This window comes from Falco biarmicus, chromosome 3 (assembly GCF_023638135.1).
Source record: "Falco biarmicus isolate bFalBia1 chromosome 3, bFalBia1.pri, whole genome shotgun sequence".
Lineage (NCBI taxonomy): Eukaryota > Metazoa > Chordata > Aves > Falconiformes > Falconidae > Falco > Falco biarmicus.
The window spans coordinates 18,636,146-18,780,324 of NC_079290.1; the positions used below are offsets into that span (position 1 = coordinate 18,636,146).

General features: G+C 46.2%; 1 protein-coding gene across 9 annotated transcripts; it reads right to left on the reverse strand.

Annotated features, from left to right (window-relative positions):
- Window positions 1-11,949: 11,949 nt before the first annotated feature.
- Window positions 11,950-88,586, reverse strand: ZHX2 (zinc fingers and homeoboxes 2). 9 transcript variants are annotated; one of them, XM_056330184.1, is made up of 6 exons: window positions 88,427-88,585; window positions 82,969-83,097; window positions 77,230-77,401; window positions 56,202-56,273; window positions 18,603-21,312; window positions 11,950-13,251 (listed from the first exon to the last, which is right to left on the reverse strand). In XM_056330184.1, the coding sequence occupies exon 5, from the start codon at window positions 21,103-21,105 to the stop codon at window positions 18,607-18,609; it is 2,499 nt and encodes an 832-aa protein (XP_056186159.1). In that variant the 5' UTR covers window positions 21,106-21,312; window positions 56,202-56,273; window positions 77,230-77,401; window positions 82,969-83,097; window positions 88,427-88,585; the 3' UTR covers window positions 11,950-13,251; window positions 18,603-18,606. The 9 variants fall into 9 exon arrangements, 8 of the variants coding, with proteins under 8 accessions (XP_056186159.1, XP_056186160.1, XP_056186161.1 ...); XM_056330185.1 differs by lacking the exons at window positions 77,230-77,401; window positions 82,969-83,097 and adding an exon at window positions 65,165-65,290; XM_056330186.1 differs by lacking the exons at window positions 77,230-77,401; window positions 82,969-83,097 and adding an exon at window positions 71,135-71,237.
- Between the last annotated feature and the right edge of the window lie 55,593 nt (window positions 88,587-144,179).

The following is a 144,179-nucleotide window of genomic DNA, read 5'->3' on the forward strand; positions in this document are numbered from 1 at the left end:
CAGTATTTGTATCTGCAACTGGGCTCAGCAGATAAGCCTTTTGCTAGGAGGAAGCCTTGAGCACGTGCCGGTAACGCTGCTTTACCTGCCTTTTTAAGCAGTTGTTAGTCGACTTGAACTGTCTGTGCTTATTGATGTTACAAATTCAAGCAACTGCAAAAAAGGAAATGGCGATGTGTGTGCTTTGGGCATTGACCTTGTTTGGTTTAGGGGCTTCAGCTAAGGGGTTAACTGTAACTGATGTTAATGTTTCAGTATTTTCACTTAAGAGCTTTTACATACAGATAAATTTTCCTAAAAGCTGATTCAAAGCCCATATGCTAGAGGGTTTGGGTTTTTTAACGTATAAATGAGTAGGAAAGTTAGTCTTGCCCTGTTCTCTGTTCTGTCTCGCCCTTCTTCCCCAAGGTATGTAATTTAAGATAAAAACAAAATTAATGTTGAAGTACAGCAAAGATTCTGGGGCAGCGTGAAGAAGCTTGAACACCCCAAAGCTTTATGCAACTGGTGGCATAAAGGGCTTTTATTGTTCTTTTGGCCCTTGTGTTGTGTGAATTCAGAAAATGGATCAAGTCTTGCAGGAATTGATACTCTAAGAAGATCCTGCTCAGGATCTGTGAGCAGGAGAGCAAAAATTTTGCTAGAGTTCAGACATCTGCTGAAATTGGAAGTGCTTTGGATCTTGCAGTACGGCAATATTTACTACTTTTTTTTTTTTTTTTTAACTCTACAGGTCTGTCTTAGCAAAATTCAAACTTAAGCGCAGTCTTCACTTGTTCACAGGGATGGATGTACTCTTCTCTAGCAGTGTCAATGTCTGGTTTGGCTTTAGTAGTCCAAGGGGCTCACAGCCAGGGGCAGAGGCTCCCCAGGGAGACCAGCACACCTAAACAAAACCCCCCCCACCACCACCACCAAAAACCCCCAACCAACCAAACCAAACTAAATCTGTGGGAATTGAGTTAAGAGGAAGGAGAGGAGTGTCAGGCGTGACCTGATGGTCAGCTTACTTTACGTTCCTTAGTTGGCTGTGTTGAGCTGGCGGGGTTGCACAACCCAGGAGGGAGTAGGACAGATAAGGATGAAGATGTGGCCAAATCATTTTGAGGGGGCCCTGCTTTGGCACCTCTTGGGTGCAGGCTTTCCAGGGAGTTTCAGGGAAGCCTCTTGGGATGTAAACTGCTGTTTCTGAAGGCGGTGGAGGGGAAGAGAGCTCCTGATCTGAAAATAAAGGGGCAAACCCTTGGTGTGTGCGGAGGGAAGGTTCCTAGCTGGGGAGTGGACTTGCAGGTGCTTGCAGCATGTGCAGGTTTCACTGGAAGAGTATTGGAAAGAAATGGTGTATGTGTAGGGGGAGTTTCTGCAACATGAGAGTATTTCATTTGGATGATACTGATGAGGATGAAATGCTTGAGGTTTTTATTGCTAAAATGACTTTTCAGTTAGATTAGAAGATAGGATGGGTTTTCTGTTTACTTTTAGAGCACAAATCAACCCTTAAAAGCTGAAATCAGAGCCTACTGTTTTGATTGGAACAAAACACTTCTGCAGCCTTTGTTTCTAGAAGTGTTGCAGTGGTGGCTTTTCACTGCAATCAATAAAAAAAATTTGTATTTGTGACCCTTGCCTGAGAAAGGACTTGCATGTTGGAAAAATGCCTAACTTGGATCATTGTCAACAGGTTTCTGTCTCCTTTGCTCTGTGAGTGAGTGCCCATAGAGGTTTTAAGAACCTAGAGCTTCCGGGGTGAGAGTTTCTGCATTCCTAGTGAAAGCTTCTTAACGTGTCTGCTGCTCTCACTGGGGTAGTTACAATCTGATCTTTAGTTTTCCTGTATATTTTAGTTAGAGCAGTATTACTTCATTTAAATCTCCTTTCCTTCTTTTTGATCTGAAACTGCAGTTGAACAGTTAAGGCCAAATGTTTCACAATAGCACAGGAGGAAGAAGGAGGGGTATTCTCAGCTGTACTGCATCATGCCTGCACACCCTGCCTCTGTTCTGCAGACTTACAGGAATCATCAGATACACCTAAATACACATAAATCCTGATCAATTTGGAAAGCCTGAGCAGGCTGTTAACAGGGACTCTTCATCCATTGCCGTGACAGCCATTGCATATAAAGAAGAGCTCCAGACCATTTTCTGAAAGTGAGTCTTTATACTTAAAATCATGCTCCCAGTAGCAATACTGGTTTTACAGCAATTTATAATCTTTTCTTGCCTCCCTTGTTGGCTGTCATGCAGGCAGTAAATTACCAATCTCCTTTTTTTTTTTTCCCCTCCTCCCCTTAGGTGACAACCAGTTTAATAACTCTTCTCTACTGGTTCAGCTACTTGTTCTCTCAGATGGTCTGATGAATGTAACTCGTTAAACTGAGAGTAATTGTCCTCAAATGCCATATGTGCTTTTAAAGCCTGCTGCTGGTATTTCAGAAGAGCTTTTGTGCTTTCAGTCTTACCCATTTTTTTTCTAGCTGTGTTATCAGAGTGTCTAATCAATCCTCCAAACCTTCTCCTTGTTTCTGTTCCTCAAAGCCACCCCATGAAGTTGTGCGTGGGCTGTTTTGGGAGCAGAGGGGAGTGTGATGGGCCATGGCAAAAGCATGTCATAGCAGACCTACCACTCTTCCCAAGCAGAGGGAAGCTATCATTATTAGCCAGGCGGTCATCTCTGCTTGTTTCCTGCCTAGACTGTCTGGCACTAGGAAGTCTCATCAGGCTGCGGAGTCCTTGGACGGACCATTGCCTTCACAAGAGATGGATTTTTTGGGTTCACAGAGCCGCCTGTTAAGAGACAGCTTTTCTCATTTCTAACAATGCCTTTTCCCCCTCTCTTGCACCCATCACTGTCCTTTTCAGATAATGAATTCTTCTGCATGATGTTTTTTTTTTTTTTAAGAAAAGAAGAAAAAGTAAGAGCAATTGATACGAGTTGATGCCATTTAGCCTTCCTGGGCAAGGTGATAGTAGCCTTGAAGGAGAAAAATCCTCTGAGGTGTACATGGTGCGGTGATACTGCACTTGAAGGTCTAGTAAATCTCTAAGAACTGTATCAGTCTAATTTCTTGAAAGCAGACAGATAACAATAGGCCCTACAGCTGTATTATCTGGATGAGTAGCTCAGTGGATAAGGGGGATGTTTTAGCTGGATGCAATCCCTGTGCTGAAGGATCTCAGATAATTCTGTATCTGCTATTAGAGCACAGCTCACTGGGACCAAATAATTGCTGTATAATTTAATGCCAACACAAACAACATAAGCTAACGTGTCCACTCCCCCATAGAAATGTTTTGTCCTCTAAATCTGCTCCTGCCAGTTCCTCAAAGTCATCCTACAGCTTTCTGTGTCCCCTCGTGCATCTTAAATGAGATCAGTGACTTCCTAGGCTGGCGGTAGCGGAGCGGCTCGCTCCACAGAGCTGCTCTCTGAAGCCGAAAGCAATGCCATCCTAAGGAAATCCTGCTGAGTAAGGAGAGTTTCTGTTAATGTGTAACCGAGTCGTGATAAGACCAGCTAATAAAGATAAGGTTCTCAACAAGCGGCACAGGACAATGAGCAGGGAAATGGAGTATGGAAAACTCTGTGATTAATTGTGACCCCTGGCTGCATTGTTGAAAGAAAAAAAAACGCTCCAAGAGAGGATGCGTGTGCGTGTTACTGAAGGGGAGGAAAAGCAGGAGGAATCCAGGGAAAAGAGTAGCAAGCAGGAAAGCGACTGCACCTCTGACCATGGAGGCAGCACCCTGGCCTCGGGGAAGGCGCTCCAAGAATAGTTTTGTCTTGATGCCTCCATAGCTTGAAAGGCTAGAGGGAATTCAGTCCCCCTCGTACAGGTTGATTTGTTTTTTAATGCGTAGAGATGGGCTTGTTCCTGCTCACTCTCTGTGGGGGCTCCAGCAGAAGGTGAGGGGCCAGGCAGCGGAGAAGCTGGGGAGGAGCACCTGGCCCTGGAAAAGCCTGGCAGCAGGGCTGTGGGTCTGCCTCCAGCCAGCACGAGGGGCAGGACAGCATGTGGCACCTCCTTTATATCTGGTGATCTTTAATACAGCGCTGTTGGCACTGCCAGGATCACTCATACTGTATGCATATGTCACTGCATCACTGCTATTTTTTTGACCCAAGGTGGAAATGAATCAGTGGGCCAAATCATTTGCTATCTGGCCTATAAAGCTTTGGTCTTTCCCCTTTTCAGAGGAATATCTTAAAATTGCAAGCTGTGTTGAAGTAAGTGCTTGAAGGTAAGCTCGCTTACTCTTAGATGTTCCTTGCTGGGCAGGGAGCAATTGTAAACTGCATGTTGCCCAAATGAGGGCAATTCTGTGGACTTGCATTTATTTCAGAGAATGCCACTGTGTGTCAGGCTTCAGCTTTGCTACATGTTTGCCAGGAAACAGCCACTGACTGGTACTGCAAACCCAGTAAAGAGCTGGTGAATGCAGGTGGGAAGGGAGAAGGCTGGAATAAAGTATGTTGGTGCCCTGGATCTGCAAGCCCTCTTTCTGAATAGCAGCTGCAACAGATAGGTTGTGGGCAAAATTTTTTCCCCCCACTCCTGTACATCATCTGTCTGTATCTCTTACAACCTGAATGGTGACAGTTTTAAGAACTGGTAGTCTGGGTCTTATTTGAAGCATCGATGTAGTGTTGAACAACCGTAAGTGTCAATTAAGAAATGATCTGCACATGGTAATTCAGGAAGAACATAATTTCAAATAAGTGCTGATCGATCTTGTCTGTGAGCTTGTTTCTTGGCTTGCTTAGGTGCTGGTGGCTGTGACTCAGGAGCAGCAAATTAACGTCAGTTATGCAAGGCATGGGAAGTAGGGCAGTTCTAGCTTGCATCAAGAAATGGATGGCAAAAGCCTGATAAGCTCCGAGTAGCTATTATATTTAGTCTGCTTGTTACATTTTAAAAAAAATATTGATGCTGTGAAGATGAATTAAGAACTTCAGTGTGCAGGATGTTGAGGAGACATTGGTTTTGGCTCTACCATCAGAGAACTGGGATGAGGCTTGTGGGGTATTGCTGGAATAGTGTGTTAACAGCAGGCCAGCAGGAGCTGTTCATGTAAAAACTGGCCTGTGCCTGTGTCCTTTGGTTTTTTTGCAACGGTTTAGGTAAATCATCAGCTTTTGCCAAAAATTCATGATTAGGAGGAGAGGTAGGAGTTACAACTGTCAGGCTGAGGCTGCAGATAGCCACAAACGGTGATCCTGGGAGAGGTGGGAATTGCTCTTTTTCAGAAGGGATGTCAACACCATGGTGAAAATGTAAACATCATGTGATTTTGCTTGTTGAAGGTCAGTGCGGCAGCATCTGCAGCTATCCTGAATTGGTAGGTGGTGCTTTTACGGAATGAAACCATTTCTCTGCTGCCAAGGGCCACCTGGAAGTTATTTGTGAGCCCAGGAGGAAAGCTTCAGCAACCTGTATTACTTCAGCTTCCAAGTCACTTGTATAAAAAAAATACTTCCTTCTAAATGAATAAAGGGGGGTAAGAGACTCAAGGAAACAATTCAACCCCCTGAAAGGCCAAATGCATCATCAATAAGCCTGTTCTGCAGCATGACTTGCTGCCCAGCTGAGGACAAAACGCTGAAGACATCCTTCAGTGCCACCACCCCACCACCTGCTTGCTCGGAGAGAGGTGTACTTCATCTCTGTTTAGATGCTGAAATGCCCTTGAAAGCAAAATACCCTGAGAGGAGGTGGTTTGGAGATAAATTTGTATTTGGCAAAACTCTGCCTGTGCTGCGGGGCTGTAATGTGCTGTGGTGACGGTCACCAGCACTCTGGGATGGTGCCGACTGCCATTACACCATGGTGCTTTGTGGTCAACGCCGATGCTTGGTCTGGTGTCCTCTCGGGTGGCACAAAATTGGTGTCTGTGAGGCTGAAAAGGTGGTGATGCTGCCCAGGTCAAGCATAGGCCAAGTATGAAGAAAACAAAAGCAGCCTCCTGTGATTTAGACAGGCAGAACTCCTGCACCAGAGGACAAAATTGCACTCTTTGGATAAGTGCTTATCATTCTTGGAGCTGGCACAGCAGAGCAGAGCAGCCCATGCTTCAAAAAGCAAAGTAATTAATTCTCCTTGCTCCCAGCCGCAGCAGTCTCCGTTGTGCAATGCTGCACTGCAACCGGGCATGGAGAAACTTTCTTTCCAATCAAAAGAAGTATTCATTTTTTTCGCTCTGACACAGCAGGGTTGGTCTTCCTTTTAATATTACTGAAGACAATGTCTGCCTTGCCTTTCCATGACCTACAGCGTGTGGCTTCATGTTAAAATTTCCATCCCCCCACATTCAAATGCTGACATTAAAAAGAAAAAAAAAAAAAAAAAGATTAAAATTCCTTTTGTTTAAATCCCTAATAAGGGAGCCTTCGAGCATGCTGCCCTTCAGATGGAGGGGATAGGTCTTGGCTCGTGCTCCTGGCTCTGGGCTCTTCACCTGGGCTGTGTCAGCATCGTGGAGAGCGGGTTGAACCCGCAGACCTCCCACCCCAACCCAGATGCTCTTTTCCCACTGCCCGGTTGTGGTTGAAGCCTGGTGGTAGCTGCATCTGGGCTGGAGAACAGGTTTGGAGCTGTGCTTTGCCATCTGGGGTACTTCTGCCTGCCCGCTGTATAATGGGGCTGATGATACCAAAACTTCTGGCATCCTATTTGTCACAGCTGTTCCAGATGTGTCTCCTTGCTCTTAGTATGTGCACTGCCTAGCTCTATCTCCAAATGTGTCACAAGTAAAAACTAGTAACTACATCAATTGATCAAATTTAGTGCAGATTTAAATTCCTGGTTGCAGGCAGCCTCCCTGGCTTGTCAGGGCCAGCCTCCCTGCTCAGCATCCTCCCCTCAGCTGGAGGCAGTTTTGGGAGAGAGCATGGGGTGGACATGGCCCTTTGGATAAGGCAGCAGCCATCCCATGGGGCTCAACAATTGAAGCTATGGCCAACCCAAGTAAATGTTCCCAAGCACCTTGGGGAGAACCTGGAGCAGAGTTGTAGACAATGGACCATCGGTGCTGCCAAATTAAGCCTGAATTTGTGTGAAACCCTGGTTACGCTGAATAGATGCTGGGGAGGATCCATGTATGAAGAGGTTTAACAGGTGGTAAGACATGATGTTGCTGTTTAATCTGTGTTTTGGGAGCGCAGCGAGGCAGGAGGCAAAGTCAGGTATTTCCACCTCGCTGAAGAGCTGCATCATCATTCACCAGCATTAACTGATGTCCCCTGTGCCGAGAGGAGGGGGACTGCAGGGGTTATGGGAGGACAAAAAAGCAAAATATGTCAAATTTGACCATTTAGGTACAGGTGTATGTTAAATGCCGCTGCGTGGCAAAATGCCTTCTAGCATCAGTGACTTGGTGTGAGCAGTTCAGGGAGGCCGAAGAGGCTGCATGGCTCCATTCCTCTCAAGCTGAGGAGATAGTGATGCTCTTAATGCCAAGAGGGATTTAATCACACGTACATGTTAATGTGTTATAAAGCACCCTGGGGCACGCTGTGAGCTCCTGCTTTAAAGGGAAATTTGCCCTCCGTGGGAATAAAAGAGCAGCTGCAGCAATGGCTGGAAATGCCAGCCGGGCTGGGGGGGGCACCTGGTGCCTCATGTGGGGATCCCTGTGCTCACTTTGGCCAGGGCAGAGTTAATTTTCTCCATGGTGGCTGGTATGGGGCTGTGTTTTGGATTTGTGCTGGAAACAGTGTTCCTAATTCAGGGATGTTTTGTTTATCGCTGAGCAGCGCTTACACAGCCCCGAGGGCTTTTCTGCTTCTCACCCCACCCCACCAGCGAGCAGCTGGGGGGGCACAAGGAGTGGGGAGGGGACACAGCCGTGACAACTGGCCCCAACCGACCACAGGGACGTTCCATACCATAGGATGGCATGCTCAGCACATCAAGCTGGGGGAAGAAGAAGGAAGGGAGGGACATTCAGACTGATGGTGTTCATCTTCCTGAGTAACCATTACGCATGACGGAGCCCTGCTGTCCTGGGGATGGCTGACACCTGCCTGCCCATGGGATGTGGTGAGTGAATTCCTTGTTTTGCTTTGCTTGTGCACATGGCTTCTGCTTTAACTGTTAAACTGTCTTTATCCCGACCCATGAGTTTTCTCCTTTTTACCCTTCCTATTCTCTTCTGCCCTGCCCGCTGCGGGGGGAGCGAGCCAGCAGCTGCGTGGGGCTCTAGTTGCCGGCTGGGGTTAAACTGTGACCAAAAGGAGGGTCGCTGGAAATAGGAGACAGGAGAGACTTGAAAGGTGGAGGGAATGAAGGCAGGAAGGTGAAAGCTTTGCCCAGAGAGCTGCACTGGGGAAGAGAGGGGTGTCCTGGTGGGATCGTACAGGATGCGGGTCCCCAAGGAGCCCCACTTTGCAAGTGGCTCTGGCAAAGGACAAAGCTTTGGGTGAAAGAGTAAGAAATGCCAGTGGAATGGCAATGATTTGATACAAATATAAAATGAATCTTCCTTGCTGAGAAGTCAAGATAAGGCCAAGCTGAACTCCAGCTCTTACCTTTAGCATGTTTATTCTGCAGTCTGACCAACTGCACACATCTCCCAGTTTCTCTGTCCATAGACTCAGGTTAATGGTAATGGTATTATTACTTCTTTAACTAACTCATAATAACGCCTAGATGTGTTGCAAAAACAATGATTTTTTTTTTTATTTTTTTAGATTAAGATTGCTGCATGCTAGATTTTACTGGATATATTGCACTGGGATGATCCAGACTTTTAAGAAAGATCAAAACAGAGCAAGGAGAGGGTAAGTTTGCGTACTGAAGCAGCTTCTTAAATGTCTCATTTACTGTACCTGAGTCAATTTGCTGGCCGTGTGGTTTTCACAGTACACTTAATAACAATTGTAATATAATTAGAACTACCATTTTGGAGAAACAGTGGAAAAACCCTGCTTTTGCTTACTGCACTCAAGATGTGTGCTGTGTGATTAGGTCTGACAATTCCCCGGTCACTCAGCTCTTACCTCTGTCCTCGCTTGAGTTTGCAGTAATCTGATTGGGATATGGTTCAGCTGTGTAACACCCAAGAAACTCTGCCTTGGTTTTTTTAATGCTGCTTTTGCATTCCTTCGCTGTGCATCTCACATTCTCTTGCTCCCAATACATCCACTTTTCCTGCTTTACTGTGTTTTCAGAATTATGCCTAAGAGCCACAGGCCCCATTCATAACTGCTTTCCAGTAGTTACTGATCCAGTGAGTACAGAAGTCTTCCCTTTCAATCGTCTCAGTGGTCTCAGGTCTCTGTTCTTCCTCAGCAGATGATTAAAAAAAAAAGTTCATTTCCACCACTGGTGTGGGCTTTCCTTACTATCAGGGTGCCAAACGGACTGCCTACAGTGTTGCTTTATGTGCCTTTGAAATGAATTCTTTTTCCCGTTCTGTAAGCTAGTAAGATTTCAGGGTGCATCTTTTTGCTTGCTACCTAACAATATCTGAGGGCTACAAGAAGATGACACTGAAAGTTTCAGTGGTTAAATTTCTGCTAATGGTGAATATAACGCACAAGTATTACTTATCCTGGTTTCCGTTTTACCTATGTTATTTCTCCAGCTTTTTAAGTTATCACCACATAATTATCATTATGCTCATAATCACTCAGATTTCTTGCATAACTCAGCTTGGCCCCCCTTCAGCCTGTGTTGGGTCACCCTTTCTTCTGAGAGGGAATCCTGCAACTGCAAAGGATTTGTGAAGAACAAATCATTTAGCCTGTAGGGAGGTCCTATACGCTGAAGTTTCTGCCCCAGAATTTCCCAAGGCCAGGCTGGATGGGGCTTTGAGCAACCTGATCCTAGTGAAAGATGTCCCAGCCCATGGCAGTGGCGTTGGATGAGATGATCTTTGAAGGTTACTTCCCACCCAAACCATTCTGTGCTGCGGTTATTCTCTGCTGTCTGAGTGGTCTCTCACTGTGATCACACTTAATTATTAAAGTTTCTGTCTGACCTGTCCTAAATTGTACCTGTGTTATTACGCGCTTGGGAGTCCCCAGATCTGACAGCAATAACGAGTTAACAGCAGCTCATTTACTGAGCAGCACCTTTCCCTGCGCCTTATGGACCAGGCAGGATAAGTAAAGTGTATATGTAACAAAAACCCATCCTCTGGTCAGCATAGAAGCAGAACAATTTAAGGAAGCAGAGTCAACTTGTTCCTGACTTCCGAGAGATGGAGTTTTCTACAAGCCACATTTTAAAAAACAAGTGTGAAGTTTGGGTTTTTTGTGTGTTTAGATCTCTTCCGATTAGAACACTTTCAAGAGACTTAGGTTAAAACACATTGTGAAGGATGTCAATCAAAACCTGAGCACCAGGGGCTGCTGGAGCCAGGGGTCCCAGCCAGCTCCGCACTGTGGGGCTTTGCCAGGTGCAGGGCTCCGTGATGCAAATGCCAGGCTCCTGCACCCGGCAGGCAAGGCTGTGTGGGAGGAAACTTGGTGTCAGCAGCCTATTTTCATCCGTGTGCAATGAAACCCCATGGCCAAAGCTGTCCCGAATGGCTGCCGTGCACAAACAATGTCCCGATTGTGCCTCGCTGCTTGGACTCTACTAGAAACGCAGTCCCTGCATCCGTATTAATTAAAACCAAAGCCTGCTTGCCATGCCCAGTTTGTGAACCCGTTCCTGCAGCCACGCTGAAGCAGTCTTTGTGGGGACCTGGGTTGCTTTAAGCTGGGGAAAAAAAAAAAAAAAAAAAAGAAAAAAAAAAAGAGAGGCCACTGGATCGTCTTTCCCCAGTGGAACCTGGCATCAGAAGGTTTGGTATCACACCACAACCTGCCTGCACAAACCTCCTCTGTGTCACCAGCCTGCCAATGCCACCAAATGCTGCGCCAGCCTTTTGCAAGCCTATTTGTTTGCTGTGGGAGAGCTTCAGTTTTATTATCCGTGTGATGACAGACTCCAGGGCCGCTGCTATTGTTTTATTTGAATTGCAGAGATCCTAAGAAGCTCCATCCTGGGCCCTAATCCCACCATGTCTGGAGCTACACAAATCTGAAAAACCCAGGTGGGTCTTGTTCTTCCTAAACCTCCTGCTGAGCTCCCTGGGAGCGCTGCTGGTAAAGCAAAGTAGGTCAGCGCTCCAGACACACAAGACGTACACACACATCAGACAGGAGAGATGCAAACTGGAATATTAAGCCGCCAAGTGGCTGTTAAAAACTGCACAAGGGCAATTAAAATATTAGCATCCTTTCATGTAAGCAAAGCAGACAGAAGCAGCAATTAGTTTCAGTTACAACTTTGAAGTCCTGGAGGATCATCCTCAAAGGCATTTTCTTTTTGGCAGCCACCTGATGCTTGCGACAACCTGCATGGGGGGTATGGGCATGACTGCATGGGCATCAGTGCCACGTGTGATGGGACACACGCATCCTGTCATGCTGCCTTTGCCCATGGAGGAGCAGAGGTTGCTTCCCCACCTCTTGCTACTGGCCCGGGACATGCAAACGCAGCAAGTACAAATGCTGCCCCATCCAGTCACTCCTCTTCAGCAATAAACTAGATGACTTTACTGCAAGGAAAGTCGCAAAGTGCTTGCTGCCGCCCACTGCAAACCTCGCTCGACACTTAAACGTTGTGCTGATGATTAATAAAAATAACCGTACGGGTGAGTCATGGGGACCGTTTCTTTCATTCATTCACTCATTCAAGTTGTGTTTGCAAACAAAATCCCCGTAATCCTCACTCTCAGGGGCTATCTGACCCCCCTGCATGGGAAAGAGCCATCTGACACTGGGGAAATAAATAATCTGGTTAGTGTTTGCCAAGCCAATTACCGCAAAACAAGTTAAACCCCTAATCGTGGCTCTAAAGACACCGAGCTCTTGTGCACCAGGGAGAGCTGGTGGGGTTGAGTTTGAAATGAACTAAAATAAAAATCATCATTAAAAAAAAAAGAGCCTATGAAAAGGTTACCAAAATGTTTAGTCTTTGTTTTATTGAGTTACAACAAATGAGCAACAAGTTAGAAAAGTTGGATTTATTCAAACTCCCTAGCATCCTCTTTGTGCAGTGTACTTGAAAGGTGGGTAAGTTTTCCAAACCCAGCTCGTCAGAGGAATGCACCGGACAGCTCTTGCACCCGCTCGTCTACACACGCACGCTCCTGCTCTCCCTCCTCCTCCTCCTCACACATGCACAGACAGACACCCCCACACAAATCCAATTAGCAGTATTTGGGGAAAAAAAAAAAAGTGCACTCGGGAACCTAGGATTGATCTAAAAAAATTTAGTGGCAGAGGTTAATCAGAAATTTCTGTTGTGCGCTACAACATCTAAAGCTGGAGGGCAGACTGGTGGTTATGGTGTCCATCATTGTACCAGCTGAAGAAACACAAACGAGTTCAGACTATGAAGCATCTTAATTTCCTCACTCCAACCCCCCTGGGGGTTGTATGGCATGTTTAAACAAAAAGTGCTAAAAAAAAAAAAAAAACCCAACAAAAAAAAAGGCATTCTTGCCAAATCTTAAGAGACCCACAGCTGGGGCTGGCTTGTGAAAAGTGAAATACAGGAGCTGGAGAAGACTTGCCTTGTAGGAGCATGGAAAAGCAGAGAATTAAATACTTCAACCAGTAGGAAGTGGCCATAAAACAAAACAAAAAAGTCAAAACAAGAAGAAGAAAAAACAACAAACCCCAACCACTCCAGAATGACCCTCCCCAACCCCGTAATGCGTTTAAGTGGGCTGAAATGTAAACCGGGGTGGGGATCTGGGCTCAGACGTTGATCCGCACCAACAAGACTCCAAAAGACTGCAAATCTGTCTCAAAACGCTTCAGAAAAATAATAATAATAATAAAAAAATCTCCTCTCCCTCCCCCACAAGACACTTTCCTCCCCCAAACCAACCCCCAAATTTTGCAATGGCATCATATGCAAGAATAACTTGCACCTATTAAAAAGTTAACAAAATTTCCACATTGTATAAATCTGTTCCAGTAGAGGAAGAGGTTGGGCAGGAAAGTGGGTGGGAGAAAAGCGGAGGAGAAACTTATGTACAAGAACCCTTTCCTCTTTCTTTTTTTTTTTAATGCAGTAGTAGGACTTTGGCACTATAAATGATCCCATGATGATGCTCCACGAGAGCAAGCGCGGTCTGAGACTTGGAGTCGCAACACGCTATCTCACCCCAGGCAGGAAAATAGAGTTTTCTTCTATTTTCAGACAGGATTTCCCCTTCAACGTCAGGACAGTGCAGCTGAGGAGTACCCCTGCAAAAATTATAAAAGCAGCATATTATTTTTGAAGGCACTACGAACAACTATTTGAGCTGTCAACTAACCCAGCATCCAGTTTACACCCCTGCACACACAACAGCACTGTATTTTGTATTAACTGTACCTTGAAGCCTATCCCTATTGCAGCTTGATGCTGCAGTAGGGCAATGGATTTTTGCTGTATGTAATACCCAGCTAACAACCCCCTGTATATTTCTAAGAGTGATGTACAGCCCAGCCTTGACCCTGCTGATCCCTCACCACTATACCCCTCAGGCAGATCCTCATGCTGGCTCGAAGACAACATGCACATGGGTTGGGGGCAGCTACTTTGCAACCACAGGACAGACGGTGCTAAAGACAAGAAGACTCCAGGTCTTTCTTCCCCAGTAAATCCTCTCATTAAATACTTTTTGTTTTAAAAAAAATAATTTCAATTTCAAAAATAATCATACAAACTGCAAGGCAATGGAAAAAAATTGCATGTGCCTGTGCTCTGCAAAGCAGCTCCCTGGCTCTGCTACAACTCCTGTGCCACGAAGGCTGCAGCACCATGGACCAGAGATTAAAAAATAACCCCCCAAAAACCAACCTCCAAATACTCACCCGCCTACACATATCCCCGGTTCCCAGCACAGAGCAAGAGCTCTATGACAGGGATTACGTTCAACATGTTTTTTCCCCACTGAGGTGTAAACGTGCAAAAGGTGCAAGCACCCACTCAGGCTGGAGCTGCATGCAGCAGCACGAGGCGGCTTCCCTGCAGCATCCTCCTCACCCATCCTGCAGCAGCACTTACTGAAACCTGATCTAACCCCTTATTTTATACCTTTTACGAATGTTGCTACCAGGTCTGTTATTTCCCACAGAAGCAGCGAGCTCTGTCTGGCATCAGCAACACAGAACGCAATACCGGGTCGAGCCCAGTGAAAAGGCACAGGCTCGCAGCAACACAAAGGCAAAAGTCTTCCCCATCCTTGTGATCTTTCCTCAAGTAGCCCCCTGCTCCTCCTAACCCACTGGAAAATTTTAATTTCTGTGTTGGGTTTTGCTTCCCCCCCTGAAGTCCCTCATTGCATTACAGCTTGGGTCTCTGACACGCCTCCCTGGTTTCGGGGGAAACAGCAAGTCCTCCGTACTTCTGCTTCACTCCCTGAAATGCTTTAGGGTGACCCGAATTCTGCAAAAACAGCCAACCCCATACCGACTTCAGGATGGCGTCTTGGAGCCCCATAACAGCAACGGGCACTATAGCTAACTTTATGGATGAAACCCTAAACTACAAGAAAAATGCGAACTTGGACAGAAAAGGAAAGAAACCCCAGTGCTGTTCACTTTTACCAGTTTCAGACACAGGGGAATGCACTGGGCCACCAGTAACCGACTGATCTCTGCTCCGACAGCAGTGCAAGAGGGGTGGGAGACACCAAGAGGACCCAGACCACCTCCGATGCCCAGTACAATGCAGACAGCATAAGCTGGGGTGCCTTCCTTTGGACCTTTTTTTTTTTTTTTCCTGCTGTGCAACTCACAAACACAGATTTCTTTTGGCACATCTCCACAGCACAGTGGTGACAGCCATCAAGAGCCAGAGCTGCATCTTCTGGGGCGCCCACCAACCTTGCTCCCACTGTGAGCCATGGACTTTGATGCCTACCTCTTACAAGGTTTGGGCTTAAAATGAAGGTTGAGATAAGTCTAAAAAAGAAAGTTTACAGTGGAGAAGGTGGAGGTGGGGAAAAATGCACACTTCTGAGACAAAAAAAAGCCAAACCCAAAACCTCTGGGCTGAGGAAACACTGATCTTGGGAAAACCCCACAGGGAGACAATGCTGTGAAGAAAGCCAGCACTAGCAGCCAGCCACTCTCCATGCTCTGGTCCTGCTCTCATGTCTGAGCTGTGATTTGCTGTATTTAATTTAAGACCAGTTTCTATTTGTCAGGCTTGAGCAAATGGGAACAACAGACCTGATTTTGACCTGTGCTGTTGGAAGGCAGGAATATCTCTACTGATGGAAAGGGAGCTAAAATACTCTTGATAGAGCAGTTGGGTGTTGTTACAAGAGGGATTCAAGGCTCATTACACAGCATCTGGAGCATTTTCGGTGATGGCTTTAGTGCACCCCACAGCAGCCACCCAACATCTCAAAGGCCCTGGTACCCTACAGGTCTCTCAGCCCCCCTGTTCAGGAAACCTGACTGCTCTGCGGGATAAATCAGGTTTTACCAAAAGCTTCAGATATGGACTTAGTAACAGGGACTTTTCTTAGTCCAGGGTTGGTATTTCAGAGCCTGGCATAAATCCTGCTCTCGCTCAGATGAGGCACTTGTCAAACTCCCACTAACTGCAGCAGCAGCATCTGCTGAACACAAATCAGTTTTGAAAAACTCAGTTTTCCAAGGCTGTAACACAAATACGCCTTAATAGTTTCAGAAACTCATAAAACTACACACCAGAGCAAAGAGTGACCAACATCGCCTGCAACAGCTCGGATTTTACAGAAGCTGCAAAAAAATTCAGTCAACAGCAGGCGTATGGAGATCAATCATCAGGAAACATTCACTTCAAACTATGTACATCAAGCTGAGAAAATAGCAACCCCATGAATATCAAAGCAGCGTGCTTCTGCCCCATCAGTTCAGCAGTGAGAGTTTCAAGTAACTGTGGCTGTGAGAGGGTCAAGAGGAAGAGAAGACCCTTGTCAGCTCTTTTGTCCACCTCTTACGTGTGGCCAAGACAGTGACACAACCCCTCTAAGGTACTAAGGAGTATGACGTTAAGAAAAATAAATAAATCAGACTTTTATATGACAACAGGCATCTTCTGGTTGTGCACGGTCTTTGCTTTTGAGTCATACCCCAGAGGTCACTAATGCCTTGTTAATTTACCACCGAAGTTATAGTTAAAAATTATGTCAGATAGGCTTCACAAGGATGAGAGTGAAAGCTTATTCTGAAGGAAAGAGGAGCCAGTAGCTGGGACTTCTCCACAGGTCCCGGCAGTGTGGGGTATAAAGCTTCCAGCTTTTGTGTCACACCTGTGACACGGCTTTCACACCGGCACCAGAGAGCAGGCACTTGCATTTCTGGGCTGAGACTTACAGGGAGAACAGATGAAAATGAAAAAGACTTTGGGCTTTTGTCAAGTCCCCAGGCCAGCATGCTGAGAAATGGGCAAAGAGCAGGGGACAAAACGGTCCTCTGATCTTCCTGCATGGTCTTCGCAGCAAAAGCCCTGCTCCAGCTCATCTCTTCTCAGTAGGTGTATTTTACGACTAGCCACTGGAAAGCTCCTCATCAGGAGGATAACACAGCAGAAGTTTAACTGACATCAAAGTTCTTACTAAAATTCCTCTCTGATAACACTTGAGCACCTCCACAGCCCTGGGGCTTTACGGTCAGCATCTCAGCGCACAGAGGAAGGAGGGGCACACCAATGTGCCCAACACTGCTCACAAGCACAAAAATGCAGGCGCCAAACCTAGGCTGCTGGAAGATGGTTGTTGCAGAGCTTGGTTTCATGGTACAAAAGGTTTGTAAGAAACAGTGATTTCAGGCAATCCTCCCTCTCCCACCCTCCTCCCCATTCCCTCTCCTAGCACCTGGTCTGTTCCCTCTCCTCAATATGAACATTTATAGCCAGACAGGGGAAATGATCTGGAATAACAACCCTGGGGAAAAAAAAAATTAAAATTCCACAATGCATTTATTCATTGTGCATTTGATTTTAAAAGGCAGATCAGATCCTGGCTCTCCTTTCTGATGTGGCTGTACAACAGTGGCACTGCAGCGTGCCTGCCTCCAGCTGATGTTCCCATGTCCTTCCCCCTTTAATCTCTGCCTTTTAACACAACCTGCTCATCAACATCCCTAATCACCAACTTGTGTAAGCACAATGCAGGACAGTGCCTTGCACTGCAGTCTGGAGCGTTAAGATACTCCGCGATACAGATGGTGTGTAAACAGTTCTCAAAGTTAGCTGACACAATTCATAGTTCAAAATAAAACCACTGCAGGATTTCCCTTTTCAACTCATGAGAAACTGTCCAGAATACTTCTGGACAAGTACTGCACAGGAAGAAAATGGAAGGCTCCTGGCTAGCCAGCAGGGCTTGCTAAGGAAAACTGCACCTCTGCAACAGATAGGAGCTGCAACAGTAAAAGTCTTCAGTACAAGCGTGGAGGGACTTCCATCAGCCCTGGCTTTTGTATTTTCTTATTATCTAATGTTTATACTTTTTTTTTTTTAAAAAAAAAAAAAAAGCTAAAGTACATTATACTTATTACACACCAGAAGACTACTCTTTCTAAACCAGGTGCTTTCTCACTGTGGTTGTTAATGCATGATGTTCTAGCTTAAGGAGACTCCGTTTTGGGAGAGACAGGCTCAGTTATACTGAGCACAAAATGTTACAGGCTCCAATGAACTCAATTTACCATGTGAGTCAAGAAATGCTGACGGTGCTTGCTCCAGATTTATACCTGTGCAACTGTGATCAGAAACAGGCTTCAGGTCTCCAAATAACACATCCTTTCACGTGGTGAAAGATTGCATAAAACCCCCTTAAAGAAAAGCCCTGCAGCTTGCTTTTAAATTCAAGATCCTGTGAAGAATAGCTGCTAAAACACCCACACAACTTAGTCTGGGGCACTTCCTAAGCCTCTAGAGTGAGCAGGCAGAACAAAGCCAGGTTGGAGACCTTCTCACCTGCAAGAGGAAGAGAGCACATTTGCATGAGCCACTTTAATCCCCACAACTTTTTTTTTTTTTTTTTTTTTTCCCCCTCGCTGTTGCATAAAGAACAGTATCTGTCCTGGGCCCTTCCCCCAGTGACCTTTTATTCTGAGCAGGGCAGGATGCTGCAAAGGAAGGACCCAAGGTGCAAAAACGGTCACAGGATCTATTCATGGGAGATCAATGATGTGTTAGCAAGGGGCGTATTAGTAACTAGTGTCACTATTTCTTTGTGTAGCTCTGCTGGTACTTTTCACACCAAGTGCTGCAGAGGTGACATATGTCACCCAAAGGCAGAAAGTTAAAGGTTTAGTCACTTATTGCCACAAAACCAAGAAAGAATAAAAATAATAAAAAAAAATATCTCCCTTATCCAGGACTTGACCCACAAGGAGACAAGAAACAAGGCAAACAGCACTAACCCCTCCCCTACCAAGCAGTTGCTTTAATTTACAAGCAGGAAGGATCTCCCTTTTGTTCAGGCATCCAGCAGGCACAAGGATCCGGCAGGGATGGGCTCCAGGGATTTATACCGAAGAGGGGCTACAGGATGCTGGAAGCACACCCAGACAGAGGCAGGCTCAGAGAAACAGGGCACCATCAGCATTACCTGTCTATACGTGGGAATTGTCTCCAGATATACTTTCAGAGTCAAAGTCCGCCAGCTCTGCCTGGCCTTCGGGTGCCGTTTGGCTCCAGCTGTCTGTACAGTCCGATGCAGCGTCATCCTCACCCACTGTCACCTCCACCCAACTGACCTCCGCTGGCTCCTCGTTCTCCTCGCTGCCGTGGCCGTCGTGGCTGTTGCACTCCAACCTGTCCATACCCTCCGCTTGATTCCCCAACAAAGAGTCTTTCAGCGGTTCACAGTCTCTTTTTGCTCTCACCACTAGTTTCCCCCCATTCTCTTCATTCAGCTTTTTATGCTCCTGGTAATGCTGCCGAGACACCTCACTACCGTTCTTTGAACTCTCAAAGTGTTTTGAGCCCTTTTTCTGGCTTTGGTCGTTATGTCCATCAGCAGCATACTGCTGCTGGTACTGGTCAATCCATTTAAGCGACCCCATTCTTAGTGAAGACCGGTTTTCCTTGAACCAGCGAACTATTTCAGTTCTTGTGAGCCCAGTCTGAGATGCTAACTGGTCGTACTCCTGGGGTGATGGCCACTGGGTCCTTGCAAACGTGCTTTTCAGGAGATGAATCTGCTCCTGGGTTTTCTTCAGTGTGGTGGAGGATCCAGACAAAGCACCAGGGAGCTGAGAGCTACTCAGCAGTTCTGCCTGGCTTATTGCACCATTGGGAGTTCCTTGTTCTTTAATTTTTCTGTATGATCCCATTGAGTCCAAGACAGCTTGCTCCATGCTGTCCCTTATCTTTCTCCGCTCAGAAAACCAGGAATCTATCTCCCTCCTACTCAGCTTAGTCTCTACTCGAAGCCTGTCCAATTCTCCTTGGGTAGGAAAAGAGCATCTTAGGAAACTCTCCTCAAGGGCCCTAAGCTGCTCCTGTGTTTTCTCTTTGAACCTCTGGGGAGTAAAATCTGTGTATGGGTGGAACGAACGGCCGTGCCGACCAGCTGAAGGTGCTATTTGATCTTTCCCTAAAGGATCGCCAGGAATATGCACAATGCCCCTTTGACTTCTGTACCTGTGGTCACTGAACCACTTCTTGATCTCGCTCCTGGAGAGACCCGTCGCCTGTATCAGCCGGTAGACCTCTGCATCGTCGGGAAACTGGCTTGCCATGAAACTAGCCTTCAGCTCCGCTATCTGCTCCTTGGTCTTTTTTCGCTCGCTGGCTGGCGTCAGGGGTACGGCCGTCAGCTTGGCAGGAATTTCAGGCACCTGAACTACATGAGGACGCTTGGCCTCTGGGGCACTTGATAAGGTCTGTATCGTCCTCTTTTGCCCCTGGTTGGGGGCAACAGCAAGTGTAATTGGTGAACAGGAAACAGTTGAACCATTTGACACGGGAGTCAAAACCAGACCGGTCTGGCCCAGTATCTGACAAGGCAAAGCCGTCTGGATGATGGGCTGGGGCATTTTTGCAGTTGTCAAAGGAGCTGGCAGGACAGTGATGGTTTGGGGAACCGCCTGGATAGTACCGTTGAACATCTTCTTTCTTGCCTCTTCCACTTCTTCAGGAGACCAACTTATACCATGCTTCAAGCGCTGCGTAGCAAACCAGATTCGGATTTGTTCTTCCGGGTGTTTTGATGCTGCTGTCAACCAAGACAACTCTGCTTGCGTTGGGTAAGGGAATTTATTAAAGGAGTTGATCATGGTTGCGTTAGTGTCCAGTGCAGAGTTGTATTTGGTACTGTTCAGAGGTACCGGCACCTTGGGGACAAGGTTAATATTTGGTGGCAGCTGTACAGAGGGCATAACGTGGGCTAACACGTCATGGAGAAGGTCTCCATTTATACAGGCAATAGCTTCAGTGGCTTCAGTTATGATGCGGGGGAGAGTGCCATCCACGTGGTTTTCCGCGACTCCCTCTTCTGGCTTTTTAGGTCCCTTCTTGGTTTCCCCTTTAGGCTTCCCCAGTTTCATCATTGGTGTTTTACTGGCACTAATTCCCCCGTGAAGTGAATCCTCACACTCTGCATTTTCTATGCCACTGCTTGTGACAGCGACATCGTTAGTGGTGGTCTCAATGGATTGCTCTAGAACAGTCTGATTATTGCGTTTAATTAATTTCAGTTTAAAGTTGGTCTCTCCTGGGTGGTATTTCGCGTTGTGGTCAGATAAAGAATCATATTTTTTGGTTGTGAAGTTGCATTCAGCACAGACGTACAGAGGGTTGAGAATGACGTTTGGATGCTGAGTGTCAACATGCTCTGTGAATTCATTTAAGTTTTGCGTTGAGTAAGGGCAGTATTTACACTCATAACCACCCTGCGGTTTCTTAGACTGGTTTTCAGCTGGGGGCTTTGCCTCAACCACTTCGCAGTCCTTGACTGAGCTTTCTGAAGGCCAGGTTTTTTTAGAGTCCTGCTGCGGTGTGCCAGCCCCCTTCTCTTTGGGAGCCTCTACGCCCTCAGTGCCTTCCTGCTCCACGACTTCAGAGGTTCGCACCATACAGGGAGTCGTCGACTTTCTTTTGCTAGCCATGGCACCTGCTGGCAGCGTGCTGTCGTCCCAAACGATGACCTTTTTTTTTTTTTTTTTTTTTGACAGGGTGAGCAATCAATTCAATAAATCTTACAAGTGGCTCCAACCTTCCTCAATTACTTTACTCTGTTTTTTTGTTTTAATGAAGAATTTCCGCCCCGGCTGTGACCATCAGCTCTGCCAGTAGACCTGTCAGCTGCATGACACCTATGAAACAAAGCACCGTTGTTAGGCACTGATCTACAAAACACAGGTTCAGCAGAAAGCCACAGCTCAAGTTACGTGCATTTGCAAGGACTTTTGGACAATGCCGAACTGTTCCTACCCTCCATCGTTAACTTAAAAGTCAAAAATCTCCCCACCATGAATAAAAGCAGCAGGTAAATTTGCAGTGAAGTGCACCACAGGAAGAAAACCGCTTTGAAACAAGTAAGACTGAACAGACAGGGGATCTTAATTTCCACTATACTCAATGTGTTTAGCTGGAAAAGAAAGAAGATACAGCTATAAATATTGCATCTTTTTATAGAAGCTGCAATTTCTATTAATTATTATTTTGGAGCCTGCAGATTTGAAATTGAGTGCAATTTATATTAAACTTAATTACTTCCCACTGTCACTTACCTTGTAAATATGTCTACAAAATGATTGCAGTTACTAATGATGGGTGATTTCTAAATAAAGCTATAGGGACTGCCTTGTTGTAGAAGTAAAGGCAGAAGGAAGAGTTAATGCAAATCAACACTTTCAAAGGTTTGCGTCTTGATGAAAGGTGGGTTCAAAGAAACTGAAGCAGATCTATGGAGGCATAACAAGTCTTTTCTGGAACAAAAATTTCCTTGAAACACCTTTTTTTTCACTCAATATCGACAGAAGTAGCTGGCAAAAGGTCACAGAAGCCCTTAGATTACTTTCAAACAGGGTGCCTTCCTGTGACCCCACTGATACTCTCATCAAGCCCTAATTTGTGCACTTCACTCCCTACAGAATTAAAAAAACAATTGCATTTTTAAGCATGATTCATATGTCAAAGCGGTTTTGGAAGTTCCCAAATGCAAGAATTCCATAAAACATATTTTTCAAAGGATCTGAGGTCAACATCAGTCAGAACAACCACAAAGAAAAACTACACCAGTTGTTTTAGAATCTACCCACAGTCATCAGGAGTGGGTGGAGGGAAGGAGGGGAATTTAGTTGTCAGAAGAGTTTCATTAAGTAGAAAGGAAAAAAAAAAAAGAAAAAAAAAGCGCCATTCTCCTATTTGACAAGATGCTTCTTCTAATCAATCCTTGACTCCAACTTGCTACTCTTCCTGATCAGATAAGGCTCTGAATTCATAATACTTCCAGTCCCAATGGAAAACTCATCTTTTACAATCAAGGAGTCTTTGGGATGGGGTGGGGGAGGCACTAGGGTTTACAAGCTGGAAGAGAATGGAAAGTGCAGATTTGCATAGTGGGTAAGACCTGCACTGACTTTTGTATAAGTATATTAAATGGAAAGTCTGAACTAGAAATCTAATGAAAGATGTGCTGGCTCGTGGCAGGGGTGGGTGGACTAGACGATCTTTAAAGGTCTTTTCCAACCTAAACCGTTCTGTGATTCTATGATCTCACGTCTAACCAAATGCAGATTTTCTCATTTTGAAGCCTGTAAATGCCAAGATGCATCCAACACGCAGCAGACACGAAGACCAAACAAGGTAAAATCCCACTACAGTTACATTGGCACATACCCAACATCGACGGACGGTTTATAACCACCTCGGTGCTGCCCTTGAACCTGCTCCTCCTGCTTATGCATTGGCACAAGAGCCAGAAATAGTGGCTGTAAAAGCAGCTGCTAACTTCTTGGTTCTGTTTGCAGCTGATGAATACTTTGCAGGTCTCTAGAGCATATTTCTGCTACTCTGCCTCTCACAGACCATACCACTCCTATACGTATGGAAACTCAAAATTATATACTGCCAGAGGAAGCAGCTCCAGCTGGGGATAAGAGCAGGGATGGCAGCTTCCAGCTCCATGTACTCAAAACCCAGTGTAAAGCAATTCTCCATACACGAAGCAGTCCATACACAAATTCTCCATGAAGCACCCTTGCAGACCAGGCTCTCACTAAACACGAGCTGTGAAACACTAAACGTACTCCACTGAGAAGATGCTGTGCAGAGACGCTATTTGTTACACTGTGGATGCCCCAGCCCAACCACATGGTGCTCTGCGTTCACAGCCACTGCCACACCTCCCAGCCCCGACAGAGACCAGGGATGCTTCCGCACGCTCGCTTCCATTCGGTGAAGCACTGGAGCATCTGCTTGACTTTCAAGGGTGCATTTAAGCTCTGGGTGCTTCCCTGGGAAATGGAGCATCTTTGCCCAGCTCTGTGAAACAGGGATGGGGTTGTCTGCAGGCTTAAGACTCTGCCTTGCTCAGGATGACACAGTGCCATTTCCCTCCAACCCAGGATTACCAGTGTTGACATTGCCATTCCCCAAGCCATTAGCACTTCTGAGCCAACATCTCCTTTCCTGTTTCATTTTTTTCCTTCTGCCTTTTAATAATGAACAATCAGATGAACAGTGGAAGAAATTATGCCTGGTTTTCTACAGATTTGTGCTGACTGACATTTAAACTGTTTTACACTGAACATTTTCCATTATTTCCACATATTGCTTCAAAATTCCCTCTACTGCTCCTCACAATTGTCCTCCTGCTAAGTATTTTGGCTGGGATCTGTGGCTTGCTGCATCCCATGGCAGACAGGATCAGAAGGTAGAGACAAACATGCAACTGTCCAAGCACTCATCTTCCTGGCCACCCGTTTTTAATGATGCTTGCACAAAATTAATTATCTCTGAAGCTTCTTCCCTTGTACCCAGTCTGACTGAAACATGGCCAAAAGGTGAGAGAAGGGAGCAGAACGGGCTCTGCATGCCTAGCTGCTGCTGGAAACAGAATGAAGATACCTAGGTCACCTTGCTCTGCCCTGCAGATCCCACCACATTCACGACACTGATTTTCAGAGATGAGGGAAGGGAGGTGCAAGGCAGTGCCCTGGGACAGTGTGGTGGAGATGAGGATGGAGTCATGGCTCCCAGGATGCTCTTCTGTGGCTCACTTCTCCCCCCAGACCACACAGCTGCACTTAACAGACCGCTCTTTTTCTGATATATGACTTTCTGCAAAATTCATGTGGCAAAAGGAAGAAAATTCAAAAGACATCAAAGACAGAGCAGGGCTTATTTATGTTTCACTGAATACCTGCGCCCCCCCCCCCCCCCCCCCCCAGGAAAAAAAAAAAAAAAAAAAAAAAGGGAGGGAAGAAGGAGTTAAGAACAAAAAGATAAAGGAATGGGGTGGAAGTGAAAGATGGAGGATGAGAAACAGCTAGGTTACAACTCTGAATCAATCAAAGGTTTCTTAAAAGCCAGGCTAAATGTTTTGAATTCCCCAGTCTCTGGAAGCTCAGCAAGCTCTCTGCTGTGCTGAGCTCTCACCTCTCACAAGGACATGAAAATCAGCCCCAAGCAAAGATGCTCTGATACAGAGGAAGGGCCAAGGTCCCTCCAAAGCATATATAACTGGGTGGACAGACGAAAAATTCTGTCTGCTACAGTTTTACTAGAAAATTGTACAGATTGTTACTTCTTTCCCACCTACTATCCCAGAGAGTGGTTTTCTGCATGTCTAATTGCTGGTTTGCCAAGTCTACACTTCTAATACTTTTTCTGCCACACAAGAGTCGCTATTCACTGCAGAAATCAAGCCCAAGTGAAATGCTTCTTTTTGGAGGTCTGAAACTCATTTGGTTTTGTTACTGTCCAAGATGTTCAGCTTGGGCCGGTCACAACCATCCAGAGACCATCTCTGTCCCCTCAACCTGCACCCTGAAAGAAGGGAAGGAAACAAGACCCAATGCTTGCATGAGCAAGGAGAGTTTATTCAGACCTCCAAGCCATGGCCCCTCCAGGACCTCGGTAAGGATGTCACGTCTCTGTAAGTTTGCAGGGCTGCCATGTCTAATCACAGGACGTCAGAGAGCACCAGAAGCATCTCACAGCTTTGAAACATGAGCTGCTCACCAGAACATCAAAGCCCCAGCGGAGAGCTTTAAATACATGGTGTTGCTCCTCACAAAGCTGCTAAATGATGCTGCTTCAGCTCCTCTGATGTGGGAGGTGGGCAGGAGAAAATGCAAACCTGACCTCACAAACCTCTGGATTTCACCTGCAGATGGCTGTTCCTCCAGCTAGTGACAGCTACCAATTTTTTATTCTTTTTTTTTTTTGGGGGGGGGTGGGTAGGGGAGAGGAGGAAGGGAAGAGAGAAGATTCCCTTTTACCGACAACCCAGGCTTAGCAACCAGGACATCCTGATCAGAACCCAAGTGACACTTCATCACCCGAGCCGTGCCCACTGCACATCGCTTTGAGGGGCAAAATTCACATCTGGTGCTTAATGAATAGGGCTGCACCACAGACAGGTCAACCTCTATTCCTAAAGTTGGCTTGGTTCACCCTACTGGTTTGTTACAGACAGGACACCAGACAACTGACCTCCCGGTTTTTGGGCTGCTGCCACTGTGGGTTGCCGGCAGTGGTTGCCTTGTGAGCAGCCAGTCCCCCCAGACACGGGGAGGGAAGGCAGCCCTCACTCCTCCAGCTCACCTGCCATATCTCCTGCTCATCTTGCAATGCTGTGGGTGGTTGGAAAAATAAAACCTTTTTTTTTTTTTTTTTAATGAGCAAATGCACAAAGCAGCAAAAGGCAACCAGGTGAAAAACAAAAGGACCTGGCTTCGAGCAGACAGCTGCCGTGGTGAATGAGATCCAAACCAAGCCACAGAGAGCCTGTGTGCAGGAACAAGAGCTTTCAGTCTGCTTTGCTTTGGCAAAGCCATCCAGGACAGAGGCACACCGGTCAGAAGCAACGCATTCTTTTAAATCTACCTCCCCAAAAGCATGCCACAGCAGTTACGAGTAAGGCCCTTAGTCTGGTTTTCTTTAGTTTCTGAAATTTGTTTCATTTGTTTAATTAACAAAATAACCCAGCCACAGTCCTCTGATCTTCTAAACACTTGTTAAAACAGCTCCAGAGCATCCAAGGTGAGAATGAATTCGGACCTCATTTGGTGACTCTGTGCACAACTGTGGAAACATCACATTTCCTACCTGGTTGCCTGGCCCCAGACTTGGAAAACCGTGGAGAACTGCACAGGGAAAATAAACCATGCTTTTAGGTCTGGCTGGCACTAGAAAATGTTTGTCTCTGCAGCAATGCTACCTTCCAGCAGCAAAAGATTAACAGTACAGTTCAAGCAAAGGGATGGAGAAAGAAAAAAAATATATTAAAAAGCTTTCTTTTGTTGAACACTGAAATCTGTTCACTCTCCCATCTTTTCCTTGAGCACATAGCCAGTTTAATACCCGCTCCCCTTAAAAAAAAATAAAATCAGCAAATATTTGGGTAGAGACTGAACTTCTTTTCTGCACTACCATTGCCACATGGGCTCCTCTGAGGTGGTGGCAGAGTGGGAATTTTCCATGGCAGCTGGAACACAGCCCGGTCACACAAAGCATCAGCCAAAACCCTGCAAGCCACAGCTGGGGAAGTGGCAGGGCAGTGGAGAGACAGGCTGAGATGCTGTCTGTCTGCTCTTGTATCCCAAAACATGAGTAAGCCTGAAAAAGGCTGTTCAAAGACAACCAAATTTGATGGGATATTGAATTAAAAAACAGGGAAAAGCTTAACTTTGGCAGAAAGGGAAAGTTCACCACAAATGTCACCATTTTGTGCTGCATCCTGCTTCCAAACAAGGACTAGAAGCAAATAATACAACAGAGGGTAAAACAGGTTGAACCCCCCACCCAATGCAAGTGGATCTTTACTTTTCACAGATATACCTTGCCTTTTTTTTTTTTTAAGAAAAAAAACCCCAACCAACCAAAAACAACCAGAAAGAAAAAACACTCTAGCAACACTTGTGTGATTTTGTCAATAATATTTTTCATCTCACTGCATTGTTTGCTTTGCCCTGTGCTAGCAGAGTGTTCCCAGCACCTGGCCTCATCCAAAAACTAACAGTGGGAAAACCACCACTACGAGGTTACCTGCAAACAAACGCAGGAATATAGGGGGTTTCGTTTGCAAGGGCCAGCTGATGTTTAAAAAGGGCGGAAGCATTTTATTGCTTTACTGCCTAGGAATAGAGTCTCTACAAACAGCATCCTCTCTGCTATGCAGGACAAGCAACAGCAAATTACACTCTTGTAATTTAACTATTTAACTCCCCCCCCCCAAAAAAAAAAAAAAAAAACAACAAAAAACCCCAAACAACCATCCACCAAAACCCAACCAACCAACAAACAACCGACCCAAACCAACCCCCCCAAAACCCCTATGCAAACCAAAACACAACACAACCCTCCCCTGTGTCTGAACATGATGTTTAACATCACAAAGGTACCAGCTCCTCCTTACAGCCTTCTCATGCCCCTTTCCCAGCTTGGGGACAAAGCAGGAGTAGCAGAAGAACTGCACAGCACAGCACCAACCACAGCTCGCTAGCCAGGACTCGTCAGACAGAAGTCTTTCAGTCCCTAGGTTTTTTGGGATACTACCCCACTTTGTCACGCAGTAACATCACTCAGCAAACCTCAAGGCGGATGCCACACGCTGCCCTTGGATGCCAGTCAGGCGCTGCCGCCCACCGCCTTTCAAACACCCCAGATTGCTTTTAAAGCAGAGACACCACCTGCACCACTTTTTTCCTGAGCTAAAGAATTTGCCATCCCTCGCAGAACGTGTGACCAACCACACCGTGATGGACCTCAGTGGGTCTGTCCGTTTCTTGGCTAGCGTCAGCTATGTCCTTTCCTCCTCATAACCCTCCGAGCCTGTGCACCCCTGACTCCGCCAGGACTCAAAAACGCATTTCCCTGTGAGCATCTCTGCTTCTGACTCCAACCTGCGTGGCTGCCTAGAAGTCATGCCCACAGAGTTTAGTGCAAAGCAGAAATGAATTGATATTACTTGACAACATCATCCCCCCCCCCCGGCGACCACCTACTCTTCACCCACAAAGGCTGCGTCCACGCTAACACACGTGGCATAGAGCAGAGCTATCATCCTGCGCCGTGTCAGAGATGCTGAACTCACGTTCATTAACGTTGCCGTAATATTATTCTCCTACGAATCCAAAGATGAGAGGCGAGATACACATTTCACGGTGCAAAAAAGGCACATGCCTAGGGTGATGTTTTTCCTTCCTTACAACTGTTTTTAGCATGCAGCTGCTACAGTAATATCAAAAAGCACATCAGCTAGCACAGCAAAAAAAAATGCTGTTGCTCTCCACTGTGATAAAACACTTAAAAACATTGCTTAATTATATGCAGGAGAATAAGCAGAAGCAAACCAGGGCAAATAATTCCTGCATGATGGATTTGGACCGTAATGATTTACAGAAGAAAATCACAGAAAGAAAGGCAGGTTTTGTGAACTAGAGCAGAGCTTTTAAAAGAGCATTTAAGCCAGAGCTGCCCAGAGGTCCGGTACTTCTGTGGTTCTTTGTAAGCTGAATAAAACACAATTAATGGGGAGGTGTACAGATAGTTACAGCAGTAATTTTCGCAGACGTGAAAAAATAAATTTGAAAGTGCTATACATTTTCAATGCGCGTATGTCAGTGTAGACATTTCTAATTAGAATAAAAACCCCACGTGGATGTTTGTAGCAGGGTGCAATGGCTGTGAATTTTTGCCTACGCAGAAGCATCACTTGATAATTTTCTTTCTTTTAAGGACCAGAGGCTCACACCTTTCAAAGGTGATCAGCAAACCAAGCTGCCTCCAGGACTCCTGACTCCCCCAACATGTCCTATGAAAGTGGATGTCAGCACGCCTGTGAACGGAGGCAGAAGCAAACCCAGCACACATCCTGCTTCTGTCTCGCAACCCTACAGGGTGGTCACACAGAGACTCTGTAAAAATACATAGATAAAACAAAAATGAGGGGTTTTGGTGGAGATGAGCTGAGGGTAGTATGAAATGGGGCTTCAAAAGACACCAACAGTAGTAGAAAACCCTGGAGAACTGTGTGCCTAAAGCAATCCATGTGAAAGCTGCCTCTTTACATTAACAGCTCAGCTGCAAGGTGACCACTGCATAGAGATCAAGAACCTTATTCTGGGAAATGCAGATATCCTGGACCACCCCCTACCTCAACCCCATAGGCTTTACCAGAATAGGTTGTACCAGGCAGTACTGCGCAATAGGGGTATTTCAGAGTACACTGCTCACAGGCTGCTCTTTTGAACCAAAATGTTCTCATTCGTGCTGCTGCAAAACCAAAGACATGGGGAAAAAAGGTGTTTTTTCTGTGCTGCATGCTATATGAACACAAGAGGCCAAGCCCTTCCCAGAAAAGGGAAAGTTGAGCATCGTGGGCTGTGAATTTTCTATTATAAGTATTCAACTGCAATCACTGGCTTGTATTTTTTCCCCCTTTTTTAAAACGCAGGCTTAAGTTCAGTTGCTAAAAACCAGATTAGGCTGATTTTAGCTTCTTCACTCTCTAGGAAAATGATAGAATAATTACTTGGGATGAAAACCAGCACTTTACAGACTGGCCTGTGCCCTGAAACAATATTGATATTGTAGTAACGGTCACTTGTCCCACCCAAGACAGCTTGGGCTAGGCAGAAGATGGCCTCTCTCCAGGAGGGCACACACCAGAGCGGATGGGGCAAGCACCAGAGTGCCAAGGTGGGGACAAAATCCATGTTTCCTTGCTTCCCAGTCACTGCTTTCTCCTCCACAGGAGAACCAATCCAGAGCATGCACACGAGACGGGGCACATGTGCAACCATGACTGGCACACAAGGGCTGCAGCTCCCACTGGGTTTCTGAAGTTGGTGCAGTCTGGGAAAACCTTTTTCCCTTGTAGTGTGGGCTTATGCCAGAGGAATCTGCTTTCGTGTCCTGCTGAACACATGGCGTAGCCAGTGACCTCCACCAATCACAGATGCTCAGGGGCAGAGAGGGACCCAAAATCCCAGTGGCACCTACGACTCTGCATGCTCAAAACCCAAAAGGTGCTGGTGGGTGCACTGCTGGGGCCTCGCTTTCTCCTTTGGGAAGGAAAAATATGAACTGACCTCTTGCAAACAAGAGGATGCACGAACCACCCATGCAAGATACAGAACATGAGCAGATGTTCTTCATAGCTGCAGGGGGGCTGCACCTCTGTTCAATGCCTTCTGTCGGTGGCTTCCAGGGGCAGCGAGCTCCAAAGATTAGTCACACACCCTGCCAAAATTACCTGCTTTAATCGGTGGTGTGTTTACTCCTAGGGTGGGTACTTGCACGGTCGGAAGAGAGAAATACAGACCAACAGATTTCTTAAGAGAGAAACAGAAACATTATAGAAGCATTCATTCTAATTAGTTTAATTACTTGTCTGCGCAGCTCATTGAATCTTCATCATTGGACTGGATTAAAGTCTCTGGATTTAAGTAATGCTTCATATTGAGTTTTCATCCAGCACCATGTGGTGGGCGGACGAGACTCTCAGACACAAAACAAGAATTATTTGTAGACGCTATCCTCAGCTACGTGGGTAAAACCTGGATGTATCCATCTTTGATTTTATTCAGGAAAAAAAAAAATACTCTGTTTGAATATTCAGCTTCATTTCTTTTCAGGCACGATTTTAAAGAGCAGGTTTTTTTTGAGGAAGGGGGCGCGTGTGTGTGTTGTTAAAAGAAGTATCCTTGGCTTAACTTTTAGTAATCACTTCCCATTTTTTAAGATCAAACACCTTAACAACAATGTCTGGTCCCCTTTCTCCTTCATGCCATCCATCATTCCACAACACTGCCACCTAGACATGGTACAGCTGCATACATTTCCTACATCACTATATTTTATATATTATTACGTATTCTCTCTCTTCAGATTTATTGTTGTTACAGGGACGCTATCAGTTAAATGCCTCCAAAGCAGAAAGAAAATGGGCTATGACAGAATCAAAACACTGTATTTCTTTACTCCACGTGCTTACAAAACTTAAGCAACAGTACGCAAGTTTTTCTGGTTTTCTCACACCAGTTGTGTCCCTTGGCAAATTTTTCTGCTCTGGGAACCACAGCACCCTGCCTCTAGTCAGCTGAGTGTCTTTTTTTGAAAAGTAAAATTACCAAGGCACTTACACTTTTGTAGGTGAACTGCAAAGGGGAAAACAAAATGAAAATCACACACACATTCTGGGCATCCCTCTTGCATGACTGCAGGGTAGAAATAAGTTCCAAATTTCTCAAAAAAGAAAAAAAAAAAAGAAAAAAAGAAAAAGAAGCTTTCAATTCTCAAGAAGCAGCCCCTAAAGCCTCACAACAAGTGCCCAGAGGACCTGACTGGGGGGAAGGAGCGAGGGCTGAGGTCAGGAGATGATTTGGTGACCACTTCCTAGAAGGGTTTAGATTTGAGGGAAAGAAAGGAAGAGAAATCTAGGTCATGTCTGAACAAGACAGGCGATACGTGCAGACTTCTGGGATGCCCGGCCAACCCTGTCCAATACGGGAAGCAGACTTTGCATCAGCCTCATCCAACACAACAACAGCACTGAAGGAGTTTACGGAGCTCCCAGAAGAGAGGAAAGAGCTCAGTAATTAACAGAAAACATTAGTAACCTGTGTGTGTCTGTAGCTGCACACCTCCCCCTTTGACTCATTCATGATGTGTTAGAAAAATGCAGATGGTTTGTGATTTATAAAGCTGATGAGTCACTGTACCTCTTCCCCCCCCTCCTCCAAGGGCTTCTCTGTGTATCTTCACGTTCCCTGATGAAGAGTACAGACAAGAGGATAAAACACTAGAAGCAGCCTAGCGTAACATCTCCCTCCCACGGGATGGTTTTTAACTCTGCCCCCCAAACACTGCTATTCTTCCCTCCTGCCCCCATTTCCCTCTCCGCTCGTCTACGCCCCGGTGAACTCGAGGGCTATCACTTCAAGTCATCCAGATAGACACTGCTTACACAGCCTGAACCTCTACACCACGGGGAAAAGCTTCAGTACACAATAATTTCCCCTTTTAAAACATTAGGTCTGACTTACAATTGCGACAACTAAAAATAATCACTTCCTGAATGGGAAGCCTTGAGCTACAGTGCCAGGCGCTACTGGGAGGAAGCCCAAAAGCTGCGTTCGGGGTACATAGCAGCACCTCTGAGCCCACCAGATGCAACAGAAACATTCACCTCTACATTTCCAGAAGCAGGAATTCCAACACACCTCCTTTGGAACCATACCACCCCTGGAAACTGCCAAATGGATGTTCACAGGAGCTGGACACCCAGCGTCCTCCAAACTCAGCCAGAGGACACCAAACCAATCTGATATCCAAGGCACTTCAGGACAGCTCCAGTTTTAAGGACATGAACAGTCAGCTGTTGGCCTACCTCACATGGTTCAATACCCTGAACCAAGGAGGCAAACCTCAGGCATTCCATGCCAAAAATACCACATTTCTGTCTGGGGGTGCGAACAGACCCCCAGTGCACGTAGCCCTGCTGGCTCGGGGGAACATGCTTGCGAACACCCGTGCTGCCTGTGCCCATAGCCAGGTCAGGTCTCCTGCTTGCTAGCCAAGTTCAGATGAATGACCCCAAACTGCTGGCAGATGATGCACATGTGTTTCCTAACCTGGATCTCTAGGAGACTCCTGTGACACAGATGAACCCCTGTATTGCTGGGAAAATACATCTTCCTCAAACCTGACACAATTTTTTTCCCAACCGTAGCTGGTGCCCACCCTCCCAGCCAAGACAGACAAAAAACCAGATGTCCACAGGCCGCATCTCTGCTGTCCCAGCACACAGGAAAGGTGGCTGCTGCTGGTTAACAGGAACGAGGTGCTTGGAAGAAAGAGTATGTGCCTATGCAGTGCTCTGCTGCAGTCTGACCTCCTCAGCTCCCTTGGGCCCCAGTGATAAGCAGATCTGGTTCTGCTGAGGGGCTTTGCAAGTATCTTGGTGTAAACAGCATGCACTCTCATCTTGTTGCATTTTGTATTAAACTTCACTGTGTTCGACTTGCTTAAAGGGAAGGCTGTTTCAAAAGTGGCCTTCTATCAGCCCATGAAAAACGTAGTTCCACATTTGGAGGCTTTTCTTCTCTAAAAGCAATGACAACTTCCACCAACGACATAAAATAGGTATCTTTTCTGGGTCCTTTCCCCTCATGTAGAAGTCCGCCTTAGTTAACGACCTCTGGTGATCAGAGGATCCCACTAGCCCAGTATTCAAGAGGCTTTACAGCTGTTAAGACATCTATCCTCACAGCAGTCCTGTGAATTAAGGCGCTGATATTATCCCTGTTGCTCAGACGGGCAATTAAGGCATGAAGAGAGCGTGGCTGAGGCTTCGTTACACGGCCAAGTCAATTTACAGCTTGCTGCCACCAAAAGGCATGGGGTAGCGACAGTGCAAAAATTACGCCTTACCCAAGATCTTCACCAGTGCTGGAAACTGCATCCAGGTTTTCTGTGCTACAGGCTACTGCTCCATCCTCCGCTAAACTCAGGTTATCCTCCTGCCTCACGAGCCGAAAAATATTTAACAGCCCCTGCAAAAGGAACTGGTACTCTTAGATGAGGTCTCAACAAACAAGCACCCAAGTCACACCGCCACCACAACTCTCACCAGCAGGCTCATGGGAGGAAGCAAAAGTCTGAAGATCAAAGGTCTGAACTATCTGCCTTCCCCCAGAAATCACTCATCGGGCCAGGTGCACGTATGCAGCAAAAAAGCCCGTCTGCTTCCCACAGTGCCAAAGCTTCTCTACCCTTACACAAGCTAAAAGCTACCCTCCTCTGCAGCTGCAGCAGAACACATCACAAGCAGAGCTGCACCAATTCCCTCCATCTTCCCTTGCTTGAACCCTACAGTTCAAGAACTCTTCCCCCTTCCATTTTTTGGCCTAAATTCTGCAAAAATCCAGTAGTTTAGAGATGGTTCCTGTGCAATGAAGACCTTCTCATGACAACCCCATCTCATCCAAAGTCTGTGGGCACCATCAATACAGTTGTTTTCTTCTCTCTCTGGCTCTGGAGGCCCCAGAAGAGTTGATCCACACCTCTTTCAGTCCAAGATGTATTTTTTTCCTATAGCTGGTAATGCAAGCTGAGTGTTCCTAGCATACTTCACATTATCCTTTCATCAGTTCCTCTGTCAGCTCTGAGGTCAAACACTGAAAATGACCCTCTAAAAGATGCTTAGCTACTCTGTTTTCCATCATCCTAATCACATGCTGTGCCTGTTGAAGTTGTTTTATTACATCTGCTGTACTTCATCTCCTGCAATTCCCACTTAGATCACCTGCACACATCATTTTCCCCTTACTGCCTTCAAATTTTATCTCGGTACTTTGTTTGCAAAGCATATTTAATTAGAACCCAGACCTCAAGCCCATACAAAACACTTTGCTTTAGTATAATCCTATAAACTGTTTGACAGAAGACCTACCACATGTTCAGCAGAAGAGGCAGAGAGACAATGAATAGCAAGGTCCTCTAAAACATTTGCATGCTTTCCCTTCACTGCAGGTCACTTCCCCCAGCTGACTGTGCATTTAAGACATCTAATACAAGACCAAAAGCCACCAGCTATTGCCCATCATTGGAAACCAGAAGCCAGCTGAAACATCACTGATGTTCCAGATGTCTACACCATCTGAAGCTCAAAATTAACAGTTGCTTGGAGCTGAAGTTATTCACAAAGTAACACTGTTCTAATTTCTTCTGTCATCCAACAAATATGCTCCTAATCAAGTACTTATGTTCCATAGGAAGATCATAGACTATACATAGAATTTTTAAATTAAAAAAAAAAAAAAAAAGGAAGAGTTAGAAAGGCTTTCAAAACTACACTGGCTTATAGGGAAAAGGCCCGCCTTGCCACGCGGTATGCTGAGATTTCGGGTGGGTGTGCATAGTTTATTAAGCATCCCTACAGGCATTAATTAGGCAGGCAAACAAATGCATTTTGCCCCTGGGGATCACGGGATCCAAGGAGCTTCCTCTTCCTCCCAGCAGCACCCGCTGCTGCTGCTGCGATTAGTCACAGGGCAGAGCGGCTGCCCTCTGTGCACACTAACAGTTTTGCTGTTGGGAGAATTTGGCATGGCCACAAAGGACCTTTGTTCGTGCCAGAAGTTGGACACACAATGCAATCCTTCCCCCTTGTCACACAGAGTTGGGTTTCCATAGCTGAGTTAGAAACGCTCCCCGACAACTGCCACCCACCAGCCCAAACACCGTCCCCCTCCCCGACACAAACTCTTTCCCATGTCAGGCCCCGCAGGACAGAGGGGAGCAGTCACTGCTTTTTGGGGCTTTCATTCCTGCGAACTCTAACTGGACTTGCAGCAGAGATGGGTCTGAGTGACTGCCGGAGCTCTGCCCTCAGCCTCCTCGCAGGACTTTTGCTACCTGGATACTAAAAGACCACCTGAATATAAGGCTCTCCAATTTCCAGGTATATTCTCGTCCTCAGGAGGCCAGAAACTTTGCAGATAGATCTGATCTAACAACATGTGATTCCTTTGTGCCACATTTCCCCACTGTGTTTAATCTGCCAGCCTCTGTGTATATATATATATATAATTTATTTCAGCACAACAGCTCTGGGGCACTGCTTTGAACCCAGCCTGTCCCACCTTTCCCTCATCTGGCCATTGCAATGAGGGTCCCCGGGCCAGGATAGGAGCTGCCAGCACCCAGGAGCTCTGGGAAAGGATGCTGATACGGGTGGCAGGGGACTGAGGGCGAGTACACCCTGACACAATGACACTGGAAAAGGAGTGGGATGTAGCAGGATGCGAATGTCTGCGTTTTCATTTTACCTGGGAAATACAAAGAGGAGAAGATTACTGGATCGCACAAATGATTAAATATCCCAAATCAAAAGAAACAATGCTTCTTTTGGAAACACGCAGTGGAAAAGAGTGAAAGGAATCTTTGGAAATAACTGGTTTCAGAAGACCCGATTAGGTATTAAAAAAAAAATAATTAACTGACACACTCATAAATACAATCAGTCCAGCACAAGCCGTGCCTTTGCAGGCTTCTGCCACAGAGCGTGCCACAAAGAAGCACACGTTTTGTTTCTTCCGCTTCTATTCTTAAACATCAAGGGATGCAGAACAAACCAGTTCCTACTTCCAAAACTGAGTTTGATCTGGACCATCCAAAGCCTTGACGCTTTGGTGCCTGCCTGGAACACCCCTTACATTCCCAAACCACAAAGGGACCACGTTTCACCCAGATTATTACTATGCTGAAGAATAAACAGCCAAGGAAAACAAACAAACAAACAAACAAACAAACGAATTGGCGAAACCTCCCATTCATTTATTTCTTACCAGCAGAAGCATTTGCCATTAGAACACCTTAAAGCATGACAAAGTATGCTTTGGTGGTTGCCTCCTCCCATCTCCTCCCATGCATTTTCATCCAGGCGTAGTCCCTATTCCCCATGCGGGGCCGAGTCATCGCAGGCATCGGCTTCTTTGTCTCTCTGGTGCCTGGATTCCCCCAGGGCTACTTCATAGCATGTCCAGATGAACAAACTGTAACAATGATGCTTGAGCAATACTTGAGAAATGCAGAAAAAGAGGAGAATTGCTCCCTAAAACATTTTCTCACTGAAGGGTATTTATCTAAATCCTTTTTATTTTTTTTAGATGTTTTTTATTATGATTATTTTAAACGGGGTTTCTTCTCCTTCAGTTTCTGGGAGGCCAGGACCAGGTCTGCAGCAGCGTGCCCAGGGCTTACGCTCGCTCCCACCCGCTCCAGCAAAATCTCCTCCTTCCTACTCTCTCCCCTGCACTGCAAAACAGGCTCCAACCAACCAGTCATCAAAATCCGGCATTACACTAATATTCAATATTTGTTTGCCAAAACACATGTGTTCTCCTTCCAAGGGAAGAGGAGGAAAAAAAAAAAAAAAAGATCCTTAATGATATAATTTCAAGAACCACTGATTTTGTGACCGGCTTGCATTAATTTAGTTCATCTCCCAGTTTACAGCGTTTACATCTCCCAGTTTTACAGTGAAAATTTCTCTCTCAAAATGAAAAAGCCACCAAACACCCCACTATGAACTCCGTGCGATGTGGCAGCTCTTTCCATGGCAACCCACCAGCACCCAGCCTGCTGTTCTACACGGACTTCGCTGCACAGCAAAGGAAGGCAGGGAAAGAGCCTGCTGAAAAGCTCTGGCTGTCGGCTTCAGCCTGGCAACCCTGTCACCCCAGGGAAGCAGAGGCACTGGGGAACGGCAGCACTCCCACCGCCTCACTGCCGAGGAACGCTTCTTAGCTCCAACTGTCAACCAGCTGCTCGGTCATTTGCAGGTTGGTTGGTTTGCTTGCTTTGTAAAGCACAGTCAACGTATTTTGTTTCCTAAACAGCACGGAAAATTACCTTTGTAGTCCCCAAATTGTTTTCTGTACTAGACAGGAGTGGAATTAAGGCAACAGGGCCATGTTCTCAGATGGTCTCTACATCTAACAGCGGGATGCTCGCTGGGGGACATCTCCTTTTGGAGGACAGGCAGAAGCTCGTGTTGCTCCCAGCACTGGCAGGACAACCATGCTGGGGTCACCACTGCCATGGGCAGCCCCAGCCAGTATGGAGGGCAGGCAGGCAGGGTGCTCACCAGCTCCCCCCCCCACCTCCGCTAGCCATCGCTGGACGCTGTGCCTGATGTCCTGCTAGGACCAAGCCGCTATTGCTGCGGCACCAACTAAACATGGGCTAGGCTCTCAAGCTTGCCTAGCCACGTAGTCAAACCCTTTGTGTAACTAACTGGGATCCAAAACTGACACACAAGCCAGCTTCCAAGGATTTCGCACCCCTTCCCCTCTTCCCAGCAGCATTCCCTCCTGTCTTATCACCTGCAAGACTCTGCCTTAAGCACCACGATAAGCCTGGACCGCTCCAGTCTGGGTAATTTCTCCTGTGGCTTTATGTGAAAGTTTAGTTGCACAACAGTTTCAGAGGTTTAGGAAAACCCACGTTCCACAGAAAGAGCTGATGCTATTATCTGTAGTCTCCTGACCACAAAATCCAAATAAGAAGGGAGGAAGGGGAGAGAGAATAGTCGCATCAGTAAGGCTGGAGAGGGCAGAGACCTGAAATCACATCTCAGAGGAACATTCATCAGCCATCACCTCTCTCAAATTCAGCCTGGGCTTCAGGCCTCTTTCCCAACAAAAGCATTGGCAAAACACACATTTCTGCGTAGAACTTCAGTTCTAGCAGGCCAGCTGCCTGCTGACATGGAAACATGTGATGATGAATGTTTCCTGAAGCAACTCCTGTGATATTCAGGAAACTAGATCAAGACTTAGTGCATGCTCCTCACCTGAAAGAGGAACCAAGGAAAAACAAAAGCCAGAAAAAAACAACGGAATTCTAGAATTACTTTTGTCTTTCCTCCCCCAAATTCCTCATCTTCATGATTTCTTTGCACCGTGGAGGTAATCTGCTTCTCCTCCAATGCCTTCTGGCTCTTCCAACCCCACCAAGTGTTTAGGGCGTGAAGGAAGCTTGGGCAGAAGAAACCAGACAAGCTGCTCACATAGCTCCTGATTTGTGTGGCCTCTAGAAATGCTCCTGAGAAGCAGTTCCTGCAGAGGAGGGCTGCTCCTGCCTTGGGGAGGAATCAGACCCAGTATTACCCAATACACTCAGTTCCCCTGCTGTCTCCTGTGGCCTCACAGCAGTAAATTAAAGGGTTAAAAAAAATAAGTCAGAGGCGAGAAAGAGAGGGAGCAAGAAAGCCTTAACATCCCATCCTGCTCATGCAGTCCATGGGCCTCTGCTTTCATTTTGGGGAAAAAAAAATTACAAAAAAATAATTTCTAAAGCAAAGTTATCCAGCGCGTGGTACCGCAAGAGGGGGGAAGAGCCAGGGAGCGTGGAAAAAGCTGCAGAGCCTGTAATGGAAAATCCTTACTCAGTCACTGAGCAGTCCTCTCGTAACACTTATTAAAATAAAGCGAATATGATGAAACACAGGCCAATTGCATACAACGCTGCTGAGAAATTGGATCCGGCTGCTGCAATCGGCTCCCAAACCCCTCCTCTCCAAATACTGGTGGCTCACATCGGCGAGCTGCATTCAAACCAGCCCTGGGCAAGAAGGGACGGGAGAGACAAGACAGGACGGGTCACCCCGTGTTTGATTCATCTTCAGAGCAGGGGCGGTGTCTAAATCTTTGCTGGTCTCTGTCACTTGCCAAGGTTCAAACGCGGCATCTCTAGCCATTTCCTAACGATGAAAGGTGGCACTAAATAAAAAGAGTTCAAGGGTGATGTCCATGGAACTTGGTTTAGCTGATGCACGACTGAGTGAGAAAGGAGCCTCAATATTATGTATAGGAAAGCAAGTTAAAAAAAGGGTCTCTCTTGTTTTCTTATCTTCATTTGCTTTTAATTCTCAGTCTTATTCCTTCAAAACTCAAGTCAAACAAGGACAGACAGATTTTACTCCTTTTGTGGAATAAATCAGCCTAACTGCTGAGGTCAGTGTTTTCAGACCAATGCATAAAAGCAGAAGACTCTGCTGAGGAAATTCGGTGCTGGCTGATTCATCCTTTAGAAAGGACGAAGAACAGCCAACCCAGCACGTCGAGTTTGTTCCTTTGAAGGGCGAAACAATTTAGCGTTGGTATCAGATGGCAGGCACCGAAAACAAAACAACAACAACAAAAAACCCACCAAAAAAAATCCACCATGAACCTCTTCCAGCCTGCCCTGAGGTTATCTTCTCAGGGCTTCAAATGCTGAACAATGGGAAAGCCCCTGTGGTCCATCGAGCTTGCAGTGAAGCGATGTGGAAGGCGCCCTTCCCTGTTCACTTAGCATGGTGGCTCAGCACTGCTGCTTGCCCCGTGTCTCCTGCCCCTGACATGCAGGGGAAGACCAGGGCAACAAAGTGGGAGAGGAACCACAAATTATTTAACCCACTGGAAGGGGCTTCAGATAGGATCCACGCCTCATGGTTCAGAGGACCCAAAGCACTACCTGAGGTTTGAGAAAACAAAACCACCATCACCAGCCCCAAAACCACACAGCAGAAACCCACCAAAAACATATTATGGGAGGGGGGCCAAGTGCAATGAGATTTCACTCAGATCTGAAGTAAAAAATCAAGAGGATATTAGTGGGGAAAAAAAAAAAGCCTTTCCTCCTTGGATAACCCCATTTCAAGATGGGGGCATATACACACATGATGTATATGAAGCTATACAAAAACAGTGCATACATCGCTGTTTCCTTAGGGTGCAAACAGCACTAGGAAAGAAACACCTTTCAGCCTTGGCCCTCTGCTCGCTTCCAGTCCCGAGTGACTCAAAAGAAGGGCTGTCTGAAGATGCTCAATAGAGGGTCAATCTTTCCCAGCAGGTAGGAGAGCTATGAATCAATTGCTTTAAAATAAAAAACAACAAAAAACCCTGAGGCTTGCTGGGAAGAAGTAAAATTGCGGATTAAAAAAAAAAAAAAAAGGTAAAGATGAAAAGCACCTGTAACCTCTTTAATGCAGCACTGAAGTTCTTCTGAAGAGAAAGCACAGAAATGATAAGAAAGAGAAAGAAAGGAAAAGAAGAAAGCAGCCCATTGACACCAGCTACAGATAATTTTTTTTAATGGGCATTAGGTCAGCAGGGCATTTTCCATCTGCCCTGCTTAAACCAGAGCTTTGATGATGTTACATGTGTGATTTTAACAGAATATTTATCCTGGTGGGACCATAAGTTTATTTTGTGTGTGTGTGTGTGCACTCGCACATGGATAATAGCAGAGGGTTTTCCTGAGGGGAAGAAGGGTGATCTGTAGGCAGATGATGAAAACAGCAGGTGTTGGGATGCTGACAAGGGGGAGAGAAAGGAACAGGCAACAGCAAAGGGCTACAAGGGCTTGGACAGAAGGGAAGAGGAGAATAAATACAAAAAAACTTCCCACCTTCCCTCCACCAGCAGAGCCCTGGTCAGCGCTCCAGGATTTCCTCTCCCATGCCAAACGCACAGGAGCTGCAACGTCCCTTCGTTCCCACCCAATTTTAGCCCAACCTACAGGAATGCCCATCTCAATTCAGCATGTTGGCCGAGGCAGCAATGATAAACCACATTTTTTGCTCTGTTTTGCTAGCGATTTCTATCTACACATAAACAAAGGCACCCCAAGCCTCCTCCTTCAAAAAGGCTACAAAACAAAGAAAGATCACGAATCGACATTCTGCTTTTCTTTCAAATTCCACAGTGCTTGTTCCAATCTAATTTAATAAGGACTGTGTAAACACACCAGAGCCTGTAAGAGTTCCCAGTGAATTAAGCTGCTTGACTAACACAGTGGAAGTTAAGGAAGAATAGCTAGAAGTTAAAGTCTATGTTTAAAGCTCAGACTAAGGACAGATGGAGCAGGTTTGGAAGCTAGCTTTCCGAAATCCCTACCCTACAGCCTTAGTAACATCTTAAGTTTAATTACCGCAGTTTCAGGTCACCATAATTGGACCAGGTTATACTTTCTCTTAAGGTGTAAAAGATCCCTGGAGAACACCACTGTTTGTGCCAGCACTGATCCACTATATACTTAACTGCACAAAATATGCTTAACTACACACAATGCCTTTTAGTTGAGTACGTCCTATAAACCCCAAACAAGCCCAGAAAATCTTTTTCTGCCCATCACATTACACACGGCAGTGGTATTACCCAAAGTGGTCACTCTTTCAGGAAACCTGAAGGCCTGAAGAACAGTGGCAGACACAAAGAACAAAGCAGAAGACATCCCTGTCTCTATGGGGAACCTCCATCACAGGCAGCACGAGTGTAGCGATGCTACAGATGAATGATGCATGGATTCACTTTGTCCTTGGGCAGGTGAAGTTGGGGTAGGCAAAAAAGCACTCAAGACCCAACAAAAAGCTTAATATTCACAAGTTGCTGTAAGAACAACCAAGGAGTTAACAATTTCCAGTGGTTTTACTTTACAAGGGGCAAGATAGAGATGGGGATACATTTTCAAATTTAATTTTACATTCCCTGGGGATTATATTCCAGGAAATTACTCTGTTATGTGAACATTGTTACTGCACGACATTTTGGTCCCATTATCTCAAGAGTCTTTTTGGCATGTATGTCAGCTGTGATTCACCATATGTTTAATGACATGCAACACACTGGTTCAAATATATCCCACTAATGCAACACGCCAAGAGAACCTTTATTTTCTTATGCTTCAAGTTACAATTTAACTCAGAAGGGCCTCAGTCACACAGTTCTCATCCAATTTTAAGATCTCCCATGTAGATTTATGGAACTTTAAACAACAAAAGAAAACCTCTGGAGACAGATAAAACTGCTTCTCATAAATTTGAGAAAGACAGGATATGGTTTAACTGTTAGCACTAGAAACATCCCAATCCCAATACCTTCTCCAGCATTTTTGAGCTATTCATGTAAAGTGGTTTCTCTGTATTATTACTAGGCAGGATTCTCCCAGATCATCAGTTTTTCCCCAATCACAACTTCAGCACTGCAAAACCAAACAAGCCCCAATATCTGTCCCAAAGAGTTCAAACACTATTTCCCTATACAAAGGGGAGTTAGGAGGATTATTAGCTGTAAATTGCTTTGAACGTAAAAAAAGAGGAAAAAAAAAAAGTGTTAAATATTGCTGTCTCCGTAAGTCAACACATACGCTTCAAAACTCTCTACTAACCATTTTATGCTATGATAAAAATAGCAATTTTGCAATAAGCTAGATGCTCTACAATCAGTGGCTCAGGAACAACAAGCAACACCAAGCATTACTGTCTCTTGACAATAGCCCCTTGCAGGCAAATTTGTTTTAAGGTTAAACCGAACAAATTTCAACTCGTGCAGTCAGACAAATTTTGTCCAACCCCTTCAGGCAAAGGGCTGGGCATGCTCCTGCCCTGCAGAGGGCAAAGAGCGAGTGGTGCCCACCAGAATGACGTCAACCTTTGCAAAGGGGGAACCACCACCCCGGACTTCTTATGGAACGTGGCTCACCTTGGGTTATCCACTGCTGTGGTGAAGGCGCACAGAGCAACCTGGCACCCAGCTTCTGCTGAAGGGGGTCTTGGATAAAGGGATAAGGAGCAGCAGAGGAACACCAGTCACCCCCAGTAACCCACAGAGGAAAGGATGCACAGGCTGGCAGCGTGCATGAATCTAGCAATGCTATCAGTCATCTTTTTGACTAAATAAGAAAAAAAATCCACCAAATTCACTTACAGGAATATAAAGCCCCCTTCCCTGACCTTCCAATTGCCTGGAATAAAATCCAGGCTTTGTAAAGCAGCCACAGACTAATTTTCAGATGTGTCCAGTACCTGAATTTCCAAACAATTTAATGGGACCCCAGGAGTTCAGTATCCTGGAAAAAAATGGTACACATTTCATACAGGTGTCTGACACAGTCACTAGCGTGACACAGTTCTTACAGCAACTTGTGAATATTAAGCTTCTTGTTAGGTCTTGAGTGCTTTTTTCCCCAGCAAATATGCCAGTTATGATGTTATCTGGGTCTGCACTGCCATCCCAGCCGAGGCTCCCACCGGCAGGAAGAGCCAGGGAAAGCAGCAAAACACACACCGAGGTCTGTACATAATGCCCCAGCCGGTCTTGCTGAAGCAAACGGAATGGATAGATGGCTCATTCACTCAAGTAGATTAGGTGGTATCCACGAAGAAAAGTACAGCTAATTACATGAACTCTTTGAACATCAAGTATTTCCTGAGAGGTGACACTGGGGACTGTCCCTCCTTTTAGAGGTCTCAAGGAAGAGCACAGGCACCAAGCAGTGTTGGACAGTGCCAGCCAGATTAATCCTGCTGGAGCCTCCTGAAAAGCAAAGCGAGTTGACTGAGCAACTGATGGTGCTGCACAAAAGAGGGTCATTTCTCCCCCAAAACACACCTGGTGCTGGTCAGCCATGACAACAGCACAGAACCTGAGCACGCTGTCACGCTCAATGCACCCAGGAGCCTCCACCTGAGCGGACACGACACTGGGAGCAGGCAAGGCCACAGACATGCACCGCATGGGGCAAGAACTGATGCATTTTGAAATCATCATTTATTGCAAAATTCTGGGGTTTGGAAGCAGCACAAAAGCAGCACACTTTAAGGGAGGCTTTAATAGCCAGTGGGTGGCTGGCATGGCATCACCTTGGTGCTCAGGGTGTTGGGAAGGGGTCTTGGAAAGGGATGCTGCAATTTTCCAGCAGCTGTCACACTAACGCTGCCACACAGCACTCAGAGCTCATTACATTGATGTTACCACTGCTAAATTTACAGGCATATGTTTCAGGCAGCCACAGAAGAGGACACGACACCTGAGCCCAGTGCCCCATCCCACTGACATATCCCAGAGCACAGTAAATAGCCTGAGGTTTTTAGGAGAAGCAACAGCTTCAACACATAGCTATGACTGGCCAGAGACCTGATGGGCACAGCGTATATTTGCTGGAAGACAAAGTGACATGTTGCAGAAGCCAGGTGTCAGATGCAGAGATGGCGATTTGCAGGGGTAATTCACCAGCTAAACCTACTAGTTGGTTTTTTTTTATATTTGCTAACTGGGAAGCCCCAGCCACTGGTGGTGGCACAGTAAGCCCCCTCCCACAGACGTGGCACGTCTGGGTGAGGAGTGCACGTACAAACCAGCAGAGCAGTGCTAGGCAGGTATGGAGCCAAGCCTCCACGAGGCTGAAGCAAGCCAACATACTGCAAGGATCACATGGCTCCATCGCCTGCAAGTGCTGTGCTACGCAGCACTCCTAACCCAGGGATGCTGCTCAGAGCTGCAGCCTAGAAACTCCCCACCCTCACAAATGAGATTTTTTCTTTTTTCCACATTTATTCCTTTTGCAACTAGCTTATGAAACCCTCCAAATTCCTTGCTACTTGCTTTGCTATTTAAAGGCTCTTTTGGAGTCACCTACCCCTCTCCCAAAACCAAGGGCAGCTAACACACTCTTCCCTTCCCCACTGCCACCACAGCAGCTGTTTGGAGGTCACCATCTCCCTCCCCTCTATCTATCATGTCCCTGAGTGCACAGCTCTGCATGGACCAGATACACCACGACTGCAGTGTGGTGCTGGGGCCACCTCAGGGGCTGAGCACAGGATACTTTTCCATCTGGTTGGTCTCAGGCTTAAGGACACATTGGAGCAATTCCCTGCTGGGGTGGGAGATGTGCCCACAGTGGTGGCATGGGCAGCCCAAGGGGACGGCAGTGCACACCCCGCATGCTGGGGATGCAAACCTGATCCCCAGCCTGCCCTGTTTCTGACACTCAACCCCCCTCTCCAGGATCCCCAAACGTGATGTACATTAATGGCAAGCTCTGGAAGCTTTACACCACTTTTCACACGCTGGGCATACCTCTGATTTCACAGCCACCTCTGGTGGTCAGGGCTAGCACGAGGCTAACGTATGCAGTCAGGAGTTCACCCAAATGACACAATTACTCAGCCCAACTTGGCTGGAAAGAGATGGTCAGAGATCCTCACGACACCCGTGAAATATGGCCTTCAGGTTTTCACTGACAGTAAAGGCACTTTTGGATCTTCTCTTACAGAAGCTGTGCCACTTTTTATACTAACGGCCCAAAACTTAGCGCTGCCTGTTGCAGCATTACACATCACACTATCACTGCCCAAGTTTCTTCCTTTTGGTAACATACCCCAAAAGGAATGGGAACGTGTTCATAATGAAGCAACACCTATTAAGGGTGCGCTCCCTTCCGCACCACAGGCACATATGAGCTGCTTTGCACCTATTTGCAAGTGCTTTCTCCAAGTACCTTGGGAGTATTTGCAGAGAGGCTGATCCTAGCTTGTTGAAGTCCTCTGAAATTTTGCTACTGACTCCAGCAGAAGCAAGAACAAAGAAGAAAGTTGCTCCTCCTTTGCACTCCTCCAAGATCAAAGGGATGACCTGCCCGTGGCCACTCAGTGGGCTCTATTACTTAAGACAAAACCACTGGAGAGCAAGGTTACATCGAGATGGCAATCCACCGAATACTTTACAACAGAGCTAACCCCCCCCCCAGCCATGCAGTTCCTCTTCATATTTATGATAATGAATGCATAACTATTTATATAACTATCTAGTGATTATTACACAAATATAAAATATATTTTCTTATCATGTCATAACAAATAATAATAAATGCCAGACCATTCCCCACCCTAATGGGACTTGAGCCTCCTCCTATAGTAAATCCTGAGCACCGTATTCACTCCTCATCCTTCCTACACACACTCACGGCAGCATCAAACCCAGCCGCCCTGAGCGCTGCGGGGTTTGATTCATCCGTAGCAAGCCTGGCTGGATTTCAGAGCATGGCAAACACAGTTACAGTCTGGTTTGAGGTGTGCAAGCAGAAGACCGTACTTGGAGAAGTGCAGACAGGAAACATGCCAGATTGTTTATACCTGAGTCATGACTAATGTTGACAGTGAAAAACCCAGACAACTCAGAGACCACTACAGCGCTTGGTTCCTTACAATGCTCTACCCTAACTCCACCAAACAGCAAAACTGAGACTAAGCACACATTACTCATGCAAATATCACGGTTGCATTGTGTGAAACTATTTGTGATGCAAAGCACGTGATATACCCCCCCACACACTGCATTTGCTGGGTGAGGAGACAGGAGCATAATCTCCAATACATGAGCAGACTACTTGCAGGTTCAAGTGCTCCTGCTTCAAGTATGTCAACCTCCTGATGTCCAACAGACACCCCAGCAAGCGAGCAGGCACTGGGAAGGCACTACTAAAAACTACCAACAGCAGCAGAAGTTAACAGAAAGGTCTGGGACAGGTGAAGATGGAAAAACTCCAGGAAAATTCACGGCCACTTTTGTCACTTCCAGTCTCTCTTCCTCTAATTCACCTGACTATCCCATCCCTTGATGTTCTTTCTTACCAGGCAGACACAGAAGTAGCAGTGCATGTTTTTAATCAACTGGGACCATCAAAGAGAAAAGCTAGCAATGCCTGGGTTAGCTCTAAGCGTAAGTAAGGAGTGAGGGTTTGAGTGAGGGGAAGAGACCCCATACTCCAGTTACATGGAGATTTGCGACAGATCACTGACTTGCAACAGAAGGTGCATGCACAGATCCCAAACCATCATGAAAAAAAAAAAAAAAGCGCCCTTGGGCTTCATTTTTGAGTGTCCTCGTTACTGCACTATCTCTGAGCACTCACTGGGGAGAGATGTGCCTTTCACTCCCATGCAGTGCGTTTTGCCAGCTTGGATCCACCCTTATCCTCAGGGGTGGGGAAAGTCAGACCTGCCAGAGTGCATGTTGTGCCTCTCCAGACGACTTGCCAGTCCCAGATTGCTATGAACTGAAAATCTATATAGCACATTACACCCATACAGAGAGGCTGAGTAGCTGAGGCTGAGCCAAGGACCCAGTATGTAAAATCTTTTACACCAGTCTTTGTTTGCAGACAGGAGCTTTTATTGCCCCTGGTAAATCACATTTCAGCTTTTCTAGTACAACTCCAGTGTTATCATCTACCCAAATGAAAATACAGCCTCTTGTCCTCTACTTTTTTCCCTCCTGACTAACCTGATTTCCCTCCTTGGGAACATTTTCCAGGGCAGATCCGACCATCCAGACCTGCCACCCATCACAGCACTTGGGAGCAATAAGCATCAGGGATTCCCCAAATTGCTTGCTGCTGGGTCTGCTCCACCACACAGGCTCCTGGCACTGCCATCCCTCCCCAACGGCCCGCTGCTCGCCTCCATGCCACCTCCGCTCCAGGACGGTGGTGCTCCTGACCTTCCCTGTTTTCCCATCTGCTCTACTATCCGTATTTTGGCCATCGGCCACATCTCTCTCACCTGTAACCTGGGGGCATTTCTGTTCACAACCTAGCACATAGCCCAAGGAGGACTGTTATCCTGCAGCATTTTTCTCTGTGTTCTTCCTAAAATTTGGCTGCATAATGAAAATTCCAGGTAGAAACATTATCGCTCTGCCTTCTCACCACAATCCCCATTTCAGCTACTTAATCCTCCACCCTATGATATTCAAAACTATTGCTGCTCAGACCCCCTGCTAGCCACCTTCACCAAACCCATCCCACCTCCTCCCAGGGAATGGTTCCGCAGGCTCCCCATGGTCAGGGCATTTGGTTCAAACCTCTCAGCCCCCCTTGTCCCTCTGCAGTTGCCTGATCGCATTCAATAACACAGCAGCACTCACCTCCTCCGCTCCACCGGCAATGCCAGCTCCATCCATCTGCTTGTCAGCTTCCCCCACAACAGTCACCGCCTGTCCCTCCGCGCTGCCCCTCCAGCACAGCAGGACCTCCCGCCACCCGTCTGCAAAGCCTGTCCTGGCTGCTGCCTTGCAAGCCTCACGGAGACCCATGTTTGTTATGCAACCAGGCAAATTTGATTTTTTGCAGTACGTTTTAGTTCCTTGCTGGTAGGAAACAGAAAGGATTCCTTCCCAGAACTTTCAGGAACCAGCAGCTGACATGGGTAGCTGTGAGCATGTGCTGCTCTGCAGTTGCCACTGCCCAGCCAGAGACCCTGCTCCCATCATAGCTCCCACCACATCCAGGGATCACCTTTGGCCTCCTTGAGGTTGCTGTCAGCGGGGTTTAAACAGGGATCAAAAGACTTAGCATACTAAGAAGTATGTGATGCAACTCAGAAGGATGCTTTAAAGAACTCCCTAACACACACATACTGTTTGCAATATTACTGCAGCAATAACCTTATCACTGTAATTTCAGTTGCAACAGCACACCTTCAGCATAATAGGAAGGAAAGCCTTAGTTCTCTTCCTGGCTTGCTAGGAGAGCTCAGGCAAATCATTTGCACCTTAGCTTACATGCTTAGGGACCGGGTTTGCATCTCCTTTTGAGCGGTTTAACCCTGGATGCTCACTGGTGAGCAACGTTCAGCACAGATCAGCTGTGCCGCTTTGGAAGAGGGATGCAACACTGTGTGACCAGAGCAGTGTAATGAGTGAGAACATCCTCCAGCTTGAAATGCCATTACAGACCACCTACAGAAATGGGTATAGAAGATCTTTGGCGCAGGATGGCACTTCTCTTGCCTAATTTTCCCCATCTAGTTTATGGCTCAGAGTGACTGGGAAGAGACAGACAGCTCTGAGGATTATACCTGTGACCTGCCTCCAACATTTGTCCTAAAGCAGGGTGAAACAGTCTTCAAACAGCTCAGTCTCTCAACTGATGCCAGAAATGGTTAGACAGCTACTACAGAATAGCCGCTTGACTTACAGACAGCTGGCATGAAACACGTCTCAGTCCATCTCCCCAGGTGTGCCTTCCCCCATGTACAAGATGGGATATCAGCACCACCCCAGCCTCCGGGACAGCGAGGGGCTGAGCGTGTCAATCCCAACAACCTGGCAAGACACCATGGCGATATGTGACAGAGGTACATATAGTCTCAGGCTCCTCTGCATAAGTCAAAACACTCAACAACCTTCCCTTCCCCTCAGGAAATAAAGGTGTTAACTTCCAAATAAGGTTTCAGTACAATAATAAGGAATGCGATGTGCATAGAGACAAAGTGTGCAATACTGAAGTTAATCACAGAAAAGAGGGACTGGGAGGGAATCCCAGGAGAGCAACACATTTATTTCATTATTATATCACGGATGACATTAAGTATCCACCAAGTCCCTCAAGGCAGAATTCTTGCATAAAAAGCATCCCCATTTACCAAGCATGATAGAACCTGCAACTGTTCTATAAATAAAGGGTATTTACAAAGAGAGCTGTTAAATATTTATTTTTCTCTGGAGACCGAGTTCTCCGTTCATTTGTCTCCACTGCAGAATCATTTGGTATCAGGGAGCAGAGGAACTCACCTAAAAAAAGACTAGGAACCAGTCCAGAGCCTGATCCGGACACAGCACCAGCCTCCTCTACAAGCTGGCGAGGGGAAAGCATCCAACCTGACACAGAGGGAACACGAAGCAAACAAAATGGGAATGATCTCATCCGGGAGGCAAAGGTAGAGAAGGAACACCAGTGACAAAGCACCGATTAATAAATGCCATCATACCGCTCCGTCCTTACAGAGCTGGCTTGGCACTATAAAGAAGCGACAACCTTCAGTTGCAAAGAGTAACTGCAGATTTACATTACATTTGCTTTGTGTCTTGGGAACAAGCATATGTTTCTGACAATTAATAGATTAGTGATCCCCCCCCCCCCCCCCCTTTATTTTTTGGAAGCTGACAGTCGGGGCGGAGGGGTGAGGAAAAAAACCCAACCAAAAAAATACGTGGCTCTGAAATACACTTCACTGCTAAACCTTTGTAGTAGTAATTGTAATAGTTCTTACTCCAGCTTGCCAAAAGCTGAGTTTTAATTAAATATTAAAAAGCTATTTGTTAAAATAATGTTGCCATAGCAACTAGAGAAAGCTAAAATACCCTGGCGTTTCTGACTCACAGCATATTAATCAACCACCAGCTATTATATAATGAGCACCCCCTGCAAGCACCCAAACCCGCAGCCCCCGAGCCAGGCAGCGCTCACTGCCGGCTCTGCCCTCCGTGGGTCCCTCGCTCCAGCAGGGATGGGGAGTTATCCAGGCCCAGCCCAGGAATCACGTGCCCAAATATTTTGGGGAGGCCACACTGGAGCGCTTGGAGCCTGTGCCCCCACAGGGATGTACCAAGGAGGACTGTGCTGGGCAAGGGGAGGTTTTGGCGAGGGGCACAAGGATGGCAGCTCCCCACGCGCCTGTGATGGCAAGGGGCTTAGGCAGCTTCTTCCCAGCAAGCCCCGACCACCCACCTCCAGCGCTTATCTCTCAAATGTGGTGCTCACACTAGGTCTATTTCTGTAAAAAAATACTTTTTTTTTACATTACTGGAATTATTTCTTGCAGCAGGTGCCTTCCATCAAACCAACTGTGCAAAACTCCAAAGGAGTGGAATTAAACCTTGTAAGGGCAAACCAGCTTGCCACTCACCCAGAATAGCTTATTTTACAGATTTAAATAAATAAAAAAAGCAAAAAGCCCCCCAACACCCTTCCCAATCATATCTCATCCCCAACCAAGCTGAAAAAAACCCTTCTACACTCTCTGTCCATGCACTATGAGGATGGCAACCTTAGCCACCCAGCAAAGCCAGCCGCCCCAGAGCTGCTGCCATCACTTGCTGCCAGCCCTTGGGCGGCTTTTGCCTTGGAACACAGCTTGGGTTAGAGGCAGCGGGACGTCTCCCTTCATCCATGCCACAGTATCACCATACGGTCTGCAACGATGGGAGCTGCTGCAGGAGGGAGTCAAGCAGCTGAGGTCCAGAGTAACAGTGGCTGGGGCGAAGAGGACCAGGAGGGAGAAATGCAGCTGTGTTGTTCGGATGGATTGGGGACCACCTTCCTTCCCCTCAATGACTTGGTTTTGTGCTTTTAACCCCCCTTCCTTCACACCCCACACCCCCCACACCCCCCCGAAGGAAAATAAATACTTAACCCCACAGTTATTAAGCACAAGGAATGTGATGAATATTACAGCATTTGTATGCCAGCTTCAGTTTCCTGCTGCTTTGTTTGGGTGTCACAGGCTGTGACTATGACAACCACAAGCAGTTATTGGACTGATGTCATTTGTGACATCATGCTTAACGGAAAAGAAAAGGAAGAAGAGGCACTACCAAAAATAAGAAGAACAAAACAAAACCTGCTTTCACCTCTTCCGGTGCCATTAACTCCTGTCTATGGAGCAAGGTCCTGAAGGAATACCACACTGGAGCTGCTGGAGAGCCAGGCAGCAGCAACCCCATCCTTACCAAAACCCAAGAAGTGATAAGCACTTGGGAAAACCTGCCCTCATCCCCCCTCCAGCTGTGGGATGAACTGAGAGTTTGCAGTCATATGGAAGAAATCTCGTCACCCCTTCCCAGCTGGGAGCCACCAGCATGATCCAAAGCCTAAGCCTGGCTTCCAGGCCTGAGACAGAGGGAGCAGTGGAGGCCTTTGGCTAAGCCTCATCTATCCTGACTAAGTTTCTCCTGCTCTCCAACCAGCTTCTCCTCCACATCTCTAATCCTCAGTTCTAGCAGTCTTCCTGCCTCCACCATCTTTTTTAAAAATAAAAGGGGGTCTGTCTAACATTTCTGGACAGTCACCTGACCAAGCACAGGGGAAGTGTGTACTGATTTTGTGAGGAGCTCACAGTTCAGAGAGGTGGCTTTTCTGGTGACAAGTACAAGCAATGATTTCAGCCTCTGAGCTCCCCAGCTGGAGCCCAGCCTCCTGTCCCATGTAAGGACAAGGAAGCAGCACCGCTGCTGCATTTTGCAAAGCCACTGCTGTACACAGTGCTGGTGCTCACAGGACACACTACTGTCAAAGCCTTTCTTTGCTTTGACGGGAAACATTTGCAAATTCACTGCTCAAGTGCCAAGTAACAAAAAAACCAGCCTGAAGTCCCCAACCTCATCTAAACCTAATGTGGTAGGGAACAATGCACCACCACAAGTGATCTCCTCCATAGCTGCGCATCCAGAAGCCTTGATGTAAACGACTTAAGTTTTTCCAAGTTACTTTTCCCCAAGTTTTTCCAACACATGAGAAGTGCTTCTCTGCCCTCCGTGCTCTCCTGCCAGACCTGCAGTGCCTCCACAGCCCAACACTGCACCTGCCCTGGGCGCCCAGAGAAGAAAACTCCATCAGGGGGATCCTGCCCATAAAAACAGTTGGCACTGCTTTTAAATAGCAGAACAGAGATGCTGTCTTACAAAGGGGAGGTCGATTAAAGCCAAAGAGGTGAAGCAACCACCGTTCACAGCTCCCTGCCCTGCCTCTTCTCGCTCACCAATGTCCCCAAGCCCACTGGAAGCGACAGGAGCTCCCCAAACAAACATCCCTGAACGCTCATCATGCAGTGTATCAGCACTTAGTCTAGGTTCCCTCTGCATGGGCATCAGGCAGAGCCATCCCGCACTGCTGCTGCATCCCGCACTGCTGCTTCTTGCTGGGGACGGCACCTCTGGGAGCAGCCACAGGCACATTCCGCCTTTGGGTGCTGGGGGGCCAAGGGACAAAGGGAAATGGCAAACAAATCTCCTTTCCCCTCTCTCCATTAAATCTCATGCTGAACACTTGATCCCAAAACATTCTGCAGGACAATATTCGAAGAGGATACAGAGAACAGATGTACAGGAACCAAGCTCTTCCAGCTCTGGTTTCTCCCTGAGCTTCTGAGCAGGACCAGTTCCTCAGCTAGCACTGCCCCGCTGCAGCCACCTCGCACTCCCCAGTTCCACACCCAGGCTGCTGCCACACAGCCGGTGTAGTAGGAGACAGGTAAAGGGGAATTTACAGTCTCCTTTCACTGCTGAGCAACAACTACACCTTGCTGCAATTATTTCAGAGCTGTACACAAGTTACCTGGGCACCCTTCCCTCTCACCCCCTTATAACACAGCTACGATACATCAGAGGCACCCGCAGACAGCATGCAGCCCTCAGCATTGCTGCTTTACTTTGACTTAACAACACAGACAACTTCTACCTGGGACTAGCAGTCCACATTTGAAGAGTAGGCGCAGGTCCCTCTTCTTCATTCCTTTTTTTGGAAGCAACCACCACAGTGGTGCATTAGCACACAGATTCATTGGGACCTGTCACGGTTTAACCCTGGCTGGCCACCAAGCCCCGCGCAGCCGCTCGCTGACTCCCCCCACAGTGGGATGGGGGAGAGAATCCAAAAGGTAAAAGTGAGAAAATTCGTGGGTTGAGATACAGACAGTTTAATAGATAAAGCAAAAGCTGTGCCTACAAGCAAAGCAAAGCAAGGAATTCATTCAGCACTTGCCATCGGCAGGCAGGTGCTTGGCCATCCCCAGGAAAGCAGGTTATTGCTTGGTTATTATTATATTATAATATAATGGTTATTCGGGAAGACAAACCCCATAACACCAAACATTCCCCCCTTTCCTTCTTCCCCCAGCTTATATACCCAGCATAACAGTCAATGGTACGGAATACCCCTTTGGCTAGTTCAGGTCAGCTGTCCCAGCCATGTCCCCTCCCAGTTTCCCGTGCCCCTCCAGCCCTCTCGCTGGCAGGGCCCCAGAAACTTAAGAGTCCTTGGCCCAGTATAAACATCACCCAACAACAACCAAAACCATCAGTGTGTTAATCAACACTGCTCTCACACCAAAGCCCAAACACGGCACTGCAACAGCCACCAAGAAGAAAACCAACTCTGTCCCAGCCAGGACCAGGACAGGACCCCAGAAGCACTTCCCGAATTTCAATGGTGCCTGCTTAACAGACAAACCAGCAAACTTTACTTTCCAGATGAGCAAAGAGCACTTCTAGTGTATGGATATGCTTTGAGAGAAGCAATAGGTAGTCACAGCATCTTTCTGCTGAATTTTCTTCATCTAAGTAAGTATCTACTCTTTCCACCAGTCCAGAGCCAACACAGCTGTAAAAAAAGAGGCCAGAGCCCACCCCATACTTTGTAAGCAACCGACAAAAAATAAACCCCACAGCTTGATTAAGCAGCTCTCACGTGACAGGTTAAATACCAAGGAGTTAAGAGAAAACGCTGGCAATTTGAAGGGAGAATACGAACTACAGACCTTACTGAAGGAGGATCAATACAAAATATTGCCAGAATTTTTCCTTTTTCTCCCAGTAACTGCACTCATTGCCAGTATCCTTCACAAAAGGCTAAAAGCAGGATTCCCTGTTCGGTCTTTTTTTGGTTACCAGTTCCTCAGTACTTGTTAGGGATTTATGAAGGAATTTCTACCATGTCTTTACCAAACACTGGTGGACTCAGTTGCTTTCCTGTTAACAACAACACAGCCCTTTCTTTTTTCAGGCTGATTTCAATTTGGGGTTTTATTCTCCTCTAACCCAAATAGATTTGTGTTGCTGTAACAGAAAACAGGCTGCAAGCCACTGAAATAAAAATGGAAACAAAACTCTGCTGATTTCCAAGTAACCATAGATTTCCATCACCGCAGAACAGGGTAAAAATGGGACAGGAGTTGGGCTGATTTTAAAAATCTCAAAAAACCCACACCCTTATTGAACCCCCCCTGCTAAGAAAACTTACTTACAGAAAAGCAGCGAAGCCCAGAGCAACGGCATCCAAACCTCCAGTCCAAATATCAGCCCTGTTAGCCAGCCCAGAGGAGCTGCCCCAGGAGCCCACGCCGTACCGGGCATGTAGCCAAGAGCTCCAGACAGGGCTTGCCCAGGTCAGGCCAGTGCAGCCCCAGCTGGTCCACCTGGAGAGCTGCAAACCAGCCCCAGCTGTTGGGAAATCTCAGCCCTGGCCCTTCAGCAGCAGAGGAAAAAGCCATAGTGAAGCTGCTCCTTAAATATATAGGCTTTTTTTTATGCATATATTTATGTAAAAAACAGGTCCTGGCTAAGCTGCTTTGGAGCTAGGGAGGGACCCAAGCACTCAGGGGTCTCCTGTGGCATAAAAGTTCCTCCAAAGTTATTTTATCAGGGAAGAGCTAAATATTGGATAGTTTTCTGTTTTGATAACAAGGGGTGGGATGCTGTGCACAGGCACAAAAATAACCACACAGCCAATCTGTGCTCTTCCCCCCTTTGAAAAGACACAGGCTTTCTTCCTGATGCCTCGCCTCAACTCTCCAGCAAGATTTTTGTCTCTCAATGGCTGGTAAAGCTTGGAAACAACAAACAAGCTTCAGATGGTGCTAATGATCCATTCTGCTGACCATATTCTCAGTTAAATGCATTCATGTGGTTCATATCTGCAGTGAGATAATTATTCAGCCTATGTGGTAATACAATGCTGACTTTATTTTGTGGGTTGCGAAGAGGTGCCAAAGGCACACAACTGGTTCCAAAAGACGGGATTTGCTTGTTGTAAACATTTCTTAAAGTGTCTGTAAAAAAAAAAAAAAAAGTCTTCCTTCTGTTTGAGCAAGCTTGGGTTTCTCATTTAAAGGAAAATAGAAAAGAAAAATGCTACTCACAGCACTGTATTTCTTACATCCTGGGAGTCTCAGTACTTATACCCCTCTGACGGAGAGCAGAACTTTTAATACCTACAAAAGAGGAAAAGCTATGTAAGTCAGAGGGAAGGAAAAAAAAAGGAGAAAATAGCAGCCATCCCTTCCACTATCTGACTGGTAATTTAGTTTTTTTCACCAGCACCCGGGAATGCTGACTGACAGGAATTGCAGCAATTCCCTTTTCCACTGACCACCACTGACAGAAGCAGAATTTGAATGATTTGGTCCTCCAGACCCATTACAGTAACACAACAAACCTTGGGGGCCTCTTGGGGGAAAAAAATAAAAAAATCCACATTTCTTAAGCCAGGCAGACAGTGGAGAGCACTCACACACTGATGTCCTAAGATACTGCGGCTGCGGTTCGGGCTGGAAATACCCACAGAACATCTGCTGCAGCTGACACGTACCATAACAAGCTCTGTTTGGCTACTGGGAACTTCAACAAAATGCCATCCAAATTGCCTTTCTCCTCCTTAAAGGGGCTCACCTGCTGCGTCCCAAAGCTAAAGTTGGCTTTCCTTAATTTTGCTTTTTTATTTTTTTCCCCAAAAGAAATGGGAGAGGAAGGTTTAGCTTTAGCAGCTGCAACAACAGAACTGATATAAAGAATTTCCCGTTTGGCAGTGGCTGTGTGCACACCTGAGAAACACCATGCCTGCAGGTCTGCAAAGAAGAGGTAAAGAGAAAATAAATAGTCATGGCACCACTCCTGAGTAAAAGAAATACACACAGCAAAACACCCTGCTAGTCTTCTCCAAAGAAGAGGCAGAAGCTTGTTGATTGCTTCAGCAGCACCAAAAGCACAACCTGCATTTTCAGTTCAAGCTGAAGTATTTGAGTTTGAAACTTCAGGCTCTTGTGATCTGGCCAGAGGAAGGTCAGATGGCAAACCCAACAGAAATCACTCGGAATCTTTTGCTCCTTCCCAGCAGGTTAGGAAGAATATTAATTTTTTTTTTGGCTCTTTTCAAAGGAATACACGACTTGATTTCCTGAAAGAGCATCATGGCTACTGAAAGAGCTGGGAGGCCAGGAGCTCTTACACAACCAGAACCATTTTTTAAGAGCTTAGAATAGAAAACTGCATGTTTATTCATAGATAAAAGGGAAGTTGCTTCCTGCTTTGCTCCATCTCAGAGTAAGGCAAAAAAATGCCAGTTTCACTGAATTGTAGAAGAGAAATAAACATACAGGACAGCCACAGATTTTGTGCTACTTACACCTCCACCACTTTTGGACTCAGCAGGCCACCTTCTGCTGCCCTCCCTCCCTCTTCTGGGTCAAATCCTCCATTCACCTATAGCAGGCTGCAAGCCTGGGGCTGAGCTGTTTCTGCATTTAATGGGCTTAGTTCAGTTATCTTACACCAAAACCACTATCTGAAACCTTGCCTTTCCAGTGCTGTGTCCAACACACACACAAGCGACCCTACATCTTGCCAACAGGACCAAAATCACCCCTATGAATAAAACACTTCTAAAGAACAACAGAGTCGCCTATAGTGCAACCCAGCCTTGTCTTTCCCCTCTAACCTCTGCTTAGAAAGTTAATTAAAATAAATACATATGTATGGTGCTGTCACTTCTTAGGACTGTATAATGAGCCTCACAATTTTTGGTGCTTTTCCTAAAGACCCAGCTGGTGAAGTTTCTGTGAGGATCCCCGCTTTTGGAAACATAAAGCGGGAAGAAATCTCTAGGGTTATTAAATCCAGTCCCTTGCTGTTGTACTTGTATCGCACAATCCTCCTCAGAAAGCATGCAAAAAGTTTCTACTCCTTGTGGCTACGAGAATATGATTTGGGTTTAACATAACAGCTCACAAACGAGTTGGTAATATATGTATATACATAGATATACATACATATTTCAGATATTTTAAACAATGTTACGGTTCTGGGAGATCTGCTACTGCTTTTGAAAACCTGGAGTCAGGCAATAGTGAAATGAAGTCACAACCACATTTCAGGCAGAAACGTCAAATCTTTTGCAACAGGTAGGTAATTACTAATGAAAAGAAAACTCTTGCCCAAGTTTGTTCATCCTGAGCATCCCTGTGTGAGCAGCTCTTGAGCAGCCTCCCACAGGGGCACGCTTACCCCAATCCAGCTCAAGGCAGGGAAAGCAGCTCTCCTTGGCATGAAAGCATCATTTCCCTGAAATGCAACACTACTCCGCTATCAGGCAAACTCAGACAGACCTCCCCACTCCACAGGAGGGCATTCACACTGGCATCATCTCCTTACCTACATGAGCCATGCCATGGAAACACCCCTGCAGTCACGGACAAGAGCCAGGGAGATCCGTGTCTGCCGGCTCCTGCGCCGTGTCCCAGTGAGTACACGTACAAAACAGGTGATGGTGGTTTACGAGTTACCACACATTGCCTAGTTCACAGTGTGTGTGTGTGTGTGTGTACATACATGTACGTACATACACGTATGTACATACATGCAGCCCACAGAAGGCAGAGGGTAAACTTCAGCTACCCCAGCCATCCTTCATTCTCTGCACACCAAGCAGGAGACTCAGCCACCAGCTGCTTCATTATTCTAGATGCCTTCCAAAAAAAGTAACATCTCATGGCAAAACAAAACAAAGCAAACACAAATATTTTTAAATTACCCTTTTAAAGTATGTAACTTGATAAACACCAGAGCTCCGCGCTGCTCCTGCAACCCAAACACTACAGCGCTAACCACCTGAAAATGGGATTAGTTTCCTTTGTCTGCCATGGAATTTCTCACAAAAAACAGATTGTTGAGATATCTTTAGTGAGCTGAAATGTAAATCTCGAGCTGCTGTTAGGGCAGGGAAGAGAAATAACAGTACTTTGTTGATGCCTTACAGAAAAGTTCCTTTGAGACTCTCTCAACCTACAGAAATGATCGATTTTGCAAAGGAACATTTTACAGAGAGAAGTGGAGTTGGGAGCCCTGAAAGCACTTGCTTTCTTTCCCCAGCTGTGTTTGAGATAAAGAAAAATAAAACCCCAAACTCCTCCCTATTTCTTTTCCTGAAAGATGCCAACTCGGTGGCTTAAACCCTGTGGTCAGCCGAAAGCATCACCATGGTCATGCCAACCCTCTGCAGCCCCGCTAGGCTTTGGTACCCAACCTTGGCACTGCTGGCGACCCATCCCCACAGCCCGCCAGCCCCAATGCCCAAAATTTGGTGGCACAGGCAACAGGTCAGGGCAAACCTTCTTCATCAAGCTAACGAGCCCCAGGATGCTGCCGTCCTCTGCTGCTGGCTCAGCAGGGCAGGGGTACGATGAGGCTGGGGTGCACGCTGGGGCACTGACAGCCGCCCACCATGTCCCCACCCCTCACCCCCTGGTGTTTGTACCGTACTAGGCATTTATTAATTTTTCAGTCTAGCTTATAAATCTAGATTTCCCTAAAAACTACCATGACAAAACCGCCACCTTAGTGATCTGAATTACTTCTAACACTAGGCTAGAAATGCTTCTGTTGAATTAAATATGCACAGCTCTGTTGGAAATGGGGTGGTTCCAGCCTGTAGATTGCAGACTGTTCTTGCCGTGTGACTAGCAGATGCAAGTGTTCCTGAAAGTTGTCTGTCTCCACACGCTGAAATTCCCAGTGATCCTGATGGATCCCAAGCACCCCAACACCTCCTGGCTGCTGGGGTGGTCCTCAATAAACGTTCATTGAACCTGGCAGACTTCAGTGCAAGGGAGTAACACGCTCATTGTGAGCATCCTTCACTTCAACATCTTATAAAGCTAATAAAATTATCCCATTCCTGCCCCCATCCCCAAGATAAACGCATAAAGCACACTCCAGAGTTTCCATCAAATACCTGAATAGTGATGAAAAAGGCACTAAAAACCCCTGAAGTGCTCTGAGATCTCTGCATAAGCACATGCACGCTGTGATGCTCAGACAGGCCCTGGGATATCCATCCCCAGCAGTCTTATCCCTACCCCACATGGCTCTCAGCCACCTTTCTCCAGCCTTTTGAATGAAGCTGAAATGCAGATGGATATTTCTACCCCGCAGCAGCTGCTGCCAGCAGCTCTGGCACTTCCCAGGAAAACCACCGGCCCCAACCTGGAAAGCACAGTGTAGGAGGCTCCTGTCAAGGGTTCTTTTCTTCATCTCAGCAGTGTGACAATTGCTCGCATGAGGTCTTAATCCACGCTGCACCATTTGTAGGCACCTGTGAGCAGAAGGTGTCCCAGGGAATCACTCAAGGGCTACAGCATGCTGTGGCTCTCCAGCCCTTGCTTCCCCCAGGAAAACTTCTATAAACCACGGGAATGGACCCAACCCCTTTTTGCAATGCCTTCTTTACGTTACCACCTGCTTTTGGAACTATTCAGAAGCATAAAGAAGCAAAGAGCAAATAACAACAAAATAAAAGTAAATAAGAGCAAAAAGGAAGTAAGCTGTCTTGGGAAAAAAAAAAAAGGAAAAAGTTCTGTAGGTTTAGGTAGATTTTCACAGTTATGGCAGCACTGTCAAAGAAACTATTCCCCCATCCTTAGAGCTTTAGAAGATTTCAGAAAACATGCTCTCTATCAGGATGGAATAAATCTTCTTACATCTCACCAGGGAGAAGCATGAGAGTGATGCTTCAGGGCAGTGGGCAGCTGAGCCAGGCAGCCTGGGCAGCCACCAAGGCCACCTTCACCCAACCACCCCCTCCCAGGGGACAGCTCCGACCTCTCGGCCACAGGCTGCTCGGGACCAAGATGTGCCCATCCATAGTTGTGCTTGAAGCCAGTAAGAAGACCGTGGTTTGGCTGCCGGCAGCAGCCGTGGCTGGCCTTGGCTGCAGGGTGAGGCAGGGGCTCGTGAGGGTCCTGGCTTCCCTGGCAGTGGACAGATGGACAGCAACCCTCTGCCACGTCGCATCTCAACGCTTTCTTAAAAAATATGCAAACAATCATTAACCCCAAGGGCCCCAGCGTGGAGGGATGATCCCCTGCATCTCTGCTGAGTTTGTACAGCCTTGCTGCACCTCACTTCCATTCATTACGTCTAATTGATTAGGAACCAGAGCACCGAACCAAAATGAAAGAGAATGGGAAAGCATTGCTCAAAGTAGATTATATTTACTTCTCAACACATCCCCCAGCTGTGGATGTCAGCACAGAGAAAGGTGTATCACTTTCTTTCCTACCTCCTTAACCGTTCCTACCTTCCTTCAACAAATCAAAGTGTTTTCTTGAAGGGTGAGAAATCCCAGTCTCGTATACTATTTTAAATTGGCAGCAAGAGCTTTAAAGCAAGAAGAATGTTTGATCGCCTAAGAAAATTCAACCAGAGAGCAAGCGATGTCCTGCAGGGTTCTGGCCGACAGAAAGTTCATCATTAATTTATTTGGCTTTTAAAAGAGTTAACTATTTCACATTATTCCTCTTAAACCTTGCATTTCAGACTGTCACCCTCTGGTTAGTTACCTATTTGCCCACAGTAATAAACATGTTGGAAAACAGTTGTCAGACACTCCTCTGCCAGAACCATGATTGATAACTGTTTTCCAACACAGCAGTTGCTACAGTAGCACTGTTGTAGGATGCTTCTGCTGCCCAACATATGTACAGCAATAACTTTTATTTTATTTTTAAACAACTGACCTGCAGACTGGTCATCTGCTAACTAATTTTCAACACCAGGGGATGTCCAGTCACAGATCATAAAATCATTTAGGTTGGAAAAGACCTTTAAGATCATCCGTTAACCTAGCACTGCCAAGTCCACCACTAAACCATGTCCCTAACCTCCAGGGATGGTGACTCAACCACCTCCCTAGGCAGCCTGTTCCAATGCTTGACTACCCTTTTGGTGAAGAATTTTTTTCTAATATCCAACCTGAATCTCCCCTGGTGCAACCTGAGGCTGTTTCATCCCATCACTTGTAACCTGGGAGAAGAGATCGACCCCCACCTGCCTACAGTCCCTCTCAGGTAGTAGGGAGCGATAAGGTCTGCTCTCCAGGCTAAACCACTTCAGTTCCCTCAGCCGCTCCTCATCAGACTTGTGCTCCAGACCCTTCCCCAGCTCCATTGCCTGTCTCTGGACATGCTCCACCACATCAGTGTCCCTCTTGAAGTGAGGGGCCAAACACTGAACACAGCATTCAAGGCGCAGCCTCACCAGTGCCAAGTACAGGGGGACAGTCACTGCCCTGGTCCTGCTGGCCACACTGTTTCAGATACAAACCAGGATGCTGTTGGCCTTCTGGGCCACCTGGGCACACAGCTGGCTCATGCCCAGCCGGCTGTCAGCCAGCACCCCCAGGTCCTTTTCCACCAGGCAGTTTTCCAGTCACTTCCCCAAGCCTGTAGCGTTGCAGTCCCTGCATTCAGATCCACACAGGTGTCATCATACAAGTTTGCTGAAGAGACGTGGTGTATGTTGTACACTGGGGACACAGCCAAGAATCACATTGTCCTTCCTCTCCCCCCACCCCACTCCCAAACGCCTAAGCTCACAACAGCAGTGCTACAGAGGAAAAAAACAACACAGAGAAAGACAGAAATTAATCAAACAGTACAAAAACGTGCTAACCCACATCAGTCCCCACAGCCTAAACTCATGTGCCACTTTGGAAAGGATGGGGGGTCATCATTGGAGACTGCCTCTAAGAGGTACCATGCAGGCAGGTAGGGCAAGTGATGTGAGCAGCAGCCCAGCAGCACCACTTCATGTGTGCACACTATTTAACCTGAACTGCAGCCATAAACATCGCTAGCTACTTGCACCACCTAGATCCACTGTCAGTGACACAATTTAAAGCCTCCCAGTGCTGCTGCTGGGTTTGGCCCGGTCTCTCCAGTTTCAGCCTGATTTCCCCACCACACGACACAGCCCAGCAGCAGACACTCTTCTCCTGCTCTTAATTCATTCCCTCTTTTGTTTCCCTCAACCCCCAAGCTGAAACGGAGAAAAAAACCCAACCAAGCTTAAAAGGTAAAAAAAAAAAAAAAAAGACAAGACTGATCCAGGTCAGCCAGCAACTACATTTTGCTGTTATAAAAATAAATACAAGAGGAAGGGGTTTCCCTTTTCCAGCTGTTTACACCATTCCTGCTTTTGGCTGCAAGCACTGATGTGTTTGCAAATTCCTGCCAAACACAGCAGCCGTCAGTGCAAAAGTGGTACAAGAAATGAAATGAGCACAGGGTGTAAATATAAATCAAGAAATCACTTTGCTCCTTTCAAATAACTGTGGCTGTGCTTCATTCGCTCGTGAAGACCAGCACTGTTAGGTGTTGTTGAGTTTCTTATTTCCAGTAAGAGCATCCATGTGCCTGTATCTGGGAAGTTAACTGAGATGCACCTGGGTCAGACGCCCCTACGTTCGTGCCAGGTGACTTATTTTCAGCTATTTTCAAGGAGCCACAAAGCGACCACAGGAAAGGTTGCCTGGAGTCCACTGCATGTTGCTATATGGTCCTGCTCAGTGCTGAGCTTCAGCTGCTCTCCTCGCTGCAGACCCCCGGCGCAGCCCACCTGAGGCAAGCACCTCCCAGGGCACCCGCCTGCCTGCTGCACTTGCTCCAGTGCTGGCACTTCAGTACCCGCTGTGCTCCAGCAAACGCAGCCGCAAGTCTGCATACACCAAGCACTGAATAACAGCATCCAACCCCAAGGACTGGAAAGGCTTGTGGAAATCCCCACAAAGAAGTTGCTTTTGTGGCCTTTTCTCCCTATCCTGGGGATAGCCAGCGCAGCCTGGGCACTGCGTCTGCTTATTCTGTTAAGAATCAGTAACTTTGAGCCCATCCTTCCCCTCCAGCTAGACTTTCTTCTTTTTTTTCTTTTTTTTTTAAGGCTGTGAAGACAAAGGGATGGAATGAAACTTTCTCCTTACAGCTGGCCAGTCTTTTGGTCCCACAAATCTGTCCTATCAATTCATCACCTTCACTGCAGGGATGCCTGCATTGGAGGCTGATCTGTTATGCCTCCGGGTCCACAGCCCTGAGCAGCCTGGGATGGTTTTGGAAGCCAAAGCAATACAGGTTCAGACGCTGAATGTCTGATTCCCTCAGATCTAAGCACTGTTGTGGAATCAAATTAAGATTTGGATCCTGCTTAAACTGGAATACATCTGTAGCAGCAGATACTTTTTACAGCTTTCTATCTGATTCAGGATGGAGGGCATAATTACATTCCTGAGAGCAAATCCTGATACTATTTGGATACAACCTTGCCCCTCGCTCCAGCAGAAGCAGGTTTGAACCAGGGAAGACAAAATGCAATTCGCATCCTACTGTGAAGAGCTGTTCAGGAGAAATGCACTTTCACCCTTTAAAACTCAGACAAAACCAGATTTCATAAAAAATTTATCCTGTCCTTCCATATAACCAGCAACATGACATTAATTTCTTCCATCTCACAATGTATTTAATGAGGGGGAAAAAAAGGTACATGTGCACACCCCTTTCTCCAGTGTTCCTTGTTATTCTTCCAGAACAATTCTTCAAAGCTGCTGAGATCACTGTATGTTACCTCCTTTTTGAAGGATCAGATACCTTGCATCAAAAAGCATGCAGGAAAAGTTCTAGGGCATGAAACCAATTTTTGCGCACTTTTATCTGGGTCAGCTTTTCTATTGATTCTGCAAATACCATATCATTTTTTAAAAGCTAAGGTTTTTTAGTTTAAAAAGAAGAGAAAGAGAACATTCGAACTTAAGTCAAACATCCATCTGAGCCAAGAATTAGTTTTGTTGGGTGACTCCGAATCAAAAAGGTAGGATTTTTTTTAATAATAAAGTCTAATTAACAGTGAAAGAGCATCTGGATTGATTTCTAAATACCCTGCTTCTATTTTTATTAAATACTATTTAATGTCTTTGCCATTAGGTGTACAAAACTTAGCTGACAACGTATAAGAAAGCTAACGTGAGACAAACACATTAAAAACACTCACACAGATGTTTTACCATTAATTCATCCCTCTCTTTCTCTGCCCCTCTGCCAAGTTTTCCTCCACAGTTATGAACTATTTGGCACAGCCTCCGGCTTTGCTCTATGTCATTTCGTCAACCCGATGTGTGTCTTGAGGTGCTCTGAAACAGAAATAATAAATAAGAACTGGCCTTGCGTGGCAAAAGGTCGGACCATGTTTTAGGAGAAGATGACTTGTTGCAGACATCTTGAAGGTCTCATACCAACTTTATCTGTACACAGGTGGGAAATGGAGAAAGGACACTTCTAGGAGGATGCCTACCAACAGGTGACAGTCTGTAGTAGGAGTGACTCAGAAAATTCACTTGCAACTCTAGATGACAGCAGAAAAAATAAAAAAATAAAAAAGCAATTAACTTTTGGTGGAAGCAAAGAGGTAATGAACTGGCTCTCAAGTGCTTTTCCAGGATGGAGTGCTTTTACTTCTGAGAGATGCTTTTTGCGTATGTTGGTGGTGATGTGATGCTGAGAATAACACCACATTGCCCAAGAGCCTGATTAGCAAGTGTGCTTCTGCTGGGAGCCAGGCACTCGCTTTGGCCAGCCCTCATTTCACAGGGACTTGGGCACATGGTGAGCGGGGCCATTTGCATGTGCACTTCCAAGTCAGAGCTCAAGAGGGGTCTGACTAAGCCCAGCATCTCTTTCCTGGCTCTGGGACACCCATCTGGCACACTCAAGATCCAGAGAATCGTCAGGACAGATCCTTTTTTATATTCCATTTTCCCAGTCTGAAGATCTGGGATGGAAAGATGAGTAACTGTTTCCACCACACCAGTTGTGCAACACAAACAAAACCTGCAGCCTAGCAGATTTCTGATACGCAAATGATTAAACCCCAGCATTTTATTGCCAAGATTTTAGCCAAGTAAGCCTTGCCTTCATTAGGGACACCACGCCAGTCCTGCACTAGGCTGATGGATGCTGCCTCCAGCATCACACCTCTATAACCAAAGAGCCACAGACAAGTGAACTGCCCTCACCGCGGCAGGGACAGAGGTCCCCTCGGCCAAGGGTGACCCTCCTTCCAGCACCCCACCATGCTGTACTCCACCCACGGCTGAAGTGCAGTTCTTAATATACTTCTAATTGCAATAATTATTTCTCTACTACACCCTGGCTTCTCTCTTCCCCCATGCATTAACTGGTTGCTTGGAGCTTTCCAACCTTTCAAAGAAAATGCCTTGAAAAATAGACCGGGGAGGCTCATGTTAAATAGGGGAATGAAAAGGCATTGCTAGCTACCCCAAAAAACTAGGCCAGGCTTCTCCTGACCAAATCTCCAGGTATCTCTGAGGCAGTAACAGTTGGCACAATTCTTAAAATACGCACAGGCTGATTAAAGGCTAGCTTACAGCACTCGCTACACTTAAAGCATTAGCAGTGAATTTTAAGATCGAACAGACACAATGACTTTTGAAAGCAACCTTCTCCAAACCCAGGGCTGCCCACTGAACCCCCTCCCTGGCTGGCTCTCCCACCTCAAAGCACACCGAGAGGTGGACCTTGGGAAAGCCAGAGGTACCAAACTCAGTAGCAACAGCGGTACCAACACCTTGGGTGTTGCTCCGAATTCAAACCTCGGGGATGCTTCAGCGCTGAAGTGGGTTGCAAACCCCAACTTGCCAGGGCTCCTGTGCCATACTGCTCCTTCCCCAGGGGCCGGGTGGTGGTGCCAGCCTGGCTGGGAGATGCGGCATGGATGGCAGCAAGGGACGTGGGAGCCTGAGCAGGGACAACCGGCCAATGCACCTCCCTGCTGCAGGAGGCAACTGCAGAGCAGATGTTAACAAAAGCACATATCCCACCCTAACAGGACACTTTCCCTGGGGGAATGTTTTTCCCTCTGTGTGCCACATCCCAGGCCCTCTCCTTCAGCTGCTCCCCTCACACTGAAAAACCTTTGTTAGTGGAGAATTCCTTGTTATTCCTCCAGACTCCTCACTCCAGTTAGTGACCCTAAAAAGCAGCACTGAGTAACTAGCACGTACCTTCCCCTCCTCTCCCTCACACCAGGGAGAAACAAGGGCTCCTTTCCTTCAGTTGCCTTCCCCACCTTCCTATCAAGTATCAGAGCAGCCCCTCGCCATAAGGAATTTAATATGGGAAGTGTTTTCATACTCTTATTATGGATGAGACAAGAGCAAGACTGATAGTTTGGATTTATTTATGTTATTTCAGCTTAAATCAAGGCTGTGGCTTCACAAGACTGCCAATCTGGCTTTGCCATGCCCATGACTCGACGGAGACCACCATGTCCCAGCAGTACCAAGTGCTGCCTGGCTACGACCCCCCGGCTGACCCAGCTGCTGGGCAAACGGTGGCCCCAGCAGCACATCACCCCTGCAAGCATCGGGGGCTGCAACGCCCGTGGGTGCAGGATGGGCTCCAGCTCCCCTTTCCACCACACCACTCTGTACTGTCACTCACTCCATACATGTGTTTCACCCTGCTTACTAAGACCTCCTAATTTAAATATTTAAGCCCCTTTGCAACAAATGTAGATGCTTTTGCCTGTGCTTTTGCATGCAGACTTGAATGAAGAGGTTTTGGCTACCTGTCCCACAGTAGGTTGTAATACATGGGGCAATTTATCCTCTTCCACAGAGCTATCAGGCAAACAGGTCAATGTATGGTTATGCTGAAAGGGAATGGACTCTATCACACTGGATTCAGAAATGACAGTGGGCAAATATAGTCAGAGGTCACTGGAGAAAGCGACTGGAAATGCTCAGATTTGTACAGAATCATACAACAGTTTGGGCTGGAAGGGACCTTTAAAGGTCATCTAGTCCAACCCCCAACATATATACAACCTCTGCTCAGTGAGGTAGGCAGCAGCTTTGAAGTGTCTCATATAGAGTAAGCTAAGTAAACACCTTTAAATAAAGCTCAGTAACCCTCCAAATCCAGGCAGGGTAGTTATGGCTCTCTTCTAGCCTGTCCTTCATGTATCTTCAGAGAGGTCTGTGAAACTGGTCATAACTTTGCCATCGATTCCTTTGCAACACTTTATGACAACTTCCCAATAACTGGGAAGCAGTACAGCAACGTCAACCATAACATCCTCCGCTGTCCAACAGCAAAGTGCACAGCTTGGATTCCATTTGTATGCATATGCTTGCATTTTCCAGATCAAATGTGTGGTCTAAGCGAAAGCCTCAGCCAGAGCCTCCACTGCCTTCATCCAAACTCCGCCATGAGCTCTCACACGTCCCAGTGAAACAGCCAGGGCTCCACTTGGGCCCTTGGGCCCCGAAATCCCTTTGATTTAGAGCTCTCTGCCCTACAAGGGGCTCTGTCATGCTCCGTTCAAAGATGAACAGTGCTCAGAAATTTTATTCTTGGTGGAAGCTGAATTTAAAACGTTTTTTTGCTGTCCTCAGTGGGGTTTCACATTTTGCATATGTGACAAAGCAGACATTGTCTGTAAGTAGCTAAAACCCTGATTGCACAAAACTACCCTAAATCTAGAGCATCCACAGACCAAATCTGACCTCTAGAAGCAAGATGCTCAAATCTGCTGCTAAAATAAAGGCAGAGTTTGGTCCTGGAAGCTTAAGGTTGCCCTGCAGTTTGCAGCACAGCCTGACTAAAAATCTGTCAAGTTGCTAGTCCACACCTCAAATAGCCCTGTCAAGTTGTACCATCGGCAAGAAGCAGCCGAGGCAGAGTTTTATTGTCAGGGAATGTAAACAGACAGCAGACAGTGCTGCTCATCTATCTCAGGTTGGTGCATATAATTTTAATTAAAGCATTTATGTAAATACACATGCAAATTAGGTTCAGTATAGCATCTGGCAAATTACTATCAGAGCCCTGAGGCTACTGGCAAATTATCAGCATGAGCTTTCATGATGTGAAGGTACCAAATCCAGTCTTGGTCCGGGAGCTGAATATTTTATTTGGCTTAAACTGGCAGTAAACCAGTTTATCGGTACATACATGAGAAGTTAAATAGTCTTCCATTTGAAAAAAAGCTCTTAGGAGGTAAACCAACATCATTAAAATCTGTCCTTCAGAGAGCCTATGTCTAGCAAGAAAAAACCAAAACCCTTCTGCATTTCTGTAACACCTATCAAAGGAACTCAAAGCGCCTCTGAAATGTTAATTAACCCATACTCTCCCCAAGGGAGATCTATCTTAAAGATGGTTATATGGAGTCTGCATTCATCTCCCATTTGTCAAAAGCTCATAGGAGGGAAAGCCACAGAGATTGGATCTGGACCTAGGAGCCTTGAGCCCTTGCTCCTCCACATTCTCGTCACAAGACCTCCCTCCCCAGAGTTCACAAGAACCTGCTCACACCAAAGAGGTGCGAACCTCTTTAGCCTAGATATCGCTGCCTCAAAGTAGTGTTAACAACAAAACCTTGTTAAAACTGCGAAGTTGATTATATGACAAGAAAAATAAGGGAAAACAAATCACAAGAGGAGGAAAAAACCCACCCAACTTTTGAAAACTGAAGGAATCTTTATATCATGCTGAAAGGATCTTCGGAAAATGAAAAGCTATGACCAAGATAATGTTCACAGCAATATCAGCATCAACTTCTGCTGCTTATTCCTTCCCTCAAGGTGCACTTCCATCTTCAGGGTCTTGCAAGTGGGGATCAATTCCCCTTCTTTCAGAACCCTCCATTAAGATCAACGCTGGGAAAGAAGCAACAGCTCCTAAGGCTTAAGAGCAAAACTTAATTTGATCAACAGCAATAACGCTTAAGCACGTGCTTAACATTTTCCCTGCAATACCCTTGCAAATTTCCTAGGGTATGAATTTCCCACCGGCACTGAATGATGTGAAATCACATTCCCCATTTATTGAGAATGGATGCAGAAGTTGACTGGAAACAGTTGTTACTACTGGTGACAAAGAACAAGAGAAGGAAACACAGAGTCACACAGGTACATTCACAGCGTGACAAAATGTGTCACATACGTGACATCTAACTATGACAACACTGTTTGGAAGACATGTGTAACCAGCATTTTCTAAGCATATGGTCATACACTGGCCCCTTCCTGTGCTCACAATTAAAAACAAAAGAGAGGGACAGGAGCTGAAGGAATCAAGCCACAGACTGGCCTGTTTGCATTCCTTCGCCCAGGTATCAGTTATAATGACTGCACGTTCATCTAAATGCTTTGCTTATTGACTTTTTTGCCTTCAGCATTTTGCCTCTAAAAAAACCCCACCCAATCAACAGGTAAAAAAAAAAGAGTGTTGTTCCTGAACATTGGGACGCTGGTGTGATTTCCTACAGTAATGGTGAGTTCCCAGCTGCAGGGAGAGCATGGTAGAGGAGGAACAGGGAATCGAGATGTTATTAAGGACATTACACACAGGTCCCATCACCTGTGACCCACTGGAAGAGGCTAAACAGAAGCGCTTCATGCCCTGGGAAGCCAGGCATCCCTGCTCTCCATGGTTATGAAGAGAACTGGCACATAGATACATACAGATACAAGAAACTTGCTGGAGAGCAGTAACATTTCAGGCTCGGCCCCTCCATAGCATGTTTCTGTCCTGACTGGACCCTGCTCTACCAAAATAATTTTCAGGGTCCCCTTTGCAGGAAGAAAAAATGCCAAGAGGGGTGAGGGTGGGGTGGGGGGCACAGGTAAAAGACTGCTATGAAAGATGAGACACTTCCCGTTTTTATTCTGGGAGAAAACCCAAGCTGAAACCAAAGCCTTGCCACATATTTGTTGCAAGTCAGAACCCATGTTCCTCATGGAGGCCAAGTTGGCCATCTTGATGGTTTCTTGTTGACAATCACATCTCATTAGACTTTTATCTGATTTGAGACTTAATTGGGCAACTCCAATAGACCGAACAATTGCACTAGTTTTGCCAAAGGCAATAAGTAACTTTAAACATACAAGCAAACAGATAAATAAGAGACTTGCAAGTCTGCTGTGGCCTTTGCCATCTGTGGCTCTCACCTGGCACATCCTTGGGGACCCGTTTGGAAATTGGTGTGTCCTGTACTGTACTGAGAAGCTGAGCTATTCAGGCAGCAAAGCACAACCCAGGGACACGAGTGCACTAGAGGAAAAGGAGAGGCAAGAGGGTCTGGTCCCAGCCAAGCTACAGGAGAGGAGGTTTTCATTCTCCACCTCACCCTGTGCAAACCATTTTCATTCCTCAGCACTTCTACACGTAATTCTTATTAATGAAACTTTTCTGTGTTGCAAATGCTGGGATGGAAAATATGCAAGCAGATACCAGATGCTTGTATTTTAAGAGGGATGAGATTAAATAAGCACCGATAAACCGCTCTCTTCTCTGCCTCTCCAATGAGGCTGGGGGTACACCTTGAGGTGTTTTTCTCAAGCAAAGAAATGTGCAACTCTAAAAGGCTGGGGAGGAAGAGAGGAGTAGCATTTCACCAAAGGACCTGCAGCAGAAGTGTAGCTACATCAGCTCTTGAGGGGAGCCAAGGATTAAAGCTTGGTGTGGAAAGACAGAGTAGGTGGTAAAAACCCAATGGAGTTACCCATCTTTTGACACCCAGGGGATGAAAATGTGCTAGGAAGAGGGTGAATTACTGCTCTGCCCAAGAGGTAAAGTTGTGCCTTGTTTCCTCTGTCTGTGTATTTTCCCACTTCTTATTTTTGGATCTTGCAACACTATCCAGCATTAGACGGCACATAGCTAGGATAACAGCCACCGTGCCCCGCTCCGGAGTATTGCAGGAACACCAGAACCACCCCGCAACGGACGATGACAGAGGACCCGTGACATTAAAATAGGCCTTCCAACTCTGTTTTACTGAGGAGGATCTGAAAACACCCCTTTGAAAATGTACAGGAACGAAGACCCCCGAAGCACTCCAGCAGCAGATGAACACCCACATAACCTTGCCAAAACACTGCACGGCAGATAGGGCTATGGCAGCAAAGCCCCATCTCTAGGCAGGACTCCAGGAGCCCAGGACGAGTCCTCCGCAGGCTGGAGAAGGGGCAGCTTCCCCAGCACATGCAGCCTCGGGGCTGCGTCACGACAGTCACACCTCTCCATGCTTTTTGGCCAGTACAGCTTTGCCGGCAGAAGCCTGTAGTGTAGGCATGGCTTAACCCCAAGCTGTTTTCAGAAAAAGGTGAAATGTGAGCTGCCTTCCCCAGCACACATTAAACCTGCGTCGTAATGCCGAATTCAGCCTCTGGGCCTCTCCACACAGAGCTGCTCCGTCTGCTGGAGGTGGGGACCATCGGACACTGTCAAGTAAGAGTCAAGGTGCTGATGCCATGAAAGAAATGGTTTTCTAAAAAGCCTAACAGGACAGTTTCCATTGATATGCAAAGTCCAGCTAAGCACTGGCTGGGGCTCCAGCATGTCACGTTAGTGCAGAAGGACCCAACTACACAAGCATGGTGGTCACAGGGTGAATTTGCGCTCCTTAAGCCAAGGCAAGCACAGTGCACCAACAGCATCAGCGGCAAAAATGAGAAACTAGCACAGCTCAAAGGATGATTAAACTCTTCTGAAAAGGCCAAGTTTAGCAGTTCTTGCCGGACAGCTTCACCCCAGGACAGACTCAACCAGGAGGCATTTTATTTGGCTGGCTGACCTGTTCCTCCATTTCTACCTATAGCTATAAGGCCAGTTTTGCCCATTCTTCCTTTTAATTTTAGGCTTAGATAACACTTTCCTGAGTCAGAATTTACCATGAACTAAAGAGGCTGCCAGCTGGAACACCCACCAATCTAAACACACATGAGAATTTACGCTGACAATACCAAACCTGGGTACCCCCCCACCCCTGAGGACACAAGGCGAACACAGATACAGATAACGAACAGATGTTTTCTATGAAAAATGGAGACCCACAACTCCCAATGAACTGCTGGCACCCCACTGATCACTTAGATGCCAAGACATCACTTTAAAGGCTAGACTTTAGAAACCACGATTCATAACTGTGAGCAATCATTTGTATCTTGACATGACTACACTGGCAGAAAAGAAAAAATTAATGAGTTGCAGCATCCTCCAAAGCATGGTCCAGTCCTTAGTCCGCAAGTGTTGAAATCAGGAATCTGGCCAAGAGTGCGAACAGACATGCTTTTGAGAAATGTAACCCACAGCTGAGCAGCATGCAGAAAACACATCTGGAATTTCTCTGCTGCCAGCAGCTCTTTTAGTTCCTGTTATGACACTAAGAACTGAAAGCTGGTGTTTCTACAGAGAACCCCTCCCTCTTCCAATTATTTCATAGGATACACCAAGTTTCTACTTACTGAAGGTGTTAATTATCGCTGTATTTTCTCACAGTATTAATACATGGCAGAGGTAAGACACAGCCCCCAGCACTTTGAATTACACTGGTCTTCCCTCTGCTCAGGAACAGAGATTTAGCAACATCCCTCACCTGTGATTCAATCCCATACTCAGAGAGGAGGAACAAGGTCTGTTTTGGGCAGACTCCCCCTAACTACAAAGGAACAAGCAAGGAAAGGGCTCCCAAAACTCAGATGCAGCTTCATGCCCTTGCTGGGATGAGGGGGCAGACCTTCCATGAGAAAGAGAGCAGCTCTACAGATGGAGAGGTAACGGCACCACTGGTAACTAAACAAATGACGATGATCTGCTCTGCAGCCTCCACTGCAGCTGGCTCTGGAAGAGCTACACCAGCCAAGGGACAGGGACTTGATTCCTCCATCCACCCCTTCTCTAGCTTTTGGAGGAACTGCTTCAATCAAGACTGACAAGAGTCGCTCAAGATTTGGATGCTGTTCTTGCAGCAGCAGAGTCCCAGAAGTCTTCCCCAGAGACACGCTAGTTTTGAGGGCAAAAGCAGATGGCACTCAGCATGCTGCCGGGATATTCCCGGAGATGACAACGAAGTCCCACCAGGGCCTGCCGCAATCATACAGGGTACAATACGGCCATGTTCTAGCACTACGTTGTGGCAACCACCTGGCTACCTGAGCAGGCTCTTCATCTTGTCCTAGCAGTATGAAATTAAGCTGTTAAGATAAACCCTTAAATGCTGCTTTGGTGAAGAACAGGACTTTGAAATTCTACCCTACATCCACCGTAACTTTGCTCCATCAACTACAAGGAATGGCTCCAGGAGAGAAACCAAGCATCCCTTGTAATTTGATACGATGCGGGATAAAATATTCACACTCTTGTGAGAAATAATAATGAGAAAGTTGTACCAGAGAATGCTTCTGATACGGATCTATTTTGCTGCCTGGCTCCAGTCCGGCACTACCCGCGAGCCCTGAAGCTCAAACAGCATCAAAGACTGGCCATTCTTGATATACCCTGCATCTTCCAAGCACACAGAAGCCTTTCAGCTCTAAAGGCTAGCTGCATATGGAAAAGACGTTAAACTTTGTACAGACCGGTCCTGACTCCTGGAGTCATACCTGTTATCTTTAAAGCATATTTCTCTACTTCACCAAAAAAAACCAAAACTCCCACACGTATTTACACTAGTGTTAGCTGTGCAGATGGCTGTGGGAAAGAAAAATAGATTTTAATCTGCTTGGAGCACCACCAGCCGAGCTACAGTAGCGATTTAGTGGACAGACTCTTTATTGCTGGTAAATATAAGTGACAGGAAGAACAGTTTTATCTCCAGAATCTGGGTGGAGGGGAGATAATAGCTTTCCTGCTGCTTCTTGGTACTGAAGGGAGCAAAAATAACTGGCACCTTCCCAGGGAAAACACTACTCAGTGCTCCTCTCTGCGATCATGAGGGAGCTCTGTTTGGGATGGGATGGGAACAACCTGTAGCAGTGGCTTCAGATGAGGCTTGGTGTGTGTCACCCTCTTTCATACTAACTAAACTTTAATCAAAAGTAGCCTTACAGTTCTGGGCAAAATCATTTCCATCTTCTGCTGGTTTCCCATTGCTTGGCTCCAGGCAAACTGTTCAACTTTTGTGCCTCAGTTTCCCCAGCTGTTAAACAAGAGTAGTAAAACCTCCCCTGGAGGTAGCATTTATGCCTTGGTGCTCGTACAGTGTGATGCAAAGGAAAGCACTACAGGAACTACAGGTCATCAGCGAAGCAGCCAAGATGCTGCTAAGAAGGCAGAGCACCAGACACTAGACTAGGTAAGTCTGTTTACAAATCTGAGGTGTTACAGGGGGTTGCCTGGAGTAACGGCTCACCAGGGGACCAACTTAACCACCAATGCTTCAGCAAACCACCAGCCTGCTCGGCTCCTACAGCCAGACATGCAGCGTTAGCTTGGAAAGCCAAAAAAAAAAAAAAAAAAGAGAAGTTGCCAGCTCCTTCATATTCATGAGCTCTTTAATAATGCTCAACAAAACTTGGAGGCATGTTCTCTGCTGCTGCTCCTGCCCTTTTGCACAGTGAACAAGTCATAAATATTTCAGGGGAAGAGTCCAGAAAATCTGCAAGATTGGTCCTAGCCTTTTACAGCATTAATGAGCAGGCCATTAATAGTTAATGAAGCAGCTGCTGGTGATCTCAGAGGTAGAGGCAAGACCAGAAGAGCAGTGTTTGCCCATTCACTACAACGTGATAATGCCAGGGAAAGCTTGATCCTTTTATCAAATCCTCCCCATCACGGCAACACCCAGGAGCTGATCACAGGCCCTCTCCAGCAGAACCGCACCCAGCTCCCCCTGCCCCACTGCTGTCACCCAGCTGGGATGGAGACTGCTGCAAATGGCCTGAAACCACCATCCCGATGCTCTGGGCATATCCGTGGGGGTGGAAAGACATCCATGCTGCATCTTACTTCAAGATGAGCGCAATGTCCCAAATACTCACACAGGCAGGACCATGCAATGCATGTGTGCACGCTGTAGCTGCACGTATGTAAAAATGCTGATAAAAAGAGTGGGGGCTTGGGCCTTTTAAGGGTCTCCGCTGCTTGTTCAAAGCTGTACCCTGAAAGCTAAGTACACAATATCATCAGGCAGCCAACTTCAAAGAACCAGCCCCTGTGATTTCATTGAGGACTCCGGAGAAAAGGTATTTTTGCTGTGCTTACTCTTTCATACCTCTGCACTGACATCACCTCGCCCGTTACGTTTGCAGCGGGGAAAGCACATCGCCTTTCGGTAACCCCACTTGCCGGGAGTGTTACCGAGGATGGGCACCCAGCGGCTGCAGCCTGCCAGCCTGGGCAGGGGCAAAATGAAGGGGGGTAGCAAGAAGAACTGGGTAAAAGTTCAGACATCGCCAAACTCCACTTCCTTCTTTTTATTCCTGCTGGTATTGCTGACGTTTAAGGGATCTGTGAGGTCAGTTTCTGCCTGCCTCCGTGTTTGTGTGTCTGTGGGTCTACCAGCCCCAGTACTAAATTTTTTTTTTTACTTGCTGGCTAACGTCTGTCACATTTGACAGAAGGGAAAATCTTGGAAGACAGTAACTTCCTACCACTCCCTGAAAACAGACAGGGTGTGGAAGAGAGATCCCCATCACAACTGCCAGAAGTGGAGAGGGGTTACTGACACCTCTCCTGGGGCACACATGAATTCAATCTCACGAGCCAAACACACTGGAAAGCAGTGTGCATTGGTCCCACTGGCCCGAGAAATAATCGGTCTCCCGGATTTCCGCTCACATCACATCTGGCTTGTCACACATGAAGCTTTTTCTGCTCAACAACCGACAGGGGTCTGCAGAAAAAGCAAGGATTGCTAGCAGAGACTCCCTGAAGACCCTCAGGTGGATAGGGAGAGCACAGACCCTTCTTCTTCAACAGCAAGCTCATGAACCAAGTGGGGTTTGGATGCAACCTGAATCTCTACCTTTTATGTACGTGTCCTTAGCACAGAGTGCAAAAGTTTACACTTCAGGCCGTGATGCTAAAAGCTGGCAGTCAAAAGCCTGGCATTCACTGGGAAGAAGAAAAGGAAAAGAAAAGCTTAATTTCAAAGTTGCGGTGTTAATTCCACCCTCCAATCCAGAGTTGTTAAGCAGTGCCGGAGTCAAAGGCAACTGCAACATTGTGCCCTTTGTTAAATCATTAACTACCATTTGACTAATCTATCTGCAGATACTCTCTGAAGAAACAAAAAACTTCTATATCAACAGCCCGCTCTCACCTGAAGAGTGGGCTCCCAACAAGCACCTTCCCAACAAGCACCTTCTGGGATGTTCGTCTTCTAGTTTTAACAAAACTGGTCCTTGGCTTTCCTTGCCTTCAAACAAGACTCTGCCTGCCTGCTTTCAATGCAGATCAAAGGTGACCTTAATAGATCCTCACTGTATTAATACCTATAAAATAAGTTTATGATGTTAAATTTCAAGTAATTATTTTATTCTGTAATTTGATTAAAACCCATCATTTGCCAAACATGCCTTGGAAAAACAATATCACTATTTGAACTTAATAATTAAGTACGTAATTAGCAATTAATGTATAGTGCTTCCTTTTAAAACCCACAGCATGTAACACTCCTTCATGCTTTAAGTGGGGAGCATCTTAAAGTCGTTATAAACCTTGATTTAAAGGCTTTAATACCCTGAACTATTTAAATCACATTAAGGATGAAACTTCATGTATGAAGAACCCTGCCAAACCCAGATGTGCATTGGCCTGTGCCTCACCCTCATACCGTTTATTTCACATAATTTAAGAATGGATATTTTAAAACCGCAGACAAGTAAAAAAGAAGTTTCATGACCAAAAAAACCCACCCAACTTCAAATGTTTCTTAATCAGCTTCCTACATAGCTTCCAGTTTAAATTAAAAAAAAAAAAAAGAAAAAAATGTAGTAAGATTCCTGGTATTTTTCCTTCTCTAGCTACACTGTAGAAGTTTCAGTACTAAGTATGTGTCAAACTTGCTGTTCCCAACTTTCTGAGTACTTTTTACTGACTTTAAAACACAACAAAGGGACAAGGGCCACTCATGCACTAGCGAAAAATTAATCAAGCTGCAGCCCCAACCAAGCCAAGTGGCCACAGCAAAATGTGAAGAGTGTTTCAAGATGAGTACCTACATGTAAAAGACCAATAATAAATGGTGACAAATCACAGACCTTCTCTGCTGTAGTGCAGACCAGCAATCACAAATTTGAGCACAAGAAGGGTCTCCTGGCTGATCTGTGCCACAGGCTTGGTGTGGGAACTCTTCTGGAGGATGCTACGGCAGTGCCTAGATGCACAAACCAAACCCAACATGACAGTGACACATGGTAGCAGCCTCCACCCTGAGGTACAGCAAAAAGGTCACGACAAGAGCGAGAAGGAACAAATAAAATCCCCATCTACAGTGGCATGAACAAAACACAGGCAGATTCAAAAATAAAATAAAATAACAGAAGCAGGTTAGACGAAAACACAAGCCAGTCTGAGCGGTCCTGCGAGAGCTGCACCGGCTGTGGGGTACTGCTTCTGCCAGGGAGAGGGAAACAGGAAAGGATGCAATGGGTCCAGGGCAGCTAACTGAAAAATGTGATCAAATTCCAACACTGGCTGAAAGAAATCGATACAGAGAGGAGGCTCAGGTACGAATGCAGCTTTCCTGTGCAAGTACACTGTTTCCAAAAGGCAGCAAACTACACCTCATGCCGTCACACACAAAACATCAAAAAGAAAAGTTAAAAGCATGGCAGGGACACTGGTAATCCCCATCCCCTCTTGCTGCCCGTGACCTTCTGTGAGTAACACAGCCTGCAAAGAGCCACAAGCTCGTTGCCCTACAGTACTGCATACTGTTTACATCACCACCAATACTGGGATGCAGCAGTGCTGATGTTAAATATCCAATACCCTCCTCTCAAAGCACCTCGCTCACATTTCAGGGGGTGCTTCAGATTTAATAGCGCATTTCAAAGCAGGTCCCTCACTCCACCAAGCACCACAAAAGCTCTTTTGCCTGTGGATGGAAAGGAGCTTTCCCTGCCCAGCGAGCACCCTAGCACAGCAGGCTCCCTGCTGGGATGCAGACAGAGCTCTCCAAAGTGATGGCAGGGTGGAAACAGGCAGGTGAGGGAAGAGGGCAAGGAAGAGGGTACTACAAAGAAATCAAAAATGCAAAACACGCACTTTACAATGTACTTCCTCCCCAACTGGGCAGAGGGTGCAGACAGAGGTTTGTCCCTTTTTTTCTTAATTTAAAAAAAACACCACACCATATTTAAGTCCCTTAGAAATGCTGTGGGAAAGGTGTAGAGGGCTCAGCAGGGAATCGGGGCCAGCTGGCGAGGGGTGTGCTGCTGCCTGGTCACCCCCTGCTCCCCAGAGCTGCAGACCCTGAGGCTGAAAGCACCGGCTCTTGAGTGCTTTGCGGAGAGAACAAGACCATCCGCTGCTTGCCAAGAAACAAGAGCAGAGCAAACAAAAAGGAGTTCAGATTTCAGGAGATTAACTTTAAATCCACCAACTCGGCACTCTGATCTGCTGCTGCAGAAGTGATGGGGCCGGAGCTAAGATCATCCCTATGCATGAGCTCTTTTTGGCATAAATAATACCTTGTGACACTCCTCTCCTGGCTCAGACATGCACTGAGTGTTTGCACACTTCTCCTGGACCGTCACACAGACAGTGAACATGGAAAAATACGGTAAAACATGAAAATAAGGTACTCATAGGCAAGATGAAGATCGAGGATAACAGGACAAGCAAGCATCACTTAAGGCACTTCAAGTATATTTAGGCTTGAAAGCAAAATACTTTAGAGCTAACATTTTTTCCCCTGTATCAGATTAACTGTGAATTTTGAAACTTGTGTTTGCCCTGAGCAGTATTTCCCAAATCACCTCATCCCTTCAACATAACCGCAAGACAGGCAGACAAGATGCCAGCAGATAGGCAGAGGAGGGGCATTCTGTAAAAACTGTTTAGGCAACAGTAAAATTGTGAGGATGCTCTAACTCTAAAGAAACAGAAGATGCCAAGCAAAGAGCAGTTAAGAAAACAGTTCTCTCCGAAGACATTGTTCTTCCTCGTCCCTCCTATTGCTTTAAACCACGTGTGGAGCCTACTCTTTCCTTGTGCTGGATGATCCCAGATAGGCAGAGGGAAGTAAAGGTTTCCTAAGGCAGCAGTGTCCTCTGAATTTATTCAGCACCAGTTGCACCTGGAAACTTCCCACTCGCAGCAGCTGGGCAAAATCTGCAGGTCCTCAGCAGCCACTGACCCCTGCACGCAGCCATCCAGCATGATTGTGCTGGGGGCTCTGCTGTGTTTGCTAGCGCTCCCACACAGCATCCCCAGGCACTTTCCCTGGTTCAAAAACCCCACACAAGGCTTTTTCAGCATCTTATCACTGCCAGCTTCTCAAATAAAATGAAACCTAACTCTCAAAAATGTAACACAGTGGAGCTGGTGCCTTCCTGGCAAGATGCTTGTACCTGAGCACAGGCTGGGTAGACCTGTGCCTTCGGTTAAAGCCCAGGTAAAAGGGTTTCCAGCTCTCAAAACAACCTGGCTGCCCAGTCCTGAGAGATGAGGAACAGATCTCAAAATTCTGCAGCTGCCAGGTCACGATGACTCCTGGTACCATGCATTACATGACAGTAATGAAAAGCAGCATCACATTTGTGACAGGCTGCAAGCGATGTCATGGGGATGCCGGACAGTGACAATGAAATAAATGAGTGATAAAGGACCTGTAACCACCTTTTGCTGAGCAAAAGGAGGGTGTTGGTGCAGTGGTCCCACAGGTGGGAGCAGCGATAGCAGTGCGAACAACCACCAGGTTGGTGGAAAACACCAAGCGCTCTCCCCAGGAGGGAGCTGAGCAGTCAAGCAACTTCCTTGCCTTTCAGTCACTTGGAAATAAAGAGGTCCAACCAAACACCACTCTTCTCAGAAGACCAGGAAGGGGAATCTTTGGAAAAATGCAGAAAAACCTCAGCTCTGGGGGGACCGTGATCCTCTGGCATAACCCAATCTTCCCCAATTTTCACAGAAACTGTACCTAAGCTCAGCAGATGACAAGCACCAAAGCCTGTAACAGCAGTGTGCTCCTAGCATATCATTTAAATAAATCAGTTTCTGGAGAGACAAAAGACAAGGAAAAACTCCCTGCGGTGCCTGACAGTTCGTGCTGAAGAGGATGCTGACAAAAAACCAAAAAACCACAACAAAACATATTTGCTTTAGAGGTGGGAGGCAGGAAGACGGGTGGGGAAGGCATCTCCTCAAAAACACTTCAGGCCAGAACCATCAGGACTTTCCTTTATTTCGTGTGAGAGTGAATCAGCAGCACTCCGCCAGCCCGGCAGCAAAGCTCGGAGATGCCGGCGCTGTCTGCTTCGTACTGGCTTCTCCCTGCAGGAGAGGACACAAAACCTCCCCACATCGCTTCCCAGGGCCTCTGTCCCAGCACTCTTTGAAATCCAACAAAACTTACTACCTCCAACTGTTTACTCTGGAATTTTCTTCCAGCAAATAAGATTTTTAAAAAGAACAAGTATTTTCCCACTCCTGCTATCTAAGTGTAACGTAAAGTAACTGAAACTAATAAGCATGAAATTAGGTTGAGAGATATTAAAAAAAAACATCCAAAGCTTGCAGGGTGAGAAAAAGAAACACATACATCGGAGGCAAGGGAAGGGGCACAGAGTTCTTGAAAAACACTGCCATTTTATTAAACCCTTCTGAGGGTGCCTTTAGCAGCAGCCCAGAACCTGCTTTTTTTGGGTGCTATTTAAAAAAAACGCACAAACCACAAGATTCTGCTTCAAAAGAAAGGAGATGCATTCTTCCCTATACAGCTTTGCTCACAGGACTTCTTCCTCCACTCATCAGACCGGACAACAGGTTAAATAACCCTGAACTTGAAGCTTCCTTAGTTATGGTTCTTGACTCAAAACAAACAAGAAAATCCCTTTCCACTTGTTTGTGCTTTTTTTCTTTTTTTAAGCTCCAGCGAGTGAAATATGCAGTTTTAACACTTACTAGAAAATTGTGGGAACAACAGACAATGACAAAAGAGAAGCCAAAATCAACAGGTAATTTGAGGTTGCAGATTTAAAAAAATATTTAGCATTTAAGAGGGGAAATAAGGTCAGGACGGGAAGAATGGGGAAAAATGAGAGGCAAGGAAAACTAAGACTTCAGGGCCATGGTGGGGTATGGAAACTACTGTGAGAAATTCCCACCCCACCTCTCTGACGGCTCGCATGAAGTTAATTATCCCCTCCGTTGGTGCCAACTGGGACCACGCCGTAAATCACACCATCAATATGCTGCAAGCTAAAAAATAATACTTTTACATATATATATCTATATATCTATATCTATATATATATCACTTAAGAAAGGAGGGAGTGCCACAGAGAGTTGCTTCTGACCAAAACTGTTTCCATGCAAGCCCACAGATAAGGGGAAAGCGAATGGAGTAACACAAGGGAAGTAACTTTGTTTTCAGCTTTGCCACATTTTTCCAGGAGAGGTTGAATTTCAGGAAGTGGAGGAGTCTCCCAAGCGAACTGAACTATGCTGTGGTCAGGTAACACTTGTCTGGAGAAAACCCCGGGACGTGCACAGAGCCACTTGTGTCTCAGCCAGGATGCGTCTGCTCCTGTCCCCCAGAGCTTCCAACACCCGCTCCTGCAGGGAGGACTGGGCTTAACTGGGGCTTAACTCAAGCAGTAAAAAGGGTTTCCCAGAGAGGGGTGTTGATGTGCAGGCATCAAGAGCTGAACAAGCACATGACACAGACATCTCTGCATGGGAACATCTCATGTCAGGTGTGTACCGCTAACACTTACCATGCGGTTCAATCAGCCAGGGCAGGACACGTCACTGAGGTAGCTGCACTAGCAAAACCTGCCAGCAGAAAGGCTGTTACACCAGCAAAGGGGCATTTCTTGCTGATGCCACTTACCAAACTCATCGCACGGGGTTGGGAGGATAAAGTCACAACCAGAAAATTCACCCAAGGAGCAATTTCTTGGCATGGTCGTAGGATGCTGACCCCACCAAAGCGCTCATGCACTCCTAGGTGTTGGGTACCCTGTGTAATGAGATATTATGTAGTCTGAAATACATACATGCTTACTTTTTCCCTGTAAGAAGTAGTGATTTACTGTAGTGATAGGACAAGAGGCAAAAGTTTTAAAGAGGGTAGTTAAGATTGGACGTTAAGGAAGAAATTTTTTACAGTGAGGGTGGTGACCCACTGGAACAAGTTGCCCAGCAAAGCTGTGGATGCTCCACCATTAGCAGTGTTCACGGTCAGGCTGGATGGGGATTTGAGCCATTTCCTGCCCATCACAGGGGATGTTGGATGAGATGATCTTTCAGCCCAAACCCTCCTATAGTTCTATGATCTTATGGATGCTGGGGTTGCCCTTGGAGCCAGAGCCCCAGGAGGTGGGCAGCCAGAAGGTCTCCCCCGGCTGTGAGATGAGGGGCAGCACGAGATGGAGATGACCTATATCACTTTGGAGCTTGTGAATGGTGTAGATGGCAACTGAGCCCAGGGGTGAGCCTGGACCACAACGCTGCTTAATCTGCAGTCTATGGGGCAGCCCGGCTGGGCATCTGCAAATTCCTCCCAAAACGTCTGCAAAAGTTAATTTGAGAGGCAAGAAAGTGGTGAACGAGCTTCGCTTCGCTAGATAAGGTCTCGGCTGGCAAGTCTGCTCGAGGGCCACAAGCTGGAGAAGATATAAACTGTAGATGTATCTGGGGAGGCTCGTTGCCAGAGTGACACTGCATTCCTTGCACGCGCCCTGCTTTCACCACCCAGCATGTACCCTGCACACCAGGCCAATTCAGAAAAGGTTGTCAAAACTCGCTGAAATCCCCCCCGCTCCACTCCCGATGTGCGATTTCTAACCACACAGGCGTTACAGATCACCTTCTTCCCCATTCGCTTCCCAACCCTTCCTCCCTTCCCCGTCAGCCCTCCAGATGGCAAGTGCTCCCCTCTGCCAAGCGCCGACATGAGCCTTCCCACTGCCAGCCCCGCTCAGGGCATTGCCTGCTGCAGGCAGCTCGGGCACATGCCATCTCATCCGCGAATTCAAGGGGATACTGCACCATAACCCATGTCCTCGGCTACCAGAATACCCCCACACCAAGGGGACTTTAAGTCCCCTCTCAGTTACCGATGCCAAAACCTCCTCTGCTTGCCTGCGCCGTCCTCCCTCTGCTCGCTAACAAAAAACAGCCATTTGAGGCTTGTTCAGTGCTAAATACACAAAATCATTTCACACATCTCCCTCAGTTTGACTGGATCTCCCGGTTTCACCAGCCGACTCACAATACTGGTCATCTTACATGAACTCAGCTTATGGAAAATTCAGGTTTCACTTCCGAAACTGGTTTTGGGCCCCATGGTTCTGTGAAAGGCTTGCCAAGCGCATTGTCTTATATCCAGTCCCACAGAGTTTCTTGAAACAACCCCAAGTTCATCTTTCTTAAAACAAAACAATCAAACAACCCACCCTCCTGATTTGCAAAAGCATGGCAGGGTTTTTTGGTTTTTTTTTTTTGGGGGGGAGGGGTGTGTTGGTAATGTCTGAACTGCCTCCGGATGGCAAGGCTGGAATTGAGCTCTCTTCCCTTCATCTTCCCAGGGCCAATTCATTTCATTCCCATTTTGCTACACCGTTGCAAACCAAACTCTCAACTACTACCCTGTATGAAAAGTATTTGTAATGTTCTGGAAATCAACAGCTCTTCTGGCTTCTTCAGAAAAAACCCAAACTTATTGCTACCCCAGGACTGATCCATACCATGGCAGTAAACTTCAGACCCATCTGTTCTTGAAGGGTTGATAAAATAAACTAACACCACAAATATTAGTTCCAGCTGACGTGACACATGTAAACACACCTTGACAGAAGACCAGCAATTACTTTAATGGCTTTAAATTGATGCCTTTATAGATTATTTCAATGCCTCCTTTTGTTTATTACTTACTTTCAATATGAATAGATACCGACATCCAGCTGTGCATGTTACAACCTCAGTTTGCAAGTAACTTTTAAGGAAAGAACACACTTGCTGAATTATCCTCACACATGAAAGCCAAAACTACAATTACACTCTCTCCACACAAAAAGCAAATGCAGCTTTAACTGCAGCCTGACAGCCATGCTAAAATCCCAAGGAAGTCAGTTGTGCCACTGTCCATTTCTAAACAAATTGTAATCAAAATACTATTTTGGTTTATTTTCAGTGGATGTTTTCATTCCTTAAGTGGACGCACAGGAAAACAATCTATACGTGAGTCAAAACATCCCAACCAGAAGACACTCCGAATAATATTGCTGAGGATCATCCGAGTTAGAGCAAAGCTAAAAGGAGTAAAACCCAAAGATGTCACACATGCAAATACAGTGATGTCATGCCTGGCATTAAAATCTTCACCTTGTACGAGGATGAGCAAAACCTGCTGTGTTCTCGTTCCAGCCTGCAGCAGTTTGAAACTGGTTTGAAAATGTAAAAAGCAGCAAGTAACTTTGCTATATTTAATGCTAGCTTTCTTTTTTTGACTTTTAATAAAAACACAATAAAATTTGCCTCCCTAACAAAAAGAACCAAAACATGATGCTGCCAACTTGGGCTGCCTCATACAATGGATTATTGATTTTACAGACACTGTCTAGAAATTGTTGTACCCTGTAACCAGGGTAAAAAGGGGAAAAAAAGTGGTACTTGGAGAGAAAGCAGTTGGAAGGAGCGTGCTCCTTTCAAACACTGACAGCAGAGATGTCCAGTGGGATGAAACTGGAGAACTTCTGGGGGGGGAGCAGGCAGAAAAATGTCATTTTATAAAGGTGAGTAATCACACAGGGTCCAGGCTGATAACTGAGCTGTACACATCTCTAAGCGCTTTCCAGCACTGAGTTCATCACAGGTATAAGAAGAGAGGACGAACACAGGACAGCTCTTGGTCATTCATTTCTGCAGAAGGCTGGAAGGGGATAAACATGCACACAGCTGCTGAAGTAAAGTAAGGACTGGCCAACAACTTTAAAAATGCATGGGCTAAGAAGGATATAAATGCATGGGCATTTATATTCTCCCCAACTGCAGGCCAGTACCTTGCTTTCCCTGACCTGGAGATCAATTTGCAATTCTGTGTTTCAAAGAGCTGTTGAGTTCATACAACAGACTGAAGCCACATCTACATTAGAAAGGCTTTACCGGGACAGGAATATATTACACTGGCAAAGCACTCCGGTCACAGATACCTCTTGAACAACAAAATTACTCTTCTACCGGTCTAATAAAACCACAGCTACACACAGCAGTGTTACTTCACATGGCATTTCCCAGTAAGGCCACATGCAAAAGGTTTCTGCTAGAGCCATGAGACCCCTGCTAGTCACACCTGTGCCTGCACAAATATCCCAGCCCTGGCTAGAAGGGACGAGCTCCATGCAAAGTTTAATCTGGAGGTTTTTTTTTTTTAAAAGACAATTTATTGACCAACTACATGTGGATTATTTTAGGTGAGCTGGATGACAAATCAGAGAGCGGCAATCATTTACCCTCATTTGCTGTAAAAGAATTACGTTGAGACATTTGACATTTTAGTTCTCAGCCTCAATTTGGAAAGTTTATTTTTGGGATGACTAACATTGCTCCACTAAAGGATGTGCTACGATCCCTTCCTGAACTGGGACCTTGACACCCGTGGGACAAAAAAATCCAATAGGAAAGACCAGTTTTGCCTAGCAGACAGCCTTCGGCTGTGACCCCCTCGAGGGAGCCCCTGTGCTGCCAGAGTTGCAGCCTCACCAGGCACCGCAGGCTCCAGCACCCTCACCTGCTGCTCCCCACGGCCCACCCAGCACCCAGCTGGGAGGAGGTGCTGACACCCAGCAATCCTGACCACCCAGTCACCTTCCCACCCAGCAAGATCCCTCCTCTTCCCTCCAATTCCTTCTCCTTTGGATGTTTTCCCCCCTTTCTGCTCTCCACCTTCCAGCCTAAAACTTTTTGCCGAGTTGCCCTGCAGGGCAGGGTCCTTGCAAGCTCCCAGGATTTAATGGGAGCACCTGCTCTGAGAGGATGGAGAGCCTCCATCAGAGAGGTGCCTGGGCAGCCCAAAGCGGGAGGGCATCGGGGCCATGCCCCCCCACCAAGCTGTCTCCCACAGGAGGGAATCCCAGGAAAAAGGGAACAAAAGGGCTCGGGAAAGAGCTGGGCAAAGGGATACCCCAAAGTCAGGCAGGCACATTCCAACTCCACTTCCAAGTTTTACTCCTAGCAAAGAGGGGAGAAAATTCTGTCATTTGCTGTCTCCCTCATCCCAGAGGGAGAGAGAGAAGGGGGGGGGGGGGGAAGGAGACGGTTGTGTGATGGCTTTGGAAATCAGCTAAAACAAAAGGGAAAGTCACCTCTCCTAAAAAAAAAAGGGAAAAGAAAAAAAAAAAGTGGATGCAACATGCCAAAGGCCGAGCTTCCCCAAATCTCCCCATCCCGGGGAAAACACAAATGCCAGAGGCAGGCAGAGACTTTCGCCGAGGCTGCGGGAGGGATGGAGCGGGCGCCCGGCTCTGCCCCGCCGCGCTCCGGGCTCGGTGCCGGCCGCTCCGCTCCGCCCCGCCCCGCCGCGCTCCGCGGCCACCGGCAGCGACCCCCGCGCCACGGCCCCGCCGTCACGGGGAGGCTCACAGCGGCGGAGGGGGGGGGGGGGGGGGGGGGCAGGGAAAAAAACAATTAATCAAAAATTAAACCAGCAGAAAGCGCTGCCAAGTGCGGCCGCGGGCGCGGAGACACGCGTGGCGGCGGCGCCCGGACCCCCCCGCGCCTGCAGCCCCCCCGGGGCGGCTGCCCCCCGCCCTGCCAGCCAGCGGCTCCTTTTTAGAGACCGCACTGACAAAATCGCCCTGCTCGCCTCTACGTAACGCCCTGTCGAAAGCGGACGCCATATTTTGTGTTGCTGATGTCGACATAGACAAACGTAGACATGTTTTTTCCTCCCCCCCCCCCCCCCCCTTCTCCTGCCTTCCCCCCTTCACCCAAACTTGCGATCGGGAGGCGGCGCGGGGAGCGGGGAGGAGGGCGCGGGGGAAGGAGGCTGCATGGCGAAAAAATTAAAAATATAGCTAAAAATAATTAAAAAGCCCACCCCAAACACTTCCCCCCCCCCCCCGGCTCCCACCCCGCGGCGGTCTCCCCCGCCCCCCCTCCCGGGTCCCGGGAACCGGACAGTTTTTGCGGGAGGAAAAGTTGGGTGCGAAGCGGCCGGGGCGGGAGCGGCGGCGAGTGCCCGTGTGCAGGGAGGGGGCGGCCGGGGAGGGGGGCGCCGCGCCGCCGGGGTCCGGGGGGGGGGTTGGGGTTGGGAGGGGGGGGGGGAGCCCGCCTGGGAAGTTTCCTACCTGCGCCCAAGGCGGCGGCACCGACTGTCCCGGGCGGAGCGGCACCGGGGCTCCGCCGCGGCAGCCCGCGGCCGCGGGACCCCGCGCCCCCCGCCCCCGCCCCCGCCGCGCCGCGCCGGCCCGCGGGGAGACACGCGCGCCCCGCCACGCGCGCACGCACGCACACGCGCGCCGCCCCGTCCCCGCCGCGGGAAAAAAAAAAAAAAAAAGGAGGGGGGGTAGAGGAAAAAAAAAGGAGAAAAAAAAAAGAAGGGAAAAAAAAAAGAGCCCTCGATCGGTGGGGATCTACGCCAAAACCCACATGATCTCTGACGTCAGCGTGCGTATTTGCATACGATACCACCGCCGGCGCGGCCGCCGGGGTCCCTCGGCGCGGCGGAAAGTTGCGAGCGGGGCCGTGCCCCCCCGCCGCCTCGCGCCCGGCCCCCCGCGCCTCCCGCGGCTCAGCCCCGCGGCTCTGCCGCGCATCCCCCCCCCCCCCCCCCGCCACCCGCCCCGCGCGCCGCGCGCGTGGGCTCCGCCGCGCGCTCCGCAGCCCGTCCGGCGGCACCGCCGGTCCGTGCCCGGCCCGGCCGGTGGCATCTCTGGTGTCCCCCCCCGTCCCGCTCCACGGGTGGAACGTCACGGCCCCCCGCCCCCCCCGGCACCCCCATCCCCCGGGCGGATCCGGGGGTTCGCGGCGGGCCTCCCACGCCCACCCCGGGCGGTGCGAGCCGTGGCGGCGCCAGGGGTGTGCGGACCCTTGGCATTGGGGCGGGGGGGTAAGGACCCTCGGTCCGGGATCCCGCGTGGGGATGGCAGAGGCTGCACCTCCGTTCTAGGACGTGGGGACGGGACCCCCACCTTGGCGTGGCGGGGGGGTACCCCCTGCTATAGGGACGGCGGGGGCCGGAGCCCCGCTATAGGGACGGCGAGGTTAGACCCCCGCCGGGGGTGCCGGACCCCCGCTGTGGGGCGGGCGGTGGGATGCTGGGGGCTGGCCGAAGCTATGCCGCCAGGCTGCCCCCTCCGAGACGCGGCGGGTTACCGGGGCCGGTGGGGGAGCGTTCCTCCATCCTCGCCTTGCCACGGAGGTTTTCCGAGCCACCCGATTTTAGGGGGACTTCAGGCGGTGGTTGTTTATCGCTTTGCAGGAGGTGGTGTGTATTCCCGAGGGATGCTGCTGGAATCTCTGCTCCGCTGCTGCATCGCCGGGATCCGTCCCCCCAGTTTAAAACTGTCGTTGAACTCTTGCGCCTCTTTGCCTTTCTCCCACAGAGATGCAGACAGATAGGGCCCGGGCTATTTTCTGTTTACTTCAATGGATTAATTAAAAGAAAAAAATTACCGATTGTATCTTTCTTCTAGATAGCACATCTTCCAACAAGTCCAGGCTAATAGGACGTAGGAGTAGCGTAATCTCACTGTAACTCCAGGGGTGTGCTATCTACCATGCCGTACCTTTGATTAGATCGCGTTAAATTAGTATTTTAATTGTATACTTAAACCCCCCAAGGCTTTAAATCTCCGCTTGCTCCGGCTCTCGCCCTGCCCCGCAGCACCGGCGCTGGGGCTCGCAGGGCTGCAGCCCCTATCCCGGCTGCAGAGCTTCCTCAGGGAACATTTTTCTTTCCCTTCCCCGTGGAGGGCTGGGGACTGGCTGGTATTAGTGTCAGAAGAGGAGCTCGAAGTTATTGCAAGTGAATAATCGAGGAAGAACGTAAATATGTCAAAGCAGTGTCAAGAGATTTCTGTGCAGGGATACCCTTCTCTGAGTAGGCGTGTTTCTGCCTGCCTGATTGAGTACCGTCTCTGCGAGTATTTGATAACAGAATGGATTCCTCCTTCCTCGCTGCCACCAGCTCCCAGATTCCTGCTAACTTTCCCACTTCTTTCTAGATCGAAGCTAGATCGATCAGGGACAAGCCTAGCCATCCCCTCCGCGCTTGCTGGGGGCACGGTAGATGACCATTAGAGCTTGTGGATGCTCATTGAACTCTGGTTTTCCTCCCTAGAGGGTTGGTGGTTTTTTTTGGTTTTGTTTTTAAAAAAAAAGTGGAAATGCCTTTTTTCTTATTTTGTTTAAGTGTTCGGCAGCTGTTCAGCTCTGGAAATATTTCTGAATTCTGAATGCCTGGGAGGAAAAAAAAAAAGATATTTTAGGAGGCAAAAATATTTCCCCCCAGGATACACTTTTTTTCCCTACTGTCTCAAATTCTTTTTCTATGATTTGGAAAAAGAGAAAAGCCAAAGTTTAAATAAGACTACTGTGCTTATGAATATAAAGTGTTCTTGAAAGGGTGCATCAACGGGAAAGCAGGCGAAAAATCATCTGCTTGCTCTCATCCTAATTGACAACTTTACTTTAAGGCCTCTTTAACTTCTTTTACCTTGCCAAATGCGAAAGGCTCTTTGATGGATAGGGTGATACGGCAGCTAATACTGCCTTTCAAGTGCAAAAAAGGGCTGTCAATGGGAGCCGTGCCCGGGGTTTCAGACCTGAAGCCCGGGTTGGCACGAAGAGAGTTCCAACCTGAGGTCACAGCCATCCCTGCACAAAGGAAGGCTCCTAGTGTGGCTCGTCTGCCTTCCCCCAAACCCTGGGTGATGTCATACAAACAAGGAGCTGAAAGGACATTAAAAATGGGGCATAACTCACTGTATTTAAGGTGAGGGGAATGTGGGTTTAAAATCGTGGCGATTGCTAGTGCTGTCCTAAAGGAACAAACTAAGGACAACTTTTTGAACACAGTGTGTTTAATGTTACTGCTAGAGAAGCTGCTCAGACCCTGCAGGTAAGTCTAAGGATACCTGCTTGTGTGCGACTTTGCATTTTCCCACATCGAAGTGCAAAATATAGTGCGTGGAGGTCTGTTTTGTGAACGGTTTTCAACTCGGTCATCAAATTCCTCCTCTGAATCTTGAGCAGTGGGACCAACAGTCTGTGTGGCACCGCTACCCACATGCTGCCTTTTAGGAAACTTGAGGTTAGTCGGTTAGCTCTGATTCTGTCAAATTTAATTGAAGTTAAGTGAAAGGATCAAAAGTTTACGAGGGGATGGGAGAACTGTGTTTATGATTAGAGTTTATAATTACAAAAGCTTTGATTCCTTGGGAAATCAGGCAAACAAGTATCAGTGATGAATGTGAGGTGAATACTCATGCTAAGTCTTGTTGTGTAACTCAGTTTTAGAAATCTAACATTAAAATGATGCAGGGTAACATAACAAAATGGAAATGGCTCTTACAGAATATGCAAAAAGGAAATCTGCATTTTTAAATTTCTTTTGCATAAAGCCTCTCTGTTTTTAATTAATAATACAATGGAAGCAACACTGATTACAAAGCACAGTGAACATGCATGCACAATTTCCCAGGAAAGTGAGGGCAGAGCACTTGCTTGCTTTAAATCTAGTGCCCTCTCCATTTCCTCTGTGCACTTTCTCTAGATTTAAAGTGACATCTGCCTCATAAAGTCCTCAGATGAAGTTGCAAGCTTGCCTGTGAAATAATACCTTGGTCAGAGATAATGAACTGTGTACCGAGATATAGATATTTTTTTTTTATGATGAGGAGATGAGTGTCTGACATATGTATTGTCACATACGTTTCAATCTTTTTCAGCTTAATGGTTTCTTTCTGACTGTTTAATCCTGTGAAATTGCAGGCTGAGTCAGCATTACAGATCTGATTCCCTCTCTCGGAGGTACAGCTCAGAATTTCACTCTGAAGAGACTGCATAAATATGCTCGAAGGGAATGTGCATCCTTTAAGAGCCAAAATAGAGGCATGTGAATAAAGGAACTGAAGAGTCATTTTCTGTTGAGTGTGTGGCTACGTCTTGCCCATTTTCACGCGGGCCTAACAGTGTAAGAACAAGTGGAGTTTTGCCTGCAGGATGCAGCAGCACATGGGTGGGCAGTGAGCTTTGGGATGCATTTGCTTCTCCCAGGTAGTGTGAACCAGCCCTAGGCTGGCAAGCCAATCTGTGGCCTTAAAGGTGGTTTCAGGGAGAACCAAGCTCAGCTTCAATCGCTAATTTTACACCTTGCTGCTAAGTCCTCTTCCACCCCATTCTCCTTACCCTGCACAGGTATGGCCATTCCCCAGCTCTCACTTGATGTTTTTAATGACAACTCAGCAGTGGAGTTTCTAGAGAGTCAGCAATAGAAATCAAGGTAAAAACAAATTAAAAAGAAGTCAGCAGATAAACACCGCTCCTTTCCCCTGCGCCCCCCCCGCCCCTTGTGGAAATCTTGATGCCTGTGCTGAAGGCAGAGAGCAGTGCTTGGCTGGTGGTCAGCACACCTTGTGCAGACCAGTGGCCAAGGAACAAAGCTCTTTTGCCTCATGTGTTTGCCACTCATTCCCCAACCTGCGTGTGTGTGTGGTTCTTTTTTAACCCCAGCAAAACAGCGCCCCAAATCATGCTTTCTCCTTTGTTAAAACACTTTGTCAGTCCTACCAGTGTTCTCAGTCGCCAGGGTGTGTAAATGCAAGCTGAGGTAGGAAGCACTGATCAGATGCGCTGTCTGCAAAATGAGATGTTAATATAAATGTGCGGAAGAGCAAAGCAATATCAAGGTCTGATCCAATTATAAGGGCTGACCTTATGATTTGTAGCACCCTTAAGCTGGGGGAAGCTGTCAGAAGGCAAGATGCTTCCCCTTCAGGACACAGGGCTGATGGGGAAGATTAATTGCTAAGCCTGGATGGAGAGAATCCCCTGAACACAACCTCCCTAAGCATTTGCACTCGTCGCCTGAGCTTAAGATGGGTCCTGGCAAGAGGCACGCAGGCATCTGTCTTTTTCTGTTTCAAAAACTCCAGGAGAGCTGATCACTTATCACGGGAACCATCTGGCTTATTCTTAGAGAGATCAACAGTTAGTCACTGAACAAATGAGGAACATGCTGCATTGAAGTCTGCTCTCCCCATTAAATATGAGGACTCAGCCCAAGGTCTCTGAAACACCACGTGCATTGCCTGCTGCAGGCGGAGGGGAGAGAGATTTAATTCTGCCTTGAGGTTGCTGAGCTGCTGTGATGTGGAAGAGAGCTGCTGTGGCAAGAGAGGGGATGCCGGCATCTCTGCAACAAGCCGTGGTGGCTGCAAGGATGGGGACCTGAGGCTTTGCTTCCTCAAGGTCACCTCTGCTGGGGATGGAGAAGCCTGAGGAGGAAGCAGCGCTGTACCATGGCTATCTGGAAAGCTTAACACCTTCTGCTCTGCCTCCATCGTTTGCTGTTGATCTTGGTTCCCAAGCGGAGGGGCAATAGGTGGAATTGGGTTATGGCTTTCTGAGAGGGATGCTGAGGATGCAGGGCAAGGCCAGCGTAGACTGCTGTGGGGGTCAGAGCTGTGGGGCTGTGAGAATTAGGAGGCCAAGGGCTTTCATTCTCATCTCTGAGAGGTAACATTTCACCATGTCCATGGGAGGATGCAAGTGCGTGGACATCCATGTGACTCTAGGCTCCTCACATGCTGTGTTAAAGGGGGTCATGGAAGTACCCAAGCCAGCCCCTTGTTAAAAATTTCTGAAACCAGGCCATTACATCTCCCATTCTGTTGGGCAGTTCATGTCTTAATAAAGTCTGCGGGACCTCCGCCTGCCTCTGCCATTCATTCTGACCAGGTTCTTGCGAAGGGCAGCTGGCCCGGCGCTGGCGTGCTTTGAAATGCTCTGATGCCCAGAGGGGCTTCGCTCGCCCACCAATGCTCTGGGCCTCCTGCAGCTGGGTGAGCTCCAGGCTTTTTTGGACCCATCAGTGACCCCAAGAGCTGGGTGAACTTGGAGCAGCAGCTTGGCAGACCTCCCCTGCGGATGGCCTGCAGATCCCACGTGAATCCTGTAACCTTTGCTGAGAGTGGCAGTTTGGGGATTTTTCTTTTCTTTTGAATGTTTTTTTCTATTGCTCTTGCTAATTACTAAAGCAATTTTTAAAATTTAAATGAGGGCTTCCTCCCTCACAGCCCATCTGCTGTGAAATCACAGCGTACATCCTTTGTGACAGTTCAAGCATCGCCATGGCAACGTGCTGTGATGTGATCAACCCTGAGTTATGACCTCACTGCGGGACTGGGCAGGCCAGGCTGCTTTGGCAGGAGGAATGAAAAGCAGCTTCTGTATTAACTAAAGTGGGATGCCTGCTACAAACCGAGGGGATTTGTCCTGGAGCAAACAGGCTAAAGCCCTCCCTGGAGCTTTTTACAGGACTTCAGTGCTCGGACTGTGGGGGCATCCACTTTAGAAATCATGCTCTTCTCTCCTTAGGGGAAGTTGCTTTCTTTGAGAAAAATTTTCCATCAGTTTGTAATACTACTTGAATAGAAATCCTTGGAATTTTTAAGACTGTTTTCCTTTTTTTCCTCTCCCCTTGTGTATCCACAGATTGAAAGTGCTGGAGACCAAACACTCTTCTTCCTGTTGGGAGGCAGGTACTGCATGGCCGGTGGCAATGCATACTTCACCTATGCTCCCCTGCGGCTTTGCCCAGACCCCATCCAGAAGATAACAAGGTTGGGGGTGAATGGTTTGGCTTTCCCAGGCATTCATCTCTCACCTCCCCGCTGAGCCTGGCATGAAGGGTGACAACTGTCGCAAGCCTTTGTGGACAACTGGAGTGGATTAGTGACCAAAGACTGCCCAGCAGGTGTCTTATCCAGTGTTATCCGTTCCCAATGAACCAAACCTGGTTCAGAGCCCCTGGTTCAAAGTAGGGGATTTTTTTTTTTTTTTGTGTGTGTGTGTGTATGATTCCTGTGGATTTTGGATCAGATTTTAACCGTCAAACTGAGCCTGTTCTTCCAGGAAGCTATTTGCACATGTAACTAATTCACCGAGACAGCTTGTATATTTATCTGTACTTTAGTATGTATTTCAGAACGTGTCTTTATCTGTCCCTTGGACTAGAATATAGCATCTTTAAAGTGGTGGCGCAAACAGAACTGATGGGGCTGTTTGGCAGTTCTAGAGGGGCTGGTGGTACAATTTCCAACCTCTCTGGTGAGCTGGAAAGTTAACAGGCAGCCTGGCTTGGCTATTTTACTTGTTGCTGGATAGATGTACTGTTTATGAGGACTTAAACAATAATATGCCTATTAAATGGTGTGTGTTAACAAAGCTGAGAGGTGTTTCGGGAAGGGGAGGAGAGAATCTGGGAAAAATGATGCAGTTCCTCAAGTGTCACTGTGCAGAGGGGAAATACTAGATTTTCATGGCATTAGACTTTCAAGTATTAAGACTTTGTGGCAACTTCTCTATGACGGTAAGGTCTAGGGGACCAGAGTGGGTCTGCTGTGCCAAGGTCCATATGGTGATGGAAGAGCACACAGCCCTTAGCTGCTGTAGGTTCCTCTGTCCCTTATGGTGGGCCTGGTCCATGAGGCTGGCAGTCCTCACACATCTATTCCTCTCCTGTCCCTTTTTGAACATATATAATCAATATCACCCCAGTGTATTACTAACCAGGCCATTTCATTTTGCGCAGATGGCTCTCTGCTATACCTGTTGGATAAGAAAGCTGGCAAATAGTTGCTGCAGCTTTGTCTTAGAGCCGTTTTAGGGAGACAGCCTTGAAGACCTCCATCATTTTTTAGGCTTACAGCCTAGGGGGGGGAGGAATCAAGTATAATGACTTTCTCCCTCCAAAACTCATTTATAAAGTACTCCTTGCCTCAGCCTCATGATGCCATTTTACAACCCCCGGCAAGTTTTTACAGCTAAGCTATCTTCCAACCCCAGAAAATGCAGCGCAGCCCCCAAACTATTGAAGTGCAAATTGTTTGACCGTAATCGAGGAAGATTCAAGAGAAACAGGTCAAATGTTACACTAAACACTTATGGCAACATATTTTAACAGCAGGAGGATAGAAGCATGTTTACCCTGGGCAGGTTTAATGTGAGAAAATTAAAATATTCGCTTTTCTGAAGGTGAACTTGATCAGTTTACTGGTCTTTGGCTGTGCATGCTCAAAAATAGCAATACTTCTGTAGCTTTGTCCATACCAGGGTCTCAGGGTGCTTGGAAGATTAACTTCATAAGCTTTACAGCACACTCATATTATCAGTCCCTATGGTTATCCCAATTTACCAGTGGGATACTGGGGCTTGGGGAAACTGGAGATCAAGCTCTCCAGCAGCTTTGGCTGTGGCCAAGCGTTCATAAAAATCAATACCAGCAGTGGGGCTCTTGCCACTTTTTCTGACTCCACGCAAAGAACCTGTGGCACAGCCAGATCCCCTGAGTCTAGACCCATTGACTGAACTCTGCTGCCCATCTCTGACCCCAGCAGGAAGGCTCAGTTTGGCTTGCTACGCCTTGTGGTAAATATTTATAAAACTGAGCGGGATCTCAGCAGCGGCAGTAGGAATTTTCCTCCTTTCACAGAAGGATGTACCTGTACCATTATCAGAAATACAAAAGTAGCACCACAGTGCTCACAGAAACAAATCGGAGTCTTTATCCTACCAGGGCTTAGCCAAGATTTTATATCATCTTCTTAGTAAGAGACCTGCCCTTTAGATCCTCGGCACATAGATTTTCCTTGCATGCTGGGGTAGCTCCCGGTTTCTGTTTTGTTGCAAGACCATGCTAGTAATAACTCCTGTAAGTTTTGGAAAGCTGGATTTGCAAAGCTAGCTGCTGGAGAACATGCTAAATTACAGGTTAGGCTATGTGTCTTTGCTACAGCTAAGGGGAAATGTTCTTTTTTCCCCCCAATCTTGAAAACCCCAGAAAGTGTGCAAAATATTTTGTCACAGTAGCCACCTTAAATGTCACCCTGGTTCGGTGACAAATCTATGGTGACATTTTTCAACAGAGATGGTTAAACTGAACTCATGTGCTGCCTGTAAAATACTGATTTTCCTGCACTCTGAGAGTGTCTGGGGGAAAAAAATGATACTGTACGTAAACTTTGATTTATGAAAACCATGTGCCTGTTGCTTCAACCTCTGGGTGCATTTACATTACAAGACACAATTAAATTTAACATCATGCTGCCAACAACTGTGTTTCATCCAGGTCTAAGCAGATGGGATGGGAACTAGAATTTGCCATAGATGGGTGGCAATGCAGAGGGTAGCTTGGAAAAGGCAGAGAGGGGACACATCAGCGGGGTAACTGATAAAGGCATATACCTTTATAAGGGCCTGGACATGCATTTTGCTGGCTATGAACTGTAAATTACCACCTGCTTTCAGAGCTACTCTTTTCAATATTAAAACATTTGAAGATAAAGGATCCTTTTCCCCAACCAGTTGAATTTATTTGCAACAGTTTTTGGAGGTCAGCAACAGAATGAAAAATAAGTGCAGATTTTCTTAATGATTTCCTCGATGCTATAATATTGGTGCAGTTTTTTCAGAGGAATGCTGGAATCTACCGTCCATAGGGGAGGGGGAAGAAAGGTCACTTTCTGTTCAAGTCCTACTCACTGCTTTTACCTATGTCTTAATGCATTAATGAAATACATTTAAAAATAAATGGTATCCTAAGAATGGTGTGATGGATACTGGATTTGATGGCTGGTGATAGAAATGAAGATTAATATTAGTCATATCTCTACGATTTAATGAAGGATATAATGCCACCTGCTGTGTGGTGAAAACAAATTACTGCTTCTTTGGTTGTTTTTGACGAGTTCTGGAAAGAAAAGGAATTTTGATGAAACTTATTTCCCTTTAATGTCTTATATTTGTAATTAAAGATTCACATGTTGCAACTAAGCATAAATACTGTGTAAAATCACACACAGGAGAGGCCTACGATGTTAGCCCACCACTTCCCAGAGGGTACAGCACCCAACGTCTTCTAGCTGAGTTCAGTAGTAGTTTCCTTTTCTTCTTTGGGGACCTGGAATACATCCTCTTACATTTTCCTGTTTTGTTACGGGTACAAAATAAAACCCCTTGGAGGCAATAATGGCCTTCAATTCATAGAGTGGTGCCAGATGGAGACGTACACTCATGTGCTTTGTGAGGGCAGGGCACTTGACCAGCCAAGATTCAGGGCCACGCTGTGTTGGTACATCTCTTCGGTGGTTGCTGCACCAGCATCTCTCAAGCTGGGGATGCCACATGAATCCAAAGAGGGAGCAATGATGCCTTAGAGCAGCTGTCTCTGCTGGGTGCAGACCACAAATGGCACCAATAGAAGGCATTAAAACACAGGCTGTGGCTCAGACCTGTTGCCACTGTGGACCTTTCGGAGGGCTTGGTGGAGTTTTTGGCTAATGGGTTGTTTTGCAGCTCAGGACGCCCAGACTAGCCAGAGCTCCTGCGCTGGAGCCTGCTGCATCTCCTGGCCGTATCTCAAGTGTGAATGGCCTAGCTGCTGGATGGCATATTCTACGCAGCAGACTGGCAAACGATGGTAACAAAATAACTTTGTCCCCCAACAAAGTTAATTGAATGAGATTTAATGTTGCTAAGAGATTTGGACTGCATCCCTCGAACTTCAGGAGATTAGGCTGCTGAGCAGGAGGCATTGCAGAGGGGTTGGCGCTGCGCCAATAAACAAAGCTTTATCAGGATGATATGTTAATATTTGTGTGTGCTGTGAAATTAAAAAAAAAAAAAAAGGGGGGCAGGGTGGTGGACTGCCTCATCTGCTTCTCTGGCATAGCCATTCCCATTGAAGCTGATGGTAACACACTAATGCTTCAGCAATAAAGACAAGCGATTTCAAAACAGCCTGATTGCAATGGAAAACAGATGCCTAATGCAGCCAGCCCACCTTCATTTGTGATCCTAGTGGATCTTACATGGAGAAATATGTGTCTTATGAGAAGGCCCAGAAGCCCCAGCTGAAGTCAGAGCTGAGTTCGGGGAGGGGTTTCCTTGGGTTGCAGCAATGCTGGCTCAGCAGGTTGTGGGTGGACGCAAGCTCTCTCCACCTGGGCACCAAGCTGGCCATGCATGGGTTCACCATCGTTTGAAAACTGTGTAACCACTTTAGTGTGAGCCTGCACTGGAGCTAACAAACCATGATGAAAAACCCAGGCTACAGAAAAAAAACCCAGTGAACCAGCTGGTAAGAAGTGCAGGCAGTGGTGAGACCTTTGGTTTCCTTCATCTGACACAACACAGACAGGGAAAGCACCGAGAGTGCCGCAGTGGATCTTGCAGGCTGAGAAGGTGCTCCTGAATTTCATCTAAACTTTGGACAATCAAAACATCAAAGCTGATGTCAAAGTGGATTTTTGTGAATCGGTTACTGAAGAGAAATTAACTGGAGAAGATGATGAAACAGATGCTAAAGATAAGAAACGACAGGATGGTTAAGAGTGAATTTCCTGTTGGTTTAGCTAGTGATGTGTGCCAGGGTTAGAAGAAATGTTTTCTGTGCATGGACGTGTGTGAGAAGTTTGAGGAGGATCCCTGGCAGTGCTCCTGCCCAGTCTTGACTTGTTCACCACTAGCAGGTTCTCACCTTGCAGGTTTGGAGAAAGCGGATCTGAGTGTGCCGGGTGCTGGAAACACACGTGGATGGGTGTGAAGGGCGTCACCGCTCCAGCTACACCTGACCTGAGTCCTACCAGAAACTCGAGTGGTATTTTCATCTGAGGACCACCGCTCATTGTGACCATATCAGCAAAGTGTCATCTGTAGCATTCTCTCTGTATGAAGCCTGCAGCACCTGCATAGGGCATGGGAGAAAGGGGGAAACACTGAGGTTTTGTGAGATGGAGGACAGCAGTTTCTACCCTCAGAGCTTAGTAATTTCAGCTATGATTGTAACACAAGAGTTACAGCTCTCCTTTATTGCCAGTAAACAGGTAGGTCCTGGGCTGTCCAGATGACACTTTTTCCCTCTCTTCCAAACTACTGCCTACTTTCCTAAGCACTTTGCCTGAAATCCTAATCCCAGTGAAGCACAATGGCAAATATCTCGTTGGCTCCAATGGGACGAGAGCTGATTCTCAGATAGAATGATGGGAAAGCCCCATGCACTGGTTATTCTCTGAACTTACGTGCCCAGAAGTCATATAAAGACAATACCGAGGTCATGGGAAAGCCACGTTTTCTGTATAAAGCACAGGAGTACAATTTGTAGGTTGATGCAGCTTATCTTTAGATCACTAAGGGGATGGATAAGGCTGAGGAGCCTTGTGTAGCTCAGCCCAGATACAGATCCAGCCTGATTAAATGCTGTCTGTTGTCTCCACGGTGCGGGTCGGATGTGTCTGCCTGGATTTTAATAGACAAGTTTTACACCTACAAGATGTTCCCTCTTTGCCCAAGCACCCTCTGGCATTGGGGTGAGGTACAAGGTACCACATTCGTACTGTTGCTATAGCTGGGCTGCGAGCCTGCCAGTTGCTATTAACATTCCCTAAAAAACCCAGACTCCAGGAGAGGGGGATGAAGAATGCATCAAGAGTTTGTTCACTTTGATGCTGATAACTGGGTGAAGATAAATATTTGTGCAGTGGTACGTCCCATTATCTGGCTCTGGGAATAAAGTGATGATTCAGTCTGGGTGCTTTATCACAGCTACACATCAGAGAACTATACAGAAATCTTATCTCAGGACTGTCTTGGCTTTTGCACATCTGAATAATTATGTGGATCTGATTAGTTATAAGTTTTATATTTCTTTAATTAGGCTTTCCATCTGAATAGTCCGTTGTTTGCACAGAAAAACTACTCCTGCTTCACATTATTTTTATTGCCCTGGGCTGCATATCTCTAATCCATTTTTGTATCCCAGAAATAGTATCTCTGGTTACATTTTGGGGCATTCAGTTTGAACCATATCACTGAAGGAAAACCTCCAAACACCACATCTCCCAACACCATAGGAGTTCAGATGAGCTAATCCTAGTGACTTTAAGTGATGGAAGGCGACCTTCACTCCGAAAGCCTTTTCTCCTGTTGATTTTCTCCATTCGGGTGTCTTTCCATGCTCAACTGGCAGCATCAGCAGAGAGGGAGGAAAATAGTAACAGCAGCAGTTACTGCCAGAGCAAAAAAAAAGGAAGTGTGCAATCCTTTTTGTGTTGTCCAGAGGGGGAAAGACGACAAGCAGAGAAACTTGTGTGCTGACTTGAATCTTAACATTCCTTCTAATAAGCCCCCGTATTGTATTTGAAAAAGGCATCTCTAAATTGGTGAAAACAGGCCTTATATTAAAAGTATTGTCTCAGGTTAAAAAAACGCTGGTGGAAAGTGCCCTCATTTGTATTTTTCTCTCTCTCTGGACTGCAAGGATTGATTTGCCTGTTCAAGCATAATGCTGGTAGCTGAAGCCATCACAAGGGCTGGCCCCCAGAAACCAGAGCCCTTCATTCCTCCCCTGTGCAACCAGCTGGGAAGGGGCTCACCAGGCCCGTGGGGAGCTGCTCCGTCACTAACAACATCCTTCTGCTGGGGCTTCAGGAGCTGGGGGAATGTGGGGGAACGGAGGAGCCAAACCTCTTCTCCTCTGCCTGGTTTTAATGTCACTTACGAAGGAGCTATCGGAAGTTCTTAGTTTCACATTTTGATCTCATTTCCCATTCAGCAGCTCAGTACAGATGTGGATTTTCCGAGCCATCTGATCTGTTTGGATAATAAAAGCCTGTTAGGTCTTTTGGGGAAAAGCTGATATACAGTTGCCAACATTTTTTGTAGATGTTTTCCAAGCACAATTTTCCAACTGAACCCCAGAGGGTGAGCAGGCTGGGAGCTGCTGGAGGGCTGTGCGCTCAATTTCATCCATTTTTAATGTGCTTAAAAAAAGAAAGAAAGAAAACAATGCCCTTTCCTAGTGACCAGCTTCTCTAAAATGAAACAGTTTTGGGGGTTTCATACTGAAAACTTTCTTTTCTAATAAAGTCTTGATTTATATCTTTTAATCTAGGTTTCTGTTTTTCTGCCAAAACATTAAAAAAGTAGCAATCTCTTCCCCAACCGTGTAACGATGAGGGATCTTCACATGCTTTGAATTGGGAAAAACATGTTAAAATCCTATACTGTGATTTTTAGAAAGTACTTAGAGCTGTCAGTTCCCTTTGAAATCTGGTGATGGTGGTGAATGTGTAGCACTTCTGGAAATAATGCAATGGATGCTAATCCATAAGCTCCCAACATCATTTTCCTCGTCTGTATTTTATGGGCTTCTCCCAGTGAACCAAGCTGGTAGTATTACACCCACCACCTCGATGAGCGGTCCCAGATCATGTTACATTCACCTTGTTGGACCTCTTTTTCTGGCATGACTGGATGTATTTACAAGGTAGAAAAGAGTGAGTGTTGAGAATAAGCATGTTGACTCTGGACTTCCTACTGCTGGAACACTCTTGGGTATGGTTCTTTGGATACTCAGCTGGTACCCATGGGGAGCACCCAGGACATGCTCTGGAGTGCACTGCGTGCCACCTCATAGACCTGTTGTGGGATGGGCAGTCAGCTCAGGAGAGGTACCCTGGTCCTCTGTGCTGCATGCCCGCTTCTCACTCCCTTCTGCCGTCCTGAATACCTCTACTCTTTCTCCGAGAAATATCCTCTTCTTCTGAAATTGATCTTTTCCTTTCAAGTTTCTCCTCTTCCTCTGTTTTCTGTAGATCTACAAAATAAAATAGAGGGATGTGGATTCTTCTCTAATCATCTCCCCCTTCTTTCTTACGATACCTTCTCCTGATGAGAGTGCAGGCGCAGTCTGTAGCCAGGTCTTCATAACTGCTCTTCATGAGCTGGAGAACTTGCATGCAAAGCTTTGCATGTGGATATAGAAATCAGTGTGACAGAAGTGAATCCAGGACTCAGCAATACAGATTTTTTCAAAGCTAAGACTGAAGACACCATTGCTTTATAAAGCTGTGTGAAGTGAGACCCATCTGAGAGCTCTCATTGACCTCAGGAGGTGAATGCAAGCCTCATCTCAGTAGAGCAAATGGCATAAAAGCAGATGCCTGTTCTCCAAACCTGCTTTGTTTTGCTGTTATGTGTGAGCTGGAGAGCCTCTTGTGCGTTACTGAAAAAGAAAGATTTATCTTTTAAAATTCTAATGCCACCAGAAGATTTTTCTCTTACAACTGAAAAACAGCAAAGAAACTTTAAACAGCAGGCAAGAAGACTGTTACAGGTGACCTAACCGTAATTTATAGAGGTTTTAATCAGCACAATAATGGTGGGGATCATGATGCTCTGGCCCTTTTTCTTCCCCTGAACTGTTCAGTTAATGCTTGGGCTAATTGGTAGCTGTTGAGCTTGTGCTGAATGTATTGAGGGTTTTCGCGCTACTGCTCTGTCCACTTGAAGGCAAACAGTATAGTTTGGGTTTCAGAAAAATGTCAATTAGAAAGCAATTTCCATGCATTCACAGCTTAATGTGTTATAATTCTGCCTGATGCTTTCCATGTTGCTTGCTCTTTCAAAGCTGATCTATTTATTTCTGCTATCTGCTTCATTGTAAACTCCTAGAGAACAGACCGTCTCTATTGTATACGTGCAGAGTGCCCGCCGCAGGCTGGCTTTCCTTCTTGCTGGGACTCCAAGGTGCTGCTGCCATTAATGTGAGGATGGAAAGTTTGAATAACCTCCCCGTAGCTGCTCTGAGTGATGAATGCGTGTGAGGAAGTCCCCTAGGATTTTTCCTATAATAAAGTATTATTTTTCACATTAACGATTCCAAAATAGCTGAACTTTGACTGGGACTTTTCAGTGCATGTTTCCCAGAGGGTATGTTTGCTAAGCTGTTCTGCTGCTGAGAGTGAAATTCTGGCCCCTGCGAGCCATGCACAGTCCCAGGGAGCAGTGGTGAACCCAGTTGTCTTTTGCTGCTTGATTTTGAGGAGCAGATTTGATATCTCTCTTGTTTGCAGCTCTATAAACTTTCAGATCACACTACAGCTTGAGCACATCCTTCTAGAAGATACTAAAAATACCTGGGTTTGAAGACGTATCTCACAAATAGGTATTTTTAATTGGTCAGGGGAAAATTGCTTATTAAAGGACAATACTCTTTTTGCATGTCTGTAACGGTGGTGGTGGTGTAGGGATAGAGCTGGTGGAGTTTAGTGACTTTTTATCTTCCTTTGAAGCTTAACAGTGAAGATGAAGTGTTGGAACAGGACCTTGGAGAACCTGGGCTGCAAAAATAACCTTACCTCATTTTTTTTTTTTGGCAAATCACTTATCTTGCTACCCAATTATTCAGGTGGGGACTGAAGACAGCGGGGGGTGTGCCATACTGGACTGCCACTGGTGCTTCTGAAGCTGCTGTGCCACCCTGCCCTGGAGCCAGGAGTCACATAGATCCTACCTGTCTGGAAGAGCAAGAGGTTGTGAACATTTACCAGGCAGGTTCCAAGGCAGAGCTTGATAGCTGGTGGACAGGGCTCTGTGGTACGCCTGGCGAGCCACACGATGGAGGTCTATGCCAGCTCTCTGCTTGGTTTGCGACTTCTCTTACCTGCACAGTGAAGCAGCTGATTTCAGGAGATTTTGATGCTTCATGAAAACGTTATCCATGGAGTCTCACAGTGCAGTACATTGGGTGACTTTTGCAACTATTATCCTCTCAGAGCTTCTTTCTGAAAGTATTCAACAGGGGCAGGAGGGTGTGGTGGAAACACAGGGACATTTGAGAGCTATGGCTGTCTATACAGTTTGTTCTTGGCACCCATTTAATGTTCTTAAACTGTGCTTGGATCCCTTTGTAAGACCATTGTAAGGGCTCCAGCTAATCTGCAGAACCACGTCATTTTTAACCATTTCCCATTGAAAGGCTGAGAAAAGCTGAGATGAGAAAGCCCATGGCAGTGCAAGCAGTGGGTGGGGTTGAGTGAAGCAACTTGAATGTCAAGTTGTACAGGAAGTTTGGAAAACCTTGGATTAGGCTGTCATTACGATATGGCCTAAATCGCCAGATGTGAGGAAAAAGAAGTGATATGTAATGAGGGTTTCCTTTGTGTTTGACTTACCCTACAGGACTCTCAGAGCTGTGGAAGATCATGCAAACCATATGTGGTACAAAGAGGACAAATCTGAGTTACTGGAGAGAGGGATTTGCTGTTCCTGGGCTCTGGGGTCAGGGTTCTTCACACAGATTAGCCCCAAGATTTATTTTTTTTCTTGGTGTAGAATAAAGATTATACTATAAAAGCCAACAGGTGCTTAACTGTCACATTATGAATGTCATCACTGTAATTAAATGCCTCAGCTTGTTGCCTTAAACAGGTAGTTTCTCTGAGAATTCACCAATGAACAAAAAACCCCAACAAACGAATGCTGTATTCTGGAGAGGGCAAAGGGAGAGACTTTACTTTCCTTCCTCCTAATCTTGATTCAGCATCTAAAACTCCTGCATTCCCTTAGCAGGACCTACTGCCTCATATGTGGGGGTGATGTGGGGTGATGTGGGTAGCCTTCCCTGACATCAAGCCTCATGTTCTCTCATGAGCTTTATGGAGGGGAGTGAATATCGTAGTCCCCCTTTACAGATGGATGCATCAAGACAGAAGTCTTCACGTTCAACACCACAGGTCAAATGCTGCATCACTGTGTACCTGCGAGCCTTGTTTTTAGCTGACCTGCTCTCCTGTGAACTCACAGCTCTCATCTGGGAATTCACGGTGGGCATGGGAACCCAAGGCTGGGATTTGCAGATGTCTGCCCAGGTGGTGGGAAACGCTGAGATGTTGAGTGGCATTCTCTTATGGGAAGCCTTTTTCTTCTAGCAGCTCCTAGCTGTCGTGGGGAAGGGCTCAGCCCTTTCTTCTGCCATGCGCTGGGTGCTCCACTGATGCATGAGGACTCTGGTTCTCATTTCTTCTTGTCTGCCTCAACTCCATCCCCACGGTAGACACCAACCGGCAGGGCTGCAGGGCAGGTTTAGTGGTAGCCTTGGTTTCCAGGCTGAGGCTGGATGGCTCCATGACCTCCACCTGCCTGCACACGGCATTTTGTCTCCTGCCAAACTGACCCTTGCAAATGCAAAAAGTGAGGGAAACTTCCGGTCTGAAAGTCGCCTATGGAGCTACATGTCAATTTTGAGGCTATTTAGAGGCTGAGTGCTTCAGCCAAGGCAAAGGATGAGTGAGTGCTAGGAATGCCTGAATGTTAGACATCACCGTTAAAACAAGTAGGCAAGAAGCTCTCATTTCTTACAAGTTTAAGCCCAAAATTACTTTCCCAGGTGAGGGAGAAAATAGAGAGGCTCAGAGTTGCTTGCAGGTACAGAATAGCCTCTTGATTTCCCTCTTCCCAATGTTTTTTCACTCTTTTTCTTTTTCTGTAACTGTTCAGTGAGGGCCCGATCCTTCCACCTGCTCCACGGAGGGCTGCCCTGATTTCAGCACTCATGCCAGTTGAAACCAAGGGGCCTCAGGTCAAGGATCTCAGCCTGAGACCCTCAAAGTTATTTAGACTCCCAATGCCTGAGATGAAGGACGGATGTTGTGCTTGGGAGGGAAGGGCTTTGGCACACGAGACAGTTAAGACTTCGGATGAGGGGTGTTTAAGCACCTGGGCAGGATCTTTGGGGATCACGTGGGAACCTGCACCTTGGGGAAGGGCCCTTTGTCTGTGAGATCCACAAGTCAGCCCAATTTCCAGCCTCTCCAGGTCCCTCTGGACAGCAGCCTGCCCTCCAGCATATTCCACCCCTGAGTTGGTGTCTGCAGCCGTGCAGAGACTGCAGTCAGTCCTGTCATGCAGGCCATTAGGGGAGACCGAGAGCAGTACTGGTCCCAGGGCTGGTCTGAGGGATTCCACCAGTTCTTGGCTGCCAGCTGGACTTTGCACTGCTGGTCACACCTCCTTCAGCCTGGTGGCACAGCCAAGTTTCCAACCACTTTATTGTCCTCTTATCCAGCCCATTTTGCAGCAATCTGATGGTAAGGATGCTATGGGAGACTGCATCAAAAGCCTTGCAAAAGTTAAGGGGTAAAACATCCACTGCCCTCTCCTTGTCAAAAGAGCCAGTCACCTCATCACAGAAAACAGATTTTACTAGCTCAGGCATGGTTTAACTTAGATGCAAATTCTGCCAGCTTTGCACTGCACTCCCTCCAGCCTCCAGGATGTGGTGTTAGTGGGGATCAGATCCATTCAGTCTGACTGCCTCCCCTGAAGCTGACATACCTTCGACATACACTCATGCTGCTGTAAAAGCAATTGAACCTGGGGCTGAGCAATTGAGTCCCAAATATTCCCTCCAGTCATCCAAACCACTTGTATTCTGGGAGAAAGTACAGATGATGACATTCAAGATGGAATGATTATGTAGTGGAGTCTTGCAGTATTTATGTGAAGGGTTATTACACCAGAGCTCAAAACGTTAGCAAAATCACCCGGAGCAAACAGCATGCAGGGTTTGCATGCCCGTCTCCCACTCTCATAATGCTCGCTCATGTTTATGTGCAGACTTATATGAGTTTTTATTGCTAACGTCTTTCTCATTAATAGCCCGCTTGAGTTTTATGGTATAACTTTTTGGCACAAAATCAATTGAGAGTTTGCAATTACGTTTCCGGATAGAAGATGTTGTTTACGTCATGTTGCTCTGTAAATCTTGGACAAAAAGATCTATGTGGGAGCATCAGGCATGGTGCTGGGCCAAAGGCACCAGAAGGTTATTTGCAGGACATTTATGACTGAGAGGACAGAGTTCGTTGCCAGAGTTACACTGCCTTCCCTCAACTGGATGCAACAGCATGACCAGAGCTGCAGAAGGGATGGGAACTTAAAACAGGGTTTGCCCTGAGGCACCGCAGGCTAGGAAGTGCAGGAGCTCTGTGGAATTCCCGTATTTAGCTGAAGAAGGGCAGGAGCATCATGAGCAGTGATGTTAGTCCTGCCTGCCCTTGCAGAGGTGGGACCTGCCTTAGTGCCAAGGCCTTCCCATGCACTCGCGAGGCCTCATATGGGCACACTTTGTGCAGTGTTAGGCAACATGCCACATGAATCACTTCGCAGAGGCTGGAAAAATGTAGCAACATATGGAGCTGAGTTTGGGGAAAGAATTGAAAACAAACCTCATAACTTGAGCGGTTTCCTCCCATGGCAGCTGTTTGCATGTGCTCTTGATGCTTGATATGGGCCTCCCTGCTCACTGGGGAAATACCTGGAAGTCGTCAGTGGAGCACTTGGTCTCCAGAAGCCTTTCACCACCTCTGTTTGCAGCTGCTTGGGATGAGGAGTGAATTCTGCACTGACCCGAGGAAAACACAGTATCTGCTTCCCTGCACGAACTTCATGAACATCTTGGACAGTACCTCTGCAGCCTCTGAGCTAGACTACATCTAAACCCAGCAGCTATTAAATAATCTGCACTGTGGGTGTTCAGCATGACTTCACGAAGAATCTTATAATCAGGCTGGGACGCACTAGAAACCAGTTTCTAGTGGACACAGTGTAGCCACATCTGATTAAAGCACCATAACTCCAAGGCAGCCCAAGCTGGTATCAGAGCTCCCACCAGGAAATTCAACACTTTCACCATCAACCACAAAACCTTGCAAGCCGAGTAGAAGCCAGCTGGGTGGCAGCCCTTGTTCCAGTTAGGATGCTGCAAGGATAAAGCTCGGGAGGAATGGATTATGTCTGCTGCTATAGACTTCATGTGTGACATTGGCTAGCTGGTCTCTTTGGAGCTCAGCTCTCCAACCGTAAGAGAAGAGAGGACTAGTGTTCTCTGCCGTAGCTGTTAGCATTTTGACTTTAACAATGGGCATCTTACCATACCCAAGGAGATATAAGTCTTACTCCAGGGACAGAAGCTGCAAGCAAGTTAAACCATCTTAGAATAAAACAACTTCAGTAGATAGAGGTAGGTACAAGAGTTAGAATAGAATAAATTCACCTGAAAGTATGGGCTGAACAAGAGTTTGATGGACTAAAACCACAGCATCGCCAACATTAAAGATACATCTTTTTAGGACTGTCAAGCAATTTCCATTGGGGCACATCCTTCAGTCAAGCTGCCACCCAAGCTGTGGATATGCACAGCTGGCTCATTCATCTCCAGCCTGGAGCCCTGGCAAACACAGAGGCAATCCTTGTGCCGTAGGAAAGCCATGGCTAAACAGTTCTTTTCTTGACTGGCTTTTGCATCCTCTCTCCAGGCATGGGCATTGCACCAGGCACTGCACCCCCACTAATGAATGGCACTGGTGCGTTGTTCATCGCTCTGTCTCAGGGGCTATCTTCAGGTGTGGGTGTCCTCAGGAGGAGGTCACTGAAATCACCATTACTGACTCAGTGCTCTCGAGGTGTCCTTTCCCTATCTCCTCTGTGGGAAGTTACTGATACAAGGCCATCCCAGCACCTCCTCAGGTTGTGGACACCAAAATGCAGGGCTGTGACACATGGTGGCATCTCTTGTTTCTCTATCAAACTGGACTAGGGGAGATGTTTTCTGGGACTGCCACAGGGCCAAGGGCTGGGGAAAGGAGATGGGGAGGGGAGTCTCCATCTCAGTGCTGGGTGGGCAGTACAAGGGGTCAGAGGTGTCTCCCAGGCTCTGCTGTTGTCTGGGGGCTCTCTTGTGGAGTAGTTGCCTTGCACATCCAGGGACAGGATTAGCTCCCATTTGCAACAGGGTTCACAGGCTTCTCTTGAATTTCAGAGTGAATTTTATGGAGAGGCAGGGATTTTTGCTCAGGTTGCTCCCCAGAAAGCAGTGTGACAGCCCTAGTTTTACTGGCTCAGGCCAGGGCCCCTCATTGACCCTCACAGCTGGGTTGGGTCTCAGCTCCTCTTTAAGGGCCTGTGGGGATGGACAGTCCCTGCCTTTTGCAGATAGGTGGAAGAATTCATGACCTAAAGACAACGTGTCTACCCTGAGCTGACCCCTATATAGTCAACTGAATACTGCTCAATGAGTTGTATGATGAATTCCCCAGACAGACCTCTAGAGAGATCAGGTGAGGAGCAGTTCAAGAACACATTATTTCTCTCTACTTCCTGTAAGAGGAGTTGAAGGTGATGAGCAGGTGTCAGCATCTGTATTGGAAGTATTTGCCTTTAGGTGAACTGAATCGCACCACAGTGCCTGAGAGCTTGGTGAGGTCTCAGCGAACTCTGCTCCTGGTTTCCCCCTGAACAGGAGTCCTTCGTGCAAGGGGCCCTGCTGCAAAGAATCAGGTATTGATTTGGGTGGCTACTGCTATATCCATGATTATTCTTTCTTACTAGGAGCCCTGCTCCAGCAAAACTCGAGTGTTTGTTTAATGCCTAAATGGAAGGGTGATAATTATGTACTTAAAGTTACGTAGTAAATGCTCTGAAGAAGCGAGGGGTGCACAAGAATTAGCCGTGAAGTTGGTTGCAGCAGATAGAAGCCAAGGTGGAATCTGGCCAGGGATTCTCTCATTCATTTCCTTTATTCCAGAGCACTTCACTGAGCTTAATGGGCAAAATATGGCCAAGACTATTACTTCCATAGCATAAGTTTTCAACTAAAAATATCTGTACTCTAAGCACTTTTTCCTGTAACACAGAGAGGCTGTGCCTTCTACCATCTGGGACATGTACAGACGTGGTAAATCTGATCATGATTGTTACTTTTTTTCTTTTGTTTGTGAATAGAAATCTCTCATTCTTTTTTTCCCCAGTCACTTTCTGTGTCTGAAATGTGAATTTGTGCAGGAAGATGTTTCACCATGGCTTTTTGGGATAGGGCAGAGCTAGCCCTTCTGGTGTCTGGCTTATTTTCAAATGGTTGGCATGACTCCCATCACTTTTTGCAGGGACCACTCAGCCATACATGCAGTAGCAGTTGAACTGCCATGAATTACAGCCTGATGTACTAAAGATTCCCGAAATTGAAGCCATTTTATTGTAATACCTTATGTAGCGAATAGTGGTAATTCTTTCTCAGCAGCTTGTGAAACAGCTGCTGGAGCTTCATGTTAGGACTGTTCATGTTCGCCACCAGGAGAGGCGGTCCTGCTTCTTCCCCACCCCTCCAATGCAGCTGCCTGTTCTTCACTGCATGTGCCACAGCTGCAGGAGGGGAAAAACCTACTGACCCAGCAGCCACCTGACCCACCAGAGCTGCAGGGGTTGTTTTTCTGATGCACAGATGATCTTCTCATACACATGTCTGATGGAGAGTGGGGTCTAGTTTAATTATTGCGAAAGCAAACCCAGCTTTTGCAGAGCTGCCTCTGCTCCTTTCAGAGCTGCTTTGGCCTCAGGTGTCAGTGCTCTGCTGGTGTAAAATGAACAGTTATTGCACCAGGGGCCTTCAATCTGCAAGTGCAAATGTGACATAAATGGGTCTAATGTGCACGGGGCTTGTAATGGGTGACAGCTTAAGAGCTGCACTTTGAAAATATGGTCCTCTGTGTCCCATTTTCTTTACTCGGCTTCCTTTATACTTTCTCGTACATATGGGGGAGATTAAGAACAGAGCACTTACTACTCTCCAGTAATTGCGCATTGCTGGTGCTTTCTCTTTCTACACTCAAAAGAAAGCAGGGGCTGTCACAGAGCTCCACTGGCCGACATGCCACAGGAACAGCGAGGAGATTCCTGATTTTTTTTGCAATGCTACAAGTTGGATTGGATGATTTTTATCATCACCTGGTCTGAAATGTGTGCACCTACAAAATAACTGGGGCACACTGTGAGCTCTGCACATGCCATGTGCCTCATTTTCCATTCACTTTTGAGCATCGATTAAGGGAGCACTAAATCAGAAGGGCCAGATACCCAAAGGGTAAGGTTTTCTGAACACTGGAAACTGTCTGCTCTCTGCTCCGAGTCTTGCAGCAGGCATGTGAGAACACTGTGCTTTAATATGCATCTGGAGACATTTCACATGAGGAAGGGGAAAGAGCAAAGTGTATTTCTGTGAGCATTTTGCAAGTGTGAATGAGGCAAGAACAGTGTTTAATTGTTCTTGTCCTCATGTCACTTAAAGTTACTTCTCCCTTTCAAAGACGTAATTTCAAGCTGTCACTAGGTACACTTTCTTAGGAAGGCCAATTTGCTGAAAAGACTGAAGCTATAGGGTGCCTTCCCACTGATGCCAGAACAGCTATTTCTCTGGTTGCTAGTCCTTCCTCTGCTTTTTCTTCCTGAAAAAAAACAAACAAATATTACAAGCTCCTATTACTTGCAACCAATGAGACAAATGACTTAAGAAGGGTGGTATGGCTTTTATTTCTGTGTATGTTAATTTAGGGAAGCTGTTGATGCAGAGAGAATTGTTACCACCTTTCCCAGTACAGAGGGAAACCTGGATCTATCCGGGGAGGTTTTTCCTTCAGAGATACTAGTGCTCCTGCCCTCATCCCCATGGGCATCAGGCAACTATTGATCTGGGTAGAGGATCAGGCTGGAAGAATGAACTGGCTGTGCAGCCACTGAAGCAAGGGGTCACAGGCAAGTTGATAACATGAACTTCTAGAAGAAGTCCAAGCTTCTTCTCAAAGCAGGACAACTGTAGTCTAGGTCAGCTGTGGCTTTGCCTGTCTGAATCTTGAAAACCTCCAAGGACAGAGGTGCCACAATCTCTCTGGGCTGCATTCTCCCATCATGCTGTCTACTGTGAAACATATTCCAACCTGATCGTCCCAAGCCTGTCACCCTTGTAACTATCCACGCGGTAGCTGTTGACCTCTGTTAGTTCATTCCTTAGACTCCTTTTGATCAAACTGAACAAGCTCATCTCCCTCAGCATCTCCTCCTAGGTCTTGTTCCCTAAGCTCCATGCCTTTTCTGTTGGGGGGCCAAAAACCAGACCCAGCAATCCAACACCCAACAGCAGGATAATTACTTCCTTTGATTGGGAGCCTTGCTGCTCCAAACATAATAGTGCAGCTTACCTTTTTTCCCTGTGCTAATACATTGCTGGCTTAGTCAGATGGTGTCCACCATATCCCTTGGGTCCTTTTCAGCTGGGTCCCATCACTGTCCAGTTGATGATGGAATTGGTCACTACATGGAAATTGCCACTCTTAGCTAAACTGTGGCAACTGGTTGTGCATGTGCTGCTGGGACTCTGAGAGACACCCCATGGCAGGGGGGGTTTGGACTAGATAATCTAGTTCTCTGGGAACGATTAAATTATTTCCCATTTTTCTATAGGAACATGGCTAAAACCAGTACATTTCTATGCATTGAGAAACCTTTCGCTACTCCCATACACTAGTGAAATTTGTGGACTATAATCTGATATGAAAACTGCAAGCAAAAGTCTTATTTGATTCCATATATTTAGGGAATTGTGTGTGGCTTAATTTGGTATGATAAGTTTGCATCTTCCTGCTTTAGAAATTTTAGAAGAATCTCTCTATTTTTTGTTGTTGTTCTGCCTAGTAAAATTAATGCTATTCATTACATTTAAACAATCATTAACTTGCCATTCTCCTCGGTAATAATCTCTTGCCCCTTAGGCATACATAAACACACTCATTTGTAGTATATAACGGCCCGTGCCAAAGTTAAATCAAGGAAGGCATAGTGTGAACTGCTTTCGTGATACTCTTAATGACCGAAGAACTGTTCCTCTTAGAACACCTTCCATTCGCAAAGACATAAAAGTGGGTCTTGCAATAAACAATGAATTCACTTCCTGAACTATAGAATTTGTTAAAGTGTCTTAAATTGTTTATTCACAAGTTTCAGTTCAACATTGGCTTACCCATTTTGATGAGTTAGTGATGAGATGCCATTATTTGTTCCACTGCCAACCTTCCATTCAATAATTAGCCACCCTGCTCATTTTTTTGCCTGATCCTATCAAGCTTGTGTTCACTTTGATTGGATAGAATATTTATTGGCAGAGGCTGTGAGGAGGCACGTAATTCTATATCTGTCCATACCTTTATCTATTTCTTCAGTTTAAGGGATCTAATAATTCCAACTTTCACCTGTGATTTTAACTTAACTTAGTAAATTTTCATGTTATATTTTGTGAAAAAATAGAAGACTTCCACTCCTGAAATGAGCTGCTGTATTCTTTACTGGTAAGAAAGCATTCTGCTGAATGAGGGATATTAAAAACTTCTTTATGATTAAGTATATTAAAGTTTAAACCAGCTATGCAAAAATTACCATTGTTGGTTTTTTATAGGGAGAATGAAACGCCCTAGGAAAAACTGTGTAATATGAGGAAGCGTGCTCCTTGGACCGTTTCTTATCTGATCAGATGAAGATGCGTGCAGCAGTAAAGTCTGTATCTGAGCTCATCATCTAGAACCTCTTTATACCCAATAAATAGCATTAGATGTGTCCAAAATGCGATTCATGTCATCCCAAAGAAACTATGTAGTTAGTGTGAACTGCTGTTTTCCTCAAGTGACCATAAAGGGATATAATTTGTCCACATATATGCATTGAGTGCTATTTGAGATGCTGTAGTGTGTTTGACACACTTGCATGGGGCTGGCAAATTTAGTGCAGCAGCTAAAGGGCACCTGTCCCCTTCTGGGACAGCTGAGAGACAGGCACCTCAGGTGGCACTAGGTGCCTGTGTTAGGTGACTGAAACAGGACCACCTGCATAGACATGGTCCAAGGCGTTCTGAGATATCAGCTTAGGGGATCACACTTGACCTCTGATGCTGCTCAGGGAGGAACTGGACATTTCATGGGCGCAGTGCCATGTCATCCAGCCCTGTGTGGATCCAGGAGATCCTGGATCCCCTAGAACATATCAAACAACATTAGACAGTTATTTTTGTTCAACAAAATCAAGGCCTGGAGCTGACTGCAATGTGAGTTTATACTACTAGTGCACAGGTGGACAGCTAAGTTTCTGCCTATGAATCTGGAGCTGAATTCCGCCCCCAAAGTTCAGTACTTCTAATTTCCAATCTTTGTCACAGATGGTTAGTATTCAGGGGCAGGTAGAAATGAGAACCTCTCATTGATCTGGCTTCAGAAAGTGTCTGTCAGCTAGTAGAGCTTAGTACAGTGTAGTGTTGCTGACACCCTTTCCTCAGGAGAGATGCCTGCAGTCATTCATGTGTGGTGACTCACCAAAATCTCTGAATTACCACAGCTGAGACTGTCTGTTCTAATGTAAAGATTTGGAATTAAACATCTTAGGATCCTCCCTTAGGATCTGCTGAAGGCTCTTAAACACAAAGGTACACGTGAATAATTAAGCTTCATCCCTGGGAAGAGATCTCAGTGAAACCAGAGGGACAAGACTCTAGGTAGCCCCACTTGAGCAGGAGGGTTGGACAGATGAGCCCCAGAGGTTCCTTCCAACATCAGCTGTCCTGTGATTCTGAGATCCTATGATTATACTGAACTGGACTCTGTGTGCTGAGATCCTGCTGATTTCACTGAGATTTATGTATCTACAGAGCAGCTAGTAATGCAAATGCTTCTTTGGATCTGAATCTGAGATCATAAAGGATGACAGCTGGAGCCTACCTATCTCCCTCTAATACTGTCTTTATCCATCACTACTAAATTAGTTTCTACATTAAAGCTATTTTTACATTTCTTTTCTCTCTGAGGTTTTAGCAGTTTTTTACTAAATCTTGCTCTTTTTGGGATAATCCAATCTTTAAAGATCAGGTTTAACACTGAGATTTAATGCAAATCTTAGTTCAATCTGTATCTGACTATTGTGTGATATTTTAAAAGGTTTCTTCTGAAGTACATGAGACTTGCTGTGCTAAAAAAACAGGATAGTGAGCTAGATGGATCATTTCTCTCATCCAGGACAGCAGCTTTAGGACAATTTTTGACCAGCCCTCTGAACTCCTTTGTATATTACAACTATAGCTTAATCTAAAAATGTGACTTATATATGGCTCTGTAGTCTGTTTGTCCCTTTGGCTGGCACAGGAGAAGACTAATATCCTCTTCATCTGATTTACAGCTGTTTGCATGGGGTCTTACGCTGCTATGGATGACCTTTCAAAGTAAGGTATGGGTTGAAGGAGAGACACCATGGTGACTCCAATTAAATAGACACCCAAGAGATGGAAGTAAAAGAACAAGTTAGTAAATTAACTGTTACTCTCCAGACAAACCTTCTAAATTATTAGATACTGCCATTAATATGCTAATAAACAAAAACTTCTTAAATAAAAGGGAGTGGAGAATAAAACTAATCAGTGTATTTACTCAGTTTCACCTGATAATTTTTTTCATGCTAACTTCTATAACATTAAAAATAAAGCCTCATACACCAGCCAAAATCCATGTTTAATAGGATCATGACACACTGCAGCTGATGTGGGATGCTGTAAAGCATGCAGAGGCAATTGATTTGGATGGAAGACCCCTGCAAGAACAGTGAAACAGGCTACCCAGGGAGCTTGTGGAGCTTCCTTCATTGGGGAATTTCCACAAATAGGTCAGAGAAAGATGAGCTGGGAGGCTTCTTAGACAGGATTGCTTTTGCTTCAGTGTTGCATCTCCTGGGTTGCCAAGGTCTCTCTGCAAGAGTGACTGTGCAGTCTGCAAGGGTTTTTGACCTGCAATGTTTCTTTAAATTGGGGTATTCGGTGCTGGTGGAGCCCCCAGACTGATAACTTAGTGAAGGCCAACACAGTCAGTTTCTAAGTCCTATCACGATCTCAATGTTTAATGAACAATAATTGACTTGAACATTAAATTTGCTTTCATTTTACTGCCATTGGACTTGAAGTTTTATGGTAGCATGCTGTTGGTATTTTTCAATACCCGCTTGTACTAACACTTCAGTATGCTCCTCTAACTCTTCCTTTTTACACCACTTTCTCTTCACATCACACTTCTGTGATGTGAAGCCACACACCGATGATGGCTTTTTTTGCTTTTAAAATTAAGACACAAGCATGCAACATCTAGATGAGCTGTGAATAAGAGTACAAATGTGAGCAGACCCATTGATTTCAGCAGGACTGTTTAATATTGAGCACCCTGGGAGCTGACAGGAATTGCGTGCTGAGCCTGCAAACGTTTTGACTTCATGGTCTGAGCTTTGCGTATGGATTCTTCTGCCTCTGGGGCCACACTGACTTCACGTGGACCTGCCTGGATGTGGGCATCTCCAGGCATGTGTTGGCTAGCAGCGGTGGGCTCTTGTGTAGAGGAGAAACTGAGGAATGAATGTAGTCCCCTTCTCAGGCAGGGGTGCTTATTTTTAAGCAACGTACAAAATCCATTTTTTCTGAACTTTGAAAGACTCAGGTGACAAGAGGCAGTGACTTTTCTCTGCAAGCTGTGTGCCCTGTCCCCAGCACTTCTGCTTTCTCTTTTGCCTTGTCATCCTGGTGATGTTTTTTTCAAGTTGTATCCTTCGCATTTCTGTTTCCTTTCATCTCCCTGTTTGTCTGCTTAAAATATGCATGTTCACAGAAGAACAGCAAGTAAAACCTTTTGCCTCTTGTACATGCTTCTCTTTTAGGTGATGGCACGTGCCCTGTTCAGGCGGGAGGTGGCTATTATTTCAGCTATCCATTCACATAAAAGAACTTAGCTTTTTTCTTACCACTCCTAGAAAATCAGGGAATTGTTGTCACAGACTTTTTAATCTAGGACTTGATACCAAGGCTAAAACAATCAATATTGGCTCTTATATTTAAATGTAAAGCCACATAAATAAATCTACTGACTTTTTTTCTTTTGTAAAGTCTTTACTGGTGTAGTGGGCTTGCATGGCAAAGTTTTGGTATCAGGGTGCTACAGGTTTGGCTTCTGTGAGAAGATGCCAGAAGCTGCCCCCATGTCCCGTGGAGCTGATGCCAGGCCGGCTCCAAGATGGATCTGCCGCTGGCCAAGGCTAAGCCCATCAGCCACGGTGGTAGCACCTCTGGGATTGTGTATTAAGATGGGGGAAAGAAATCTCTGTGCCAGCTGGAGAGAGGAGTGAGGCTGTGTGAGAGGAACAGCCCTGCCGACTGCCGGGTCAGCGCAGGAGGCAGGAGGTGCCCCAGGCGCCGGAGCAGAGGTTCCCCCCCAGCCCGTGGTGCAGCCCCCGCTGAGGCAGGCTGTGCCCCTCAGCCCATGGAGGGTGGCGGGGGAGCAGATCCCCACCTGCAGCCCGTGCAGGGCCCCACGCCGGGGCAGTCTGTGAAGAACTGCAGCCCCTCGTCAGGGCTCCCGTTGGAGAAGCCCATGGGGGACCGTGTCCCGTGGGAGGAACAGGGAGGCAGAGAAACTGGGAATTAAGTTAAGCTCAGCAAGAAGGGAGAGGTGACCAGAAGGTGTTTTTCTGATTTGAACTAAACAAATAAATTAAACCGTTTTCCCCCAAATCGGGTCTGTTTTGCCTGTGACAGTAATTGCTGGGTGATCTCCATGTCCTCACCTCGACCCATGGGCCTTTTGCCATATTTTCTCTCCCCTGTCCGGTTGAGGAGGGCAGTGACAGAGCAGTTCTGGTGGCCACCTGGCATCCACCCAGGGTCAAGCCACCACAACTAGATTACAGCTACCATGGAAGTTAATATATCTAGTCCAGCATATAAATTTTAAAGCTTATTTAAGTAGTATAATAAAGTATAATAATTACTGAGAGTACCTTGGGATTTGCAACAAAACCCCTCCAACACATTCAATTTAAGAAGTGGTCACAAGCCTTAGATTTATTGCAGGTGTTTATAGCTCTGTGAATTTCTGTGGAGGAAAGGATGGTTATTCCTGCTTTACTGACACTACAAAGTGTAAAACTTCCTCAGGGTTTTGTAGAAGGTCCACTTTAGTTTTTAAATAAATCCTAAGTTGTGCTGGATGTAACACTGAATATTTTGTTTTATTTCATTATTCCTTGGGACTCTCAGTTTTGCTTTGATTTTTTTGCTGGAATTTCCAAGGATGAGATTACAGAGTAGAGAGAAATGTGCACAGTGCTGAAGGGGTGATGGAACTTGCTTTGACTCATTTAAAACCATTTTCTTTGCTCTAAAAACTTAGAGTAATTAAAAATGGTGATCTAGCTAATTCTCCTCAGGAAATGAAATCAGTGAGTTGCCCTGATCGAAGCTTGTGAAAGAGCCTCCTTGAGCACTTGCAAAGAGCAAGAGGAAAGTCCATCCAGGATCAGTTTAGAAGCAGACTGCAGTAGTGAAGGAATTCGTCATCGTGTAGCTCCAGAGACCTTCTGGCAGTCTCCCCAAGGACATGAATTTTAATCTACTAAAATTCTGGGACAGGGGAAATATCCTTGAAATTATCCAGAGGGAAAACCACTGTCCCTCCAGTCTAATCAGAAAAATCACTGACTGCAGAAGAAGAATCCTGCAGTCAGTGACAATAATAAGCTTTTGACTATGTCAGGACTGGCTCTTCCTATGTTAATATTGATTGTTTGACAGTCTTTGCCATCTGCAGCCAGGGCACTCTGCCTCACTTCGTCATCTTTGACCGCAGCCTCAGTTCAAGAATGGGTTTGCCCTTCTAGTTCATTTACTTAGGAGACACAGTGAGTAACAAGCCATCCTGTCAATAAAACATGCTACGTAGCAGTCTGGCTGCAACAGCACTCATTCTGGTTTGCCTTTTGTATGTTGGATGGTTACATTTTCACTATCATCTGGTTGGTTACCTGTATTTCATTATGGGTCTATCACAATTTCTTTAATTGGTTTAGCTTCTTATTTGTGTGCTTTTCATATCTTTCCCAGTTATACGTTGTGCATGTCACCCAAAATGGGCCAACTTATGTCCTACAGACAAGCATGCCCCGTAGTCATCAGAAGATAGCTAAAGCATAGCTTTCCTATCTTTGCATTTCACCAACAGATAAATTCACAGTCAGATTTGTCTCTACTACTGCCACGTAAATGGGTCACTTTAGGCTAGAAAGAGTTTATACTGACATTTTAGTCAATGGAGAAATACCTGTTGACTTTACTTGTGTAAGGTCAGTGTATAAGCGGTGGATTGACCCTCAGCGTGCTTTGGTGGCTATGCATTTGATATTTCTGTTCCTAGTGAGATCTTCCACCTTTTCCTCATCAGGATATTTTCTTGCTCTTGGCTTATCATGTGGTGGTTTCTGCCTTGTGCGACCTTCTGTTTCCACTAACTGTAGGGGAGGAATGAGCTGGAGGCTGCTGCTTCTGGTTCCTTCTTTCTGGACACCAGTTTCCCCAGTACAGTGAGAGAACGGAAGAGACCTGTGTTTGATATGGCAGTTTTCTGCTGCTTGGGAGTCTGTCTGCTGCTGGAAAAGATTAATGAAGGCAAAGCGAACTTGAACTGTGTACAGCACCCTCTGTGGGCTGTGCACGCAGACACTTAGATCAGCTCAGCTGGACATGGCAACATGCTATCTATCATTAAATGGTCTGTATTCTGGAGTCTTGGGAAGGTGAAGATCTGTCCCCGGGGGACCCCAGGAGCTGTGTCTGCATTGTGGCATGGAGGTGGGACAGCAGGTCCTGGCTTAGTGCTAGTCTGGCTGGTCCAGACCCCTGTATCAATGACAGGCTGCAATGTGAGCTGCTGGGATGGGGTCTTGGGGTCCTGCCTCTGTGGGATTCGTACTCTGGCTCCATTTCACCCAACAGGGAGCTGAATGATGTCAGATGATTTGTGTGAGCTAAAAAATGGGTGTCAGCTTACTGCATGGCCAGTGGTTAAGTTTTCACATGTCCCTGCAGGGAAAGAGCTATCAAGTAGATGAAAGGGGACTCTTCCATGGGGCGGCTGTGCCTCCATCCACATGGCTCCTCTTTGGTTTCATTGGCAAACTGCTTTCTTTCCAGCACTGCTTCTAATTCTCAATTTGTAATTTTATGTTTGACTTGATTATATATTGGTCTTTCAGAAGGAATGCTACCTGTTTGTTCCTCATTTTTCTTCCAAAATGCCCCTGGAGGCCTGAGGGACTGTCACAGTGTGCTTGCAAAGCTCGGGAGGATGAAAAGTCCAGAGCTAGGGAGATGGCTGCAGCGGAGAGCCCCGGGAGCTGCTCCATCTACTGGAACTACCAAGAGAGAACGACCCTGATCCTGCTTAAATGAGGAGCTGGCAAACTTGAGCATTTCTGTGCACATCACGTGACAAGGGGTAATTTTTGGTCGTTTTTTTAATTGCTGAAGTGAACTGCAGAGAAATAAGCTTTTCTCCGGGTTAGGAGGATTCACACCAGGACAGAAGACCCATTCTCCCAGGCAAAGTACCCACCGACGGCCTTTCCTCATCCAGCCACTCTGCCAAGGTTGGGAGCAGGCAAATGTTTACACATCTGGGTAGCGTGAGTCTGCAAAAAGCTCATTTTATTCAGGCTGCTGTTTAGTTTTGTTACTCTTGGACTTGGCCCCATAACAACTGCTACCTGTAGTAATGCATTATTGAGCTTACCCATATGCACAATTAGAATTTATGAGTGCAACTATTACCTTGCTGACTTGTCCATTTGTAGTGTCACACATGACGGGGATTTTGAAAGACAGCGACAGCCTAGCTGGAACGACACGAGAGCTGCATTCGCAGCAGCACAGCTGACATAGCAGTAGTGACACAGCCAAAATTAAACCACCGCTCCAGGAATACTTGGCAGCACAAGCACAAATTGGAAGTACCCAACCGGCCTGGTGACATCACAGGTACTTCTTTCTTGTCCTAAACCGCTCCAAAATAATGCGGGAATTTTCTTTCATAAAATGGGACATTCTTCAAAGCCTTCTCCTGTGACTCATTTGCTTTGGGTGTGGCAACAACCCCCTCAGTTCCCTGTGTACTTACACACTCATTAATCTTCTCCCAGCGGAGAATTTTCATCTTCCTTGTAATTATTTGGGGATGGGAAAAAAAATTCCGAATATGTCATCTAGTAGGACAACCCCTTACCAACTGAGTAAAGGGAAGATTGAAACCGCAGAGTTTTGGCACTGTGTGATCTGAAGTCTATTGGTGTCAGCGAGTTCATTCACTTATTTATGCAATGGATCCAACCTTCTATCCTATCTGGTTTTAGAAGTGATATCTCTAGCAATTATACTTTCAAGGTTCCGGTAAAAGTGAATTTCCTAAGTGTGTCCTGAGACAAGCCAGAGTTTCATCACATAAAAGCAAAACCAGACCAGTGTCTCCCGATCCAGGGACAATCCAGCCACTCTGCTTTGAGAGGTTCTTTAGTGTTCTGGTTCAAACCTTCATTAAAACTCACCAATACCACAGAAGTTGCTATCCCCTTCTGCCACTGTTGGGTGCAATCAATCCTTTGGTGTCTAACTGTGAAAACTGGGTGTTACTTTTGGATGTGTTGGTTGATCTGGGGATCTGCTAATGGAGAAAGGCACTGCAAAAGACCTACCATTTGGATCGACATGGTCCACTGTAGGACTTTGACCACAGTGACCACAACACTGTTTCCTCTGCTTAACACAGATGAAGCTCTGAGCAATTTTTGATATGGTTTTGATTATCTGAAAATCCTTTCCTAGCATTTATAAGCACATTTGATGGCAAATTGTATGGGTGGAGACTAGATCTTCTGTTTCAAGGAAACTCTGATTTTCCATTCCCAACTGGAAAGGAAAAACTACCCTTTCCAAGTAAGTGAAATTCCAGGAAAGCAGATAAATAAGACAAAATGTTTGGTCTTAATTTCATTCTTTTGTAACTGAATTTTGTTTTGAAAGTCCATTTCAGGAGAAAGAAAATCCAAACTGCCATTCCAAAAGGGCAAAATGAGGTACATAAACTTCACAATGTGTCATTCAATTTCTAGGGCAAATGCTATCAGAATGAACAGATGTTTGAAAATTATAAATTACGACAAAAACAGATTTTTTTTTTTTGGCCCCCAAAATACCTTAATGAAATCTTTCCAACCAGATGCTACTGTAAGTGTACCCTTGGACTGAACATCCAGACAGATCTTCTGGAACAGGCTTGCCAAATGCACCTGGAGAGTCTAATCCTGAAGTCAAAGTAAGTAAACAGTAGCAGTTACATACAACCAGGATACTTTGGAAAAAACCCACTGTTTTAAAGGGGGTTCAGCTGCTGTGAAGGCTGGATCCTCCTTTTCAATTTTTGCTTTTTGGAATTGTCGTTCTCCAGTTCCCTCTTGTAACTTCCTGAACCAACTCGTATGCCTGCAGTGGAGTAGGGATTCTACAGCATCTTCATTTATATTGAAGAATGGAGGTAGAAAAGTTAAATGAGAAAATGAATAATTCAGTTTCCAGTAGAGTATACTGTGTCTTTTATTGTGATATTGCATGTAATATATGATGCTCTGTCTGTATAACTTCTCACATGGATTTTATTATCAGCTACCTCAAACTGCATGTCATAAGCCAGCGTGAGCCCGGGAGACAGGAAAATGGGGATTTGAGTCACCTGGATGAATACGGTCAGGACTCTGTTGGATATGGTGTTTTGGGTAGGCTGAAACTGTAAGATGGAAGCATGCAACTTGACTACTTCTTTTTGTGAAATAGAGTGAGTCTCTGCTGCTTCAAGCATTAATATAGCCTTAGGAGTACATAAAATCGAAGGCCATAGCTCCTTTAATCCTTTGAGTTTTTTTATTTCAGTGCCAGACTTTTCCTGATTTTCTTCATGTCTGTGCACGCGTGTGTATGTGACTGAACTACATGTAGAATGACAACAGCAGCAAGCCCAGATTTTAGCTTTGATGATCAATTTAGAAAATGGTTATTTATTTGATAGCACCTGAAAATAAATGAGGTTCTTGAAAGGAAATTGTATGGAAAAAGAGATTACAGTGCAACGAAGGATTTGACAGTTCAGTGCGGAGAAAGTGTGGGGAAGAAAATGGGTTATGGAAATTGGAATATGTGGTTACTGAAGCTAGTGTGGGTGGCTAGAAATAATTTTGCATGTGAAGTGTATGTACATCCCTTTTCTGAAAAGAATCTGAAAAAAGTGAATTTTTATTTTGAGGAAAAAGGCTTCTCTTAGAAATGTTATTTGAGATCGGTAGATTAACAAGAACTCAGAATTATTATTTACTAAGGAACAGATTTTTGGAAATAACCAAGTAAAATGCACTCCTCATGATCGCTCATCCTTGTATGACTCCGCAGCTTTTGTTTCTTGCACTGACATTTTCCCTTTCTTTACTGGACAAAAATATGAGCAGCTAAAGCCAGTTGGAATATTCCTTTGGAAATACTGCTTGAAAAGAAATCACTTAATTGTCAAAATAAAAACTTATGTGGAATAATCCTGGTTTTATTGAAATGAACAAACAAACAAAACAATGTAAAAGCCAAATAATTATTTCTGTTTAGTTCATGATAACTGAAGGCACAAATGTTTTTGTCTGTGAATTGGGTTGAGGGCCAAAGATTTCCCTTTTTTCAGTGGATGAAGCCCGAATCTTTTTGTGCAAAACAAAATAATCTTTCACTGGTCTATTTGTGAGAGTGCAAACATTTGGCTGTCCTAATAATGCAAATTCTTGTGCATCCTCTACAGAAATGGGAGGACAGGGTCATGCAAACAAATAACCTAGCAACAACTGTGAGTTCAGACTTTGCCTGACACCAACAATTGCTAATCAGACACATTCTCTTACTAAAATATTTGCTTTGGGTGCTGTAAAGACCTTAAAACATGGTGCAAAAATGCTCAGTTGTGTCTTTTACATTTTGGACATGTTGAGATGGATTTTGAATCTCAGTGGGATGTGGGAAGGCAGAGCGTTACATGCAGAGCTCTCAGATATGCAGCACAGGTCTGTCTGGACCCGATAATTCTAATCACATGTGAGGAAATTGAGATTCTTTGCCCATTTCAAGATCATCCATCAGTTTCAGAATTAAGTATATGAGTGGTTCTCACATGAAAGTTAAGGAAGGTAAGGAGAGTCAGTATAATAGTACCTGATTGCAAGGTAATGAAAGGTGCTGGGGCTCATTACTTAATTACCAGAGGTCTATCTGCCTGCCTGGTAGGGAAAGGTCTTTGGCATCCAAAGTGCTGAGACAGATTGCCCGGCCCAGGTAGCGCAATGCCATTCCTGCTCCATCATTCATGGAGAACTCAGGTGGCTCGTGGTTAACTGGACCAGAGAGACGGGACTGGTAGAGCTTACTAATGTCAAGAGCAGGGCTGTGTGAACCTGGGGATGGTGTCTGTGGGTTTGAGTCCATCTGGGAAGCAGGTTAGCTGTGTGTGCCCCGTGCAGAGCCACAGCTGATGAGCTCTGGAAGCGCTGCTGTCGGACTCCCTGTGTGCTCTCCAGTGCACCAGGAGGACGAGGCAGGACCAGACACAGGCACCCCAGAGCCATGTGAGTTAGCAAGGCAGAGCTTGAGGGTCTGAGGTGCAAGGACAGCCAGGCTGCCTTGGCTCAGGGAGGTGCGCCTGACTTATCAGGTGCCAGGTGAGTCTCTATAGTCTTGGATTTGATGTACTGCTCAGGCTGAGGGCTATGTCCAAGGTCAAGATTACACCCACGTACCTGAGGCAGTACCTGTGACTACCTGCCCTAGAAAATTAAAAATTTTATTTCTATGACTACAGACCTATTGTACCTTAGCACAAACATAGCTGCAAGTTTACAGCTTCAGATTTGCACAGCTCACTTGACTAATTATATATCTTTGTAATGACTGATTGAGCAGAACAGCCATTTAATGCACCTGACCAGACCGAGGCAGTTGCAGATGGTCTAGCTCTGAGCCTTGTCCCCACTGCAGCTGCTATGTGTGTGAAGGGGGCACCTTTCCCTTTAGGAGATTTAGACAGCACTTTGGAACTGTCCTTCACCTATGCTGCTCTGGGGGAGTTGAGCTGCTCCAGGCGTGGAGGTGAAGAGCAAAGTGCCTTTCCAGGGTCCTCTGCCATGATCTCTCCCTCTTGACAGTGTGAGCTCTGCATTGCCTCTTACAGCCAGGCTAATGCCCAATAAATGTCGATAGCACACAGTACCCTTGCTATCACTTAATAAATGTTGTTTTGAGGATAGGTGCAGGGAATCTGCATGCTGCCTCCAAAGAAGAGTGTGTTATATCTTGCATTTTGGGAAAGGGCAATGCTGGGGTGACACCAAATCAAAAGCTTTCTTGTCACTGTTATCCACAATGAAGGGCTTTTTGTTACTTCTTGATGCATGTTTTGCTGATACTGTTTTAACAGATGTGATCAAAATCCATTTGGCCGAGTCTGAAAAATGCACATCGGTGCCATGGGTAATGGGATGTAAATTTGTAGACGGTGATGGTCTCTGTAGTACAGAGATGGGGCAGGCTCTGTAAAAAAACTAGTGACCCATTTGCTAGCTTTTTAATCTCTATCATGACTATCTGGCTGTTAGGGGAAAATATTTTGAATTTAGGAAAAAAGCATGTTACAGTTCATCATATCTAGACATGAAAGATCTTGAAGAGTACTTAAATCTCCCAATAACTGTAAAAGGCAGTATTGCTCCCCATTTAGGCCACAACTGAGGCATCTGAACAAATAAACTAATAACGAACAGTGTTTATTAAAACTAAGGAGAATCAGGGCTGCTGTCATTCTAGAGCTGTATTGATTCCTGAGAGTTACAGCCCCCCAACACCTTCTCATCTGGAGGTTCACAGTTCACATCAGGTTGAGTCCTCGCCCATTGCAATGTGCTAGACATGGATTTCTACAAACAGCTGTTGGAAGGACCAGAAAGTTGTACCCACATCTGGGCCAGGTAAGGCTTCTCTGCAGGAGCTTGTCAACTGTGGAAGCCTCTTGCAAGATTGCAAGAATTGTCTGGTCATGGCTGCCTAAATTAGGCAGTGCAACCAGCTGTTAAACAGCTGGTTCCACAACTGGTTGCTTTAAAAAACCCCACCTCCAGCAAAGGATACTTTTTTCTCCTACAGATGCGTTGCAAAGGGATGGCTTTGCTGACTGTTCTGTTCTCCTGACCCTGAGGTTCCCAGCCCTCCTCTTGGGAAGGTGGAGAGCATTGCCAGCTCCCCCCCTTGCCTCAGCACTGCCTGCTATTCCTTTGACAGCACACCTCTGTCCTTCAGCTGACCGGGGCCCCTCGCAGCAGGGAGAGACCCAGACCATCTGAACAGGAGACGGGGGAGAGCTGGGAGGCTGGACAAGGAGGACTGAAGTCGCTTGCTTCCCAGGGATGTGCTTTCACTGGCAGATGGCACCAACCCAAAACAAAAGCTGGGGAGAGTTAGGGTTGCCCAGCTGTTAGTCCTCTCCTCCTTGCACATAGAAAATGAAATGATGGTGGATCCAAACACCACCTCAGTCTCAAATACCAGTGAGGAAGGTTTTATGCAAAATTATCTCTAGGGAGCCACACAGTGGCATCGAGCTTTGCACTTTTGATGAGTATTTCTGCCTGTATGGAATCATATCTTCATTTAAATTGGAAAGTCCAACCGTAAACCTAGCACTGCCAAGTCCACCACTAAGCCATGCCCTTATACTCCATGTCTACACATCTACCTCCAGGGATGGTGACTCAACCGCCTCCCTGGGCAGCCTGTTCCAATGTTTGACAGCCCTTTTGGTGAAGACATTTTTCCTATTATCCAACCTAAACCTCCCCTGGTGCAACCTAAGGCCTTTTCGGCTCATCCTATCACTTTTTACTTGGGAAAAGAGACAACATCCACCTGCCTACAGCCCCTCTCAGGTAGTTGTAGGGAGCGGTGAGGTCCCCCCTCAACCTCCTTTTATCCAGGCTAAACACCCCCAGTTCCCTCAGCTGCTCCTCATGGGACTTGCGCTCCAGATCCTTCTCCAGCTTCACTGCCCTTCTCTGGACAGTCTTCAGCACCTCAATGACTTTCTTGTAGTGAAGGGCCTAAAACTGAACACAGCAGCTGTGCAGCTGGCCATTTCACGTTGTTCCATGAAGCTGTGGTGGGAACCTGTGCTAGTGTCTGTGAATCATTAATGAGCTCTGCCAGAAGCACTGAAACATGCATCACTTGACTAGTGGGATGGCTGAGTACCTGAATGATGACTATATTTCAGTGTTACATCAATCCAAAAGTAAATAAACTTTTGGGTTCTGTCTACAAAAGGATTAGAGCATCTTAATGGCTCGGTCTGTAATATATCTGGGTGTAGACAGTGGCTATCGTGTTTGTACGTACCAGTGTGACCCAGCTGCCACAAACGATGATTCTTCCATGTCAGTGGATATCAAATAACTAATTTGGAGTTACAAATGGTATCCTAAATTACACCAGTGTTGTGCTCACTGTTGTTCCCAAGATGTCAAAAAGGACTTATATTTTGTACTTTTTGTTTTGTCAGCCTTGGTGGTATTTGAAAGCCATTGTTCTTGCTCCATGATAAAAAGAGGAAAGGGTGTGTGGATGTGTGTGCAGCAAGAAGTCAGAGTGAATCAGGAATTATCACAGTGCCAAATGCCCAATGACTCTCCAAAGGTCATATTTGCCACATCTGACTGCAGACTCGTGTATTGCAAAAAGGAGTGGGAAGGCTATGTCACCCACAGAGAGATATAGGCAATGGGAGCTCCTGAGCCCGCTGGATGTGCCTTTCTGCTTTCCACAGGCAGTGAGTGTGCCTGCCCATTGCCCCGTGGACTGCTTTTCAAGGCCTGATGGATCCCAGCATTCCTAGAGGAGAGCTTTCCTGCCCTTTCCCTTTCAAATTAAAGAGCTGTGCACCTTTCTCCTATTGATCATGTAACAACTGACTAGGAATTTTTAAGTCCTTGCAAAGGATGGGAATCTCTGCTGGCCCATGAAAGGGGCTCTGCTCTGCAGAGCACTGGTAAATAACAAGGGGCTGTACATGGCTTTGATTTGAAAAATATTAAATAAATTAGTATCCTCTGCTGCTGCCCTTGGATAGAGTGTAATAACTGCTGCACTTCATCACAGAGGTGGCTTCATTTTAGCAGCCTTGTAAAGCCAGAGTGCATGGATATAAAAAATAATTTTGATTTGCTACTGCAGAGGCATTACACAAATTTAAATATTTTTTGCTATGTAGCAAAACATGCTATTTAGCTCATAGATGAAGTGAAGGCTTTGGAAAAGCTACTAACATTACAATAACCTGCCCATTCTGTTCCCTCCTTTCCTCTTCAGTTTCCCATGTTGCTTCCCAGTAGTACTCAAAATGGGCTGATTTTTAACACCACTAGTGTGGTGTTCTTGTTTTTGCTAAAATTCTGGGGAATTATATCAGTACTTGACCCTTGTTTCCTTTCCCCTATCCCTGCAATAGATTTAATCTCAAGACTTTTTTCTTTTCTTCCTGACTGATGCTAGAATCACCAGGTTATCAAATCTGTTAGAACACCTTGATGTATACACAGGAATATGTAAGTATTTAAATTTTACAGTCATAGACAGGTGAAATGGCTTCCATGGCCAATGCAGCAGTAGCTGGGGCAGGTAAGAAGTCCTGGGTTCTCAGATCTTTACACTGTGCTTAATCCTTCAAATCACAAGCCTGCCCTTTTTAATCCAATCAAGAGCACATTTTATAAGCAGGTGGCCACGAACCTCATCTCTGGGTTGGAAACAAGCTGTGCCTATTCATTGTGAGCTACGGTTTTATTATTTATTTGGGACTGATATCACTGGCATTCAGCATGACCACATAGCAATACTGGGTGCCAGGTCCTCTTCTGATCTGCTGGTGCTGACAGGTATTCTAACTTCACTCTGCTTAGCTCAGACCCAGTTTGTGGCAGTTTTCAGTCCTATAGTCCTGTCAAGGTATTATAATATCACTGCAACAAACAGCTTTTCACTGGCACTTAGCGGTGGAGCACGTGCCAGAGATTCATGTGAATCATAAGGAAATGGTTCCCACTACTGAGTACATTAAGTTAAAGGAGAAAGCTATTTCCATAGTAACCACATATGGTAGGTCAGATGGTGACTTTCCAGATTTACCACCAGTGGTTTTGATCCTGAATTATTTATACAGTGAATTTAGTTTCTCCGGTCCTCTTGGCATGTTGCCTGTGAATCTCCATGTTAACATGTGGGAGAAAAGGGAAGTTTTATATGTAGTGGCAGAGATGCTTTTGTTCATAGTTGAAACATTGCTGTTCTCATGGCAAGTATCAGTGCAAATAATAATGGAAACACTTGGCCTCACTAATTTACTTTTTACTATGGACTCTGCAGGGTACACTAATTGGACCATATTACAGGTGGAGCTGGTAGCAATTGCTATGCCTTTATCGACACATATTTTTCCACTATAAGACCTGCTTTTCTCACTTGAAACCCCTTAAAGCTTAAAATGCTTCAGCTGAAGTTCATCCATTCTCCTGCTTCCTTGGACCATGATTTTTGGAAGAAACTTTCAGCCAATTCCAGGCTGAATTTGGGGGTGAAGTACTGCTTTGTTCACATCAAAGTTTTCTTGAAATTGTTTTGCTGACAATTGTGTTTACTTTTAGTATTGGGAGCAAGCACCTAAAATTGCACAGTAAAGTCATCTTAACATCATGGTTTGTCTTTATTTGTTCCTAAGAATTATAGCCAAATGTGATGAAAGTATAATTTTTTATTTATTTCAATATCTGCTGCTTTTCCAACCCTCTGAGCTTGTTAGGGCTCTGCAGAGCCCAACCTTTCAGTTTTTACTAATTAGCAGACACAGAGGAATGAAAGACATGAAATTTTATAACCTTTTGGACACAGCTTGTAGATCTTGGTGTAAAATAGTCCTGAAACACCCCTATTGTTGGTGATTATTTCCAAAACCCACTGGCAGAGTAGCAGACAGCTCTGCATAGAAGAGAAGAGCTCCCTGCTAACAGGCAGATAGTGTTGAAGTCCCTGTCCCAGCCTAGCTAAGACATCTCCACAGCTCCCCACTATGGCATCTTGGTTTTTGCTGCCTGGGAGGTGGTGTCTCTGTCAGTAAGGGTTAGCTGTGAGCAGTTCCCTCGCAGGGCAAGCAACAGGGTATTTAGCTCGGCCTCAGACCCCTGGGCTCAGCACCCCTTTGGCAGAACCTGGCACTGTTAAACACAGGTTTCCTTTATACTTTACCCTATCTGACGGCACCCCTGGGCCATAAGGACTGACTGCACAGCTCCAGCATGCCAGTCGGCTCCTTTACCCAGGAGGTTTTTGCCAGGGACACTCCCAGCCATGCTGGCTGCTCTCTCATGCATAGGGAAGAGAGGAGAATTAATCCCCTGAAAGGAGCAGACACTGCTGAGCCTTACCAGATAACTCACCATCATGGGCAAAAGCAGCGCAACTGGTGTGGAGATCCCACAGAGACAGGCACTAGCAGAGGTTGAGGGATGGACCAGTTTCTGCCAGACATCAAAGCCTTGGGCTGGGAAAGTCCTGTCAGGGAAGATATCCTGCAAGCGAGGATGCAAAGTTGTCCTGATCAGCTAGGGGTCTACAGTGTGAACCCGATGTACGTTAATTGTGGGCAGGAGGTAAGCAAGAAGGTGGCTGCTGTGGAATAGGTGTGTTGGAGAACTACCACATGGACATATAGCTGCCAAGAAATCAGAGAGATGGACATCACCCAGGCACACCTCTCTAACTGGGGGTCATAATAGTGTTCGAAACCAGTATCATGGTGCAGTTACCACCAAGGTCCATGTGCTGTCTTACACCCCTTGCCATGGAGCTGAAGGGATCAGAGCCTCATGGCAAGCTTTTAGCCAGAAGAATTATCTTAAAATCCAAACTCTTTGGATGGGGAGACTGTGCTCAAGGTGTACCACAGCTTCTCTGTCCAGTAAAGTGTTTGGCAACAGACTTGCTTATGCAAAGATCTGGTACCTGTTCCCCTAATACTTGGCTTCTGTGTTTTATTCTCATCCTTTCTATGATTTCTCCTGTCTTCATAATCTGTTGCTTAGTCACATCCTGAGTCAAGGCAGAGAGAGGTGGAAAAGGTCTGCTGAGGCTGCTGTGTGTTACTGGACTTGGGGGCTTAAACTCAACTGCATGCTCAGCCAAGCATTTGTGCTCCCTCAGTGTGAGACACCTTCCCTTCTCCCTGGGGTCCATGTGAAGGAAAACGTGACTGGGCATGGACATTACTGGGGTAGAGGAAGGAAGGTGGCTCATCTCTCCTAACCAGCTATGGACTCTCCACATGCCATGATACACATGTGTAGTATTAAAGGCACTTAATTACATAGGTAAGGAAACCCTTGGAACTGAGATTCCTCTATGCATTTTGTTCTTAGTTCTTCACTTTTCACACTGTTTTGAACTCTCAAATATAATGGCTCAGGGAGCTGTGTGATGCTTTGGGTAATTTTATGATTTGAAGGACTGCAATTCACCTGCTAGTCTGGTGCGGCAAATGCACTGGAAGCAGGTGCTCAGCTGCTCAGCAGTGTCAGACGGGTATTCTCCCACCCCCAAAACAGATGGGGGAGGGGTGTGTGTGTGTGTGTGGTGTTAATTTGATTCACGCTGGCATTTTTTTATTCCATGGCAGAAAACTTCTCTTTCAAGGGTATGTCATCAGCTCACATCACTGATTCAGGATGACCTGGGTAAGGAGCTCCTGTCCCATCACTTCCCATATTCTTTGGTCAGTTTCTGGTTTGTGGTTTTGGTCTAAGAGGGAGATAGAACATTTTTCTCTTTCTGCCTGGAGCTAAGCAGATTCTTGTGTCAAATCCTGCAGTTTTCCTGTTCCAGTGTAACCCTCAAATGGTATTTGAACAACTTGCAACCAGAAGGAATGCTCCTAGTGCCGTATGCTTTCCTATTGATTGCCCAACGCTTGCTCCACAGCCCTGCAAAGGCAGTGCTAATGCTGCCCAGAGGAATGTGGAGCAGCTCACAGTGTTGTACACAGTAATGTTACCAATTACTTCTTTTGGCTCACAGCTTGGTTGGGTTTTAACCCTTGGAGCCACAACTTTTCACTGGGACCTCCTGCTCCAGGTTGAATATTTTTTGGAAGGTTTGGCAGAGATTGCTCAGTTGTATGTCCCTTGCTTACCCCTTGCCTAAGAAAGGAAATACCCGTGTAGCCTCCTGTTGAGGACAGTCGTTACCTTGTCCTGGAGAAAGGGTGTCCATGTGCTGGGCTGACCGCTGTGGAAGCCAGCCTGTGTCGGGTCATAAAAATCTCAGTTTGGCAGTAGACGAATCAGTGAGTTTTCCATTTATTTCAGCAGGAGCAAAACCAGGCCTGTAATTTCTACCAACACCATGTAGTCATAAAATAAAGAAGAATGAAGAAATAACCAGCAAAAAAAAAATAAACACAGAAACCACCCTTGTGTCAAGCAGGTTTGCCAGCATTTTTTTTTTCCAAATGAATATAACCATTTTGCCACTCTGGCTGCAATGAGAAAAACAGTAACTCCCTCCCTCCATCCACCCCAAATTCGATTATTTCATGCCCAAACAGCAGTGTGCCTTGATTTGAAGCACATAGGGATTGTTCTCTGGAGCTGCTGAATTGCTGATGAGAATGTGTCACTGAATTCTTCTGCATTTGACTTTCTTTCTTCAGTGATGGAGACATAGAGGATGATTCAGAATAGGTCAGGATCAGATAGCCATACTCCTAATGCAGGTACCTGGGGTTAGGTGGGACAAATGCATACTGGCAGTGGTCCAGATATTGGCTCTGTTCCACAATCTTAGGTGTTGCACTGGTCTGTTTGGCTAATTTTTCATACAGTTACCGCTCCTTTTCAAAATCATCTTCACTAAAGCGAGGGCCCAGATGAGTGATTCAGTGGATGAGAGATGCAAAACAGAAAAATTTGGATTGGGAGACCCTTCTAGACTTCACTTGGCCCAACCTTCTGCTCAAAGCAGACTTGACTTTGAAATCAGGACATATCGCCCAGGGCCTTGTCTGATTAAGCCCTGAATATCTCCAGCTTTGGAGATTCCCCACGCTTTCTGAGTGCTTTTTCCACTGCTGAACTTTGCTCACAGTCAAATAGTTTTTCCTTGCTTCTCTTCAGAATGTCCCTTGTTCTAGCTTATGTCTATTGCCTTGTGTCTTTACTATCCACCTCTGAGAAGAGATGGACTTCACCTTCTTTGTGTCCTGCCATTAAATGTAGACAGCAGTAAGATCTCCCCTGAGCTGTTTCTTCTCCAGGCTGAACAAGGCTGTCCTGCTCAGCTTTTCCTCCTACATTGTGTGGTCTAGCCCCCAACCACCTTGGTGGCCCTCTGTGGGACTTAACCTGGTCCATCAGTCTGTATTGTGTTTGGAAGCCCAAAGCTGGCCACAGTTTTCCATCTGTGGCTACACCAGCGCTGAAGAGAGGGGAATGATCTCTCCCTTGATCTGGTGGCTTCAGTCTTGCTACAGCTCAGCCTGAAGTTGGGAAGGGTGCACTGCTGACTTGGGTTCACTTGGTGTCCATCAGGACCCCGGGTCTTTTTCTGCAAAGCTGCTCCCAAGACAGCTGTCTCCCAGTCTGTACAGCTGCATGGGACTGCTCCATCCCAGCACACCTGAATGATGGAAAAACTGTGGAATATCCTGGTACGAAGGTGATGAGGAGGCCAGGAGGAGTGATGTCCCTCAGAGCATGGGGGACTGCTATTTGGCTTCTATCACCCTAACAGCTTAGTCTATATCAAGCTGCGGCATGACCCGGTGTTAAATGGTGAAGCAAAGGTGCAGAAAAGCCTTCGGCTGCAAATTGTGCAGATCTGTAATGAAGCACACCGCATGCAAGTTTTGCAGCGATCTTCGGGCTTCTTCCTTTTTCCACTAGAGGGACCCAAATCCAAATAAAAGCTCTAATTTACCGGCTGGGGAAAAGTGTGTGTGGGGTCAAGTATATTAGCGTTAAATGAAGGGCAGTATTTTCTCCCTCGTAGCAGTTGTATTAAGGACCTGATTCACCATTCATTGAGTTCGAGGTGGAAATACTTGGAGACTTCAAACTAAGACCTGGGATCCCTATTTCAGAACCAATTTTCAAGGCTTAAATATCTCAGATATTAATAGCTAAAATATCTGCAAGCCAAAGACAAGCCTTGACCATTAACCAAAGTGTTTCCTTTTGTGGGCAGTGCATATTTCATTTTCCATGTCCATTTTACTGGTGACTTGTTTTCTGTGGCTCCCTGACACTGCTCTTTTCTGCCAGATGACAGCAGAACATGGTTTCTGTTTCAGCTGACTGAGAGGAGGGAGGGAAAAAATCACAGCTCTTCACTGAGTGTTTGAAACCTATTAGAAACAAAAGCTCGGAGGGATGGGGATCTGGATCTTCTATCCTGGTCCTTTGGAAAGAGAGGCAAAGGAAAAAAGAGCTGAAGGGAAAAAGACAGTAGCTGACGTTTTTTGGGTTTCAGAGTGGAAAAAGTGTAAGATTAAACATTTCTCCCCCCACCCAAACCTGTCCTCAACAAGACTCACTTACAAAGGCTGCTTTAACTTCAAAACACTGCTGATTAGCTTAAGGTCAGCTGAGTAAATGTCCTGCCTGGAAAACCAAATCTGAACTAGATACTGGGGGAGGCTGGGACAAAAACTTTATTAAAAACTGGTTTCTCCCTTTTTTTTCTTTTTTTTTCACTTGGAAAAAGAAATAGCTAAACACATGAGTGTGACTTAATCTTATGCACGCACTAGGTCTACCAAAACCCAGCCTTGAATGTCTTCTGACTACAGAAGTGTTTTATAGAGGAACAAAGATTTACCACTGCCTGAGCTGCACAATCAGTTTGGCTGCAAAAAGCTGTGACAGTTTGTCCTGGTCCAGCAAGACTGCTCAGTGCTTTCCCTTAGCACATGATGCTGCTCAGAAATAGGCTTAATTTTACTGGAGGTGGCTGGGGCCAAAACATTCTGGGGTGGCTGGGCTTAATGATCAGTGACTCGAGAAGGCAGGATGGGAGGAGAGCAGGCAGCTGGACTTTTAAGCACTGACTATTGGCACTGGTGGTTTGTTGTGTCCCTCGATTTGCTTTCTGAAATTCCAGGCTCCTATCTGTCCCTTTCTTACTCTTCTGTCACTGACAGGTTTCCTCCTGCGCTCCTTCAGCAAGAGCCTTGCAACCCAGCCACTCACTTCTCTTCTGCTCACCCCTTATCGAGGTTAAAAGCAGAAGGTGTCAAAGACTGCCAGAAATAGGTCCTCTGTTCTTCCTCTCTGCCACGTTATTAAAGCCAACCTTCTTTTCTGTCCATCTTGGCAGGACAGAGAAATCAGCTCAGATGGGAACGGCAAGTGAAGAGGAGGAGCATGCTGGTCCTGGAACCAATGGTGCAGAGTCTGGAAAGGGAGAGAGGGGGTGGCAGGGGCTCAGGCACATCTACCTTATGGTCAGGCATGGGTCCACCATGCCCATTTTCACCTGCCATGTTGTCCTCACCCATGGGCAAACTCAGACTGAAGAGTGCTGGAACCCTCAGAGGGAGGAAGTAGACAGTGCCTTCACACAGCCCCTGCTCTTTTTCTGGTGCTGACACCCAGACCCTATCACTGCATCAGGGAAGGACTGATGGGGTGGCTGATTTACTAAATTTTGGAACCAGAGGCAGACTGAACCAACAAAACAGGTATTTAGGGTTTGTGCAATTTTCCTGAATTCCTGGAGCTACGAAAGGTCTAATGTTTTTATGCTGGTAAGATTGCTAGGACTTTTGCCAATAGAGAAATGCTGTAAAAATAACACCACCAGTTGATTTGATTAAGCTGGCAAAAACACTAACTGGTGATCTGGCCTCTGTACCCAGACTTACTGCTCCTTCTTTTGTTTTCCTGCAGGTCTTTGTATTTCTCTCCTGCCTTATCGTTACCTGTCCCACACACTTCTCTCATAATCTGCTGCTGACAGTTTTCTATTAGGCATAATTTCCTGACCATTTTTGTGTATAACTTAGACATGCTGTAAATTCGGAGATTTATATGGAGTCATATGAACTGTGCTCTTGAGACGCTTGAAAGAAAAACACCGAAACGAACAATCTTGGCAGGAAAAGTACAATTGGAGAGCTGTAAGACCAATCTATAAGAGGTAGTTAAAGCTAGTCAGTGTGAGCTGGTTAAGATGTAACAGGCCCTCAGCTTTGCCACTGCTTGAGGCTGAGCCATCAGTGACTGCAAGTGCTACGATATGGACTTGGGTGGATGTTTGACAAGAAAACCGTTTGATTTGCGACATGCTCCTGCTTGAAGCTCACCAGTATCTGGAAGCCAGGTGAGCTTGGTGCATCCCGAGCAGTCAGGGGTTTGCAACAGACTGGCAGAGCTGAAATACCTTTAAGTGACAAGAGTGAACTCTCCTTTTGGGGCATGCCTGCCTTAAAACTGGCTCCCATCTTTGTTAATTTTTCAGTTTTTTTATTTATGAAAATATTCTAGTTTGCAGAAGAAACTGAACTCGGCAGTCGTGGCAGTATAGGCAGACTGATTCCTCACCAGTAAAACCAAGCAAGTCATTAGTGGTTTTGGGATCAGGTTCATAATCCTAATGATCCCCTCCTTGATCTGCAGATCTGTTTGGTATTGGAGTCAGTCTGGCACAGCTGGGTACTGGCAGAGTCCTAGCTAGTGTGCTAGGGCTGCTTTTGCCTGATCTTACAGCAAAACACTTCCCTTGCAGCTGGACTGTCTCAGCTCCTGTCCTCAGCTGGCAGGTGCCCACTACCAGCTTTGCTAACCCAGGCAGGAGAAAAAGCAAGAGGAACTGATGGTGCTGGTGATTGTCTTTGCAGTCTCTAGATACTGTACAAAGGAGAGCAGTGTCCAAAAGTGAAAAGGAAAAAACCCTCCATTTTTAAAGAGGCAAGAGACAAGTTCTTCTCAAGAGCCATGGCCATGCAGAAGCCTTCACTGCACACAGCCAGCCTGGCATCTGTGCCATTGCTGGGTCAGCATAAACCCAGGTGGGATTATGGAAAGAGTCTGCACCTCATTGATCACCCATCACTGATCCTTGCTAAAACAGAGCTGACAGACATGCAAGAAAGTCAATCTGCAGAACTCACTTGGTGTGACCTATGGGTGAGTTTTTATGCACGAAAATGTATAGAGGCTGACAGAAGTACTGGATGTACAAGTTGACAGCAGAGGTTGTGGCCTCCTATACAATGTAGTACAAATTGACAAGGCAGGGCTCCTCTCTGGCTTTGGTGGTGCCTGCTCTTCACTCTGAACACAGTATCTGAGACGTCATATCTCCAGCCTTCTGTAGCATCTCAGAAGCAGAGAGGAAAAGATTTATTCCTAATCCACTCAAATATTTCTGCTGAAAGCAGAGTGTATGGAGATGTTTGAAGGCTTGGAAGGCTTGAGGTGAATTATTCCTACTTAGGTCCATGTTATGAGTTATATCTTTGGAGTAATTTTCATGCCTGTGGTGAAATAGTCATGCTGCTGTTTCATTTGCGGGCTGCAGTGGGAAGTTTTCTGAGATTCGTAGGATAACTTACCTTTGTCTCAAAACTCTAGATAATATATCTTTGAAGGTTTAGTATGCCAACTTAAACATACCTGTGATTGGTTTGACATTATGGAGCATTTTTGTCGTGGACAGGAATCTGGCTGTTTTTTAAAAATAAGATCTAGACTGCATCAGACATCTTTTTACAGCAGGGAAGATTCAAAACAACTGGACCCTAGAAAGAGCAACTCAAGACACTCTCAGGACAAAGACTTCAACATTAAAGTAGGCAGCTAGCAACACAAGCTCCGTTTTCAAGTGGTTTTCTTTCAGAAAATGTGTATGTTATGGTAAGCCTCACCATTTTCACAGTGAATAGTCTCTCACAAAGGAGAGCAAGACCCCTTCTTGGGGTAAGTAGATAAATCAAGAAGAAACAAACAAGCAGGAATCACTACATTTAGGTTTTCTAATGTTCATCAAAATGAAACAGTTTTTATTTATAATGCTGTTGATTGCCAAGTACTTACATTGGTTTTTATTTAATGTGGTTACTGGTATTCTCTCTTTTTCAAAGGTCAGCAAATGAAAAAGGAATCTTTCTCTTTTGTTGAAACCAGTTTTGAACTCTCTTGATCTCACTGAGAGTAGGGTGGGGCCAATATTAATTCCATGTGATAAGTAAGTAAAAGAAGAGTGCTATGAAAATGATTTTTTGAGCTGGCATTGTTTTGGAGCTCTGACAAGAAAATAGTCAATGGTGACTGATGCACTGAGGTCAGGATCATTGTATATGCCATTCATTATATTCCTTACTGCCAACTGAAAGCACAATGGTATTCCTGTTCTTGAGATCCTTTGTACCTACTGCTATTTGTAGACAGGGAAAAATTATTACAGCTTCTCATAACTGAATGCCAGGAGAGATATCAGAAATTTTCATTTTGTTGCTGCTTTAGATTATGGAACAAAATTAGTTGCATATGTAATAAGGCTACTGATGCCATGAGAAAATGATTTGTGACTCATGAGAAAACTTCTTAGCCAAAAATATACAAAGATAATTGGGAAATGATTTTTCTTCCCCTATGTGGCAAGACATGTCAGCCATATATTTCTCACCACATAATTGGCAGGAAAATAAAGCAATTTTATAGCCTTGTATTGTGCTACAATATGTTGGTTACTGTAAACCTTTGCAATCACCCAATTACAAAGTACCAAAGAGAAATGAGATTCAACAACAATAGTTCAGGTCTCTACTCAGCTCACAAGTACGTCCAAAGTTCTGAAAATATCCCAGTTTTCACATCCACACATCCATTACTTTCTTCTCCTGACAATGGCCCAGCTAAAAGCAGTAGGTTCAACCCAAATGTGTTAGGTTTAGCTCTGCATGCTTAGCTTGACGCAGCATTGCATGTCTACTGCCTATTTGTCCAGAAATGTCCATAGACTGATGTAGTCATTAAATCACTTTAAAGGTACTAATCTTCCAGCCTGGTCCAGACATTGGCAGATGAGTTTCCCATATTTCAGTAGAGTAAGAAGAGTCTAATCTGCCTCTGTGACAGCTGACCTCTTAACTCTGAAGGAAGTACCAGCTTGGTGATAATGTTGCCAGTTTTTGGCTGATGCAGGAGGCGTTCTCTTTCCTCCAACCTAGGAAATATGTTTGGATTGTTAAAGTTTCTCCTGGTACTGCAATGCTTTCCTACCCAGAATGATGGCATGGTCTTTCATCAGGAGGATATTTTGATGATTAGCACCACAGAAATGTGAATAACAAGTAAATAAGATCTGTATGATGCATGTGTCACAGTGAAAGCTCAGAACTTAATGAGATTTTCATAATTTAAATTTACAATAAAAGTAGTCAGTTTGACAGTTATGGCCAACTACAGTGACATAGCAGGCTTGAAATCCTCAAGATCATCTGTTACAAAATTCAAACCATGTTTTCTTTTATTAGGATAGACATACATAATTATTTAAACTCACAGTAATAAGGCTATAGTTCTCTGGGCTGGTTGACAAAAGACCCATAATAAAGGAAAACTAATCCATCTTGGGATAGGGATAGCTAGCAGAAAAAGATTCTACTCCATCATTTTTTATTTATTTCACAGAATCCTTTTTACATGCAGTACGTCGGGTGAAAAATGTTAATTGAGATGGTGTGGGACTAAGGCTATTGTCTATAGGGTCCCAGCTCATTAAGCTGCAAAATTTGGAAAGTGTGGAGGGAGAAAATAAAGGCATGTCAGAAAGAGAAAGTGTGGCCTAATGTTCAGTGCAGTCAAATACCACCCTGAAGAGCTGGATTCTTGCCTAGCCTCTGAGCTCCTATGTGACACTGAACCCAGCTTTCCACAGGGCGAGGAAGTGGCCCTGCTGTTCCTGTAAGAGCTGGCTGGTTGTTTGCCAGGAGATGGGATCCTGGGACTTGGATCTTCCTGCTGCTTGAGCAAACCGAAAACTGAGCTTCCCTCATCCCAGAGTGATGGAATACAGAAGGGGAGAAGGGAGCACTGGGGCTGATTTCTGGTGTTATCCATGTGTCAAGGTGGCAAGTCTGCTCAGGTCAGTATCATGGATCTGAGAGCAACTGTGTTGCTGACCCTGCATCAAGGACTGCTCAGCAAGGACTAAAACATGGAGGGCAGTCTTTAGATAGGCCTAACATTTCCTCGTGTCCAAATCTGGACATATTCTTGCTTGAAGTACAGGATTTCTAAACTGCTTTTTGGGGTAGCTGTTTCTCTCCAGAGTTTGGTCTCAACTCTGGTGATCTGAGTCACCCACTTGGGCACAGCTTCCTAATCCTTAGGTGCTATGGTACACAGAGTCACTAAGAACTGTTCCAACTCTGGGCCAAAGAATATATTTGGCTTCTGCCTCCGTTCATGTCAGTAGTGTCCCTCCGCTACCTCAGCCTCCAAGCCAGTGACACACTGGAACCCCCATAACTTGAATCCCCAATACTCTTCTTTTGTTAGAGAATTTAAATGCAATACATAGCAAAACTGGCACAGAGAACCTTAGCCTATGGACATGTATGGGCGAAGAGAAACTGAGGTGCTAGAAATGGAAGAACTGCAGCTCCATCCCCACCGTAGTGCAGCAGAGCTGGGAATTGAGGCCAAATTCCCAGATTTTCCCTTGCCTTTCCTTGGAAAGTGAATCCTTCCTTTCAAAAAATGGTCCATAGCCCACCTTACAATGGACTCAGAAGTGCTGGTACTTCACGCCCTCACTATTAACACATGAGCCATCTCTCACCTGAGCGCCCTCACTATTGACACACAAGCCATCTCTCACCTGAGATAGCAGGACATGTGCACTTGAAGGTTGATCATTGGATGCATCCAAAAAGCTCTGCTCCGAATTCTGCATTTATCTGAGTAAGTGGAAAGTGAACTCCTCAGATTGAATATTAATTAGGCCAAATAAATGCAAACCAGAAGAGAAACAAAAAACAACTGCTAGAAAGTATCATCCACCAGTCTGTGGTTGCATAATATGTTTGGAGAGCGTTGTCTTCTTAAAAGAGTTAATGAAAGACACCAAGACATCATTCGTGACTGTGGCTGTGTACCGAGCAGTCAGCAAGCCGCCACTATGATTTATTCAGGAAAATCCATGGGAGTGGTGGAGAAGGGGAAAAAGAAATAACAGCCTAGACTTCTGGTGCCAGAGCTTTTATGCCTTCATATCAGCTCCAGGAGTCTTCTGGCTGCCACTTGTAAAATTCTTTGGATACCCCCTGGTGTTTCTTCTCCTTCAGCCCAGCATCATGGGCCTTGTGCCTACCTGTTCTACCATGTCCAGCTTCTGCCTTGTCTTCACATCATCTCTTTTCTGACGTCCACTCACCTCCGTGGTAGACCAGGCCTCCTTAAACAGAATTGCCATGTACTGTTTTCTTTTGATTAACGCGTTTTCCTGTGACCCTGATTGTCCAGCTGAGCTCAGGTGTCACCTCATTCTAGCTTTCAGGGGATATTCCTTCTCCAGGAGCCAGTATGCTCTGTGAAACTGATCCAGTTTACCTTAAATTAGGCACCCACTGCTTGGTGAACCGAATTGTTCAACCAAGCACGTTGTCAGGAGCTGTCTCTAGAGGCTCATACACAGCTCCTGAAAGACACTAGATACTTTGAGGAGTTACTCCAGGTCTCTATCTGCCTGCCCACTGTTGGCCCAATACCACCTCTGCTAGCAGTTTGGAGATATTTCGTATTCCACAGCCACTTTCTTATCACAAGATCCCTATGTGTAGGCATCTCTGCTGAGGCCTAGATATTGGCTGATCCTACAGCAATGCTATAGGATGTTGGTCTCCAGCCTCCAGCTCTGCCACAGCACTGCCCTGCCCAGCCATGGGCCCCATGTAGCCCATTCCAGTCCCTGTGGCCCTGCTCAGCCATTCCAGAGCTGTGTCTGGCCCTGGTTTACCTCACTGGCCCTGGTCCTGGTCCTGAACCCCAACCTGTGGCCAGATACCCCAACATGGCCTTGGCCCCATGGAGGTGCCTGATGCCTGGTGCTGCAGCCTGATCGCAACTTTTCCCCACAACCTACCCTGCTTCGCCAATTAAAATCCTTGCTAATGAGCTCTTGCAAGCTTTCTGTCTGGTTGGTTTAAACTAGTGTTGGGGTCCTTGTGGCAGTTAAAATAAGTTGTACTATAAATGGCCACACTAGAAGCATTGGACTCAAGACAAATACCACAAGCAGCTTTAATCAAAAATCACACTAATGGGGCTGCACAGCAGCGAAAATGGAGATAAACTGAACAACTTTTAGGAAAAAAAAAATGAGCCATTTCAAATACAGCAGCTGATTTATTATTACTCATTTTCTATACACTTCATTGAACAGATTTTTCTGTTTATGAATTCTCCTTCAAATATTTTTCTAATACTGGGAAACAGGCCTGACCCAACCCTTATATTCCAACATTCCCACAATATTAACTATATTATGAATCTACATCTAATTTCTAATTTTCCAAAAGACCCCATCTTTTGGAAAGAGAAGGGGAAGGAGGTAGTATCCCAGATGCACAGAGTCCTCAATCTTGAAGTGTTTCAAATCTCAAACCAGCTCTGACTGTGACTAATTTACAGCATAAGCTCCCTTTCTTCTTTTTCTTTTTTCTTTTTTTACTTTTCTCTTTCTTTCTTTGTGTGTGTATAAATACAGTCCAACGAGGTGCAGTGAATCTCACACTTTGCTGCAAGGAAAACACTGCCAGGTGCAGGCTGGATTCCTTCTCCAGCTGAAAAGCTTTGGTCCTCCACCCCTCCTGGTGGGATTAAGTGAAGGTAAAGGCCAGGGGTCAGTTTCATAACTTGTGAGATACTTTCTTTAGCAGTCAACGTATTTGATGGATCTGCAAAACATGGTCCTAGAAGAGACTCAGGCTGTTCTGGAATGGTGCCTGAAGGCCATGTGGGCTCTCCCAGGGCATTTCTGATGGCACCAGGCTGAGCCCTAGATCATTACTAACTGAAACTCAGAGATCTAGTGCACGTGTAGTCACATGAGGGCACTGATCTTCAGGTGTTTTGGCTTGGAGCTGGATCTCCCTGTTTGTGCTAGATGAAGCAGATTAGCAGGGCACAGACCGGGCCAGCTTG

Bases quoted from the DNA above. Each gene is read 5' to 3' on its own strand.
- ZHX2 (XM_056330189.1), bottom strand. From the start codon at position 21,105: ATGGCTAGCAAAAGAAAGTCGACGACTCCCTGTATGGTGCGAACCTCT.